This window comes from Ixodes scapularis, unplaced genomic scaffold (assembly GCF_016920785.2).
Source record: "Ixodes scapularis isolate PalLabHiFi unplaced genomic scaffold, ASM1692078v2 PGA_scaffold1__304_contigs__length_218370807, whole genome shotgun sequence".
NCBI lineage: Eukaryota > Metazoa > Arthropoda > Arachnida > Ixodida > Ixodidae > Ixodes > Ixodes scapularis.
This window is the reverse complement of record NW_024609846.1, coordinates 181,405,380-181,549,558: the sequence shown is the minus strand read 5'-3', so window position 1 is coordinate 181,549,558 and position 144,179 is coordinate 181,405,380. Positions and strand designations below refer to the sequence as shown.

At 45.3% G+C, this 144,179-nt stretch overlaps 1 protein-coding gene across 1 annotated transcript; it reads left to right on the top strand.

The window, feature by feature from the left end:
* The first annotated feature begins 79,827 nt into the window (after positions 1–79,827).
* Positions 79,828–135,170, top strand: LOC8030143 (transmembrane protein 266). The gene is made up of 10 exons (XM_042290414.1): positions 79,828–79,899; positions 85,777–85,854; positions 88,777–88,901; positions 93,604–93,740; positions 94,350–94,403; positions 97,967–98,105; positions 111,652–111,767; positions 126,023–126,212; positions 128,454–128,504; positions 134,845–135,170. The coding sequence occupies exons 1-10, from the start codon at positions 79,883–79,885 to the stop codon at positions 135,168–135,170; spliced, it is 1,233 nt and encodes a 410-aa protein (XP_042146348.1). The 5' UTR covers positions 79,828–79,882.
* Positions 135,171–144,179: the final 9,009 nt, after the last annotated feature.

Genomic DNA, 144,179 nt, shown 5'->3' with positions numbered 1-144,179 from the left:
ATGTAAAATCGCTAACGTCTTGGTTGAGCCGCATACATATTGAAATAATGTCGCATAGCTACTTGAAGTTAATTTTAAAGTAGCCCATAACAGACCAGTTAGGAAACCAGGCGCCATCTTGAAGCAGCAGCGACTTTAAGGTGGCCACCGTATTTTAGTTGCGCGTTCGTATCACGATTGTTCATTAGTGCTACGTCAGCGTTAGTCCGTAAATTTGTTTTTTTTTTCTAATCACGGCGTCGTCGGGTGCTTGACTATTGGGCCGGAAGCTAATCACACGCTACAAGCGTTTTGAGCAATGTCTGAAACACGGCACCCGCCAATGTTAATTGATCGGGTTTTAAGTGAAATAACAATCGAAAGCTGGAGGCAAGTCGCTTTGCTTGGGTGAATCAATATAAAATACTTTGACCCAGATTTGAAACGATTGTTTCAAGTACATAGATGACGAACCTTAACCACAGTCGTTCCTAAGCAGCTGATTGAAAACAATCCTAAATGAATGCAAGAGTTACATTCTATATCTTGCTGTTATATTTCTTGGGCTTCAGTAAATCCTGATTTCGTAGGTAGATTATATTTAGGGTTCGGAGTTTTCGGTTTAAACCGATAAACACCGATAAAAGTACGCCGAATCATTTTTCGGAAATTCGGTTTTAACCGAAAAAGGTCAGTTTGTAGGTTTGGCGTTTTCGGTTTAAACCGATAAAAGTATGTCTAATCTGTTTTCTAGAATTCGGTTTTAACCGAAAAAGTTCAGTTTTTTAGGGCCGCGCTGAGGTGGTTGGGGAGGGAGAGAGAGAGAGAGCTTTGCGAGGTTCGACATTATGTGACGTCTTAGTGATTGCCCTCTTCCAAGGTTCAACATGCAACAAAAGAGGTCTTGGATTGGCCTTCGTCGGACATCTGTGTCTTTTCTGTGATCGGGCTTAGTGTGTCAAATTTCCGGTCCCGAAAAAAAAAAAAAAGGTTCGTATGTGGGCTAGTTTAAGGTTTTCCGCTTCATGCACTTCAAAGGACATCGAGGAAAGCCGTCAATACCTTTCTTAACACGCTCTCTCAAACTTCCCTGTTGTTAAAAACATAAACACGATGGATTTTTTTTTTTTTTGACATTCCGCTGGTTTTTGTACGGTCATCACCTCAGACAGTCACGTCGTCAGAATGGGAAGGAAAAATAAGCGCACTGAAGATTATGCCCGTGAATTCCGGAATTTTGAGGTGTGTCCTCACCGAAGTTGTAGCGAGGACTACGTATGTGTGTGTCGTTATTCTTTGAGTGATTGCAAATATCGCAGCTACAAGGGCCGATGGTGCTTCTTCTATATTCACCGAAAGAAACCGGTAAACTGTTTTGGGAATAAATATACGCCGAAAAAAACCGAAAAATTAATTTTAAAATAAACACCGAAAAAAGTACGCCGAATTTCGAAAAAATAAAAACCGAAAACGCGGAACCCTAATTATATTGCAGACCTGAGACGGCACTCGCTGATGATCCGTTAATGCTAAGGCGGCGATGTCAAATTTTCAGCGACAGTTCTCGCATACGCTGCAGTCTAAGTTCTCGATGCATCCAACCTTTCCACCAATTATATTGGCGCTCTTCGGTCCCTACAAAAGTTCAATAAAAAAAAAGTGATTCGCTTTTCTTAGTTTATGCAGGTTTGAGCTAGGAGCCTGCAACGAATAACAAACCTATTGCAACAGCTCTTAGTTATGGTTGAGATGGTAGTGTTTTCAAGGAGCTAGCTCTAAAAAAAAAAAACTAATATGTAGTTTCAAAAGCCAGTAAAATGCTGGGCTACTTAAGGTAGATGCCAAATTCATTTCAATGGGTTTGACGATATGCCGGTTTAAGCAGACCCTTCATGCCTAGAGCGATTTGCGACCCAGAATATCTTTTTTTTTTTTTTCATTTTTGTAACCAGAGTGGCCATCAACGTAAGGCTGAGACAGCTGATCTTCGCGATCTACCTGCACAGTTTTCTTTCTCGGGGCTATCTTCATTCATCCCGCATTAACCACGCTGTCTGCGTTGCAAGAAAAGAAGAAAAAAAAAACACGTTTCCCCTTTCCGCAGTTACACGAAACAAGAATGGGCAAAAATTCAGTCATCACCGGAAACAGCAGCAAGAGCAAGCAACAGCGTATCGTGCTCATACCGAGAAGGAAAGAACGATTGCCCGAGCCGTCTCGTACTATGGGCGAGACATCTTGACCCTGTTGGGACGACCGAGGTCGAGCGTCTCTCCCCACGTGGTTCCGTCCGGTCACGTCGCATTTTTAACCCCTCGACACTTAACCCTTCCCCCGCGGGCACGTCTCCGCATTCATCATAATTGACAGCGCATTCGGTATACGCACACACCCACACACACATACAGATACACTCACGTACACACGCGGACGCACGAAACGGTCGTTTCGTATCTTCGTGCCACAAAACATATCTGTGTAAAGAAGACGGGCACGTGAGCCACTAATATCGGATCACTTTAATTAGAGAGGCATCCTGTAATCAGACGCGTTGCCAAAAGAGGAAGGATCGGGAAGGAGTACAACGGATGAGTCAGACCGGAGGCTGCGAGCAATATCCGCCACGGCTCAAAGAGGGCCTACGAGAAGATAGAAACGCCGTATTTGTTTCGTTATGTGAAGCATCGTGACTCGCCATCGCGACCCGAGCTCTGCAGAGATCAATGCGAAACTGAGAGGAGAAGCCAAGGCTACCCTGCCGCCGACAACGACGGTCAGCGAGGATGATTCGCGGCTCTGCTGTTCCGTCGGCACTTCTATCGCGGCCTCGGTGGTCGGTTGGCGAACAAACCTTCTTGATTTTCTTCGCTGATATTTTTTTTTCTTTTTCTTGGTTGTAGCGTATACCCGGTTCTCTCGCAGTGCACCTCTCGCTCGCTCAGGAAGTAGCAGTAATCGATGCGATGGCGACGAAAGATGGTATCTCGCTGAGAAAGGAGAAAGAGCTCCAAGCCCGAATGGCCGATCGCGTCCAAGGCTGACGCTCTGTCACAGGAGCTGACTTTTTTTTTTTTTTAAACGCTTAAGTTTTCTTTGGCTTGAAATCGTATTGAGAAGCAGGGATTACGCTTGTTATTGCGATCGCTGCTTGTACAACTTCGCTTCTGTTGTTAGCCCTGACCTGCAAACCTTGTCGGATGAATAACATCAGTGAAATTAAGACGCGTAGGAAGCAGCATATTCGTGGATAGTTTTTGTCATAAACCATGTCCTGCGTTTAACGGTTATTAACGAGATAGCATTAAGGAGCTCGTGTCGCAGAAAAGCCGGCGTCGGTGGCGTGACGAGAAAATTGCGGACGCGAAAATCCTGATTGGTCGATAGGGTCATGAATCATGACGTCCCAGCCACATGACCTCGCGCGGAAATTTCAAACAACCTACAACGCCCACGTGAAACGTGACGTCACACGTGGAATGAAAGTGATTAAAAACTCATGTAATGAGATTGAAAGTTCGCCGCATGTCTCGAATGATTTCACTTTATAAAGTAATTTATTTGCCTTAAAGTAAAAGTTGAAGAATTTTAGGCGGGATTCGAGCCCACGACTCTTCGGTTGTGAGCCAATTATGCTACTAAATAGACTTTTTTTTTTACGTTAAAGATGCGATATGTGCATGAGTAAAACCACACCTGAACATGGGCGTTACTCAGCATGTCAGAGCGACACATTCATGATTCAGCATGCCAAGAGCGGCCACTTCCTCACCTATCTTCTCCGATTCCGGGGCGTTTTTGCGGCATTAAAGCGCGCTACCAAATCGGACCACAAAGCGGGGTTTTCTGTTGCACCAATGAGGCTGCTCGTAACCTTGTAACTTTCTTCAAAATGATGCGGTTTACTTCCATCGAGAATCAGGAGGTGATCTGTGCGGGACTTCCAGATCGCGTGCAGCCCAAACAATGCCAGCACTTTCCAACATTTACTTTCCGGCTCTGTGCCAAACTCAAAGAACTTCGCGCTATACCAGTCCCTGTACAGTTCTACTTAGAATCCACATCGTAAGGCCGCCCCAAACAGTTCTGCGTTGGAGCAAAAGAAAAAAAAACATGCGGGAGAGTTTCCGGTATCGGACACAGCGCACAGTTCAGATTCCACGGTACAAGAACGCCTTTCTTCTTCTGCCACGTCTTCACTGCCACTGTCTTGGTGTGAAAACGTATAAAGAAATCTATATCGGCTTTCTGGGCAGGATATGACCGCAGGTGCCTGAAAACCATAGAGCGTCTTTTAGTCCCAAAGAAGGAGAGACAGAAGGGCGGGAAAAAACGGTATCTATTCGCGACTCCAGCAAAACGGACGCCGCCAAGCGGGAAAACCGGGAACCAGCCGGTCCAGGTCGCTCCGCGCCCCTCCGCGTCTCTGGTGGCTTTCGCGGAGACGTGTTGTCGGCGCAGTGGCGAATGATGTAATTTGACGAAGGTCCGAATATTTCTTAAGTTTGCCTGGGTGATCATTAGTGTGGTGAAGCCTCAGTAGATTGTTTTCTTCTATTACGTGTTTAAAATCCCGTTCACTCCACAGCACACGGTCGCGTGCTTTCGATTTCTTGGATGGGGAGGAATCACGGAAAACTTTTTGATTTCTTGTCTGTTTCGAATCACATTCAAAGTGACGACTGCTTGGTAACTGATACTGGAGGGAACATCAATGTTGCAGTCAAGTGAATAGGAAGGTTCGATAGCTGCTTTTCTTGAGTTTGGTTGTGTTTGGTTAGCTTCAAGTTCGAGCCACCCACGCCGGTCGGTGCGTTGGCTATTCATCTTGGCTGCTTTTCGCTGAAAAAGCCTCTGGACCACACTGAAGGAGTTGGGCTGATTTTGCAATTACTTGATTCAGGAAAACTTGCTCACTGAAAATGATGAATGAGGGAAATTATCTGTTTTCAAAAGGTGGGAGGCAAGTCTCGCAACGTTAGATGCTGTCACGGCATTTTGGCCTATCGCGCCTCCAATATTTATATTACGAGGACGTCTAAGCCAGCAGCAATATACGTCTACATTGGTCAGGTTGACCGGCCACAAAAAAATACTAATTTTCTCCGTTCAATGCAGAGAGGTTCTGCGCGGATCTTCAATCAAGACTCTCTTCAGTTTGTCCCCGTGCTGCCGGCTATAGAACCATTTGGCTAAGTTTAAGTAGTATGTCTCCGTCTGTCAAATATAGTTTTATTCAGCAGCTCACCTAATAGCTAGTCAACTAAGCTCATATTTCAACCCGAAGGATATACTAATATCTCTTTTGGTGGGACCCCCCCCCCCCCCCCACCCCATAGTACGTAATATAATACATAACCCGCTCGTCAAAATGACTTCTCGATTGTTACTAAAACCTGAATTGAAATACGAGTATCAGCTGCTTAGTGGGGCGCCGGCGGGTTAACATGGTCCTTGGCTCAAGAAGTGGTGGCTTAATTTTCGTAATTTTCTTGCAGCCTGTGTTGTTGGCCGAGCAGACGACTGGAGCTGTTTCGCGGACAGATAAGTCGCATGGTCGAGGCATGCGAGTTAGCTGAAAAGTTACTCTCTGTGGAACAATTCTATAGTCATCGCCGCTTTCCTTAGATGATCAAAACTGATTAGTATATCACCGTCTCTCCGGAGCCCATAGTTTCGGTTTTGAACGAAATCTCCGAAACAAAAGTTTGACACGAAAATAACAAAAAAACACCGGCAAAACAAAACTATGCTTTGCAAGTTTATCTGCACCGACTACACTTAACCGTCTCAGTTCAAATACCTATAAAATTGGGCATTAAACAAAAGAAAATCTGTTAAGTTGAACGCGCCACCTGTTCAGGCGGCCCGGCCGAGCCGCCGCGACCTGGACTCAGCCGCCATGTTTGTTTGGTGGGGGCGCCCCCTATAGGTCGCTGGAGTCGCGAATAGTGTCCCAGTAATGGAAGTTTCTTTTCACCCTACAGAGGCATTCGCGAGAAAAACGGGCTTCAAAAACTTTATGGCAGCGGCAATCCTTTTATAGAACCTCAATATATCCGCTGGGTTACAATCAGTCTTGCACTCGCCACTAAAAAAAAGTAACCGATTACAATTACAATTATGTTACTCAGAAACGTAACTGACTACAGAAATCAAGTACTGCATCACAAAAGCAATTGAAAAGTTGCCGGAAAGTAATGAATTACTTTTCACGTCACTTTTTTAACTTTTTATTGGAAAAACAAAAATGCGTACATATGTGCAAAAAGGTTACATCTTTTTTTTTTTTTGTCATTTGCATCTTGTTAAGTTTCATCATTCGTAACGTCGCTGAGCGCGTTGACATTCTAATCCTTCCGGTATGTTCGTATCGTTTTTTTTAGCTCTTTAGGGGCCAAAAAGATGTCCAACGCTAGTGCAACATACATAAGTGACGCAGGGGCAGACATAGCGATTTTTTACCTAAAAAAAAAAACTCAACTCATTATTTTTAGCTTTTTCGGAAAAAAAATTCATTATTTTTAATTGATTACAGAGAAATAGTAATTGGATTACAGCGATCGTTACCGCAGAAAATAAAAGTAATTGAAGCGTTAAAAAGTTACAATAAGATGCAATTGATTATATGTAATCAGGTACTTGTATCTCGTTACGTACAAGTATGGTTACAACAAGCCAGGGAGTGATCAGCCGTCCATCAAAATCGACGAAAGACCGCACGATTACAGAATTCCGCTGGACGCGAAAAAATAAAAACCTCTGTACGTTCACTTTAATTTCAAGGTTTAATACCCTAAACCCTTCTTTGGCTTCGATAAGGGATTTATTTCCACGACTCATGCGATCAAAACTAGAGTTCCCAACAAAGGGTGCACAAAACCGGTACACCTTGTGAATTTCGCTAACATGCCACGGCACGGTACCATATGGTAGGGGAAAAAAAATTACAAACGAAGGCGCAGTTTAGTATAGAAAGACTTCTGCCTTTCCAGCCCAGTACTTTAGAATTTAAACTGTTGAGGTGAATGCTTCCTCTCCCATTTCTTAGAGAGTGAGGTTATAAGCTGACGCCAAGGTAGTTAGAAATCGTTGTGCTCCAGGTAATATTGATGAAGCGCCCTGGCTTGCCGTGCCAGTTCCCAAGCCATGCGTCTTCAGACTTCGGATGGTTCAATTGGGCCCCAGACACTTCACAGAAGTCAAAGAAATGCTGTACAGCGACGAAAATTTCTAGTTAGGAGGCAATAACAAGAGTCACCGTCATCGGCATACGCCAATATCTTTGTACAAGCTCTAGCAAGACCGACGCCCTGAATCGCAGAATATTTTAAGATCCCTCTGCTGGCAGGTTCGAGATAGTACAAAGAATTAAGTATTGGGGACAGGGGGTATCCTTGTCTAACTGAAGATTTCGCGGCTATTTTTTAGTTACGCTCCCATTAACCAGAAGATGTATGGATGTGTCCTTGTAGCACAGTTTGACATATTTAGCAATTCTTTTGCCGACGTCGCAGGCATAGCAGTTTAAAAGAGAAAAGCATGCGACACCGTGTCAAAAGCTTTGGTCGAGTCTATTTGCAGCACAGCTGCGGGGACGCCGGTTGCTTCAGCAGCTTCGAAAAGTATTCCCAGGCTGTGGACCAGGGGTTTCCCCAGGAATTGAAATTAGGGGGGGTGTATAAGTTTTAAGCGGGGGGGGGGGGGGGGGGGGGGGTTAGGGGGTGGGGCACTGAGCATAGAGGAGTCGCTGTGAATGAAGGGGGTGCTTCCAGAAACAACAAAAAGGGGGGTGTACACCCCCCCTAGGTACTGTGGAGGGAAATCACTGGTGTAGACGTTAGTGGTGATAGACCTCCCCTTAAATCCTTATGCCTATTGATCGCCTACTACGAATTTAAAAGGGTCATGAAAAGAAAATATATCGACCTCATATTAATCTTCTTATATTCATTAAACCCCAAAAATGTCTTGCGGCTAAATATTGTGTGCGAATTTTTCCAACCGTGTTTACAATTAATGTTTTGAAGATTCTGAAACGACCATACGACACTGTGTGGGAACCAGAGGCAACAAAGCGTCATCATAAGAAACTTATAAACGGGAGCAGATATTGAACTTCGTTTAATGTTCAAAGAACAAATTGAAAATGATAAAAGATAATTAATCATTTATTGACGCTCTTATTATTTGAATCGCGTGATTTCGATTTGGTTTCGGTTTCAAATGTATCCGGGTCTTCTGCCGCTTGGTAATCATAGCAACGGTGGCTGTGGTGACTCCAAGGAGCTTATATAAGACTTGCATAAGACTTGTAAGATATAAGACTTTAAAAAAAACACCCCGCTAAACACACCCCGCTACTGGACTTGGTTGTCTGAGTAGCCACCCGCCGTAGACCCTGGCAAGTTTCTTGGCCCTATTTTTTACTAAAAGAGAACTACGCTTTGTAATTTTACAAGAAAAAACCGCCCTGTGAAATACACCTTTGACGAAAAGTTCAGATGGCTACGTGCAGGTGTCGATTTTTACGGTCCATTTTGGATCGAGCCTGGTGACTTGAACCACCCTATACAGTAGCGCAGACGACAAACGGTTTTATAACCTGCCGCGCGAGCAACATTGAGGGTCCTGTGACTTCGATCCATTAGCCATGATGGTCCGGACGACATCAGCGCACGCGTGGGCCACGTCTGTTCCGACCACTTTCTCCCGGGGGACTACGAGATGAATATTCAAGTGCGGCAAAGCCCCAGCCCGGATGTTTGGAAGAGGCTACTGTTTGATGTTACAGACGGGATTTAGCTCAACTTCAAGTTGCCTGTGATGACAGTCGATAATGTCACAGAGCATTTCTGATAAATTCCTGTCTTAATGCCACGTTTATTTTCTCCCCTTCGACGTCTTCTATCAAAGCTCAACAGCACAATGTCTGCAAATTCTCACCAACCCATCTTTTTTCACCCGAGCACGATGGGCATTGCCCATTAGCAATGTGTAACTGGCAACAGCAGTTCAGTGCTTACCATGTTTATACGGAGCACAAGTTCGTCTGCTTCTTGCACAGGGGTTGCGATGATGTCAGAACGCCGAGCTCTGATTGGCTGTTTGAAAAAAATACTGGATAGACCTCCAAGGCAGTTTACATTGAGGTCTAAACACTATCCTTTCAATCAAAGCCAAACAGCTCGGCGTCGTTCGGACGTCACCGTCACTCCTGCGCAAGAAACAGACGACTTGCTCTCCGCACAGGAAACACACAAACCGTGTCTTTTCTCATGGCAGAGCTATCCTGGTGGCCGCCGAGCAAAGGTTTCGTGACGTGGCACTCCGGAACTGCTACGTGAATAAGCCATTGTTAAACTTCTTTCAAGATAGTGTTGTCATAAGAAAACATAATTCGTATGTTCTGTATACGTTTCGGAGCATTTATTTGATAAGGCAGTTTAGAAGCATACTTTATATACATCAATGCTAGTGCAAGGACCGTTCCTGAAGCCACAATACTGCACCCCCACAGCCCAATGCTGCACATACTTCTTATGATAGGATGTAGAGCAAAATATTTTAGTAATGTTCACCACCCAATACTTCGTTTACCTGGTTTTTCCAAGCCCAGGAATGGATCTTCAATCACGTTCACGGTAATTTTTATGTTCAGATAACGGCTGTAGGTCTCTTACTGGTCAAAATAGTAAGTACAGTAGATAATAGTGTAAATAACAAACAGCTCGTAGCGCAGTGTCATAACATCAAGGAATATATTCCCATAAACAGAAAACTTGAAAAATGTGTTCAACTTCTGCTTTGTGTAAGACGTTCCGCTGCGTTGTAAGAAATTAAAACTCTGTACCTACTGCGATTGTTGTGACTCCCTCGAGCTGATTTCTGCTGACACATGTCGTCTGTCTTCTCAAGTGGCTTAAAAACACATGAACCTGTGCGCTATGAACCATTCATTTGTGAATTAGTGATGAAGATATGAATAGATATTTATTTCGGCTCAGGAGAGCCGCAGCGACGCAGAAAGGCAAGTAGCTCTTAGCGTGAAGGCCCGCGTCGCCGCGTCCAACGATGATGCGATGGAATTGAACAGATTAATAAAAAAAATTGTGAGGATGGTTTAGATGGAGCTTGTGGAAGAGAGCGAGGAGTTGATGTTGCGGCTGAAGAGGGTGAAAAGCCCTAGGCCTAGCAGCGGTCTTCGCGACGGTGGTCTCCACGGTGCCGCCATGGGATGCTGACTTCTAGCAGGCCAGCCTGGAGTGCCTGGCGAGGACTCCTTGCTTGTTAGGCTTGCAGACGACTCGGCCAAATTTCGGATAACGCAGGGAGTACAACACCTCCGTCGTGGTGCTTCAGGAGTTGGTGGCAGTGTTGGCCGGGCGGCGGTCATCGCGAAAGCGGGCCCTGAAGTCTTTCAGCTGCTGTTAAGCTCGTAACCGGCAGCCTGCACTGTTAGCAAGTCCCGTGTATTTGGTGAATATTTGTGGTGAAAAACACGCTATTTACACACATTACCATAAATTTACACGATGAGTAACGGATAATACGTTCAGAAATCATGCGAAGTTGTAAAAAACGTGTTTTGGTTCGGTCATACACGCATAACCGTGTAGCCGACCTCGATAACACGCACCGCCCCCGGTGACGACCGCGGCATTGCTGGCTATCGAAGCACCGGAATGCTTGGGGACACACTTAGAAAGGACCGTCGAGACAAATGCCGCGGAATGAAACATGTCTCGGAGACAGATATGCACCAAAAGCAATTACGCCATGTCGCGGGACGTTGGCGAAACCCGCGCTTACCGTGCTCGCCGCCATTTTCTCGTCGATGGCAATGCGGCTTCCCTCATGTCGCCGTGTTTGCATTTAGTTTAGGAGTCTTGATAATAGTTTCTTACACACCACAAATAAAAGCATCGGTCTAAATATTCGTTACAAACAGTTAAAATGGATATAAAAAGCGTGTCTTCGATGTGAACACGTGACATTGAGTTGGTTTCGTTTTTGCTTCAACCTTCAACCAGGGGGGTAAAGGTGGGTGAGGAGGAGTGGCAAATCCCGTGCGCCGACACCTGGGGTCCCGAGTGAACGATCGCAAAAGAGAGCGACAGAACACGAGAGAAAGAAAGCAACCTTGCCATGGTAAACGCGAAGAGTGAAAACTCTCAGCAATATAAACAGTGATAATTTAACGTTGTAAACTAAATTCTGAGCTATTCTAACGCTTATAAAAAGCAATAAAGTCATTACGCTGCATTAACTTCCCTTCTGTCGAAATCTCGGAAATCTGGTGGTTGCGCAGTTTCGTATTCCTCAACCGCGCCAAGCCGCGCCCCACCGGCGAAGCCGGGTATATGGTTTAGTTTAGCGTTAACACGAGGCCGTACATCTGCGCGCTGTGCAAAAAGAACGCTTCGAAAGGAACGCGAATATCTTTCCACCGGTAAGTTCGTGGATTGTTGAAGTTCACGAAACTGCTCTGATGACGTAACCGTGTTTGGGACCCCGAGGGTCTGCCTGCATGATCCGCCGCTTGCGGCAGCCAGAATATATGGGAAAATGGCGGACCTTTTCCTCTAGAGTTAGTATGTATGATCTCTATGCCTTCAACTGCAAGCGACCTGGCCACGGCGCAAGCGCAACGCCGATGTACGGTGGAAGCAAGAGCCGGTTGGCTTCCGTTCTTTTTGTTTGACCGGAGAAAATCTGGCAACTACGCATGGCGCAGCTATTGTTTTGGTTTGACGGGACACGAGAAGCTTCGCATAGAGCTTCGCAGTTTGCGAGCACATAGTGAAGACTTGACCGGAGAAGTGCCCCTGTGAGGTTCCCGGAAGACGGAAAGTACCATTCGTCGTGTGTGCTTTGAAAGCGAAGGGAGTCACAGGTTTCACGAGTGCGCAACCACAAGTCAAGGTTCACGACAGCGCTGCGTTGACTTCGGCGATCTCGTTCTGTTTGGGGCAACACGGCAATGCGAGAAAGAGCCGAAACGTTCGTGGTGTGTGGTGCGGTGCTTGGACGTAGAAACCCGCACTAACACAGAGCTCATATTGTTTGTTGTGGGGTTGCGTTTGACGGGTTCAGCCCCGTCGTCGTCAGCTGATCCGGTCCAGCTGGTCCGGGAGGACGCAGCGAGCGTTTTTAAAAGTAAATCTTCCTTCGTTCCGTTTCAAAATGTGGAATATTCCCGACTCATACCGTGAGTAAAATGCTACGGGTGTTTACAACAAAATTACGTCGTTTTAATTGAACAAGAGACTTCGGATAGTTGTCCTAACTCTGCCGTTTTAATGCTTCGTGTCGTTGGACTGCATTAGCACAGCGACGTGTTCGTGCAGCGACGCACACCGCTCGAGTAGATGATTCGGTCCCGCAAATGACCGGTTATACAGAATTTCAGGGAAACGTAAGTCACCACCGATGTTTTCCTGTAAATCTCGTGTGAGTTTGTTGCGCTCATCATGCGGTGTGAATAAATTAGGGCAAGATTTTCTACCTGCCCACAGATGCATGAACTGAGACCAATTTTTTACGTATTGAACATAGTGCTTTTCTTTACTTTGGGAAGAGGCCCGAATTTGTCTCTTTTCCCTCTGGCACTGCCCCAAGTTTCAAGTTGCAGTTTCAGTAGACATGCCTACTAACACGTACAAACTGCTCTAAAGCAGGTAAAAGACTGGGAAGTCAGGACGGTGCGGACACCGTATTTTGCGCTTCTCGCAAGGTGTCTGATGCTTTTGCGAGGTATGCGGAATATGCAAACGATTTTGTTATGCCCGTCGTTTGCGTCTCCAGAAAAACGAATAAGATTATTTACAAGTTTAGGCGCAATCACAAGCCAAGATTTACGATAACAGTGCGTTCGCTTCGGTGGTCCGTGTAGTGGTATTATACCCTGCTTTCTGCAACACCGTGTCATGACGAAGAGCTGGAACGGTCACGGTCTGTGCTGGGCCACCGGTTGACAGAAACCCGCATCGCCCGCATCGGCTCCGAGTGCACTTGGGCTGTTGATGCTCAAGCCTTTCATACGCGGCTTGTCGCCAGCTGATCCTGCTGCTCGACGGTGAGGAAGCGGCGAGAGTGACCTCTGAAGTAAATGTAAATCATCGTTCATTCAGTTATCCAGTGTCAAAGTGTGGAAGATGTCCAACGTGTACTGAGGGCGGGAACTACGAGCGTTTTGCCTTGCTTTTATAACCGAAACCAGAGCAGTGAGATAGTTGCCTTGCGTACTCCAAAATGACGGAAGCAATAAGTTTCAACAGGTCGAGTACGTCACCGCGGATGTAGGCGAGACGGTGCACACTGTTTAAACGCTTGCAGTATCCACGAGTGCTACCAGAAAAACGACGTCAACAGAGAGGGAGCTCGCGATTCAGCATAATGCAGTGCCACGGGCCCGTGAATTTTCAATGTCGGTATAAAGAAATATTTTAAAAAAAAACGCATCAGCGCCACATTAGTGATCACGAATAACACCGGTCACAAACTCCCAAGCCTCACCGCTCCACTCGACACCAACACGACATACGAAACAATCTGCATCAAAACGTCCCAAAAGTGAAGGCGTCTGCTCCCGTACGCGTACTGGGCGTACTACAACTAGCGGAAGTGAAGTGTTGGGCGGATGTCCTTCACAATAATATATATAAAAAATGCCGTGCGCAAGTATAATTTCCCTTGATTATTGAATACGTACTGATAAAATCCCAATCATTTGTTTTTCTATCTGATTCAAGCTAGCCGGACTGCTCATAACACTGGTCGAGCATGAAAATAACAAAAATTTGAACTTTTCCATGGCCGGTTTAAGATTTATTGTTAGTACATCGTTGTTTTTCGCAGCGGACTAACTTTATAGATTTTGCCTCCATACTTTTTAAATGCAAACAGTTCTTACATACGGCTGTCCATTGTGCCGTGTTTTGTGTCTTCTTCTATAAATCTGTAACGGTCAGCGACCAAAGAGCTCACCTGCACTTGTCAAGCTTATATACGCCGCGGGGAGAGTCCGTTGTTAGTAGGAAGTGTCAGGCGTAGTGTCGGTGCTCTGTCCTACGTGGTTCTCGTGTTGTCTGTGATGTATGTTGAGTTGCAGTTTACTCGTGATAGTTCCCAGCGTATTAACAGACTACTGCCTTTTTTTTCATTGGTTGCTAGAAATCTCGCTAGATGGCGCAAGTTACCGCCCGATTCCAAGTAGTTTGCTTGAGCTATTTATCCATGTAAATTCGATATTCGGTTTTTTTTTTGGTTTTTTTTTTTGTTTAGCGGTTTTGTCGTAGCTGCCGGCGCCACCGACCGCCGATGACGCACGTACGTACCTTTGCACGTAGCTACGTCCGCCGCTTGGAGACTGTTTAGTGTGCATAAAAGACATCGAACGAGAACGAACGCGTCCTGTGTGCTTTCAGTTCGGCTGAGAGGCGCGGCTCGCTGGGCTCGTCTCTCGCCTTTTCTCGGCTGCTGGCCGCCATGTTTCATAAGGAACACGTTGAACCGTGCTTCTCGGAAGGCAAACACGGTGTAGCGTGTTAAGTTTACACAGCACCTCATCCGTAGACGAAAAGCACAGATGGCTCCGTGTAAAACGAACACGTTTCGACGTGTCCGCTATGGAACAACGGTTTACACGTCTGGGCGTGTTATTTTTGCTAACAGTGTGAGCACCCTGTCGATCGAAGACATGGTGTGTTCCACTGCTCCGCTGGCTCTTTGAGGGTGAAAAAAAAAAACACGTCTTACTCTCAGCTGGCTTCTTCTTTCGTCGTTGAGCTTGTGCAGCGAAGTCGAGAGCCCACACAAGCCGCCGTCGATGTCGCCTCCACTCTTGGTGTCGGACGACGAACGGTCTCTCGTTTTAGGTAGCGGGTTTCGGCGTACGGCTCGAAACCCAGAAACCAACAGCGCAGTAAGAGGCGACGCTGGAGCTCAGGGAGGTCGGCAATCTTACAGTTATCTGAGCAAAATATCAGACGTCATATGTCATCCGGGCCGTGTTTCAAGGTTTACTCGATCTTACTCGAGGGTTAGGGTTTGTACCTTGGCGTTGTAAAACCAACCCGCGTTCAGTGTGTTTTAATCTGTCTTGCTGCATGACATGATCCGCCAAAGTAACTCGGATCCCTTTGGGTAAGATTTGGAACACAGCCCGTTGACTTGCGTGCGTGACGTCATTATGGAGCCGCTGCTGGAGCTATATCTGACACTCCGCAGCTGGGTCCATTGAGTCCGGTCTACGTTGCCATCTTGGGCAGACAACCGAAATTCGCTATTGGTTACTTATCGTGACGCGTAAGTAGAACTGAGAGGGAAGCACCCAAAAAAACTGAAATTATTTTTTTACTCTAGTAAAGTAGCCCGGACGATCAAAAGAATTAACGTGGGGTATGTAATAAAGGACAAGGATTACGAATAGAGATCTAGCTCGAAATTCTGGAAAACGTTTCACGACCCCTTTAAGGCCAATCTCCAGTCTTTTTGCTAGTATTCTGGCCAGTAGTCAGAAGACTGATTGGCCTTAAACTGACCGATGTAAAGGAGCTGGAGTTTGTTTTCTTTTTTGGAACGAGTGCGGTCATTGCCCGCCGCATCGTAGGTGGTAATAATTCCCTTTTGAGAATTTCGGCAAGAACATCTCTTAACATGGGAGCTGGAACGTCCGCAAAAGTTTTGTAGAAGGCCCAGCCTAGGCCATCAACTCCAGGAGACTTCCTCGGTGGCAGCGTTTTGATTGCTCTGACAATTTCCGATTGAGTATTTTTCTTTGTTCATGCGTTATTTAACACTTTCAGGAATTTGAGGGAGCTCGTTAAGCAATTCCTCTAGACTCCTGTCTTGCAGCTAGACTTTTCTGGTGAAAATCTGCTTAGACTCTCGAACAAGTTCTTGATTTATATCATTTTGGCATGTGAATACACTTTCGCCCGCGTGGAGCGTGTCTATTATGTTGTGCTAAGCTCGCAGTCGCTCCAAAGTTTTAAAGATTTTTCAGGGATCTTCCTCTATTTCTAGTGTTCGAAGCCTGTTTCTCGTCATCGTACCTTTCTGTTCCAGTTCCATGAGAGCAAGGAGGCGCGACTTACAGTCAAAATTTCTTCGGTAAAGATACCTGGCCTTTTGTTCTCTTCGGCAATGAGCGTTCGGAGGGCTTGTAACAGAGCATACTTTTCTTCTCGTTTCATATTGTGGCCTTCGTTTTGCTGTTTTCAAAGCACATAATTTTACATTTTCTTTCAATTCTTCAAAAACTATTGCGTCAACATCCTGATCCTGCACTGTTTCGGCTAAGGTGTTTTTTGTACGAGAACAGAAGGCCTCGTCATTCAGCAGACTTTCGTTAAGCTTCCTTGAGCTCCAACAAAATTGCCTTTTTCTTTACTTGCCTATCCTTCCTAGGCGCACAGTGACCAGTGCATGGTCGGAGAAAGCTACCGGGGATACCGCGTAGTCGGTGACCGCACTAGTGAGCTCACTGCGCATGTACACCCGGTCTAAGCGTGCATGACATCTACCCTGCCAATGCGTGTATCTAGGTGAGGGGCCCCTACACACTTCGGTAGCATTTACAAGATCGAAGTCCCGCAGCAGTTTTCTGACCGGCTGAAGTCAGACTGAAGAGCGCGAGAGCAGTCTAGCACACTTAAGACGCAGTTGAAGTCTCTTGCAACAATGGTCTGTCCAGGCGTATCAGGTTTAGTAAAAAGGCCTATAGGTTAGTGAAAAAGAGTTTGCGCTGGGTTGGATCGTTAGGTGCGTATACAGACACGACTTTAAACGACTAATGGTGACGAATCGACTCAACCGCACAAACCCGGCCATTGTTTATTTGACTTCAATTCCGGGTATATCAAAAGCCTCTATCCTTTCTTATCAAAATTGTACTGCCGCCGCTATTTTCGACAGCTCTTACGTAAAAGTAAAAAAAAAAAAGTCGTTCGAAAAACACGTGCATATCACTCACAGTCACATGCGTCTCGGAAGAAAGTTTGGTCTCCTGAAGACAAGCTGTATCGACATTTTCTTTTAAAATCATATTTAGAAGCCACTATTTCCTTATTCTGGGAATTGAGCTTACCGAACTAAAAGTGACTATTTTAACGCTATTCATATTGGGGAGCGTACTAAAGCAAAGAGGCAAGATAAGAGGGAAACAGGGCCACCGCATGCATTCTATAGCATAGGCATCTTCAGTAGGTCCAGTCGCTTACTGCGGGCCTAGTCAATAACCCGCCGTCTGTCACGATGCTGGACATAGTGTTGTACCGCACTCGTTTTGCAATGCCTCCCCTAAGCTTGTGTTCGATATTGAGGGGCCTGTCCAGTGAGTCCGTGGGGCAATTCATCTAAATACCAGAAGTATAAGAAGGAAACAAGACGCCCTTGATTTCTTTTTTGATTCCCTTCGCTTGCGCTTTGATGCCTTGTTCACGGAAACATGGTTGCGAAAAGACGAGATACCGCCGAGTTTTGCGAATTACAACTGCGTAAATTTAAACCGAGGTAAAAAACGAGGAGGTGGAATTTTGATATATCTAGAGTCTTCTTTTTCTTTTACTGTTGTGGACGAATATTCTGTAATCAATGCAGATATTGAGTGTCTAGTTGTTCGCATGGAAACAATGTTTGTTGTTGCTGCATATAGACCACCCACGGGAAACAAATCTGTGTTTCTTGATTTCTTTGACAACTTGCTTAATTTTCTTTGTTTAACGAAGCACTCTTTCATGGCTATGGGTGATATAAACATCGACACACTTGCAAATGAGTCTCACGCGACCGATTTAAATGACCTCATTCTGTCCTATGGATGTTCAAACGTGATATCGCTACCAACCAGAATAACAAGTGAGAGTGCCACATCAATAGACGTATGCATAACAAACATTAACCAAACTGAACTATACCCTGGAATTTGCACACAGGACATTAGCGACCACCTGCCCATTTTCTGCCTAAGCCGCCGTCCGAAAAAAGGCAAAAAAATTGACCCAGTTAATTACTGCTACCGAAAAATAAACGAAACAACACTTAGCATATTTCATGAACTCGTTAAGAGTTTTGATTGGACAGACGTTTACTTAGAAGAAAGCGCGGACACTGCTTATAGCAAGTTTTTAGGTGAATTTAAGAAGTTATATGATTGTGCATTCCCTATAGTACAGGGAAAAACGTCAAAACCCAAACTCCGTAAGCCATGGGTGGATGACGACCTATACAAGAGAATTAGAATAAAAAATAACATGTACCATTGTTTCGTGAGGTCGCGTGATAAAGCGCTGCTGAGTGAATTTAAAAAAAAATCAGGAATAAGCTTAGTTCCGACCTTAAAAGGGCAAAATCTGAATACTTTTTGAGCAAGTTTGATAGTATTTACAATAACCCGAAGAAACAGTGGGAAACGGTTAATAGCTTAACAAATAAAGACTACGTCCGGTGTGGTGTGGATAACATAACCATAAACGGTAGAAATATAGGTGGTGAAGAACTTGCAAATACACTGAATGAGCATTTTATAAACGTTGGTGCTCCGCGAGAAAGCGAAACTGACAGCAAAATCACTTCCACAAATAGAACTTCAAATATCTCAAGCTCTATAATGCTTGAGCCAACTTCCCCATGCGAAGTTAGTAATTTGATAAAAAATATAAAGACGAGTGTAGCGGCTGGGGCTGACGAAATAAAACCTTTGCCAGTTAAAATGGTGTCAAATATAATAACCCCAGTCCTGGCACATATTATAAACAACATGTTGCAAACAGGAAAATATCCAGACGAACTCAAAGTCGCAAGGGTTAGTGCGGTGCATAAAGGGGGAAACAAAAATGACCTAGAAAAATACCGACCAATATCTGTTTTGCCAATTTTCTCAAAAATATTTGAAAGCGTGATAAACGTTAGATTACAAAGGTTTTTTTCAAAATACAACGTAATCACTAGGTCCCAATATGGCTTTCAAAAGGACAAATCGACTGAGCTTGCTCTTACGAATATTAAAGACATAATTATAACCAACATCGAAAATAAACTATATACACTCGGGTTATTTCTAGATTTGAGCAAGGCCTTTGATTCGATACAACACAATATTTTACTGTCAAAACTTCAGACTTGTGGTGTACGTGGCGTAGCGTCTGACCTAATCAAGTCCTACCTCCGAAATCGTAAACAGTTTGTACATGTCAATAACGCAGCTTCTCGGCAATTAGAAATAAAACATGGAGTGCCCCAGGGCTCCATACTGGGGCCACTACTTTTTCTCATATATATAAATGATATAACAGACATCCCGAATTCCCCACATATGGTGATGTACGCTGACGATACAAATGTTTTCTTCTGCAGCAATACAAAAGTGTCCTTAGAACAACAGGCAAATGATTATCTTCAGGAACTTTCAGACTGGCTGGAAACAAACACGCTTAAACTAAATGTGGACAAAACAAAGTACATTATATTTGGACCTATCAATAAGCACGACAATAGTGTAATACATCTGATATATAATAGCATTCCCATATCTCAGGTTATAGAACAAAAGTTTCTTGGCGTCTGGTTTCATGAAACACTTACTTGGAACACTCACGTGAGCAAATTAAAAGGGGACCTATCGAGAACACTAGGCTGTATATATAAAATAGCAAATTTATTACCAAAATGGCTTATTAAAAACTTATATTACTCTTTGTTTTACTCAAAACTCTGTTACGGAATTATGGCATAGGGGACAACCACTTCCACAAATTATAGCAAATTAATCATTCTCCAGAAAAAGGTTCTGCGCATTTTAGAAAACTATCAAGGAAATGTTCGTGATTTTTATAGCAGTCTATATTTTGCAAAACATAACATGCTTAAAGCAAACCAGATTTATTACTTTAAACTTATGCAGACAATATACAAAGAGAAACTCTATCGAATGGATGAAGTGCCATCGCAACCCTATCTTCTCAGAAACGCCAAACACAAGGCTCCTAAGGTCAGGACAAATTATGGAAAACAAAAACTAAATTATCAGGTTCCTACATTACTAAACATTTTTGAAGGGCGTACTGATTTTGCAGTATCATTTAATAAATATAAAAGTAACATCAGACACACCCTTGTACACAACGATATATATTACGCGTAGTAGAAATTGTTTTGTTTTTGCGCCTACCAGTGTTGCAATGACGAATGTGTTTGTTACATGGCTGTAACCTTTTGTGTACATATCTTTTGTGATTTTCTTTCTTTTTTTTCTCTTGCTCCTTCGATAATTTTGTGATTATACGTCAGTGATTACGAATCAATGTCGTACAAATGATAGTCATCTTTGTTTGACATTATCTAGCTGCGTTTAGAATTTTAAAACGTTTTGTGAATTGTTTCCTATTTATTTTGCTTCTTTTCTTTCTTTTTTTTGCTCCTTTGTTTATTTTGTGATTATACGTCAGTGATTACGAATGAATGTCGTACGAATGATAGTCAACTTTGTGTGGCATTATCTAGCTAGGTTTAGAATTTCAGAGCGATTTGTAAACTGTTTTCTTATTTCTTGAAATATTATATTCATCTGAGGACAGATTTTGTGTAACAAGTGTGCATGTTTGTAGCTATGTAGATGTATGTATTTTGTTTACTTTTTTTACGTATATGGCAACTAATGCAAGTTGTGCTGTAATGAACTGTGGGGGGTAGAGGCCCAGTCAGGCAGAAATGCCTTTTGTCTTTACCTCCCTACCGGGCCTGGCCCGTGAGAAACCAAATAAACTTCAAACTTCAAACTTCAAACCAGTGGGTATAGCTTTCCTGAGAAGGCGTCGGGCGTGGGAAGGCTGTCGGTGTCGCTGTCAGCTTCTTTATGCGGGTCCTTACTTGCCATCGGAACTTCGGGGTCTCCGACCAGCCGAGCAGACGACTCAACTGCCGCCCCTTCAGGCGCGCTGTTGGTTCCGGGCTCGGACAGGAGCGGGACGACGTCGTCAGGCTCAGCGTTGCGCACGAGGGTTGCGACTGCAGGGCTTGGTTGCTCTTTAATAGTGGAAGCCGGAGGTTCTCCTTGCGTTAGGGTTTGCTCCGTGGCCTCGGCATCGTCTTCATTCATCTCGAGGTCTTGCGCGTCATCCGTGGGAGCTCCCTCGGTGACGGCGGCATAGGTGTGGATGCAGTCCTCGGTCACCTTGCCGAACCTGTGACACTGCTGGCGGCGGGGTATTCTGCAATCCTTTCGGATATGATCAGTTCTTTTGCACCGAAAGCACAGGGGTGCTCGTCCGGGAGCCACGAACAGGACGCTTCCGCCACAGATTTTTAGTTGGTGTGAAAGACTATCGATGCTGACGCCCTGTTTGCTGACGCCCTGTTTGCTGACGCCCGTAAAGGACCGTATGCCTTGAAAGCCAGCCGGTCTCCATGTGTCGCGGGCGATTTCTTGCACGTTCCCGTACTGCTCGAAAGCCCTCCGGAGCGCGTCGTCGAGAACGTGGAAAGGCACCCAGTGCACTTTTAGACGAACCTCAGAGATGTCCGGATCGAGCACAAGTCACTTCTTGTCTCTCACGCAGAGTTATCGTGCTTCCACTATTAGTTCCTTGGCTACCGCATTGTGAAGTGTCAGTAGCAGCAAAGGATTAATTTGGTACGCATCAATTGCCGCGGTTTCTTTCATGAGGTCTAGTCGTTCTAGTTCAGCCCTGAAGCGGTCCACCCGGTAAGGTCGACCTGTCACGTCGCAGTGGAGGAAGACGGTATTTGTAGCGAAAGTTCCAGATGGAATAGGGGGAAGAACTGCGCTGTAATCATTAGTCGATGCAAAAACAGATAAGTCGCGGCCAGACTCGGCCGTTATCAGTGTTCCCAGGGAGCTAGACATTCTGCGTCCGTACGGTGCGCGCGCCCGAAGCAGAATACGCTATTGACTAGGCCACCGTGTTCAAATGAGAAGGCGATGCGAACGGGGAACGATATCCACTCTTATTATGAAGAATAATTGCGAGTGCAATATATTTTTTTTGCCATAGGTAAATTTTGTTTCTGAAACGAGTGGGCTTCTGATCCCTAAGATACTATTTTTCAGTGCTTTGTTTTCTTTGTATTATGATGAGAGCACACACTCCACTGGAACATCTAAGAAGGGAAGAGTTTTCCCACTCATTTACTCTTTTATACTGGCTCCACTCTGCTGCAAAGTAGTAAGTATGTGCTGTATGTTGAAGTGTTTCAGAAAAAAAAAGCCTACAAACAATTTTATCGACAGAGGAGGTTTCGCTAACAGTTAAGTCTCCTAGCGAAACTCTGACAGTTATTTTGCGGCCACTACGAGATTTCTGTTGATTTTCATTCCTACGGCAGGTAAGTCTTTCGCGTCTCACTATGTCTTTCTTTGTGTTGCAGAAGAAAGTTTTTGAACACTGTAAATCTAATGCCTTCAAAACCAGACAGTTCACGCTCGGCGTATACAAAAGGGCTAGCTGTGGTTTTACAGCGAAGTTGTTTAGGACTACGGTTACGTGGATTTGTCGTGTGGAGTGACTTAAAACTCTACGCTCGCAACGCCGCTCGTGCCGCACGCGCACGCCTTCCCCGTATAAAATATTCGAAGTAAATAACCAAAATAAAGCGTTGACGAACGTGTATGCAAGATGCCGTTTGTTTTAGGCTTTTGCTTTAGAACAGTTACTGTTGCAGATGCCGGCACGTGTGGCGCGTGGAACACCATTCCCTGCATTCTCCTTGATATTTCGGTAATTTAGCAATAGGTCTATTCAGAAGATTACAGTTATTAAAAGACAGCATTTTCAAGAACAGTGTACTCTCAGGTAGATAATAAACGTTTCTCAAAGATTTGCCGCTGTGCGACCGGCGTCGGCCATGTCACGCTCGCACGCCCTCTCTTTGTCGTCGTTCCAAGCGCTTGCGTGCCTAGTTTCCTTTCCTTCCGCTCTCCCGGGGTGGCGGTCCTGTCGCGCGTGTCTAGTTTTCGCCGGCTCCTCGGGGCGGGTCTGTGTCGTGAGCAAAACAGCTTCGCTGGTCATTCACCTTCAAAGGGTGGAATTGCTCATGATTTCTTTTTCTGTCCGTTCTCATCGAAAGGGAAATCGCAACCTTAAAGTGGTTTTGAAATGACTCGCAGTCATGAAAGAGTGAGAAGTATACTTCACCGTGACGTACTACCTACTATGTTTCTGTTGTTTGTACAATTTTAGTGTGAATATTTTGCTCCATTTATTATCGTTGCCAAATTTCAAATGCATAAATTATTTTTTTGTAGTTTTGCTTGCTTTCCTGGTGATGTCCTTAGTTCATGGCGTGCTTTTTACACAGTCTATTTTAGTGTGTATCAGGTCCCAACACCTTGCTTTTTCCTTTGCCGCTGCTACTGCCTTGCGAAAAAAAAAAAAAAGAGGGGGGGGGGGGGTGGCAAGGGCTACATCAAGCTGCTCAGTCAACTTTTTTCATCTACGTTCTCCCACCTTCATGTTGAAGCAGAAAATAAATGCATCTGAATTCAAAAATTTTTAAGAAAAAAAAAAAGGAGACAGTTGCGCTATAATTCTCGTTCTGAGAACATGATAATTAAATTTCAAATTAAGTTGTGCTATCTACGCGCGTTTAGCCAGGTCAACCAAGATGAGTTTCAAACACACCAATTAAATTCTCAATTATTCTCTTATGATAAAACAGCCGCATGGCTATACGTATGTAAATAGCCGTGAAATTGAGTCAATTCTGAGCTGCAGTCTTTTCGGTGGCCTTGAAGCCGTTGGCTACTTTTTTTGCTTTTCTTTCTAGCAGGCGGTCGTCAATACGCGAGATCTAGTTCCGGGTGGTAGGGCAATCAGGGAATCATTTGCCTGTGTGATCAGCGAAAATATTTGTTTTTCTGCTTTAATTTGTCTTTGCCGATTTAACGAACGCACACATTAATACCGGGCCCATTTAACGGTCTCACACCGAGTCCGAGGTGGCATTTAGCGGTTCATTTCGTTCTTCTTACCAGCCTCAAATATTATTTCGTGCGCGGTGCTTAGCAATTGACAGGAGAGGTCGTGATGCGGTGTTAAGTTCCGTGTGTGAGTATCGCAGTCTCAGGCTGACTGTATGACGCCCTAAATTCCGCGGAAATCAATTCACATAAATGTAAACTCGCCACTAGCTCTAACTTAGCTCGATCGTCACGCAACCATGTAAAGAAATTATCATGATTTCCTCGATTTTCTGTTTAACTTATACGCGTTACACTTGCCAACGTTCTTGATGGATGTGGACCTTTAGCACCATATACCAAATGCGTTTTTTTTTCTTCTCACAGATGTCTGACACATTTTATTACACAGTCGAATCTCATTTTCAAAGTTCAGACTCTCTTAATTCAAACTAACATGCAGGTCCCATCCTATGCATCTCCTATGCGAGGAAACTCCCGTTAATTTAAAGTTTTCTTTATTCAAACAAATTTTCGGTCCCCCTCGAGTTTGAATTAATGAGATTTCACTGTACTACTACAAATAAATTGACTCTAAATCTCAGTTGCGCAAAAAAGAAAACATGAAAGACGTTTACAAATTTCTGTAATGCGAAATTAGGGCGCAGCTCTTCAGGAGGAGGATGGGGGGTATGGAGGATGAGGAGGAGGGAAGACTACGAAGGGGAAGGAGAGGAGGTACTTTATACCTTTCCCTCCTCCTCCGTACCCTCCCCTCCTCCTCCTGCGTACCCTCCCATCCTCTTCCTCCGTTTCCTCCCCTGCTCCTCCTCCGTGTCCTTCTGCTCCTCCTCCGTCCCGGGAGGAGGGGAGGGTACGGACCCTCCCCCTCCTCCTCTTTCCTGTCCTCCTTCTCCTCCGTAACAACCTTCATGCCCTCTCCTCTTCCTCTGTACCCTCCTCTTCCGTATCCTCCCTTCCTCCTCCTGCGCACCGTTCCCTCCTCCTGCGTACCCTTTCCTCCTCCGGTTACGCCGACGGCGACGCCGACGCCACAAAACATGGGAACGAGCGCCTAAGAGTTCCAGCTTCTCCGCTAGATTTAGCGGGAAAATTGACGTCACGTGACCTCAACACCGAATGAGTTTCTCCGCTAAATTTAGCGGAAAAAATGATGTCACATGACTTCTTGTCACGTAACTTATACACGAAGTTGGTTTCCCCGCGAAATTTAGCGGAAAAACTGACGCCACAAGATTTCAACACCAATTCAATTCCCCGCTAAATGTAGCGGGGAAACTGAATTGGTATTGAGGTAATGTGACGTCAGTTTTACCGCTAAATTTAGCGGGAAACTGAATGCGCAGTGTTATATTATGGGACATCACAGACCTACCCACCAATTCAGTTTCTTCGCTAAATTCAGCGGGGAATGGAATTAATGTATAGCTCTATGACGTACCATAATGCAGCGCGCGCCGTTACGCCGACGGCGACGGCGACGCTGTCGCCGCTGTACGCGGGAAAAAACGCCTAAGAGCTGCGCTCTAAAAAAAAAAAAAATCGCTCGTAAGACCATCAAACCGACGAGCCAGCATTCCAACTTTGTGCGCTGTGAACAGTGCTATTAACGCGGTCAAAAATTATTCTTTAAGATCACCACAGAACCAACTCGCAATAAGAGGACGTTATGGATAAAAAAATAGCATAAATATACAAAAACGCACTATCCTCAATGGCGCATCGACTCTCTTCGCGCGATTGCGCGAAGTTGTACTTTTGCTCCGAAGAGTTGGTTAACCTCATTTCTGCTACTGCAAGGGAAAAGAGGCTCGGTTACGAAGAGGGAAACAGCGCCAAAAGTACGGAGGAAAAAGAACGAGGAAGGCACAAATTGAGCGCTGACTGACAACTGGTTTACTTGTGGAAAACCACCTACCGGCGTAAAACCACAAGACAAACATATATCGGACTATCGCCTGAGGGCACGTGTCACAGCTCTCTAAGAACGCGATTTCTTTATCGGAAACCGCAATCGAGGGAGCAGTGACCGCACTCATCCTTATACTTAGAAATGTAATAAGCCTCCTAAATTTCACGAGTCACCTGCTGACTATGCCGAGCGGCAATCGTCGTCTTTTTTAAAAGAATGGAGCACCCAGATCTATCACAATGAATAGCCAAATTACCCGATGGTGAAGATCTTATCGAAAGTGCGTGTTCTCTGAGCCTATCATTGATGCACATTTCCGATTGGCCAAAGTGCACTCTCCCACAGGACAACTCAATTTTGTACACCACGCCAACCGCGCACGGCACGAACTCCTTCTTATGCTTTTTACCACAGCCGAGTTTATCCGAACGACCCATATATCAACCATAGCACATATACGCCCCAGTTTTGAAGGCGCAGAGAACGCAACGGGGATTCTATGTCGCTGTGCTATTCTTTTGAGTCTGTGCGTAACCTTATGTATATAAGGAAGAACCACCAATCTCACGTTTGGTTTCTTCCTAGGTTGGGATTTGGGGCGTCGAAGACCTTTCAACAGACTCTCCGTCACACCGACAAGGACCTCCCTAGGGTACCCCCTGAGTGAGCCTATCGGCCTGGTTGCAAAAGCTAGCCAACATCTGGTGAGGGCAAGACCTCACTAGGGCCGCCTGCATACAACCTCTCCCAATACCTCTTTTCACTACCTTCGGGTGGCTAGAGTCAAAAGGCAGCACACCCTTTTTTTTGCCCTCGGCCAGATGTTCCTCATTAAAGCTAAGATTAATATCTAGAAACTGTAGCCTTCCGTCTACCGGATTTTCCCTTGTAAAATTGAAACCACATGATTTGGATTTGAACGCACACAATATGTTTTCGATGCAATCATCCTTAGTTTCACCAGATATTTTCCTAAATAAACTCAGATAACCGTCCACGTATCTAAAAACACCGAATCGCCTCCCTTCCTATACCTACTTCAATAGCTCTATCGCACATAGGAAGAAATGTCACTCAGGACTAGAACAACGCTAGCCCCGATACATACACCCTGCTTCTGCAAAAGCAGTGTGTCATCATGCAGAACATACATAGACCTGATATCAAAACACAACAGTTCCAAGAAAGTTTCAACGCTAACACCACAGGCGTTCTGGAAAGACACACGTCCGGATGACTCAATACATTCTTGTACAGCCCCCAATAACTCCTGGGGGGGGAATAGCCTAAAACAGATCTTCAACGTCAAAAGACACACCGTCACCTGAGCCGGGGTTCTCCGCAGTCAAACACTCGACCACACTCATCGAACTGCACACCCTATGAGGGGCTTGTAGCTGAAGGGATGTAAGGTGCCTCTTAAAAAAAAGTTGTCAGTCAGCGCTCTGTCTGTGTGTTCCTCGTTCTTTGTCCTCCTTACCTTTGGCACTGTTTCCCTCCTCGTAACTATGCACAACCAACTCGCCCAACTTTCAACGGTGCTACGAAAAGAGGCTCGCAGAGGTATTACCGACAACCCTCACGCTGCGGCGGCCCACCTTGAGAGGTTATCAAATCTTCCGATCGCTCAGTCGGGGATCATGACGGATGGGGCCCTTCGTGTTGTCGCCGCCTGTTTTCATCGGACTTAATGGAGTGCAGTACTCGTGTTTTGCCCTTGCAACAAGCGGGACACGTCCTGCGCACCGCTGCGCTGCCTCGCGTATCCATCTTCGGCAGGAAATCGAGGACGTTGCCTCGTAAATATGCGCTCGAAGGAGTTTTCATTTTCTCTGTTGGAACTGAATCATATGTGTATCTGTTAGCAGCAGCACTTGTAGCTGTGGCGTGTCAAGTATCTTGAGAACTGAACGGCTGCTTTAACGCAGTAGACCGCTCCTTTCGTTCTTTTGGTGAGCAAATGGTACTAAAACAGAACAAACAAAATCGCGTTTTTGGCAGTGTCATTACCTAGAGCAACAAAACACAAACCATATCTCTTTTTTTTTCTCTCACTATAATAATACCACCCAATTACATAATGTATTAGAGACATTTTACAAATTTGGACGGCCACGACCCTGAGTACATATGCGTAAACACACCGCGTAAATGATTAAACATTTTTTATTCTATCTACCGCATTAGATGGTGCTACTTTAAATGCGTTGGACACAATACCGGTTTTTAGGTTACTTATGTTTTATTAAAATAGTGTAGACTTATCACATCTGGCAAGAATTTGACGAAATTTAACTAAATTTTGAATAGCGAAGCAAATTTGAACTGAATTTTGAATATTGAAGTACATATTGCTCGCGGAATGCTTTCAATCTCTAAGAGAATTGCTAGTCGGGGTCGATACTTTCACGTTGTCAGCAGTGAATATGTTACGAAAAATGTACCCGACATTCAGAGCAGCATGACATTTTATCACGGACACTTTAATAATAAAATATAAGATATGTGATATCACAAATGTCATCACGTCACGCGTTTTTTTTATCAAGAGGCAATCATTCGGAAAGTTGAGCAAATTACGCTTTAAGCAAGCTTTGGATAAAAAGCAAGAAAAGAGCTCTCATGCCTTGTTACATTTAGTGTTCAAACATATCTACCTTAAGTACCCGGGACAACCGACAAGACAGCTGTTTGAATGTTGCTAACATATCTACCTTAGATAAATGGCTGATTCAAGTCATCACTTATTAAAACTAAACAAACAAACAAAAAGATACAAACAGCCCGGATCACCTTATTAAAGAGCAGATTGTTTGAGTTCAACGGCTTCTTGTTGATCGCAATTGAATGACATACTTAAATATTCTGGGTTGGAGAACAGACGTGAAATGTCAATACCAAGCACAAACCCAAGTTAATCGACATTTGTAACATGACTTTTTTTAAAGCATCATCGTCATCATTATTTGTTTTTCACTCGAGGACCCGAATGAGTATTACACAATGGAGTGTACATACCCATAGGTATATAAAACAATCAACACAACTTGAACGCTATATTAAAACTCTGGAACCTTGAAAGGAGGTTAGAGAGGAAGAGGGTAGCGGCTGCTTCAAATATTCACAATTGTAATTCATCGAAACAATGTTGGTCAATTAGTGCTGGGTGATTCCACGTCAGTTCATGCAATGATGGTCCGGGTCATAATTTAGATATTTTTGTTAAAAATATATATGAAAGCCATGTTCTTGGGAGGAACATTCAGCTAGATATGAACGCCGTAACAATTTTTTTCGCTGAGAAATAAAATAGAGAAGCTTGAGGCGTGGAAATTGAGAAGATTTCACAATGCTACTTTGCACAGTCGTCATTTCCTTATCGAACCTTTCACGGCACCATAACTTTTTTAATAGGTTTTACAAAGGTTATACAACACATACATAAAAAATTAAAAATATCCATAAAATATTTCAATGCAAACAAAAATATCAAACATGGCACAAAAACGCGTTTAGGGACATATTCACAATTTTTTTGCAAATACACCATCTTTCATAATACTTCACAAAACATATCAAAATGCGCGTATTTAAATATTCTTTACGAATATATAAAGATAATATACCCACCCTTAAACATATTTTTGTTATCAACGCGGAAATTCGGCTGATTTCTCTAAATGTGGCAAGATTGGGCGTCGATATTTAAAAAACTCCATCTTTTATTTTTTTTTAAACTCCCCTTGGCACTTTGCAGTGACTTGAACTAACCTGTGATGGCAAAAGATTGAGTAACGTATGACCTCCAAGCGGGAAAAGCTACGACAAACCTTCACTCGGAGCGAGCCGACGTCTTCGTCATAGCGGCTTTGCCGCACAGCACCAAACGTTTGGGCGTTAGTTATGGCATGTATTTTATATTATTAAAATTCTTTTTTTATACGCGGTGAGTATTAGTGACGTGAAAAGGAGCTTTGAGCTGGAATGCCATTAATTAGCCTACAATTCACAGGAAGAAAACGGCCCCACTCTGCAAATTCGCTACCTATGCATCATACATAAGCTTAAAACTCTCAGTTGCGCGAATGGCCATGTATACATCTGGCCTCTCGGCATATGATGACTTTCACAGATGAGTTTCCTGGATTCCTCTGACAGGTTTTACGGTGGTCCACTTTGCTTGCTTCACCGCACGGAACTCTCGAACTCGAAGACAGTTCTGAGCACTGCGCAGAGTGGTTTGACGCGTTTTGCGAAGTGCTGAAGGCATGTAGTTCCCACCAGGAACGCAAGCGATTGTACGTGCTTCTGCCACCAATCATCCTGGAGAAAACAATATTGCGTCTGGTGTCGGGTGCGACTGCCTACATGATTGATCAAACATGAAAACTGAAGCGCAAAGGTGGTGTTTGGGCAACCCCTGATCCCTACATGGGGAAAAAGGCGAATGCCGAAGACGTGGGGGTTGCAATTGAGTACTACACACGCGACGACCTCGCATGCTCTGTTCAAAGCCCCGACAAAAAGGACGTCGTCAAAGCCATGATCAACGACATGTTCAAAGTCGTAAAAAGGTTTATGACCCGCTCTATTAAGGAAGCTTACCAGCTGTTTAGGAAGGACCATCCCCAACCCGAACTAGGCATCGCCAAATTTTATTCCCTACGACCAAAATGGGTAAAAAAAAAAGTCCCGAGCACGAGGTGTGCGCATGCATATATTGCGTCAATTTTCAGTTGCTTTTAACGGCAATAACAAATGTCCCAAAGAAGACATTTACTGAAGACGACCTCAAGCCCATCTACCTTTTCTGCGCTCCACAGAACGATTGCTTTCTGCGCCGTTGCGAAAAGTGCCCAAAAACGCAGAGCATCTCGCCGCAGTCGCTTCATCTCGACGAAGACCAAGAGATCTGTTTCGCGTTATGGGACGCTGGCGAACTCGTCAAAAAGGTTATGAACACTTCTGCCTTCCTGCGGCAATAGGAGAGCGAAAAGTATATGAGGCATTCTTACATCCTTGACCTTGAACGAAGCCTGATACATGACACAAGAACCGCCTTACCACCCAAGGCAGTGATGTTCCACTTCGGTTTTGCGGAAAAATGGACAGTACTCTTTCCAACCGAAGTGCAGAGTTTTCATTGAAAAAAAAACTCAAGTGTCTCTCTCCACAAGTGTGGTTACGTCCACGCAAGGTACGCAAAGCTTTGCCGTTGTCACCGATGATACACGAAACATGACACAGCTCACGCTCTTCTAGCCACATAGGCCATAAAAGAGTATGTTAATGTTCATTTCCCAGTCTTTTTTTTTAATAATTTTTGTATCAGACGGAGCGGCGGCGCGTTTCAAGAATCGCTTCCAATTCCACGAATTGTCTCGGAACCGCACTCTTCGGCAAGATGGATCTTTTCAGCCACTGGACACGGAGAAAGCGCTTGTGATGAAGTAGGTGGAAGAACCAACGCTCACCAAGTTGAGATCTTCGCTCAACTCAACGATTGCCACCGCTAAAGACTTTGTGGAAGTGCTACGTAAAAAAGTAACAAATGTCTGCGTGTTCCGCCTGTCTGTGGAACGGGTTCGAGAGTTTCGTGCGGTAAAGCAAGCAGGAGTGGACCACCATAAAACCTGTGAGAGGAATCCAGGCTTCTCATCTGTGGAAGTCATCATATGCCGAGAGGCCGGATGTATACATGGCCACTCGCATAACTGAGAGTTTTAAGCTTATCTATGCATAGTTAGCAAATTCGCACAGTGGGGCCGTTTTGTTCCTGTGAATTGTAAGCTAATTAATGGTGTTCCAGCTCAAAGTCCATTTTCGCGTCACTAATACTCAGCCCTTATGAAAAAAAGAATTTTAATAATATAAAATACATGCCATAACTAACGCTCAAAACGTTTGGTGCTGTGCGGCAAAGCCGCTATGACGAAGACGTCGGCTCGCTCCGAGTGAAGGTTTGTCGTAGCTTTTCCCGCTTGGAGGTCATATGTTACTCAATCTTTTGCCACCACAGGTTAGTTCAAGTCACTGCAAAGTGCCAAGGGGAGTTTAAAGAAAATAAAAGATGGAGTTTTTTTAAATATCGACGCCCAATCTTGCCACATTTTGAGAAATCAGCCGACTTTCCGCGTTGATAACAAAAATATGTTTAAGGGTGGGCATATTATCTTTATATATTCGTAAAGAATATTTAAATACGCGCATTTTGATATGTTTTTTGAAGTATTATGAAGATGGTTTATTTGCAAAAAAGTTGTGAATACGTCTCTAAAACGCGTTTTTGTGCCATGTTTGATATTTTTGTTTGCATTGAAATATTTTATGGATATTTTTAATTTTTTATGTATGTGTTGTATAACCTTTGTAAAAGCTATTCAAAAAGTTATGGTGCCGTGAAAGGTTCGATAAGAAAATGACGACTGTGTAAAGTAGCATTGTGAAATCTTCTCAATTTCCACGCCTCAAGCTTCTCTATTTTATATCTCAGCGAAAAAAATTGTTACGGCGTTCATATCTAGCTGAATGTTCCTCCCAAAAACGTGGCTTTCATATATATTTTTAACAAAAATATCTAAAATATGACCCGGACCATCATTGCATGAATTGACGTGGAATCACCCTGCTGTCTAGTGTTTCATAGCCAATGGTAATAAAACCAGGGCTGGCAAGTTTAACTGTAACGCGCATGGTTAGATTCGAGAACATATTCGTCGATCACTCGAATGTCGTTTGACGAACTTTTATTTAAAATGCCCGAGTGAAATTACTTTAAAGGGACACCGAACTCCCAGGAATTTTTTCGAAGTGCCTGGATATGAGATGTAAGCAGTCTTGTACGCGTTACTGAAACGTAACCGATTACAATTACAATTACTTTATTGAAAATGTGACTGATTCCAGCAATCAATTACAGATCACGAAAATAATTGAAGAATTACCATAAAGTAGTTGATTACTTTTCAGATTAGTTGTTTACGTTATTAGATGAGGTCAGTGCGGAACACAGTCGTCTATAGGGAGTTTTCGTTGACCGCGTTGCCCCCTCCGCTAAGCCTTCCGCAACGAAGAAGTTGCTACAGCGCCTGCGCGCCCATAGCCTTGACTGTGGAGTTCCCGCTATCGTAGCGGGTTGCGGAGGGCCTTGCGGGACGGCGAAAACAATCTACGAAAACTCCCTTATGCCGCGGCAACCCGTATCGTAACACAGGAAACGAGGCCTGATCGACAACTCTACAGTCAAAACGTCACTGAGCGCGTTGACATTCGAATACTCCTGGTATCTTGGTATATTTTGCTTAGTTGTTTAGGAGCCAAAATAAAGTGTCCAAAGTTGGTGCAACATAGACGAGTGACGCCTAAGCAGACGGAGCGATTTTTACTTAAAAACAAAAACTCAACTTAGACGTTTTAGCTTTTTCGGAAACATATAATTGATAACTTGTAATTGGTTACAGAAAAATAGTATTTGAATGACAGCGAACATTACCGCGGTAAAAAAAGTAATTGAATTGTTCAAAAGTTGTACTAAAATGTAATTGATTACAAGTAATCAGCTACTTGTAACTCGTTACGTACAAGTCTGCATGTAAGTCACAAAAAAACAAACTTTTTTATGTGAGTTCTTTTTGCGAATTATTTACACCGTGAGACCTATTTTGAATTAGAAGTTAAATCGACAGTAACGATTACTTCTAGGTCGAGCCCGGAAATAGTAGTTAGTTATAGGTTTCACTCCCAACTCAATATGTGCCTGCCGATCTGAATATTGTCCGAATATACTTTGGTTTGTATTTTCGGGGACGCTAACTTCTGTGATATATGCTCTGTATCCAGGCATTTATAATTGGTTTGCGGAAATTAGATGTTTTTTTGTTGTTGTTTTTTTGTTTTTTTTAAGGGACAGTGACAACATCAACATCTATTTTTTGTGTCAAATTTTCAAAAACGGGTAAAAAACATGTTGGACGAATGTCTTAACAATTGTTACACAAATTCAAGTTGTGACATCTCTAAATTTAAAAAAAAGAACCTTAAGGTTTACGTAATCAAACAAAAGGTGAGGAGAAGCTCGAATATGCCTGTCCGTGTGGTACGTGTCTTTTTTCGTCCTGTTTGTTCGCGTCATTTAACCTTTAAATCGGATAGGCCTGTAGCTCTTAAGTTTTAGCAGCGCCTCTGGCGAGCAAAATTTAATATTTTCGGTCGCGTTTCGATTGAGCGTCATTACGCTCTCTCGCATATGCTCGTGGACGCCAATCTGCCAGAATTTCATTGGTGGATAATAATTTTCGAAAAAAGTACCAAGAATAGAAAAGCGACAAGAAAGGCATTCTAATTTTTTGGTAAGACACTGAAAGTGCGAGCAGATCTTTTTCCAAGGTTATTTTTTCGTTGTTTTATACGCTCCGTTACCGCGCGCAGACAGATGCTGACACACGCTTGCAAACGACCATGACTCGTGCACGAGGGGGCACTGCAGTGCCGCTTTACGTTTAGTGCAATCATTACATGGTCGCGTCTTACGGACGAGCTCGCGCCCCCTAGCCGAGAGCAACAGGCCAATAGACCGATTTCACTAAGCGTTCGACGCATGCGTGACGCCGCCATAACTTTAGTTCACAGGAGGCAGCCGGTAATGCACGAGAGGGCTCGGGCCGTCTCGTGCTTACATGCGCAGAGCTCCAGCGAGGTTGTCGCACGAGCCCAAAAAGTAAAGTTCCCTCGATGCCTTGCGGCAGCGGTGGCGTAGTCAGACTGGCTGGTGAGATCGGTCTATTGAAGGAGGAAAACGATGACAATTAAGGAGTTTTTCCACACGCTAATATATATATTTTTGTTAAAAAAAATTTTGCATGTAATCTCAAACCGCAAAACAATTTCGCTGCAAACAAAAATTGTCACTAACATGTTTTAATCACAGAAAGTCATTAACAACTTTTAATGACAATTGTTAATGACATTTATGAATAATGGTTTTGCTAAGACCCTCGCTCGCAAACACACAACTGAAATATAAAATCTCAGAGTCCGGACGGGCAATGTAACAGAACCTCAACCACCTCCTTTTTCCTTTTTTTTTTTTTTTTTTTCTTAATATGGCGGCTCCCGGCGGCTGTGTTGATGGCACCGGCGTCGAAAGGGATGGGGACGATTTTTTTTGCGTCTTATTTTTTTTTTTTTTCTTTTTGGTGCCGTGTAATTTTTTGAACTTACACAAGGCATTTATTGAGCGATCAATAATATTCGGTTATTCCCTACGTCGCTCACCAAAGTCGGCAACACGACATTTTACCTATTTCAAACACCTCTGAGATCCACTAAATAGAACACTGCTAAGAAAAAAAAAAGAAAATACTAACTGAAAAGTGGCGCGTTGGCTGCAAGCGGCGTAAGAACACGTCCAAGTGTACAGCAAAATCAGCGTACGATGGGTTGGTTGCCAGACGCGAGCTTCCGTTATAGATTAGAGGGAACTGGCACTTGCGGTTTTAAGTCATCCTAAACGGCAAGGAGTGCACTATTTTGCCCTCTACGTGATTTTGTTCGGGCGGGGTTTCAAATCTGACTTTATGTTATTTACAAATACGCCATTTCCAAGCTCAAAGGGACCATGAAATGAATTTTGGGCTGGGATAAATGATTTTAGCTCGGGATTTCACTATTCGCACATCGTTTAGCGAAGCAAAAGAAAGTGTATAGAAAGTCACAAGCCTCCTTTTTGGTACGAAAGTTTGAAAATATAGCGGACTATTTCTTGCCTCCTTTCCTTCGAAAACTCCCCATGATGCATCCGCGGTGCCCAAGCACGCCAGCCGAACCCAGCTATATCATTGGTCACGAGAACTACGTCACTCAGACGTATGCGCCCGTTAATAATCGATTCGTCGACGAATATTTGGATTCGCGTTCGTAGACAATGATGTTATGACGGCACTTATCATTACTTGCGAATGACAAATCTCACGGCGTGCTTAAAAATCACGGTGCAAGCTTGGAGTCATCGCATCCAATGCCAAGCACGTCACGGTACCACGTGGCTTTTCTTTTCACTTTTGAGTTGAAGTATGGTCTTTAGAAACACTGCCTACTCCCACGTTCGAACGCCTCTCTCCACGCAGTGAGATGGCAGCACCGTGGACGAAATTGCAGGGGGCGCTGCACGCAATCCGCGCGCTGTTCTAGCTGCTACCTTCCTTACTCGCTACCTTCTTCATATCAACAAGCTTATTGAGAAAAGTATTGTTGACTCCTCTGTCTTCTTGGCAAAAACAGATTTACCTTTCTTGAGCTGTGGGGCGCATGCAGCGGCGATAACAACAAGCATACTCAAGTGCTTCCTCTTCCTCCTTTTCCGCATTTACACCAAAGCAATGAACAACGAGAGGGCAGCAAGGCGAGAACGGCTAAGGCTTCTGAAGGCCGGGAGGTGTAAATAATTCATCTCTGAAGTGTTCATTTGCTTGTGCTTGTCGTATCTTTTCCAGATTTTTTTTCTGATTTGGTAGCTGCCAAATTCTGGCACGCCAATTGCTCGCAGCGCCGCCACGTGCTTTCATTCCGGAGCAGTCGCCGATGGGGGTAGTGGACGGAAGTCTGGCTAGCCTTTCTAGAGATTATATTTGAGGATTAAAGCCAACGGGGAAGAAGTTAAAAAATCATTTAATGGTCCCTTTAATATTCTTAGAGCGATCCTTAGGGATCGCTTCCCGTCGTTTGCGGCAATAAAAAAAATTAATTCTGGGGTTTTCAGTGGCGCTTTATGAGATGACCAACCAAAACTTGGGATTCAGGGTACAGTCTCACCTCAGATGTAAATTCTGGAACTCTGGTTCCTTTTTAACAGATACTATTAATAACATAGAAGGAAAAAGTGGGACGCGCAAAATAAATAGGAATAACGTATGTATCAATCATTCAGTCATGTATCAATCTCTATGTCTATGTATCCCAACTGTTCGCACGTCAACATTGGTTTCAAAAGCTATCAGACATCTAACGAAATCGTCTTCCTCATTTTATTTCTCCCCCTTTCTTTTTCTTACATTAAAAAAAGATCCCGCAAATAATCGCACTCACACACACACACACAAAAGAAGACACGAAAAGTCAACAAGAAACTCAACTTCAGCGCAGAAGCCCGCGCTGCGACTCGACCGATGCCGTCAATCTGCACACACGCACATTCCAAGAACTCTTCGTTTCCCGCAACTCTGGCTACCGACATTTGCGGCAGCCCCAACGGAGACGAAGAAGTTGCCCATCACAAACAAACAAGAGGACCCGGGGAGGAACGAGTGATATACCTCAGGCACGCGGGCCGCGGGGAAGCCGTCGACAGAATATTGGGTTGCTGCCCATGCGTATGTGGTACATAACGAGGCTTGTCCGGTCTGTCAACGAATCCTTGACGGAAGCTTTCTTGGAAATGCCGGTTGCGATGGCCGGTGGACACGTGGGTCTTTCACTGCGAATGCCCAGTTAGGAAAGCGACGTCTCAATACAAAAAGAAAAGCTCGGTTGAGGTTATTCTTAGGCGTGCTCGTTCTAAAACTGCGTTTCGCGAAAAGCTCTACGTGGAGCGTTGCTCAAGAAATTTTCTACATTAGATGACAGCTGAAATTTTTTTTTTTATTCATCGTTAATTTTTGGATTTTTTACAACCTATGCAGAAGTGATTTAAGTAGTGTATCATTTTAAACAAACTCCCTGTTTCTTTTGTCGGTACGTTTAACGAAACCCAAGTATAAAATTAATAAATATATCTATCGTCCAATGTTTTTGTAAGTGTCGGCACTTCCTCACCGGCATCGCGTCTTTCGCTTTGCGTACGTGCACCCCTTCCTTTCGTGCTAGCTGCAATGGGGGCACTACAAAACACACATTACATGCTTGATCGACCGATTGATTGATGGACATCTATTCCATATTTTATGTCTCATGTTTCTTGCTTTCTTCTTGTCCAGACAGAAAAAGATTTGGTTCTCGCTTAGTGTTGTATCAAGCAGAGTCTCGTATCATGCCATGCGTATGTACTGTTCTTTGTTATTTCTTGTACTTGTAAAACTTATTTGGCGTTCCAAATTAAACTTTGGTTTTGATATGTGACGACCTTACTAGTAGAATAATTTAATTCCATCGAACAGATAAAAAATTAACGACGTTTACAAACCTCTGAAATGCAAAATTAGGGCGCAGCTCTTGAGGAGGAGAAGGGGACGGGATGCCTCTCCTCCTTCTGCTTACCATCTTCTGCTCCCCTCCTTTCCTCCTCCTATTTCCTCTCCTCCTCCTTATTTCCTCCTCCTCCTCTGTACCCCCCCCCCCTACTCTTCTTCCGTATTTTCCACTCCTACTCCTGCGTACCCTCCCATCCTCCTCCTCCCACAGTGTCCCCGTTAAATTTAGCTGAAAAATTGACGCCGCATGACCTCAACACCAATTCAGTTTCCCCGCTAAATTTATCGGGGAAAATTACGTCCCGTGACCTCAACAGCAATTCAATTCCCCGCTAAATTTAGCGGGGAATTTAATTGGTTTTGAGGTCACGTGACGTCAATTTCCCCGTTAAATTTAGCATGGTTACGCCGACGCCAACGGTGACGCCGCGGAACACTGAAACGGGCGCCTAAGAGCTGCGCTCCAATATAAACCTCCGCTAAGGGAACCATACTTAACCTAAATGGGATGGCCTTCCGATTAGAACTAATTAACGCAACAGTTTGGACTCCGCGTATCACTGCACCCTATCTCAAGGCAATCTGTCATTACGATGCTATTGCGTAAGCTGTTTACATAAAAGAACACACTATGAAACTTGTCACAAAAGAGGAACAACTGTACATAGGCACATTTTCAGCAACTCGATCGCTTGCTATGGCGCACGTTTTTGCCACGGACAAACATGTCACCAATTGCTCTAAATACGCATATACTCTCCCCCTTCTTTTTCTTTTTATTTTTACGATAGACTGTAGCAATTATCATCTCTTCTTCAAAAACATATTGTCGACAAACATTTACGTATGCTATCCTTAAATTTGTTCCCTAACCTATCGTACAACTCTGTACTTTACATTGAACATAAAGAAGAAACGGAGGCATTAACTTCTCTCGTCCTCAAGCGCATACACAGCCATCTCATGACAGCTCTGTTTTTCACAACAAAACAGAAACTAAAATAAACAACCTCTTAAAACAATACAAAAAGGGGGGGGGGGGGGGGGGGGGCTCGCGAAAACACGTCCTTTCTTCGCGCCCCTCGCAGTTCTTGCTCCACCTAAGCCCGGGGAATTGAATATCAATTCACCCATCGCTCGACCATCGCTCTTCGGTCCTCGCTGGACCCGGCGCCAACGACGAGTCGCTGGCTGTGGCGCCCCTCCCGAATATTGATGGCACCGGGGACCCCCGCAGTGGCCTAATAGCTCGCTCCATGGTGCGTCCGGCGGGCCCAGTGCGACTCGCCCAGCCGGTACGGCGCGCCTTTGCGGCGTTTCAGAGCCTAAATGTTTGTCCGAAATCTTCATTTTATGCGTAAAGAATAGGATTGCCGAAAAATGCTGGAGCTGGCATAAGAGCTTTGCCGGATAATGGAGGTGCGATGGCACTAATACGCAGTTCCTACCCCACGCACCACGAACCCCCTTTCGTACGCCAGCGTAGTCCCCCTCTCTCCTACTCCGCGCGGCGCAACGCCACTGGTCGCGCGCGCGCTATGCCGTTAAACTAACAGCCACAACCTCCTCGTGGCCTTGCTTCGGTCAGACCAACACGAACACGGGCAAGCAAGCTGCTGACAGAGTTTCCATTTAAAGCTATGGCTTTACAAGCGAGGGTGGAATGCCAGATTGTCACCGGATTTGATACTCTCTATAGTCGATCTATGAAGCCTTCAGTGCTTAAAACAGCAACGTGCGCGAGAGGGTGGCACTGTACAATGCTTTGTTTTGTGTGTTTGCGCACGAGCACTCGTGCGTGGAAGGTGTCTTTAGAAACCACGCGCTCGCGCCCTTAGATTTGCCAATGTTGAAGACAACTTGGGAGGTAAAGTATGTAGATATCGCTTCGCACTCATTTTCCTACCTGCCGGAAGTTATTAGTGGCGGGAACTGCGCTCAGGAAGCGATAATGTGTAAGTGACTCTGTCGCAAACGCCGCTTTTGCAACCGACGTTGTTTCTTACGCACATCGGCGTTGTTCCTTATGTAACCGGGATAACCAGATCAGAAATGGAACTTCTCCATACTCAGGGGAGACGATGTTTAGACGATGTTTTCTGGAAAATCTCACGATCTTGTCAGATTGAATTTACTTATACCTCCATATTAATATGATCCGAAAATTAGGCCAGCTTTCTCTAAAGCCGCAGTCACGTACTGCTCGTACATCGTACAAAAGACAGTGTTCGCTGCCGACACGATGACAGGAGTATCTGCGCACACGCTTAAAGCATCTTCGAAGCATAGTTGCTTCATACATATGTACGTGTTTCGAAGATGTCTGTAGACAGTGTTTGTATGGCCAATGTGAATGGGACGTCAAAGAAGAAAGAAACACTCGACAGACAGTTTCTGCAGACTGTCGTTTGTATGGCGTACTGTCGTTTGTATGGCGTATGATCAGCGTGACAGCTGCTTAACGGAGTACGACCGTCCACTTGCCCACACCGCTCGCAGTAGCAAAGGCATTCTGAAATTACGGAAGGAACGAAAGAAAGAGAAGCAGCCATGTATAACGTTTAGACTCGAGAAAGCCCCGGGCCATTTAGTGCGGTGTCCGGATACAAAGAACGCAAGCGCGGATCTCAATTTTGGGTTCGAAACGTGATTAGTACTTCGCTTTTCGTCCATAGGTCTTTCCGTACGTGGGAACCTTCGGCCCTTTGTAAGCGCATACGAACGTTTGGCACTTGCCCCCAGGCGCATACAAAGCGCTTGTCGTAGAAGAAAGCGAGCTGAACGACTACGTTACACACACAACGTACACTGTTTGGATTTACGGATGAAAACACAAAAATAAAGGGAGAGTAGCAAAAGAAAAATGCACCAAACACGAAACTTTCCTTTTCTAGATTGTGCAGCACTTAGAAACGAAAGGTCGAGTCTTTGGTGCAGCGCAAGGGTGCTTTCCCGCTTCACCGTGAGGCGTGAGGTGAAGCAGTTCCGTATTTTAAATGGAGAGGAGGCGCCTAAGAGCATTACGCAAAATTCCCGAGAATAATAGACAGCGTAGGCATTCAAATGCATTCCGAGAAAAAGATTTCGGAACACCCCCCCTTTAAAAACTCAACATCTGGATCACGAGAAAAACAAAGAGCCGTCCGCGCCGATGGAACACGCCGTGCTCGTCGCGCCCTCTGTCGCGAACCACCGACACGACCCGGACACAAACTGCCCTCTCCTCTCCCCGGGTGAGAGTGAGCATTCCCGACTTCTCCGCTCGCTCCAGGCACGTAGCCAGGATTTTGTTTCGGGGGGGGGGTGGGGGCTTTTACAAAATGCTGTATGAGGGGGGAGAGGAGATCCCAGCAAAATGGAAGATTTCGGGGGAGGGGGGAGAGCCGTGCCCCATGCCCCCCCCCCCCCCCCCCCCCCCCCCGGCTATGGGCCTGGTTCGCTCGCCGGAGTTATACGCGAAAACCCCCAAAGCGGTCGCGCAACCCGTCATAACAATAACGACCCGCGCAGCAACAAGCGATCTTCGTAGAACCCCGATCCAGATAACCGCCGCAATCCCTCGCAATCGCAATTAAGCCAGCACGGACACAGCGCCGCGAAACGTCACGTCAGGGACCGCGCCCGATCCATCGCGTAGTCGGACCTCCGTTACCATAACTCCAACCTCATAACCGCCCACAGTGCAAACAAAGAAGTGGCCCACGGTCGCTCCGTCACTTCGGCTCACTTTGGGTGGCGAGGCCAAACGAACCGAGAGCCGACCTCCTCCTACACCGGCTATACTCGCTATACTACGTTTCCCCCCATACGATGGACCGAAGAAGCCATTGCGAGCTATCGAAGCCAATCCAATGCCGTATTAGTGTCACGTGCTCTTCGTGAAAGGGGAGGTCGCCGCAACACGTTCGCAGATCTGGATTGGCTGAGACGTCTCGTAACGACCGCAGCGGTCCATCGCAGAGGGAAACGGTGTGTAGCGGTGTTTAGTTTTGCGTGCTGCCGGACGGCCATCAACGTGATTGCGGTCACGGCAGCCTCGCGACGCCTCTTCGGCGGTCCTCCGTCCCCCACCGCATCCCAGGACGACCATTGTCGGGAACCCGCGCGTTGCATCACTCGATTTGTCATTAGTTTGGCGGTCGCCTCCGCGGCGGCCGCTCCCCGAAGAGTCGGTCTGTCGGACGGCCGGGCGGACAGGAGCAGCGAAATCATAATTCCGATTAGGAAGGAGCACGGACCTCTCCGATGGCCGGGCGGGTCGAGGGCCCGCTCGCCGTCCTGCGCGCGGGGATCCTCGCGGGACCACGCGAGGAACAACGAGATGGACGATGGAACGAGACACGTGCCTCCGCTGGGCTTCTCTGTCGCGCGGACAACACACGCAGAAGCGATTCCCCTCACGCTGGACACCGGCGGTACACGTGAGGTTCCCGGGGGACTTCATTCTTGCGTCTTTCTATCCGGGCACTTTCCCCCACTTACCTCTCCTCTTCACGTTTATTTTCCCTTTCTTCCTCTCTAGTAGTTCTATCGGAACTGTTCCCTCTCTCTCTCTCTCTATCTTTATTATAAGCTCCCTGGCTTCGGCACGGCTGCCGTCATGTTCGGATGGCAATAAATGACGCCCCAACTGGATTCCTGTCCTTACGGGGTCTCTGTGTCGCTTGTTTTGTCTTTCGCCCCTCATTTTCTATTCTTATTATGTTTCTTTCGCTGCCGTTTAGTTCTGGTGCCGGTGCTGTTCATTATAGTACTTGGCTTCCGCTTCCAGTTTATCTCGCGTTATGGTTCCGCTTTATTTTTTGATGGCTCGACGGTGGCGGTGAGTACCCGATGCAGTGGCTGGCGCCGGCACGTTGCATCACTTGTTTTTGCAGCGCGCGCGCAAGGCTGACACTTTTTTTTTTTTCTTTTTCTGAGAGGGGGGGGGGGGGGGGGGGAGTGTTAGAATTAACGTTCTGCCCATGGCCTCGGTCGACACGTTTTGAGACTGACGGTAATTCGGATCGAAGAAAAAGAGAAGAAAAGAAAAGAAAAGGCCCGCGTGTTTAGGCCCAGGGCGATCACGTGATGGCCAGAAATAGTGGCACGTATAACGGCAGAAAAAATTAACATAACCTAAAACTATGGCGTTATAACTGCTTATTTGCCCTACTTTACTTTTTTTTAACAAAAAAAAATGGTAATGACCGCGGTCGACCTCTATGCGAAGCGGCGCGTGTGGAAAGGTTCGTAATGTATGCTTTGCAGTCATGATAACAGACACAACTCTCGTGTTCTGGATGAGACGATTTTTGCCGTATTTCTGACAGGATACGTAAAGGTAACCGAGCTTTCGAGCGGAAACTATCGAGATGACGGCGATGACAGGGTTGTCTTATAATCCAGTGGTTAAACAGAGTCGGTATAGTCTGGAGCAAAATCGTGACTGTACTTTAATGGAGTTGGATGCCACCGCCATTGCAGCGGGAGCCCCGACCTTCTCTTCAAGCACGTACTGATATGGGTGAGAGAGGACATACGTAGGCCACGTTTCTCACCGGAGCGCACTCCCTTATTTTAGGGTAAAGCGAGGCGATTAGTTCCAATGCTTCGTGTTTTTTTTTTTTCTTTTTACGCAAAATAGGTAATAAGAACAGAATGCACGGGAATATCCCGTATAACAAAAAATTAAATAAAATAAAGTGAAAACATGAAAGGGGCGTTATTTGTCTTCATGCCCGTAACAGCCATTACTGGAAACATTCATAGTGGGCGCTGCGGGCGAGAAATATCATCGTTATTTTTTCTACACGGCTTCGAAACCAATACTACCCGGCGCAAAGCGTGCGTGGGTACGTCTGTGCACGTGCGCGTGTCTGATTAATCACCTAAGTGTAGGCCTTAGTAAGAGGGCACTTTTGCTCTGTGCTCATATAAGATAAATACTAATATGCGTATCTAGTAGAATTTGTATTGCTCTAACTCTTTACAGCTCGCAAGATTAGTTAATATTCTTTTGATATTAATAATTACGTGGTTTTATATTATACATTATATTCGATTAATATAACCTCGTTAGGACGCAACGCTTGGCTGGAAATCGGAAGTTGCGTCTCTTGCTTGCCCATGGTGACTCGGTAATATCAAAGTAAGGCCCGCAACTTAGTCAAACGCAGTCGGACGTTATTTTGTGAATGGACCTTTACATTAAAATAAGTGTAAAGAAGGGCAATTCAGTAAGACCTTAGACAAGGGCGGTATAATATCGAACTATACTTACCCTGGCAGGAGGAGAGGTGTCAGCTGACCATTTCATGCGTGACGCGGGATTTCTTGTCACACACACATACACTCGGAAACAAGAATCGATCACGAGATGTAGCACTCTGTGGTTTACACATCTCCTGTTCTTTGTTTCTGTCCTTTGAGGTGTTTGTTTTTAACGTCACTCTTTGTTTCCGCGTGGCACACTTTCATAAGACATGATTAAAAAGTTAGATCTTGAAGGTAGGACATAGGACATTTACTGTATTTTATAGCTGCATGCTACCTACTGAGAGCCACAGTGCACCCAACTATCCGAGGAGTGCTCAAAACGGTGGTTCAAGCTGCCTAATGGCGAAACTTGAAATGCAATTATTTATTAAATGTACTACAATAGAACACAAACACACACACACACACAAAGGCGCAATGCTGCTACACAACAACAGATGGCACAGCTAGTTTTTCCGACTCTTGCTCCCGCGTTTCACATAACACATGCGCGCACTGGACAAACACCTTTCTACACCCCATCTTTTTGTCAAAAGTATAAAATAGGTGAGAACAACGCAGCCTCCTCCGCTTCCTTGCATCAAGTACTGGTCACGCATACCCCACGAACAAAGTACACTAAATGCCACAGTGTGAATGAGCTGGTGAAGGTTAAATATGGTCTTGACTACTCTTCACATGGTTATACCCTAATGGCTTTTGCTCGCCGCCCAAGGTCGATGACCGAGATCATTTGTTTTGCCACCTGCGCACAAAGGAACATGGCGAGGCAACTGACTCCGCAACAACAGCAGGCATAAACAACCCAAAACCATACGCTCACACGCAGATACACCAAAACGTTCCTCAAACGACAGCTCGACTCTTGACTTCCGAACACCAAAACGCAACGACAAACAGACAGGCGTCACGGCTCAGGCGCCCAAAACACACACCGACCCGGTTCTAATATCAATCGCGAGAACAGATCGACGCCGGCGTCATTGATTGGGCACCAGCCCAGAAGATGACGCGTGACACAGCAGAGGTCAGTTGTGTGGAAAAGGGCAAGCAGCTGCCAGGAGGCTCACCAAAGAAAACAAGAAATAGCCAAGTAGAACCGTCGTGAAAAATGATTCGTCCCAACGCCCGATGCCACTTGCCTTACCCCTCGTCTTGTTTTCCCAATCGTTTTGTTTTCGACGTCGTGTTGCCCTTTTTTGTCATTGCGCGTCGGCCAGCTTCCATTGTCGGTGCGGGGTGTTTTCGTGGCCGGTTTCCCCCCAAATCCAGCAGGATAGATTGCTAGCAGGGGATACTGCGTCGAACGCTGCCCTGGGCGCCCGAGCAAGGTGTATGAGAGCAGCAACAAAAGCGTCCCGATCATTTGTCCACTTTTTTCCCCCGAGGCCCCGCGGTGGTGTCAAGAGGAAGAGGTCGACTTGACCTCGGCAATTCCTCATCCACGCCGAGTTGCTGTGCGACGTTTCCCCCGCTCTCTTTGGCCTTTGTGCGCCGGTGTTGTTGGGATTCACTTTTGGCGTTTGTCTGCCACTGAGGCGCTGAAGAGAGCGAGGGCAGAGAGCCAGGCTCGAACACACCCGACGCTGTGCTTGTCATCGAATTGCGTAATCATTACGTGAGCATTAAGTAAACATTTTAGGGATTGTGTCAAGTATAGATTGCGAGTTTTTAGTTGTGTTTTATTTTAAAGTTTTCAGAAGCGCCTCCCCTGTGATGTCTACGAATTATTGCAGAGTACGTTTACTGCCATGGGGAAAAAACATCGCTGCATTTGAGGAGAAAAGCCTCTAATAATTCGAGGTAAAAGAAATATCGGAAACAGTAACATGTATTAGTAAGCGAGTAGCTGGGGATTCGGGTTTAACCGTAACACAAAGCGTTCAACCAAAATGACGAGTGTCGTACTAGAAATTCCAAGCGAACCTGTTTTCTTTTTTCATTTAATGCTGATACTTTTACTGTGACGCGCACCTACCTTTCGATAGACTACTCAGAAAGGTTACAGCAAGAAAATCTCGGACATTTCAAGAGATCAAGTAACTGTGGTGCTTTTGCTTCTATAATAAAATGTATTTCCATGAGTACTCGTACGCAAAACGTCATCTCATAGTTATAAGACTGCCTTTCACTGCACTAGCGATGAACCTAGCTGTTCCAAAAGATTCTGGTAGCCCTGTTGACATCATTCTGCTTTTCTTCTCGGGTCATGCAGCTACGTTCTTTTGTAACTTGAGGGCCATATCCATGAATAGCTGGTCTGATGACGAAAAACGCTCCGGTTTTCTCCGCATACTGCTTTGCAGTGTGGTGCGAAGGCTGCAAGTGTTAACTACCAATACTTTTATAGGGGGTGTTCAATAAACCATATTTGAGCGCGATGTTTAGAGCGCATGCTCAGAACGAGCTCACATTAATAGGCGGATGAAACGAGCAATCTTGATGATGCGGAATATAGGAAGTATTTACTGGCGGCCATAGCTGTGTGCGCGACTGCTGAGCGCGTGCTGATGGCGAGCTTCCACAGTTCTTTTGTAACGTGCATTCCGCACCCTCAAGATTGCCGGCCTTAGCAGCCTATTAATGTGAGCTCGTTCTGAGCATGCGCTCTAAACGGCACCCACAAATATGGCGCCCACTGAATAAGGAGTATTCACTGGGCGCCATATTTGTGGGCGCTATTTAGAGCGCATGCTCAGAACGAGCCCACATTAATAGGCTGCTAAGGCCGGCAATCTTGAGGGTGCGGAATGCACATTACAAAAGAACTGCGGAAGCTCGCCATCAGTACGCGCTCAGCGGGCCCGCACACAGCTATGGCCGTTAGTGAATACTCTCTTTTGGCGCTGCGTGCCAAACAAACCGCAAACTAAGAATACGCAGTGCAGGGAAGAGAGTTACGAGTGTTTCTTGCGAAATTCGTGGCCATCCTACTGCAGGCGTGGGGAAATTTTCGCACCACGTTTGGGACGAAAGAAAACATAGTTCTCAGCAATTTTAGTTTTAAGCAAAGTGGCAAAAAGAAAGTTGAAAAGAAAACAAAAGCACGTGCCGTAATTAAGAACAGAAATATCCTTCTTTCTGGGGTCTGTACATCCTTCCACACTTCTGCATTTAGTACCTGCCTGCAGAGTACTATCCTCTGTTTCATACTTAGCGTGCAACGCTGTCAAAGCTACTGGCGCGAGTGCGTGGCTTCATCTACGGTTTTGCTTGGGCGAGAAGGCGTGCAAATGAGCAACGAGATCAAGCCCCACGCTCGCGCCAGTAGCTTTGACAGCGTTTCACCCTAAGTATGAAAGGGAGTATAATTCTGCTTAAATTCTGCATGTCCTTCGATAAATATCGACACTAGAAGATTTTAAAATTACAAAGACGGCCAATTCCACTTTAGTTTCTTCACGACTATCACTCTTTAACATAAGAACGCTTTGAAAGTTTAGAATGGCCAATTGTGGCTCAGTTTGTTGACGCCTTCGTGCCCCCCTATCTCAGCAGCACAAACCGAGGCGGGTGCCTATAAAAGCCGCGTTGTTTCGACAGATCCAGACACGTATCAGGGACCGACCGTCCGAAAATCCCCGATACCTTGACAAGTTACAAATCTCTGTCCTGGAACGGGGCAATAACCTGAAACTCCACGACAGAAATAACAAAGAGCAAACAGTAACAAACCGGGGAAACTGCCACAAGAGAAAAAAAAAAATTGTATCAGCACAAAAAAAAAAAAAACAATGAAAAAAACAATAACTTTTTGACAGAATGGGGTGTCTGCTTGTGTGTTTGCGTCTTTCTTCCAGAGGGTCTGTGTGTGTAGTGTGCGGATGTGCCACCGCTGCTGCCGCTACCACTACTCAAAACGGGGACACGAGAAATAATAGCGGGTCCCTTGGCTCCGAGCTTATCGAAAGGGGACAGCAGCCAGGGCAGACCCCGGAGATGAATCGGACGCGGCCCTGCTGAGCCCGTCGGGCACAAAAACAACCCGACGCAGAGACCAGCACGACAGGCTACATTTCGCGTTCGTCCCTAAGCTGACAGTGCGGTCAGAGCTACGCGTTCGCCCGGCGAATCAGTCGTCTCCCTTTCTGCGCCCACCTTCTGCGCGTGGGTCTGGGAGACAGCGTGATCACGTGGAGAAGGAGCGACCTACGACTGGTCAAACGAGAGCACGTAGCGTCCACCGCACTGTCAGTTTGGGGATGAACGGAGTATAGGACGATGACTGGAGCATTAGAAAGTGAAAGCTAGAAAAAAGAAACGAAAAATGAAGTAGTCCGTTTAAGAACAGAAGACGACAGTTCAACGGGGAGGGGGCGGGGGGGGGGGGGGGGGGGGGGGGGTTGCAAAGACAAGGCCGCGTCAGGAAGAGAAAACTCAAAGGAGCGATGCGCAGAAGGCCGACCAGCGGGGGGAAACAACGCGGAGCCGTGACGGGAAGGTAACAACATAACGTTGACAAGAGAGATTATGGCGGAGAGACATTTATTTCGCGAGCACCCCCGTGGCTAAACGCTGCCTTTTTTTTTTTTTTTTTTTCGCTCTCTCTCTTTTTTTTTTTTTTTGCTGTTCTCTATTGTTTTTGTTTTTTTGTATAGCGTTGTTATTATTTTTTACGCTTCTATAATATTTTAGAAGCTTGGTGCTGAATATATCTGATGAGGAACCGATTTTTTACGAATATGTCTGTTCCCTAGGGCCACGGTGTACCTAGGGCTCATTTGTTAGCGCGATTTCGGTATCATGTTCTGCGTATACAGACTCGCATATATAACTTTCATATTCGGGAGATCACGGAGAGGTCCTGTCAAGTGTTAACGTTTTAGAGCTCTTCGTTGCGACAATAGAATTTCAAGCGTTTCGTCGCTTCCCGAGGCATGTGATCAACCTGTAAAATGTGCGCCAACGAGGCTAAAATTAGAGAAGTACTCGAGTAAAATGGTTCGCGATGTTTTGAAAGAACTGGGTTGTCGGCCCCTCGTGGCATAACGAAGAATGTGTAAACAGCTAGCGTCAAAATTAAGAATAGCAGGTAGCATGAGATTTTTAGAACTCAGCTAGCTCTCTGCCATCATTTCTTTTTAGGCAGTGAATCTTTACGAACACAAATTATAAACGTAAACGATCTTTAGTAAGCACAGTCCCCACCGGTTACGATGTTTATGCTCAAATAAATATACGATATCAAGCTCGATTTATTATTTGGTTTCGGTTAAGGTCACTCACTCTTAGGATGGCAAAATTAAATGGTATTATGTAACGTAGCCTACATACTATACGGTTCATAAATAGTTCGAATGATTTCTAGCGGATTTACGTAATACTGAAAACTCAATTCCACACTAATGTTCACTAAAAAAAAACACTAAATTAGTGATCAGGCATAGTTATGATCTGTTATGCCGGGGTCACACTGGTCATACATCCTACAAAAGGCAGTCTGCTAACACGAGTCACCGCAATATCCGTGGTTCGAGTGCCGCGTGCCTCGTTTCCTTTTTGAAATCACTGCCATGCGGCGTTCGAAGCACGGTTCTCGCGGTGACTCGCATTTGAATCTGTACGCAGACTGTATAGTTATTATATATATAAATAAAAAATAACTTATAAAAAAGTATGAACCTAAATAATAAAAATAAGGCAAATAAGTTATTACAGAGCATTGGGCGCCTTAAGAAAACGAAAGATAGCCTAACCAATAAAGCTATTTTAAACGTACAACTTACTTCTAACATTTATATTTTGAATGGTATGAATTTCTTTCCTTCACTTACAAACAAGTATCACGATTATTGGGCGGCGGTCTTAAAAACCCTTATTTTATTTGTCTGAAATTTATTTACAGCGTCCACATTATTCTTTAAACTCTACCGAATAAGCCTATGTATAAACCTATGCAAAGCATACGTTTATTCCGAATAAACCTATGCGAAGCATCAAATGTTCAGAGATTGGTTCAGTGAACTGCCGCAGTTGCACGAATACAATCACTGGCCAAATACGTCCTTTCTTGAGGGCTTCGGGGTCTGTCGTAAAATCAACGAAAACCTGCTAAAGCTACAAAAAAAAAAAATATCATGGAATGATTTTTGGAATAGCTCACAAAACATTAATTGGCAGCAGAGAGTTCTTGAGAACTCTCTGCTACCAATCAGGGAGTTTTTGAGAAAAAAAAAAACAACGTGTTTTTTGTTCTGGATTTATAAACTATACATCGCAGATAGGTCGAACTTTGTGAGAACGTTACAGTAGCGGTTGGGATAGATTGCGACCGGTTCAGAACATGACGTTACCTAAATCAAAATATAATTGAGGAAAAGGAAATTTCTTTATGAACCGACGTCCGCCTGAGCCTAATATTGTAAGAAAAAGAATGGCATTGTTGGCCTCTGTAACATTTATTTCAGCAAACAAAAGAAAAAAAAAAGAAAAAAGAAAGCTCGTTAGCAAAAAGAAAGCAATAAAGCAATATCCTCTTCCTTGCTGATAAGTGATTTTCACTATTATAAATCCCACAGGCGTACACGATGTCATTTCTTGCTTGGACAATATTATACAATAGGTGGGCGTCGGCACATAAAAAAAATATTATTTTTCATACGTCATGTTCTTAACCTTTCGGCGTTCTACCTCAACCGCTAGCGTCACAATTTCACGGCACATCGTCACAATTTCACGGCGTAAACTACGCATCGCACTGTTGTTGTTTGTTCTTTTCTCGGCAACTCCCTCCCTATAATCAAGTAAGTGTCGCATCCATTTATTAATGACAGTTAGATAAGTTTCCTGCTTACCGTTTTATTTTGATGAAGCAATACTCCGTCTTAGTCTGGACACGTTCTCTTCTCCACGCACACGGATGTTCTGCAGGGAAGTGTCTGAGCAATGCATGGGTCTCGGCTCTTTGTTCTAATTTTTTTTTTATGATATTGGGAGGGCCATGGCGCCATGAAACCGAGGGAGAGGAGGAAACTAGAGGGGACGTCAGAACGCCGAGCTCTGGTTGGAGCGATTAGTGGGTAGACCTAAAGCTATAGCTGCTTTTGTCTCCGCTGCACTCGTCGCACGCGTTCGAGCGCCTGACAACGGCGTTCCATGTTCCAATGCGCTCCACGAGTGCAGCGGAGACAAAAGCAGCTATAGCTTTAGGCTTACCCACTAATCGCTCCAACCAGAGCTCGGCGTTCTGACGCCCCCTCTCGTCGCCTCCTCTCCTTGGTTTCTCATCAAATTGCAGCGCTTGTTTGTTTTTATTAGAGAAGTCTTCTCTGTACGTAGTTATCATGAAGCCTCATATCATAAACCATTAAACTTTCACACCAGACTGGCAGAAACTTTCGAAGCCCAATTCAATTCAATTTGCGATAACCGACTCTGATGTTAGAGAATTTTGAGCAGAATAAGGGGAGGAGCTAAAGCGTGTTTAGGCTATACCCCGTTCACCATTAAGTTAAAAGTTCGGTGGATACTAAGTACTCCTTGGCCCAGTCATATGTGTATATTTTGTCACGTGATCACGCTCTTGCCCATACCCACACGCAGAGAGTGAATCAAAGGATGATAGCGAAGCACTTGATCGACCCTGTCTACGCGTAGTTCCCATCGCACTGTCAACTCAGGGGTGAACGGAGGTTAAAAAGGGAAAGTTGTCATCTTTTACAAAGGGCCATCCATTCATAGGTCCGGATTCATTTAACGATTTGGACTTACCAAAGCCGCCTGCTTTGCAGTAATGTGACAGTTAAACGTCGTGCTTTTTTTTTTATTCTACTGAACTTTGACAATGCTTTCTTAATTATTCATATTTTTGCCAGTTCCCTGCCATATATCGGCTGCTTTAGATTGTTTACAAACTGGACTTGCAGCACTGAATTTACCTACTATTTCCCCTGTCGTTTTTTTTTTTTTTTTTTTTTTTGCTTTTTTATTACAGTTCTTTTTTAAACTCACCCCTCCTCTGGTAGATATATAAAAAAAAAAATTAACAGTTGCGTAGGAAAAAGGTACTACCATGGAGCTGAAAAGCACATTACATACGATTCGTTTCCAGGCAGCTGCATTGAGATACAGAAGTGCACATTGGGAGGTATTGGCTACCCTTGCGAGGAATGAGTGCACCACATTTCTTTCAAACTGATTCAACGAACCAAGTTATAGAGCGATTCAGGAGGATTCCCTAAAGCGAAAAAGAGTTACGAAAGAGTAATATTACTTGTACCTTAAATGGAGACGAACGCGTGGCTTATAAGCGACTGCGGTGGACACTGAAAAAATCCACCAGGTCCGGGAATCGATTCCGGGATTTCTCCAAATAGATGTTAACAGTTGCCACCAGTCTCGGTCGTAACCACTGCAAAAGTGAGAGCAGAGGGATTTAGGTACAGTTCCTAAACAGGATAAGGTTTACGTAAAAATAATTGAGTTTACTTGAAACGGAGCGCAACTTACGCCCTGAGTGGGCACGGGAGCGCCGTAACGACACCGACGCTCACGCACGACATGCTTCCCTTTGTGCAGCTCCCGTTGTTCAAGAAAGTCATCGTCCTAGCGCTGTCACTGGGCTCTGCCTCTTTCATCAGCTGTCCCCATGGGCCACTATCGCCAACGCTTCCAGCCGTGTCATCCATCGAGCCCCGCCAAAACTTCTGTCCAGACACAGTGACGTCAACCTGGCCGAAAACGCCCCCAGAATCCCCGGCCGCCGGCCTACATAAGGACGGACCCAGCGCTGCCCCCTTCAGTGGGCACGGGAGCGCCGTAACGACACCGACGCTCACGCACGACATGCTTCCCTTTGTGCAGGTCTGTAAACGTTTCTCGCTACATACAAAAAATTCAAGCTACGTATTGCCCGTGCCCCAAAGTGCTGTTTTGTTTTGCTTGTGATTGTTTTCATGTTTTTGCTAAACTACTATTACTCTCTGGTGACGTCGAAACCAACCCCGGCCCTCCAAAGGTTGATCCAAAGCACATTGAGGATATGCATGTATTGCTACTAAGACTAGGCGCCAATGTAACGAACCTGACGACGGGCCAGGCTGCTCTAAAAACCGATGTTGAGAGGGTACTTCATAACCAGACGCAACTCGAGAACTCGGTCTTTGCCCTTACCACCAAGCTCAATTCTCTTGAGAGAGAAATGGCAACCATCGCGCAGGCGAAAACGGATATTTGTGCCCTTCAGCATTTGGCCACTGTACAAACAGCTGTAACTAAAGAAATGACGTCCCGGCTCGAAGATATGGAAAATCGTTCCCGCCGATGTAATTTGATAATTCATGGAATACCCGATAGCGTAGGTGAATCTTGGTCATCCACTGGACAAAAAGTAATAGATTTGGCCAAAAATAATCTAGGTGTTACGCTTGATAGCTCCCAAATTGAGCGTGCGCACAGACTGGGAGCGCACTCGCAAGAAAAAAAACAGGCCGGTTATTGTATGCTTTTCCTCTTACAAGACGAAAGATCAACTACTTCTTTGTGGGCCTAAATTGCGAGGTACACCCATCACTCTCTCTGAGGATTTCTCTGCGAATATCCGCATCGCACGAAAGAAACTTTACTCGTTCGCAAAACCGCAGGGTCTCCCATTTAAACTTCGGTTTGACAAATTGCACATGGGCCCTAAGACCTTCAGCTACGACGCACTTTCGGATTCCGTAATTGAAACTCTCCCATAGGACCGGGCAGGGAGTAGGAGCGGAAATGTTGCCGCTGTTAGCCCCCCCATTGGTGGTGTTGCCGCTGTTACATCCCCAATTTTTGCCGCTGTTAGCTCCAAAATTAGTGTTTTATACTTAAATGCGCGTAGCCTAATGCCAAAACGAGAGGAACTTTGTTCTCTTATTTCCTCTTGTGATGCTAAAATTGTACTCATCTCCGAGACTTGGCTTCATTCCGGTATAGACAGCAATGAAATATTGCCGAGTAACCCTGAGTTTATCATTTATAGGCGAGATCGATGCGGCCGTCGTGGTGGTGGTGTTGTAATATGCGTGCATGAAAGTATTCAAAGTTCCATTCTCTTTATCTCGAGCCCTATCGAAGCAATCTGGGTATCAATGAAGTGCGGTTTTAAATCAATCCTGCTTGGCGCCTGTTACAGGCCACCCGACGCGTCATCTAATTTTGTGCCTTCTTTGCATGACGAGCTGTCCACTTTATGTGTGCAACTTCCTGACCATCCTGTTCTTTTATTTGGTGATTTTAATTTCCCCGATATTAAATGGAATTCTCCTGATCAAGATTGTGTTACCAGTGACTGTCGTGAGTTTGTTAAATTTTGTTTAGATTTCAATCTGTCCCAGATGGTTTCTTTTCCAACACGTGTAAATGACGTGTGCTCAAATATATTAGACTTGGTATTAACGAATCAACCTGAGTGTGTCTCGTCGCTGTCTGGATTCGAAGGCATAAGTGATCACAAGGCAGTACATTGTGACCTAGCATTTCAAGCGCCTGAACGTATAAGAATTGTTAAAACGATAAGGCTATACAACAAAGGAAAATATGAGCAGTTTAACATGGACCTCTCAAATTACTTCTCAGTCTTCTTAGATAAGTTTGATAGTAGGGATGTGAACGAAAACTGGTGTAAATTTAAGAACAAATTATTAGAACTTGTTGAAATACATGTCCCAAGCACCACCATAAGTTCCCGATCTTCTAACCCCTGGTACACTCGCTCGCTGAAAACACTCAACAATAAAAAGAAACGCCGTTTTCGGACAGCCAAAAATAATAACACCACTGAGTCTTGGGACAGGTATAATGAATGCGCAAATGAGTACAAGCGCATGCTTGCGGAACAGAAACGTATTTTTGACCAGGAAACCCTCCCATCCCTGCTCCTTAATAACCCGCGCCAATTCTGGCAAGTTGTTAATCATATCCCACGCTCGCCACTTAACCTGGAAGATGAATTTAAAAACAAAATAGAGGCGAGTCAATGTGCCTCAGTTTTAAATAACATGTTCTCTGCTCAGTTCACCATCCCACGTCCTTTAGCATTGTTACCAACCATTGCTAACAACGCCCCTTATATGGATCCGATACATGTTGATTTTGACGGTATTGTAAAAATTATCAAATCTATGAAAGTGTCTTCATCCTGTGGCGTCGACAACATCAACTCTAAAATACTGCAGGGCACAGTGTGTTCGTCGAGTCTTTTTTTAACCAAAATTTTCCAGCAGTCCTTGAATACAGCGGCAGTTCCTGACGATTGGAGGATCGGAAAGGTCATTCCGGTCCACAAGAGCGGTAATAAATCATCTCCCTTAAACTATAGGCCTATCTCTCTTACTTCTGTATCTTCGAAAATACTGGAGCACATAATCCATAAGAATCTATCCATTCACCTCGATTCCACTTCCTTTTTTAACAAGGCACAGCACGGCTTCCGTAAAAATTTCTCTTGTGAAACACAGCTTCTTTGCTTAACCCATGACCTTTTTACTAACCTTGACTCCGGTTTACCAACCGATGCTGTATTTCTTGATTTTGCTAAAGCTTTTGACAAAGTACCACATAACCAGCTGCTACTAAAACTTTCATCGTTAAACCTTGACACCAACGTACTATCATGGATTAAATCTTTCCTCTCGCAACGAAGCCAGTTTGTTTATGCTAACGACTCTTCATCTGCCTTGGCCCCTGTAACATCCGGTGTGCCCCAAGGAACAGTCCTTGGTCCCCTACTCTTCCTTATTTACATCAACGACCTTCCACTCCAGGTGTCCTCATCAATGTGTTTGTTTGCAGATGACTGTGTCGTTTATCGTAAAATAGCATCTCCCTCTGATTCTGTAGCGCTACAAGATGACCTTAACTCTATTAATAACTGGTGTAGTAATTCGCAAATGTCCCTCAACGTTAACAAATGTAAACACATGCGCTTCTCTCGTTCCACCTTCCAAACTTCCTCTACTCTTACTCTTAATGATGTTCCTCTACAACAAACTGACACGTACAAGTATATTGGTGTTCTTCTAACAAAAAACCTCTCTTGGGACAGCCATATCAATTCAGTGGTGTCTGCTGCTAACCGAAGCCTAGGTTACCTCCGTCGATTTCAGATCTGTCCCAAGTAACCTAAAGCGACTCCTTTACATTTCCTTAGTACGATCAAAATTAGAGTATCCATCCTCCATTTGGCACCCTCACCTTTATTCACTAACAGACAGTATTGAGGCTGTCCAAAACCGTGCTGCCCGGTTCATTGCATCTGACTACTCACGTTTTTCTAGTGTTACTCGAATGAAATCTGACCTTTCTCTTCCCTTACTTGCTACCCGACGGAAAATGTTTCGCCTGTGCCTATTGCATAAAGTCTATTATTCCCCTCTACTACATCAGACTCTTCTCACTCCGCCAACCTATTCATCCTCTAGACTAGATCATCCGAAAAAAATAGCCCGGCCACGATGTTTTTCCACGGCTCATCAAAACGCCCTTCTCCCCGACGCAATTGTGGACTGGAATGGCTTTCCCGGTGACATCGCAGCCATCGAGGATCCCGCCGCATTTCGCGAAGTGATTCATCAATATTGTATTACCCACTCCCCTCTTTAACGCCTCACGGCCTTGAGGGTATTGTAAATAAATAAATAAATAAATACAACTGGCGGTCGAAAACGAAGCTATTGGTTGGAAGATGATAAGTAAACCAATAAATCAAAGTGTAATAAATTTGGACGCCTCAAAGAGAAACATCTAACAAAATAAATGGGCCCAAAAAGCTATTGCCGTTACGCTTCTCGAAGAAATGCGTGAGCATTTCGCGCAGTGGTTATATATAACAAAGCATGGTGAATAAGCACCTCAGCACTTTTCCTCGGGGTGAACATTCCTTAAACTCCGCTTTTCCCTGGTTCAAGATGATCTGTTTACTTAGCGTGTGCATGAAGGACGTTCGCGCGATGAGCGTAAAACGACTGAGCCATTTATGCGCCGCGAAAATACATTTAATCCTGCGGCGGATAGATCATGCAAATGAGCGGCCTATGCAACGTGAAGTACGCCACATCCCGCCATTTGCACTCTCAAGAAAAAAAGGGGTCTAAAAGGGTGTATCGTTACACCCTTTGTCCCATATAATACACTCCTAAAATTAATTTCGACGTACAGCGCCCTACAGTCGAACAAGCGGCTCCGCATTTTACGGGGGGCTTGATAACGGTGCGATATAACTTTTTTAAATAGCTAAAGTACGTCTCAAAGACCAAAGAAAGAAAACACTGAGTTCTTACAGTAAGGCCAAGAAAACCCCGATTATTATTTTTTTTTTTGTAGTCAGTAACACGGAAATTAGCTATTTTAATAAGTTTTACCGCACGGCTATCAAGCCCCTCGTAAGATATGGTATGGGGCCGTCTGTTCGACTGTAGGGCGCTGTACGTCAAATTGAATTTGGGGGTGTATTATATGGGACAAAGGGTGTAACGATACACCCTTTTACACCCTTTTTTCTTGAGAGTGTGGAATGCACATGGCGACTGCATATTAAATTTATAGAGGTGCCATTGCGCGACGTGGCTTCGTCAGTGTCCGTTCACGGCGTCAGTCCGTATACTGAGACCTCATGTTCTCTAGCAGCCACTGGTTGTGTCCGCCTCTAACGTTAACGCTGAAGTCGCCCATCACCATGAGCGGCATCGTATAATGCACTACATCAGTTAGGCTGACACATCCGTTCGGTCCAAGACCGGGACCGCAGCCCGTGAGCGTCGACAGGCCTCCAAAGCCGGTGGCAGGAGCTTCCGAGGGCGTTTAAAGTGCGCAGTGCGCACCCGCACCCCACCTGCCATTTGTCGGCGCTTGCAAAAGGTGTTTCCTAGCCAGTTTCAACAGCCAGTGTGGCTGTGGCGCCATCCCGTGGCGACGTTGCGAACTTTGCTCTGTCCAAGTCAGAACAAGGTCAGCGCATGTACCCGGGCACTCATGCTAACGGAATAAAACAATTATTCAACTTCATTTACCACACAAATTCTCGGAGCGTCACGTGCTTAAGAGTGACATTCATTATAACCTCGCCATTATCGGCGAAAACCCAGAGGCAGCATGGACCAGACGGCGTCAGCAACAAGGCGACTACCTTCTCGGGGCCTCTGACCACGACGTGCAGCGTTGCATCCTCGCCAGACAGTTGTTCGGGGGCTCACGCCAGACGCGGCAGCCTTCTGGGCAACGTCACCGCGCCAGCGAACGACCGAGCGTGCGAACCTCGCCATCTGGGAGAACGCGACGGCCCAACGCGCGCCGGTCGGCAACCGAAACGCGCATGCGCAGACCCAACTCCGCCAGCTCCCTGCGCACGATGGAATTGCGGGGCGGAAAACAATCAGGCCCGACTTTTGGGGAGTCGAACGGGAGGAAAGGAAGGAAGACTGGAAAGTCGATCGGTCTCCCGTCGCGGCGTGCCGCTCGGCCCGCTTTGTCTTCCTCGAAACCGCGGAGATGGAGCGCGCGGGAGAGAGGAAACAGCCAGCGCTTGGTGCTCGGGTGAATCGACGTCATCTTAAACTTTTAAATGCATACAATGTATAGGAACAGCTTTCGGCGCTCTCGCGTCCGCGTGTGGAATGTAGCCTTGTTACAAAGCGTGCAGCGGGGAACGTGCATTTTTGGGCAAATACTTTGCTCGGTTTGCGCTTTGTGGCAGTAAAGCGGACTATAGATGTACTATGAAGACACTCGCTTGTTGGCTTTGTGTACCACCAAAGCGGCGCATGACCAACAATGGTGGGCGCAGCAGTGTGTAGGTAGGGGAATGGGACGCCGGTTCAAAACGAGAGCACAGGGCCCAGCAGCGACGTCAAACAAGTCGCCATTACACTGAGGTCGACTGGCAGTTCAAGAACCAGTTCGCGGACAGTCCGTTCAAACTGGAATCTGTCCGACAGATTGTGATTTTGGGTGAACGAGCAAAGGAGTTCTATTATTCTTTGTTTTACCTTAAGACGCAACCGACGCTACGAGCTGTTGAGACCAACCAGACAGCTTCAAAAGCCACCCTCATGGCGTTCGTCATGTTTCTGTGCGTGTTCTACCATCACTAAACCTTTCATTAACAAAAAAAAAGTGACTTGCGTTTCTTACGCTGCTTCATTGACCCTACTACCTCGTAGCGTCGGCTGCACCTGGACATAAGCTGAAACGAAATATAGCAATGCATCTAGGACGTTTTTGATAATTGAGGCTCGGTTTGAAGAGCCATATGCTGACCAGCAGTTCATATATCCGTTAGTGGATATACATGTAGAGCCAGCCGGTTGATCGATAACAAGTTTTGAAAGCTGAATGTAAAATATTCGAATTGCTTATCTATACGGTGATTACCTCACCTGCCATTCAATACGACACCAACAACAAGCAGCGCGACTGGATGTGTTTAAGACAGAAAAACTAGGTGTGTCACTCATCAACTGAGTGCATAGGTTCGCACAGTTATACTCCGTGTCACTAGCTGCGTGCAGTACGGGCGAAGGCAACGCCAGGCAAGGGGCGAAAGGGCAAGCACGAGGAAGGCTGGGGGGAGGAGAGAAAGCTGCTCGCCTCTCTAACGTTCCTGGTGCTTTTCCTTTCTCCCCTCGCCCTCCACTGCCCTCCTCCCCCGTATCTCGCTTTCCTAGTGCTCTCCCTTTCTCTCTTCGCCTGGCGTTGCCTTCGCCTGCACTGCACACAACTACTGACATCCCTCTCGGGAACGAACGAAGAACCCGAGGAGCGCGGGAACTGCGGCGGAGGCTGTCGGGCGTGGTGTTGCGGGTTCCTGCATGGCTCTGGCCAACTTGCCCCCGCATCATGACGTTACAAAAAAAAAGAAAAAGAGGCAGTGACTTAAAATAGGAGTTATTGTGTTTTTTCTGCAGCATTGCACGAAGGAATCGTAAATTATGCGCTATATATTTGCGGGCGCGCGCTCAATCCGCTCTCAACGTGGCTGCACGCCCTTCCGCTAGCCGTGCAAAGCTGTTGCGTACGATCTACGGGAAGTTCCTATTTTTTTCCCGAAAGCTGGAGAGAAAACTGCTCGCCCAATGATGAATCGAACTATAGACGTCTGCAATGCGTTCGCGTTTTGCGCTGAAAAGCCACGACAAAAAAACATAACCAATTCAAGCGCTTAAAAAAAATACATGAGTAGACTTAAGAGTGCTTACGTGTAGGAAGGCTAAAGCCAGTCAAGGACGACCTCTAGGACGACGTCGAGGACAACGTTGAGGACGACGTCTAGAACGACTTCTAGTACAACCTCTAGGACGACGTTACGAACGACATCCATACAGGACGACGTCGAGAACGACGCATAGAGGAAGACACTCAAGGAGGCTGTGGCGTATTTGCGTGGGAGGCCACGTTTGACTGCGGAAACCTTCGTAGATGGACGCTGCTGCCGATGCCGAGGCCGTAGATGTAGACGGTGTCGCCTCACAGTCCATCGCACGAAACACGGAAGGAGCGGAGATGAAGTCCGAAGCGCACCTTTTGCGCACGACGCTCCGGTGGTGACATCACGCTGATGACGTATGATGACGCTAGATATAATCAACACTGAGGACGCTTGATGACGTATTTTTATAGCCATCACAACGCAGACTACGCGGCTTGTTTTTCACGTACTGTGACAAGTGAGGTCGTCCTAGAGGTCTAGGACGGGGGATCGGTGGCCGAGTGGGCTAAAGCGCACACCCAGCTCGACGCGCGTGGAGCGAAAGCTCGCGCTGCAGAACCCAGGGATCCTGGGTTCGAGCCCCACCCCTGCCCGTTTCGATCTGGATGAGCATCGTACCGGCGTGCGGTCGTGTATCACTACTGCGTGGTGCATGTTAAAGACCCTAGGCTAGCTGTTGTACTGCACTGGCTAAATTGCTCATCTACAGCGTGTGACTCGTCGCAACTTTAAATGGCTGACCAACTGCACGCTGTATAAATATCCCCATAACCCAATTTTTTGCCGGCTCTTCTGCGACACGAGCTCCCTAACGCTCACGCGTTAAAAATAATTTTGGGCTCACTGACCACCTTCAATGAACGGAAAATCCAACCCCGACTCGTCCACCATCTTGGAATTCACATATTATACCTTGTTTCACCTTAGGTCCGAGCGTGGCTGACGTTATGAGCCAAAGGGACAATCTAACGGAGAAAAAGGCACACCGCCATGGCTTGCTCCACGCAGTTCATAGGACCAGCGGTGTTCGTCGTATTTCAGTGCATGCTCTTCCGCCGGCTCGTCCTATCAAGAGCGCAAAACGCCATGACGATGCGCTTTTAGCGCTCTTTGATTGGACCTTCGGCTCATAATAACGGCCACGCTCGGACCAAAGCTGAAACCAAGTATAGCAACTCCTGCGAAATTGACGGCCCCTAGTGGCTAGAACAGGAAACTGTGGCGGCAGGTTCGCTCACCAGCCTCCTCGAGCGAGTCAGATATTCACAGCGCCTGGTGGTCTAAAGAGGAAGCCGTGAAAGTAGGTTCAGAAACACTCGATAAAAATCGCCAACATGGCGTTGAAGTAGCGACTAGAGAGGTGCTATAGGTCTGCATTCTAAACCATTCTCTGCAAAAGTCTTTGTGAGACTATAACGCGAAACGTGTCCACAAAAAAAATAGGAATACATTTATTGTCGTCAAAAACGCAATGCTGGACAGGTTTCATCATCAACCACGCACAAAAGAGCGTAGGGGAGGGAAGTTGCACAGCTTCGGTCGGCGCAGCGGTGCGAGAAGAGAGGCTGCATTGCTCTGCTTGGTCTAAACCTCTCGTCACCGTTGCCATGTACGCGTGTCACTACAAAACAGGTAAACAATAACATTTTGCGTGAAATGGAAAAAAAAAATAATCCAAAACACTAGCCATGCTATGCACCGCCCATGAGAACACCAGTTTCTTATCCACTGAAATGTTTTTGTGGTCTGATAATTAAACGAAATAGGAAAGTGCGGGATTGCACACACTGCCGTTATTCACGACGAAGAAAACGTATACGTAAAATCCAAATAAAAAGGTAAAAAAATCCACTTAGATTGTCTTCTCGAATATCGCAGGTTATTTCACAAGGAGCTTGCACTACCTGGACATTCAGTCAATGAACATATTTATAGGCAAGTGTTCGACAGGCTGAGGAAAGAAGTCGCGTGTTCAACCGGACAATGCCGCCTCTCGGCCGCTACACTAATGCGCTCTGCCAGATCACGCTATTAATACGATAGTTATAAGCAACACAAAAATATACTCGTCCCTCCACACCCTCCCCACAGCTTTGACCTGGCTCCATGTAATTTATTTCTCTTCAAAAAAGAAAAAAAAAATACAGTGTTCAAGGGTTGCTATTACCGAACCCTTTGCAAGATCCAAAGGGCCATGACACAGAGTGAACACTCGTAGATGCGGACTTCCAGCACTCCTTTCAAAACTGGCAGTATAGAACTTGCAACGGGGTGTGAGTTTCCGAAGGGCCTAACTTTAAATGAGATCCGGAGTAAGTGCCGACTGCGTGTAAATATGTGCCGTGATAAATTGATTATTTGTTGCTTATGGGACACATCTCCTATGCTCTATGCAAATGGGCTTCCTGGATGCTTGCGAGCAGTTCGATTCAAGGTGAAATATGACAACCACTTTTGGAGTGCGATAATTTGACGCCGGTTTCGGCCAATAAAGCTAGGACGTTTCCAAATGTTCGTTTCAGTGAGACGGTTCCGGTAGAATTTATAGCTGCATATTATCTTCTCAACCACAGGAATCTACTCGATTATGGTTATTCTCATGCACATTGTGTACACAAAAAAAAAAATACTGAAAAGAACAAAGAAAAAACTGCGCATAGCGCTTAAATTTATCACAAAGCGATTTGAACCAGATGCCCAAGTTGCCGTTATCTGGTTCAAAAGTTATAAGTGATTTTCTAAAAAAAGTATATGAAAAAAAATGGCGACCCTCCCATGAATGTACAGGGTGCGGTCGTATAAGGACTAACACATTTGGCACGCCTTGCAAAATTTTAATTCCAAACGTGCATACATGAAATTTTGCACCCGAGCGGAGTTTCGTCAGAAGTTTTGTTTATTTTATTTCTAAATAGCTCAACTCGGAGGTAGTGAAATATTAAAAATAAAGCAAAATCGGAGGCTGTGTATTTCCCATACAAGCCTGTTCGTCGTCTGCGCATTGGTCTATGAGCTCGATACCAGGTCGCTTGTTGGACGAAAATACGCTAAGAACCAATAGCAAAAGCTGGCAATAAGCAAGATAATCGCCATGATTAATTATTTTAGCAAAGTATATTAACAATGACCACCTGGGGGCAAGCTCTCAAACAAGCGTGAAGACGACGAACGGTCGCTGTTTTTGCTCTGTTTTTAATATTTCACCACCACTCACTTGAGCTCCGAAAACATTTCACATAAAAGTTCTTGCGAAACTAGGTTCGCGTGCCCAATATCAGGTATGCACGTTCGTAATTCGAATTTTGCAATGCGCGTTAAGTGCGATGGACCTTACGGCCGCGCCATGTACACGGAGATAAATGACGTCAACTGGCCTCTTTGTTCCTTTCTATGTTTCAGGTTTTCCTAGAAAAGGTGCCTCTCCTCACCCGATTGCGCATAATATCGCTGAAGGTGATCGTCGATTGGCCAGTGGTCACCTGTGGACCACTGAGTCCTGCGGTAGATTTGGATCACCGCAAATTCACCGTCCCTGACATCGCACCCATTCCAGCCAGCGCGACAGGAGACGTCCATCTGAAACTTGCTTCACCCGAGTTGGCCGGCCCATCGCGATATGCGTTCCGCCCCAAGCGCCGAGTCCGAGCAACGCCGCGCCGTTCGCAACAATCTGATTAGCTCGCTTTAGTGTTACCTCCTTCCCGCGGCGGCGGCCGCCTATGCAATATGCAGGGCGGTTCGCCCTGGTGGGCCAGGAGTGGGACGCTCGGCGGCCGCAGAGGAAGCCCCTATGGTACGACGGCAGAAGAGCTGACCGGAGAGCTGCGCTCCTTGCGGACCAAAGGCGCTCAATCACGATGCAGTGACTTCTTAATTCCCCTTCGCGGTCATTCATAATGCAACAATGGGCCGCCGGTCCGGCACAGCCACAGACCAGTAACTCGATTTGCCCCGACTGGCCGGTCCCAGGCGGACAGCGTCCACGGCTTGCGCGGGCTCGGCGGTGTGGCTGTTATTACGACGCGGCCAAGGAGCATTCCGCCACTGGCCCCTCCGCTGCGCGGACCCACCGCACCGGATCAGCTAATTGCGGATACTCTGCCCTATCTTCTATGGCGGCGCAAATGCACGCACACAGCACGGAAGTGCAGTGGGTGTACCTCAGTGGGCGTATCGGGCAAGGAATAAGAGTCAGACGCTGCAGGTAGAGTCACAGCACACGGCCATAGGATGGAACCGCAGGGCTGAATCGTGTTACGCATTACTCTAAACATTCTGGAGGGTCTACGTTCTCACGGAGCTCTTCTATGAGAAGAGGTCTGTGAGCTCTTCTCACGAATGGAGCTTGTCAAATGACGAAACTGGAAATGTGTTATACCTGAAAAAAATTAGGCAGTCCTGTGTGAATCTACAATACAGTCACAGCGGTAGCTGCGACACCTTTTTGAACCCTTATGTTTCCTTACGTATCTTGCACTAATGTATCTTACACCTTACGCGGAGAATCTACGCCAATGACTGCGCAAACTGTTTTCTTTTTCTACGCCTAAACATTCCTTCGCTGCGTCATTCGTCCTCCCAAGTGCTCTGCGGTAAAGCAGACGCTCTAGAGTTCTTAGAGAGCAGATGCGTAAATATCAACGGGTTTAGGATTCCACGTATTGCTTCGGGGTATGTCCCATACCTAAAGGAATCGTGATACTATTTTTTTCCCCAGGCTTAAGCTAATGAGCGTTTTGAATAAGCTCTTAAAGTTCTTAAAGCATAGAACTGGTATCCAAGTCTTCTTTTTTTACACGCATTACAGTTGCAAAGAAAGACACTGGATGAGCTCAAATTAATTTCTAATGTTCCTCTAGAAAGGCGTTTTCTCCAGAGAACAAACTGTGACGTGTACCGAACCCACTAAAAGCCACTGCGAACTCCTCCTTTCCGAAATCAACAGGATTTTATTTTGCTCTTGAAAAATCCATTCACTCCGACTCCCTTGAACTGGAACAGAACAACTGACCCTTTCCAGAAGCTCATCGAACAACGTTGGCGGTCGCCATTGCTTGGACACGAAGCGTGTGATTGGATCCGAGTCCTTGCCGAACGCAGACGCAGCCCTCGTGTCCAATACATGCTCAGAGACAGGCAATGGCGCGGACTTTTGAAAAGGGTCTATAAAGCCATACGAGATGATACCCGACGCGTCATTGGATGTTCACGGAATGACGTCAGAATGACGGATCTCTTGTACGACGAGGATTGCTTGTATGTCCCACATGAATTCGACAGCCTTTTCGGATCTCTGCAGAAGAAGCCAAAAATCGAGACGTACTTGGACACCGTTCACAGGGGTTCCGATGAAGAGGCAAGTGGGCAATACGCTGATCGACACGCATCTTTCGCGTCACGATTCATTTCTCTCGTGCGTAGAATACGTGTTGTTAGCGCCGCTATAACGAAAACATGTTCTTCGAGATCCTGAACAGCGGGAATGGGATCTCCGGGAAGGTGAATGACGGGAAGGCATCCGCCAATCCCAGAGGAGTGGTCATGTTCCACACCACTGGGTATCCGGAGGCGTAGCGACTCCGTTCGGATCGCGTGCTCTATTTTGCATCTGGTCTACTGATCCCGGAGCGCTCCAAAACGACTATTGGAATTCGCCATTAGTAATAAAACAAGAAGTAAAACGTAAACAGTAAGAGTGCAGGAGAGCTGATGGAAGTTTATTTTCTTTTTGCCCATCCCTTTCATTTGACGTGTTTTCATCTTCTGTCGGTTATTTAACATCATGGCATATAAGAATTAGTCATGCTTACCTGGTGACGTTTTGAAGCGCCGATCCTTCACTGTAAGACATGGTATTTATGCTCGCCAAGGTGCTCATTTGTTCATGATATATGGCAGCCCAACTACGGAAAACACAATTTGTGGCTCTAAATTCGTTTTCTTTCCGCCCGAAGACCGCCGATCGAAAACTGGCCGGTTTGAGCCGCGCTCACTTTCTTCTCCGTGGTTACGTGCGTTGTTCTAAGGTTTAGACACAACCACCATAGGCGTACCAACCGGGGGTGCAAGGGGGGCGCTCCCCCCCCCCCCTCCCCCCGTTCTCACAGTGGGGTGGCAAGGCATGCGATTTGCCCCTCTTGAAACAGCCACCAGTGGGCAGGGCAAACACTGGCCGGCGGCGCCCAAGGGATACCAAGGGCACCGCCCCCGGCCCTGGGGGTAGGGGGGGGGGGTCTGGTTTGCCCCCCCCCCCCCCCCCCCCTTACACAAGAACATGTTGGTACACCACTGACAACCACCAAAGGTAATCGAAGTCCTGGGTCATCGAAGGTACTCACTTAATGCTAAAAATAGACAAAAATATAATATCCATTTTCTTGTGCACTGTTAGCAAAAATAACACGCCCAGACGTGTAAACCGTTGTCCCATAGCGGACACGTCGAAACGTGTTCGTTTTACACGAGGCCATCTGTGTTTTTCGTCTACACATGAGCTGCTGTGTAAACTTAACACGCTACACCGTGTCTGCCTTCCGCAAAACCGTTTCGAGCGTGTTCCTTATGAAACATGGCGGCCAGCGGCCGAGAACAGGCGAGAGACGAGCCCAGCCAGCCGCGCGCCTTTAAGCCGAATTGAAAGCACACAGGGCGCGTTAGTTCTCGTTCGATGTCTTTTATACACAGTAAAGTCTCCAAGCGGCGGACGTAGCTACTTGCGTTGTCGGCGGTCGGCCGGGTCGGCGGCGTCAACAGCTTCAACAAACCACTAGACAAAAAAAAAAAAAAAAAAAAAAAAACGAATGCCGAAGTCACATGGATAAGTAACTTGAGCAAACTATTTAGAATCGGGCGGTAACTTGCGCCACCTATCGAGATTTCTAGCAGCCTGTTTTAAAAAAAGGACGAGTCCGTTAACACTGCGAACGACCACGACTACACAGCAACCCTACATACAACGCAGGCAACACAGCACACAGCTACACAGCACCGACATTTACACACACACAACAACCGACACTACGCCCGACACTTCCTACTCGATATCCATTTCTCCCCGCGGCGCATATAAGCTTGACATGTGCGGGTGAGCTCTTTGGTCGCTGACCATTACAGATTTATAGAAGAATACACAAAACACGGCGCAATGGACAGCCGTGTGTTAGAACGTTTGCATTTAAAAAGTATGGAGGCAAAATCTATAATGTTAGTCGGTTGCAATAAATAACGATATGTTAACAATAAATCTTAAACTGGTCATGAAAAAGTTCAAATATTTGTTATTTTCTTGCTTGACCAGTGTTGTGAGCAGTCCGACTAGCTTGAATCACATAGGAAAACAAATTATTGGGATTTTGTCATTACGTATACAATAATAAATGAAAATGATCCTTGCGCAAAGCATTTTTTATATATTTTTGTGAAGGGCATCCGGACATCCGCCCAACACTTCACTTCCGCTAGTTGCAGCAGTTACAGTACGGGAGCAGACGCCTTCACTTTTGGGGCGTTTTGATGCAGTTTGTTGTCGTATGTCGTGTCGGTGTCGAGAAGAGCGGTGGGGCTTGGGAGTTTGTCACCGGTGTTATTCGTGAACACTGGTGTGGGGCGCTGATGCGTCTTTTTTTTATACTGCCACCACCCCGAACTTTGAAGATACACGGGCCCGTAGCAGTGCATTATGCTGAATCGCGAGCTCCTTCTCTGTTGACGTCGCTTTCCTGGTACCACTCGTGGATACTGCAAGCCTTTAAACAGTGTGCACCGTCTCGCCTACATCCCCGGTGACGTACTCGACCTGTTGAAACTTATTGCTTCCGTCATTTTAGAGTACGCAAGGCAGTTATCTCGTTGGTCTGGTTTCGGTTATAAAAGCAAGGCAAAACGCTCGTAGTTCCCGCCCTCAGTACACGTTGAACATCTTCCACACTTTGACACCGGATAACTGAATGAACGAGGATTTACATTCACTTCCGAGGTTACTCTCGTTGCTTCCTCACCGTTGAGCAGCAGGATGAGCTGGCGACAAGCCGCGGATGAAAGGCTTGAGCATCAACAGCCCAAGCGCACTCGGTGCCGATGCGGGCGACGCGGGTTTCTGTCAACCGGGAGGCCAGCACAAACCGTGACCGTTCCAGCTCTTCGTCATGACACGGTATTGCAGAGAGCAGGGTAAAATACAGCTACACGGATCACCGAAGCAAACGACTGCTATCTTAAATCTTGGCTTGTGATTGCGCCTTTGTAGTAGATCATCTTATTCGTTTTGCTGGAGAGACGCAAACGACGGCATAACAAAATCGCTTGCATATTCCGCGTATCTCACAAAAGCATTTACCCTGTCACCTTGCGAAAAGCGCGAAACACGGAGTCCGCACCGTCCTAAGCTTCCCGTTTTTTACCTGCTTTAGAGCAGTTTGTACCTGCTAGCAGATATGCCTACTGAAACTGAAACAGGGCAGTGCCAGAGAGGACACAAAGTTGGGAAAGCTTGCTCGCTCTCCAATTTCTCAACTCTCAAGTGATTGTACCATAATAAATGCACCAACGCGTCTTCCAAAATAAAGAAAGAGCACTACGTTCACAACATAAAAAATGGTCTCAGTACATGCATCTGTGGGCAGGTAGGAAACCTTGCCCTAATTTATTCACGCCGCATGATTGGCGCAACAAACTCGTTGCAGGACCGAATCATCTACTCGAGCGGTGTGCGTCGCCATGCAAACGCAGTCCAACACGAAGCATAAAAAACGGCAGATTTAAGACAACAATCCGGAGTACATTATTCAATTAAAACAACGTAATTTTGTCGAAAACGCCCGCTGCTTCTTACTCGCGGTATGTGTCGGGATACTTCCACAGTTTGGAACGGAACGAAGGAAGATTTACTTTTAAAAACGCTCGCTGCGTCCTCCCGGACCAGCTGGACCGGATCAGCTGACGACGACGGGACTGTACCCGTTGAACCTCCACCACGCAACAAACAATTTGCGCTCCGTGTTAAAAGCGTGGTTCAAACAGACCCGGAATACAAAGCACCGCACCACACACGACGAATGTTTCAGCTCTTTTTCGCATCGCCGGGTTGCACCAAACAGAACGAGATCGCCGAAGTCAACGCCGCGCTGTCGTGAACCTTGGCTTGTGGTTGCGAACTCGTGGACCCTGTGACTCCCTTCGCTTTCAAAGCACACACGACGATTACGAATGCTACTTTCCGTCTTCCAGGAACACCACAGGGGCACTTCTCCGGTCACGTCTTCACTATGTGCTCGCAAACTCCAAAGCTCTATGCGAAGCTTCTCGCGTCCTGTCAAACCAAAACAGTAGCGGCACCATGCGTACTTGCCAGATTTTCTCCGGTCAAACAAAAACAACGAAAGCCAACTGGCGCTTGCTTCCAGCGTACATCGGCGTTGCGCTTGCGCCGTGGCCAGATCGCTTGCAGTTGAAGGTTGAAGCAAAAACGAAACCAACTGCAATGTCACGTGTTCACATCGAGGACACGCTTTTTATATCCATTTTAACTGTTTGGAACGAATAATTAGACTCATGACTTTATTTGTGGTGTCTAAGAAACTGTTATCAGGACCCCTAAACTAAATTCAAACATGGGCGACATGAGGGAAGCCGCATTGCCATCGACCAGAAGATGGCGGCGAGCTCGGTAAGCGCGGGTTTCGCCAACGTCCTGCGACATGGCGCAATTGCTTTTGATGCATATCTGTCTCCGAGACATGTTTCTTTCCGCGGCATTTGTCTCGACGGTCCTTTCTAAGTGTGTCCCCAAGCATTCCGGTGCTTCGATAGCCGGCAATGCCGCGGTCGTCGCCGGGGGCGATGCGTGTTATCGAGGTCGGCTACACGGTTATGCGTGTATGACCGAACCAAAACACGTTTTTTACAACCTCGCATGATTTCTGAACGAATTATCCGTTACTCATCGTGTAAATTTATGGTAATTTGTGTAAATAGCGTGTTTTTCACCCCAAATATTCGCCAAATACACGGGACTTGCTAACAGTGTGGCTTTTCAAAGCTGCAAATACACTGACTGAAAAAAAAAAAAGAAGGTACGCAGCCACGTGATTTTTGGTAACTTTCGCCTCCTCTGTATTTCTTCTTCCTCGCCAGTCCAGTTTCGGTATCGAACAGTTGCGTTTTTTTTTTTTTTACTTTATTAGAAATATTTGCGACTCCAGCAAAACGGACGCCACCAAGCGGGAAAACCGGGAACCAGCCGGTCCAGGTCGCTCCGCGCCCCTACGCGTCTCTGGTGGCTTTCGCGGACACGTGTTGTCGGCGCGACGGCGAACAGTGTAAGTTCACGAAGGTCCGAAAATTTCTTAAGTTTGCCTGAGTAGTGCGGTGAAGCCTCAGTAGATTGTTTCTTTCCACCACGTGTTTTCGATTTCTTTGATGGGGAGGAATCGCGGAAAAACATTTTGATTTCTTGTCTGTCTCGAATCACATTCAAAGTGACGACTGCTTGGTAACTGATAAGGGGTTTCTTTATAAGGATGTAGAACAGTGGGACGACGACAGACGAAGCATTTCACTGGAGGGAACACCAATGCCACCTACTTCAGGTGAATAGGAAGGTTCGATAGCTGCTTTTCTTGAGTTAGGTTGTGTTCGACTAGCTTCAAGTTTGAGCCACCCACGCCGGTCGGTGCGTTGGCTATACTTCGTTTCAGCTTCGATCCAGACGCAGCCGATGCTACAAGCGCGAGCATGTGGCCCAGAACAGTGCATTGCACTGCACGAGCGGGCGTGCTTGGCAGAAATGCTGAAAGCCCGGAGCTTTGGCTGCGTCTGGACCGAAGCTGAAACGAAGCTTCATCTTGGCTGCTTTTTGCCGAAAAATCCTCTGGAACACTCTGAAGGAGTTGGGCTGATTTTGGAATTATTTGATTCAGGAAAGCCTGCTCGCTGCAAATAATGAATGAGGGAAATTATCTGTTTTTCAAAAGGTGGGGGACGCGTCTCGCAACGTTAGAAGCTGTCACGGCATTATGATCTATCGCGCCTCCAATATTTATATTATACCCCCGTCGAATTAGGCCAGCAGCAATATACGTCTACATTGCTCAGGTTGACCGGCCACAAAAATACTCATTTTTTTCTGTTCAGGACTCGAAGTCAAGTTAAATGCTGAGAGGTTCTGCGTGAATCTGCAATGAAGAAGTTTGTCCACATTCGTCTCCGTGCTACCGGCTAGAACCATTTCGCTAAGTTTAACTTAGTATTTCTCTGTCTGTCAAATATACTTTTATTCAGCAGTTAACCTAATAGGTAATTAACTAAGCTCATATTTCAAACCGAAGAATATACTAATATCGCTTTAGTGGGACCCATAGTACGTAATATAATACATAACCCGCTCGTCAAAATGACTTCTCAATTGCTACTAAAACCTGAATTGAAATACGAGTATCAGCTGCTTAGTGGGGCGCCGGCGGGTGAACATGTTCCTTGGCTCAAGAAGCGCTTGCTTGATTTCCGTAATTTTTATGCAGCCTGTGTTGTTGACCGAGCAGACGACTGAAGCTGTTTCTTAAACGCGGATACGCACAAAAGCCCGATTTCGCGGACAGATAAGTCGCATGGTCAAGGCATGCGAGTTGGCTGAAATTTACTGTCGGTTGGAGAAGTCTGCAGTCATTGCCGCTTTCCTTAGATGATCAAAACTGATTAGTATATTAATAATATTACCGTCACTCCAGAGCCCATAGTTTCGGTTTCGAACGAAATCTCCGAAACGAAAGTTTGACATGAAAAGAACAAAAAACGCAGTTGGAAAACAAAACTATGCTCTGCAAGTTTATGTGCACCGGCTACACTTAACCTTCTCAGTTCAAATACCTATAAAATTGGGCATTAAACAAAAGAAAATCTGTTAAATTGAACGCGCCACCTGTTCAGGCGGCCCGGCCGAGCCGACGCGACCTGGACTCAGCCACCATGTTTGTTTGGTGGTGGCGCCCCCTATAGGTCGCTGGAGTCGCGAATACTTGACGCCGTAGCAAAATAGTCATTGGGTAGTCCTCTTGCACCATAATGGATCGCCTGGCAAAATATCAAAATATATTTTTGGGATGTGTTGAACTATAACAGATTTAAATATACACAGACATTTCGGGAAAGGTCTGTGTCTTCTTCAAATGTGAAAAGTGCTAAAGAACACCTTGCAACTTAGAGCCTATCGCTCATTTATTTACAAAAACAACTTGAAATCATGTCTGAGAACAATGTGATTACCAAAAGCCAAAATATTTTATTAGAGTTCTTACAGCGAAGTATTTCATGCATTTTTGGTATCCGTGTAAAAAAAAAAAAAATTTGAAATTACATGTAAAAGCGCTCTTTGTATGAAAATGCATATACGCCTCGTCACCTCGATATGCATTATGATAAAGAAAGACGTCGAAACGTAATGAAGATACATCCGAGAACAATGGGCCTTCTCCCGCTCTAGTCGGGTGACGTCACTGCTTTACATAAACAGGGTGCCACAAAAAAAAAGAAAATTACAGTTTTCTTTTTTTTCCGCGAAAATAGACTGGGCATCGTCGAACGCTCATTTTCCGTCCAAAGGTAGCGATAGAGGTCACAACCAGATGCCAAAGTTTCAGCCCTTATAAGTGATTTTCTAAAAAGTTCATTGGGAAGATGGCTGTCGACGGAGTTTTCAAATATGTGGGGCTCTATGGCACCGGAAACCGAAAACGGACAAAAATGAACTCCACTTCTCATTGAAATTTTCAGAAAATCACCTATAACTTTTAAATAAGGTATCGGATCGGGCTGAAACTTTGGCATATGGTTGACCTCTAGCGCTACCTTTGGGCGGAGAATGAGCGTTCGGCGATGCCTAGCGGCGGTGGCGGCAGTGACAGCGGCCTGAGACTAACAGCTGTCTTCGAAATTTGCAGGTTGGTACACTTCGCTGTATACTGCGTTTATGGTTATTGCCCACTCGCCGCCGCCGCTGTTGCTGTTGCTATTGCTATTGTAGCGTTGTGCTGTTCTCTGTCTAGCTTACAATGGCTGATTCCGATTGCCTGGTATGTCTTAAGTCACTCCCTGAAAATGGAGTGTTTTTAACATGCTCGGAATGCGGCTACAGTTACCACATCGGCTCGTGTTCTGGTGTTTCTAAGACAACCTACAAGGCCAAAGGGGATGTCGATAAAAGTAAATGGAAATGCCAAACATGCGAAACTTCGAAAGCTCGCGGGGCCGAGGGTGCTGTAAAGCAGAAACCCGAACAAGCTGCCCTTGAGAAGGTTCTCATGGAAATCAATAAGAAATTAACGGAATTACCAGTGATCAGGTGCAAAGTTGATGAATTGATGTTGGTAAAAGAGACCGTCAACAAGCTGGAACAGTCCGTTCAACATATGTCTGAACAGTACGACGAAGTTCTTAAAGAAATGAAACGCCAATCCACTGAGATTGCAACCCTGAAAAAAAAAAAGTGGAGAAGATCGAGGCTGATAATGCTGGCCAGGAAATTCAGAAACTAAGAATACAAGTCAACAGCCTGGAGCAGTACAGTAGGCGACAGAATCTCGAAATACATGGATTGCCACAAACTGACAACGAAAACCTACTGAATAAGATAAACGAGCTAGCAACTGAACTGCAACTACCAGAACTGTCAGAAAACGAACTAGAAGGCGTTCACAGGCTGTTTTCAAAGCCAGGCAAAACTCCGGCCGTACTCATTCGCTTCGTGTCGCGCATTACACGTGACCAGTGGATGGCAAAAAGGGGTCTTCTAAAGAATATCGAATCCAACGTGTATTTCCTCGATAACCTGACACCGCAGAATAAGAAGTTGCTTTGGCTGATGAGGGTTAAGGCTGAGGAAAAACAGTACCAGTTTGCCTGGCAGAAGAATGGTCTCTTGTTTGTGCGTAAGGCAGTGGGCGAACGCGCAATCGTCATTGAGTGTGAGGCTGATTTAGATAAGATCTGCTGAATCAGTGAAAGTTAGAAGCTTCATTTATTTGTATTTTTGTGATGGCAGAACCACCAGTAACTGTTTATCTTGACAGCACGTCATTTAACTCTGTTGTGCACGATCCTTTTCTGCTTCGAAGTGATAAGATGTCAATCTTTATATCAACATAAGAAGCTTACAAAATAAATGGTTTGAAATAGAAACAGCCTTGGATTCTTTAGATCACAGATTCGATTTATTGGCATTTACTGAAACGTGGTTTTCGAGTGAACACGACGTAGTCAATTTCGCAGGATATAAATCTGAAGGGGCTTACAGAAGAAATCGCAAGGGAGGAGGGACCTCGCTTTATTTTAAAAATAACCTTGAGTATGTAGTCTTGCCCGAATTTACGCAGATGAGTGACCACTATGAGTCGGTTGTTGTAAAGTGCCTTGGGTCACTGATTGCTTCAGTTTATCGGCCCCCATCGGGCGATATAAATGAATTTTTTGAGTTTGTAAATGAAATTCTAGACTACGTGTCATATCTCAATTTGCCAATTGTCTTAGTTGGTGACTTCAACATTGATTTGCTTTCATCTACTCGTTCCTGCCGACGTTTTCTTGGTGTCATTGAATCGTTTGGTTGCTCAAACGTCATTCATTCACCAACAAGACTAGCGTCTGAAAGTGAAACTTTGATCGACTTGTGTGTTACTAGCTATGACCCAAAGGATGTTGTCTCGGGTATTCTTACATTCGATCTAAGTGATCATTTGCCAATATATTGTTTTTTTCCTCTGGTCAAAAAGAAAAAGTGTAACATCTGTGACCCTCCTCTACTGCGACGCAATTTCGGCGTGAATGCTCTTGCTCTTTTCCGGGACATGATAGAGAATACCAGTTTTGATGACGTTTATAATGAAGAAAACCCAAATTTGTGTTACGACATATTTTTGCATAAAACAAAGCACATTTACAATGAAGCGTTTCCTCTTCGACCTATAATAAATCGCAAGAAGTCTAGGAAGCCGTGGGTTACTCGCGAGCTGTATAAAAGGATTAATGAACGTAACAAACTCTACGATAAATTTATTCGACTAAAGCGCGAGACACATGGACGGCAGAATCGTCCGATCCGACGTCCGATCCGACAGTCCGAACGCCGCTCCGAATCGCCGTACGCGACAGTTTGAGACACATGTTTCCGACCTTGCATGCGACACGACGATCCGTTCGGCTCCGCCCAGGAGATCCAGCACTCCAGCGGAGGTCCGCGTTCATAGATCTCTGGACTCTGGTCCCAGATTGACGGTTTAGCTCACACGAGCGAAGTTAGAAGCTCGTTCTCGTTAGCGCGTGCATTCTTTGCCGGGGCCATCTTTCTCGAATGGATCAGCGGGATCCACGCGTCCGGCTTCCCGTCGCCCGTCCCGTTTTCTTATTCGTCCCGACAGACCCAGTACGTCATCATGACGTTCGCGCTAGCTGTGCTGTCATTGGCTGGACGCATCCGACAATCCGTCTGCCGTGCGAAACTATCTGGCGCTTTGGACGCATGTCGATCGCCGATCCGACGCCTGAAGCGACCAAATTTTTCGGATCAGGCAGTCGTACTGCCGGATCAGACGTCAGATCGGAGGGATTTTTCGCGCATGTGTCTCGCGCTTAAGGGACCAGACAATATTAATTAAATATAAACAAATAAGAAATAAATTAAATAAGGACATCAAGAAAGCACGCGTTGAGTACTGTAAAAACAAGTTTGCATCTATTTCGAATGAACCAAAAAAACTTTGGGGTGCAGTAGGAAGTCTAATTGGAAAACACAGGAGTAAGATTCCCGATACATTAACTCTAAATGGTATTGAGTATAACGATGCCTTACTGGCAGACAAATTTAACTTCCATTTTTTAAACGCAGGTGCGTCCTTGCAGCCACATGGTCCGAACGAAAGCTTAGACAAATATATTTCATCTGTAGCTGTCGACACTATTTTCTTGGCTCCAAGCAATGAACAAGAAATATATTCAATCCTTAAATCTTTATCTACAAACACCGCAGCTGGAGAAGATGACATCAAGGCTATACCAATTATAGCTGTCGCAGACCTCTTGTGTTTTCCTCTGCAGCATATATGCAATAACGCATTAGCAACGGGCATTTTTCCTGATGGCATGAAAATTGCAAGAGTGGTTGTTCTACACAAAGGAGGCTTTTTTGACAACATTAACAACTATAGGCCTATTTCTGTACTTCCTTTGTTTTCAAAGGTTCTAGAATTTCTTATAAAAAAAACGGTTTTCAAAGTTTCTTAGTGAAAGAAATGCTTTTGTTACTCAGCAATACGGTTTTACGGAGAATAAGTCAACCGAAATGGCTCTACTTAGCATCAAAGAAAAAATACTTAATAATTTTGACAACAAACATTTCACTATCGGAATGTTTCTGGATTTCAGAAAGGCCTTTGATTCGATTAAACATGATATTTTGTTCTATAAATTACCGTTTTATGGAATAAGAGGTGTTGCTTTAGATTTAGTTCGTAGCTACTTATCTTGTCGACTACAATATACTAGTCTTAATGGCTACAGGTCCAAGTTAGAACAAATTTCGTACAGTATCCCACAAGGGTCTATTTTAGGTCCTCTCTTTTTTATTATTTATATTAATGATATCGTACGTATCACTAAAACTCCTGAAATAGTTTTGTATGCCGACGACACTAGCTTATTTTTCTCTGGCCCATGTCTGCGTGATCTTGAAATTTCTGCTAATACATGGCTGAGCGAGTTATCGTCCTGGCTAGACTCCAGTCAGCTTCAGTTAAATGTTACAAAAACTAAATATATAATTTTTAAGCCGCGAAGTAAACCGGATGACTGCGAAATTATTTTAAAATTCCAAGACTCTCCGATAGAGCGTGTCACTATCTACAAATTTTTGGGAATTCTCTTCGAAGAAAATTTAAGCTGGACTCCACATGTAAATAAAATTCATGCAAGCATCTCTAGATCTATTGGCATTTTATACAAAATAAGAACACTTGTCCCAGGCTGGTTAAGACGTCAGTTGTATTATTCACTAGTTCATTCCCACTTTCATTACTGTCTACTAGTCTGGGGTTCAACGACTAAGACAAATATTGATAGACTGTTTGTTTTGCAAAAAAGAGCAGTACGTTGTATTGAAAATCTTCAGCGCACCGACCACACAACGCCGTTTTTTCTAAAGCATAGCTTCCTTAATATTAGTCAGTTATTCCAGCTTAAACTTTCAATCCACATTTTTAATGAGTTCAATCGTGACTAGTCCACTTTTTTTGACGCATTCCTTCCTAGAAATATACAATACAATCTTCGGTATGACTCTTATAGAATACCTTGGTCAAGTACGAATTACGGACATACTCAATTAGCGTACTTTATTCCTGATTTCTTAAATAAACATACGGCCGTAAGAGAAATGATTCATGAATGCGGCTCAAAGCATACCTTTAAAAGAAATATAAAACGGTACCTTCTATCATGTCCCATTGAATGAATGTTTTTAAAAAGTGTTTGTATCCAATGGTTGAGCTTCATTTATTCTAGTGCATCCTATGTCCCCGAAAATTGTTATGACATGACTACTGTATAAGTTATGTTGTTTTGATCTTTATTTGTGGGCCGTTCTGTTTCCCCGTGGCTTCTGTGTTTATATTACAACGTGTCGTACTATACGCTGAGCAATGTAAACTGGTGATAGGGCCAAGTCAGGCAGAACCCATCTGCCTTTTGCCTTGTCATCCGAGACCTTGTGTCTGAATAAAACCAATTCAATTCAATTATTTTTGCGGTGGAAAAAAACCTGTACATTTTTTTTGTGACACCCTTTACAAAAGCAGCAGCTGCCGAGCAGGGCATTCTATTGTGTTCCGCAGTTGCTGTGGGAGGGTGACGAGCAACGTGCTTACACAAGTGTCATCGGTTATGTATAGATTTAACTTTAGCAAAGAATCGCACCGAAGTTGTAAGGGAACCGATTAGTGTATATCATAGCGATCACAAAGCAATCATCACTACCATTTCAAAATGAAGTACTGTAAACGACTTAATTTTCGAGAGGACCTAATTTTAGCTAATTTCGCGAATCGCCTACAATTCGCAAAAAATAGGTCCCGCGAACGATCCCAGTAAAATGTAAACACATTGGATTCTACAGGGTGATTCAAGGAGACGCCAGGCTCTTTAAATCGACCTCAAAGTTCGGTTTCTTAACCTATCGCGCTACGACTTTGTGCAGCGTTGCCCACAGATGGTGCATTTTTTAGCAAAATTTACAAAGAGCGAACTTACCTGAGGAAAAAGTAAAGAAAGAAAAAGGCTTAGCTCCTATGGAAACGAAGCGACGCCACCGGTCTTCAAACAACACGGTGCCGTTTCGCAAGGGAGACAAGAGATGGCGCAACGAACGCCACCAACGAACGAGCATACGGCGCCGAGAGCCGGCGTCTTTAGCAGACAATATTTTCGACTCAAAAGCGGCGCGCGCGTTCCGCAGGCGGCGACAGTCGCAGAAACAAAAACAGGCGCGTAACAACAAGGGACTGCAGTTCCTTGTCTGCGAAAGACGCCGGCTCTCGGCGTCGTAGGCTCGTTCGTTGGCGGCAGTTGGCTTGGCGACCGCTTGCGCCATTTCTTGTCTCCCGTGCGAAACGGCGCCGTGTTGTTTGAAGACCGGCGGCGTCGCTGCGTTTCCATAGGAGCTAAGCCTTTTTCTTTCTTTACTTTTTCCTCAGGTAAGTTCGCTCTTTGCAAATTTCACACACTCAAAAAAAAAAAAAAAAAGCACTATCTGTGGGCAACGCTGCACAAAGTCGTTGCGCGACAGGTTAAGAAACCGAATTTTGCGGTCGATTTAAAGAGGCTGGCGTCTCCTTGAATCACCCTGTATATTGAGATCCCACCGCGTCGCAAAAATTAGAACCCCCGAATTATTTTAAAATTTCAGCTTTGACCTAAATCGCGAAATATTGAGCCCGGGAAGAATAAGTCGTTTATAAACATTTGATGAAGTGCTTTTGTGTGTCTCTTGGTGAATAATTTGTGGTGGTGCACTACAGCTTCGCTGGCCAACAACATTCAGAGAGTGGAATGGCTCCAAAATGTTTTAATCAAATTCATGATTCAAAATGAAGAAAAGACATTTTCGCTTCCTTTTCAGTTAATTTTACATCTTCCTATATTTTCAATTTCATTCTTGATATGGAGTCTGAACTAAAATGAAGAAAAGACATTGTTGTGAAAATCCCGTACTCCTCTCGATATGAGTTTCGCTTCGCCAATTCCAGCCTGACTGGTTTCGATTTCGCCAGACAGCATGACGTACAGCCAAGGGTGTCGGAAAGCGGCGTGCGTCTGGCAACCAAGCAGCGCATGCGTAGTTCTGGTTTCCTGGGTCTTCCTGCGAGAGAAATCAAGAGAAGTTGCGCGGCTGAAATGCCGCCGATATGGCGCCTTCAATAAGGTGAGGCTGCGTTTTTAATTTCTACCTTACGTTAGCCCACTCTAGAGTACACACGTCTCGTACGTATTTCTCTCTGAAGGCTAGGAAATACGAACATCCTGTCAAATATGCGTGTCCGCGCTCGACGCACGCTGTCTCGCGCACCGACTTCGTTGACATCGCGGCTGCGACGATCGTTCTGGGTTAGGCCTTTCAGGAATATTTTTATTTCCGAAGCTTTCTTACCGTTCCTCGAACGTCTCTCCGTGAAATTCGCAGAGAGAATTACGCCCCTCCCCCACAAAACGAAACGAGTACAAACGAGGAATCTCCGTGTCGACACTGCGTCATCCGAGTTGCGGGGGTGTATCCGCTCTGTTGTTATTTTGGTGCTCTTTTCCACTAGGGATGCTGGGAACGGATGCAGTCAGTGGGATGCGATCTCCAGCATTCGTACTGCGCGAATCTCTACCGCGGTCACCAATAATCCTGTCCATTTTTACCGTCACGTTTCGTGTAAAAGTTTCACTTGGTCATCTTTACAGTGTCGGTAAACAATTTTGACAAGTCTCAACGTCATGTTAATAATGGTACCATGATAACATGAACGCCTGTGATTCATATTGTACAGATTTTGGGCCCTCCGCTTCCTTAGGATTTGGTTTTTGGCACTCAAATTTTACGTATACCTCTTTTCTTGTCTTTTGCACGCGCAGTTGCCGTGGAGAATAAGACTGGATGAGGTTTGTCTCTAGATTTAGTTTTTCCCCCTTTCCCCTTTCATGTTCGTCTTTTTAATCTGGGAAGTAACACCCCGAACTATCATAGAAAGGTGGGCGCAGACCTGTTACGGGGTCTGAAATATTAATTGTTAATTGTAATTTCACTGTGTGCCAGTTACCTAAACCGACAGGATGTCAAATACTACATTTAGTTTATTGGCATTGAATACTCATTTCAACGATATATTGAGACAGACTGTGTTTAACCGTTAACTCTTCTGCCGTGGAAAGGGCAGACGTGTTCATCAAGTTTCCATTGGAAACTTTACCATTGTCTTCTTCACCCTTTATTTTGAAAGAAAAAATTGGCATTATTTTTGTTGTTATTCATTGTCACTACTCAAAACTGTCATTTTGTTTCTCATCATCTTGCATAAAAAATACTGCCTGATTTCAAAGCCATGTTTAAACTAGGTGAAGAAAACATTTATTGAGGTCTTTGGGAGACATTAAATTTCTATTCTCCTAAATACCTCAGTAATGTTTTGGAACTCAGTAAATTATTTGTGCTGACCGTCATCACTCGAATAGAGTGGCCGTAATTGTCATAGAAAACAGGGCATTCATGCAGGCAGAAAGAAAAGCTCTGCTACTATCCTGTTTTGTGTAGAAATGCACATTTTTCGAGACTACTTTGTTCAGAACACAAGCACCTTTCTCCCCCTTTTTAAACAAGGAAGAAATGTTGCCGGTCGAAACATGCCAAAATCAGCAATATAAAAGAAGTCACATGTACACATGTTATGCAAACAAAACGTGTTGCCAGATGTATCCACAGAAAGAGCTTAAAGGGGTGTTTTTTAAATGGAGTAACACTTTCATAGTATGTTTATTTTTATAAAATTACATCCGTGACGTGTAAACAATCCTTCGGTTTTCTTCCACATGCTTAGTGCTGATTTCGCAGCCACTGTAAAATACAAAGCGTGCGCGCTTGTATGGTGGCTAGAAGGACTTGGTGTCCGGAGCGCCGCTCGAGGCGCGGGCCGTTTGAGGAAGACGAGGTAGGTGGCGCTGTGCAACGTAGGGCCGTCAGGATACGGGGTGGCACAGCCGCGCGACGCCTCAGCGCATCGTTGCGCGTTTAGTTTTCAGTGGGACCATATTTAGGGCTGTATCTCGAATTGTTTTGCTGATGTTCATTCAGAATTCCCGACTGTTAGGCACACCAATCTAGCGTTCACAGAATTAACTTCTTGCAAGCGGTTCCACGTAAGGGTGACTACCGTTCTGTCGATACTCGAGGGGCAACCTTTTCTGGCGTTCTCTTGCGCGGGCGCAGCTTTGATCGGTGTTTGAAGCGCATGTATTGCCACCAAATTCCAGCAGTATTGTTTTGTGCGCTGCTGGGTGGAAATCGAAATTATATTTATATTTCACATACTTGGAATAGCCACATCCGCCCACAGGAGTTTCACTACATCTGCTGTAAGCGACTTAATTTTCACGAGGACCCAATTTCGGTGCAAAATAGGTCCCGCGAACAATTCTGCTAAAATGTAAACACATTGGAATCCATATTAAAGTCCTACCGCATGGCGAAAACTAGAACCCGCGAATTATTCCAAAACTTCAGCTTTGAGCCCGCGTAAATTAAGTCGTTTACATTAGACATTTGTGGTAGCGATGTCGTCGGCCGATTTTACTGCCACTAAAAAATGGGGAAGGGGGGGGGTTTGTGGTCCAGACTAATGAGGGGTGAATCTGGAACACCCCAGCTAACGAATGAGGCTTGGCACATTCTTTCGAAGCTATCATGGTGGTTCCATACTAGATGCCAGACTATGATGTTTATGGCACATTGAAAGAAAAACCTTTTTAAATCGGTTTCCCTAAACGGTCATGTCATTTGATAAAATAAATCATAACAAACGGTAAGAAAAACACAACGCCAGAAAGCAACAGAATTGGCACTTTGTTCACCTACCTGAGGTTATTGCTTTACAAAAAATATACAGAAGTTATTTCAACATGTTTCACCAGCAAATAAAAGCGTTCCGAAAATGGCAGTAATATTTCACACAATATACTTAGAGTAATATTCAATAATGATACTAATAGATAACAGCTTGTACAGAAAAACTGAGCAGCTATATCTACACTCCACACTTCTGCTCACCTTCGGGACCACAGAAGAAACCGTTCACTGTCTTTGGGCACCGAAAATAATGCGCGCTTTCGCTCAGCCGAGCGGTAACCTGTCTTGCATCCAGGCACGCAGCAGTGCCTGTTCCTTGGCGACCGCTTCGGCGCTGCCCCGTCCGCCATTTCGCTCACCTCGGTGATTTCATTCGTTTCATGCCTTCAGTCACTCTATTTAATCACTCCTCGGCCAAATTACAGCACATGCTCACGCTCACCAAGCGTCCTTTTGTTTCTGTGTCTCGCTTCACCGGCTTCACTCCCGCTTCGGCTCAACCCGTCTCGGCATCCCAGAGTGTTGTGGCTCCACCTATCCACGTCTTCCTCAAACGGCCCGCGCTTGTCAATGGAAGGGGGAGCTCGCTCCGGACACCAAGTCCTTCTAGCCACCATAGCGCTTGTCACAAGGAGCGTTCACCACCTACTTTTGGAACACTTGAAATATAGGCCAAAGGACATATTCACTGTCCACCCCAGCAAGCGTGTGTGAGTCCACCAAGCCAACTGAGGTGGTCCTCAGTGTTGTCGGTGGGTGGCTGATTAAAGCAGCCAAAACACATTGAAGTAGCCATTTTATTTATTTTTGTGCCAAACTTGTCGCCACCATACTTCTTAGAAAGATGTATCACAAAAAGTTAAACTAAAATGAGGCTCTGCACACCCTTAGTCAATGTGAATAAATGCTGGTACAACAAGAGTAATTAAGGTCATTTTTTTTAAAAAGCTCAAAATGTTCAGAACCAATGATGATGATGCTTTTTCTTGCAGCCGCAGGCCAAACTTCAGTTTAAGAATTGCTATGTCAAGCTTCATCGTGTTTGTCAGTTTTGTTTTTTAACGAAACTTCAAAAAGCACATGATCACAATTTGCATTTGGTATAAGAAGGGATAGGAGTTTCAGAGCACCATTTGCAAGATTTGACAAGGACGTACGCCAGAAACGCTGTTGTAAGTGGCTGCTCTGTGCAAGCAATTTAGGCATTTTGTATGGTCCTAGGTGCTAGAAACTGACTGCAGGTGCCAGATTTGTGATTCTAGCTCATGAGAACATCATCCAATAAAGTGAGGTGGAAGTCTCATTATATCCGCGCAATGCTTGAGCCTTTGAAGTGCGGTCAGAGCATTTAGCAACCATGATTGCATCTGGCTATTTGCCTTCTTGGACATTTCTTGAATCTTTAATAAAAAGTTTTGATAGCTTCTCGCAGAAGACATCTCTTAGGTCTTCTGTCTCTGGACCTAGGAAGGTAGATCTCATGTTGAATAGGTCCAGGAATAGGAAGCTTGTTAATGAGTCGCATCATAGCCAAAAAGTAGCCAAGGAGGCCAAGGAGCAAACTTCAAGTTTTGGTTGCCAGTCGTGGTTGAAAGTAGCCAATTTGGCACAAAGTAGCCACCAACGGCAACACTGGTGCTCCTCCATGTCAGCTGCTTCTCCCAGAAGCCAGTGCAAAGCGATGTAGCTTTACTCGCATCCTCTGTGCAAAGCGGTAAAGCTTGATGCAAGAGCTTCACCATTTCACTTTTATTTACCGTCAAGGTACAAAGTGTAATGTAATTTGACATAAATAAATAAATAAATAGGGGTGCAAGCACAAAACATGCCTGACAGGAGCGGAGCGGATGCTTTAAAAATGAAGGGTTCTGCCAGACCCCCATACTGCTCCTATACCGTTCTGTTAAATTCAACCAGGGCCTACTCTACCGTGTGTTTCTGTTTTTCCACTCTCGTTCTAACAAGTGCCCAGCCCTCCTTTGTTCATGACTATTTTTTTGTTTCATTGGTGATATTACTGCTTTACCACATCAACATGATAACATAAGGGAGAGCTATCTGTGCCTTGTTTTATGCTCTACTGGGATCAATACAGAAGGCTGTTTCAAATTTATAGAGCCATCATTTATGAGGAAGGCTGACAGCAGGAATGTTTCATGCCCTTTTGATTGGCCATTTTCAGGTAACCACATTTGTCACTGGTGACACTTTAGGGCACTAGAAATAATATATAGCAGTAATTAAAAGAAAATAAAATCAACACAATTAAAGTTTATTCCAACTTTACACAACGAGGGTCATAGGAACCTCGTGGACATTTCCTCACCTCTACGAGTTGCATCATCACTGTACACTGGCTCTTAGACAAAGACAGCCAACCGTTCTCGACTTACCTTAATGTGCCCATAGATGTCTGGTAGGGGGCCGCGGCTTGGAATTTTATACCATTGGGTGCCGACAGATAAACTATGGTTGTAAGAAATTTCTCGAATCCCACAGGTGCTTCCGTTCCGAGTTGTTCACATTGTCAAAATTGAACTCCTGCCCTCTTGTCCAGGTTTGGGCGTCTGCAGGGTTACGGTTCTTTGGCTTAGCATACGAAGGCGTAAACACCGTATGGATGCCCAAGGGACACAAAGCTCCTCTATGTCGCACGATTAGAGTGAAGCAGCATTGGGGAGGGTCCGGACAGCCTCTCATAGATTGTGACCTGCCCTCATCCTGCCACCTTCACTGTGTCGAGGCCAGTAGCAGTGTAGTAAGGTGGGCTGTTGGACCGTTATAAACACAGCCTGTTGTAGGAGACAGAAGTGCATTGGATTGAGGCATTGCAAGTTCTTTTCACTGCGGAAATCACATTCCAGCTTGCTTACCTTTAGCTTTTAGCATCTCAAAATTCTTCAGAATTGACTAAGGATTTAGTGGAAAAATGTTTTATCAGATATGTCCTGATTAATCTGTAAACCTGTAAACTTAGAAATAGTGCCTTTAGGCCTAATGTAATTGTAATCTGCTACAAATAACTTGAACCCTCTGACTTGCTGTTTGTAACTGTGGAAGTACTCTTGCTGAAGAGAAAATTACACTCCTTGTTTTGAAATGTAATTGTGAGGTCAGATTTCTTTTGCTGTGCCTGATCATGCCCTCATGCTGTTCAAGTATGCTTGTAAAATGGTGACTTTTGTTTTCTTGATGCAGTAAAGAAGAATTGATGAGGAACTCTGATCCCCTAGTCTGGGAACTAGGTGGTACAGACGATGCAGAGAAAACCGAAAGGCAAGTATGGTGTGATCTTCCCTTTAGAACTATACTGGACATCTGTGGCAAGGTTTTAGTGGCGTACACCTCAGCAAGCAAAATCTTACGGTGTGATGCTTGGTCTCAGCACGTCTTAACAAATATTTTATTTGCACCACAGAAACTTATTCTCAGAACGTGACTCCTTTTTTATTCATTTACACCAGGCAGCAAACTGAATTAAGGGCCTCTGCCAAGGTATTTCTTCATGGCTTACATGTTTACTCATTCACAACATAACAGGGATCTTATATCAGAGGAAATATATTTGGAGCTGAAATCTAACGGCTTTTTGCGTAAAACCTATTTTGGCCTGCCTTCACTTTTCCAGTCACATGCAGGGATGACACAAAACTCTTCATATATACAGGGTGTTTCAGAGAACGCAGGCCAAATCGCTCCTGCGAAAACTACTCATCGTAACGAGAAAAGGCTTGTGGCGTTTTAGTCCTGGGCCAGGGGTCCATTTAGGAAAATTATTAAAGTCCAGGGTAATTAAGTTGTTAATTATTTTTGCGTAATTAACTTTTTTAATATTGTGTTTAAGGGCATGGTTTAAATTATAAAATTGCTCAGCATCATCGAAAAACACTAAATCAACAAATTGCAGAATGATAGAAGGCACGCGAAGCATTTTACGGCTTTCTGAAAAGACTGCACAAAATCTATGGGTTTTTAAGTTTCGGTTTGCTATTGGAGCGCATCTCAGCCCCGGCGGCACCGCGCCCCGTGGAGAGATAGTGCAACCAGCCTCTGCTGCGTCGCGCGATGACAGCGGAGCAGAGGTTGGTTGCACTATTTCTCCACGGGGCGCGGTGCCGCCAGGGCTGAGATGCGCTCCGATAGCAAACCGAAACTTAAAAACCCATAGATTTTGCAGTTTTTTCAGAAAGCCGTAAAATGCTTTGCATGCCTTCTATCATTCTGCAATTTGTTGATTTAGTGTTTTTCGATGATGCTGAGCAATTTTATAATTTAAACCATGCCCTTAAACACAATATTAAAAAAGTTAATTACACAAAAATAATTAACAACTTAATTATCCCAGACTTTAATAATTTTCCTAAATGGGGTCCCTGGCCCAGGACCAAAATGCCACAAGCCTTTTTTCGTTGCAATGTGTAGTTTTTGCAGGAGCGATTTGGCTTGCATTCTCCGAAACACCTTGCATATAAAATATCCGAAGTCATCTTGGGTACATTTTGAGATGGCCCGAGTATATGAGTGTCAAATGTACATGAGTGTCAAAAGGCAGAATACCTTTATTATCGGAAACTGAAAATGCAGGTTGATGGTTTTCAATGTTGTAACTTGAAGGAATACTGACCCGAAATTTCAAGCTCTCAAAACAAGGCTGGACAGATGGGCGGGACGCTGCAAAACCCCAAGACATCACTCGTACAGCGATCTCTAACGGATCGCCATACTTTTGGAAAAGAAGTGCAATATTGAACATGTCCGACGAGGTTGACGAGACGAGTCACGTCACGATTCCGACTCCCTCTCCTCCTTGCTACGTCCTGTCGAGCTGGTGAATTGAAGCGAGAAGAGAAGCGAGGCCGCTTCCCATTATTCTCAAATACTCCCAGAGGACAAAGACGTCAAAGACCTCGCTTGATTGCGCCCTTCTTTTCCAAAAGTATGGCCATCCGTTTGAAATGTCGATGTATGAGGGAAGTTTTGGAGTTCGTAATGCCCCATTCAACGCTTCTGCAACCTTATTTTGCGAAATCCAATTTTTCGGTTTAGTATCCCTTTAATGGCGATGCATGACGTGCATATTGGAAGTATGAGGGCCATTGTTTGGTGGCATTATTTATGCTAATGGCCAATCTCATATGCTTTGAAAGGTAATTTCTGACTGCTCTTAGGTTAAACACTGTACTATATATGGCACATCAGTTCGGAGAGTACAGAATTCGGGTGAATGGGTAGGTAATATGAGATTTGTCCTATGCAATGCATTCTCCTGATCCACCAAATAGTAGAGAACACATCTGCCAGTATAGGGTTAGTTTGCGTTTGCATAATTCTTTTTCTGGAATCTCGGCTGCAGCCACCAGTCTTGCTGTTGTCCACCCTTTTGTTTCAAAAGCATTGGAGCAGGTGTTTACTCAATGCCTACATGGAATTAGCCCTGGGGTCATCCACAGCACTCTGCTGCGTTCATTTCTGCTGCACGTCAACTATGACTAAAACTCATTTCCAGTGGAGAAGGGTAAAGCAAGGAACACATGAGTGGTGAAACAGGGCGCCGCGTGGCGCTCGCTGCTAAGCGCACAACAGGTGCACCTCGCGGCATTTTCTGAACCGACTAGATCCGAGCGCCGCGACAACGCAAGGAGGTGATGTAAGGATGCGAGCACTGGTTGCTACGGATACTGTGCTGCACGGTGCCTGCTTTCATCGCTCATGTGTTCCCTGCTTAACAGTGGTAGAAAGTTATTTTGAAATGTCTCTACAATAACAATATAATCTGAAACATATTCTAATGAGCATGTTTCACACGTAGTGTAGCCAGCACGTGCCCGGGAGTTTAGTAACAAAGCGAGAATATCAGATTGACCAGTGTCACACTTGTCACTTTTTTTTTAAATAATTTTGTACATGAGGAAATTCCCTACACTGAAGCACTTGATGCGTGATTGTATACCTCTTGATGCTGTAAACATCCTCTATGAGCCTATTCATCAGGTAATAACATGCTATGTGCTGTGCAAACTGTTTTTGCATGGAGTGGCTATACATGATGTCTTGACAGACAATGGTAAAATATTGTTTTGTAAACCATCATTTTCTGGGACAACAAGAATCCTTTGAGGTTTCTTTCAGGTGCCAGCTTTTGTAGGTGGTGTAGCAACAATCTTATGCTGACCCCTGGTGTCGTTTTTCTTTTCACAGGCTCTGTGAGTGCCTCTGGATTGCTCTGAACAGCAGGTTTTGTAATATTATAATTGTGACAATAACTGTGATTGAAAGTCTAGTCATCCTCTCCGAACTGCTCATAGATTTAGAATATATCCAAGGTAAGATGGCTGTTCTATCCATGATATTGATGCAAGACATTTACAAATTGTTTCAGATCCATTTCATCCTTGCTTTTATGTTTTCATATCATTTTGTATGAATAACGTTGTGGGCACCCATTCATATTTTGTTTTGCATACTGTAAAACTTGACTGTTGAATGCATATTTTAGGTTCATTATACTTCTTGCTTATTAGTAGTTTGAATGAATTTTTGCTGAGGTGGATGTTTAGTTTTACAAAAATATTAGAGGCTTTCATATTGCACACAGTTGTGCCTAATTTCCTCTTGACCAGTAGGTGTTTTTATATGTTAAGAAGTATGCAAATGTGCAAGGGTAACTTGAAATTGTCCTTGTGAAAGTCTTAATTAACTTCCTTTGTTTATTGTTAAAACGAAATTTTACTTGGCACAGAACTGGCAAATGTTAAAATTATTTTATTTAGCCTGAGTCACCTTCATAATTATCAAAATGTGCTCTCAAGCACATCAACTCCAAATGAAAAAGAGCTCTGCAGTACCCTTAAATCAGTGTTGGGTATAGTACCTGCAATAAAGTACAGTGGAGACTTGTTGATATGTTCCCGGTTGATATGTTTTGCCTGCTGTTGCGTTCACAAGCGCCGGTCCCGTTTAACTCCCATAGAGATACATGTTCTAGTTTCCCGTCTGTTATGTTTGACTTCCCTGTTACGTTCAAAATCTGCCCATTGACGCTCACAAACCCGCGCTCCTGGGCCGCGTGCGGCGGATTTTCGGTCTACTGTTGGCAACGTATGCCTCTAGGCCTCTCTGCTGGATTCTTCAAATTATCTACCGTAATATCCCGAGTCATCGCCCACCCCCCAACCGCCTGAAATTCGTTAAAAAAGTGGGGTGGGCCATGTCTCGGTGGGTGAGCACAAACACTTGAAAAAAAGCGGAAAAAACCGCCTATTTTTCTCTGCGTATCTAGCGCTGATGCACAAGAGATACATCAAACTCAAAACTCGATTTAGTTTCATCATTTCATAGAAAAAAAATGCTCACGAAAGAATATTTTACTATAGCGAAGTCCGTTGCTTGCATACGCGCTAGAAACACCGCCGATCTGCAATAGCACGAACGTTTGTTCCGTGAAAGAATGTCACCATTATGTTCTCCTAGTTATTAAAAAAAGAAAAGTCTACAAGAAAATAGAAAAACCGACCAGGCGCAACGAGCGAGCGAGCGGACCAAAGAAGCGACCAAGAGCAATGCTGGGAAAGCCGGCGGTCGCGTTGGCAAATACTTTGGCGTCGGGCCAAGTCGGGCGCCTTGTCAATTGCAAGCTCTTGCGCAACTTTCTTGTTTGGTGCGTACATACGTGCGTCCGTGCACGGCGGGCTATCAATGCACGGTTGGGACGCTCTGCAAACGTCTGTGTAGGACGTTCCAGCAAACTTTATTTACGCTTTGGCTTTGCCTAAAATATTGCACAACCGCTGTCGCGACGGGCGGGAAGAAGGAGCGGGTTCGCGGTGGCCTTACTTCGGCGGAGACAGACTTTGACCTAACACTCCGCGGTTACGTTAACAAACTCTTATTTTTATCTCCATCGTTTTCTTTTCGCACGGATACGGATACACGACCACTTTGGGGTCGCTCATGGAGGAAATGCGTAAACAAAAAGAAGTGTTTTTCCCTCCTTCGTTTTACTTTGTCACGGACGTCCTCCAACTGTAAGGTCCGCGGCCGCGTCATTCGGGTAGGATGAGTGTTCGCGGATCCCAGAGTCCGCGCTGGGGTATTTGAAGGGGTGGGCGATGACTCGGTGTTTTTTCGGAAATCGATATTGGCCCCAAAAAATGGGGTGGGCGATGGCTCGGGGATGGGCGATGACTCGGGATTTTACGGTAGTCGAATCCAAATCCGTTCGAATCCATAGCGGCTAGCGAGCGAGCGATGGCACGATCGGAGTCCGTTTAGGATAGCTCAACCAGCTCAAAGATTTCAAAGTTTTAATGCGCTAGTCTCTAGCGCGTGTTTTAGTTCTTGGATCTTAATGGATTCCGTTCCTGTCGGACGTTTTGATGGAACTGATGGCAACGCTGCGAGCTCAGTGTGACGCCCGTTTTGACTTCGGGAGTGGAGCAAGAGCTGAGAAAAACTTGGTCGATGCTCGACGTGAATCAGTGCAGTTGTCAGAAATCGTGCTGTTAACGATTTCTAGCAAAATAAAGGTACCGTTTTATTTCTCTATTAGCTTCGCGCGACATTCATCGTTCTATTTTCCCCACTGAGCAACATGAAAAGTTGCCCCTCGAGGTAGCAATCATGGTTGCGTTTTAATCGGGTAGATACGGTATAGGTTGACTGCTAGTTCTAAACAACGGTGCCGAAAAAGAATGCCCAGCTATATGGTAACATACATGGTAGTTCTCCGAACCCCCAAAAGTCATTCTGAAGTAAATCCCAGTGTAAGGGTTGCTCCCAGTCACATCTGTAGCCCCACCAGCAGCGTTATCGGTTGTTACGTTTTCTCAGGTGATGCATTCTTTTTTCCGCGGTCCCTGAAAAACATATTAGCGAGGTTCTATGGTGCAAAGTACTTGAGAGATTATGTATTCCAAGTAAAATAGTAAGTACACCGTGCACTTGAAGTAAAGTGCTATAAATACAATGTACTTTCAAGTAACGCACAAACACTTTTTAGCACAACCTTTTATGATGCCATTTCATTCACTTCTACAGTGTTTTTCTTTTTTTTTCAAACTGTTGTGCATTGTTGCGGAGGTAATGAAGGTGCATCAGTTATTTTCCAAGATGGCGGCGAGTATAGACTAAAGTCAAGATTCGCCACAGAGTCGTTGTTTTATCCTCGCTTACAAACTATTTAACACGGTCAACTTATAAGGCACTTATCTGTATTGGTCTTATTGCCACCGTTACTTCACTCAGAGAAATTATCAGATGACGTTTTGAAAGACGATAGCGCTTTTTCACATGACGATATGCGTTTGAGACATCGTCTGTCCTCTTTTTCTTCCTCCTCCACAAGTTTTCCGTTTTTGAGCACAGCTTTTAGGCGCCCGTTTCTGGCTTGAGCGACGTCGCCGGCAGCATAACCGTGAGGTCACGTGACCCCCGTGAGGTCAGGCGACCCCGGTGATGTCACATGACCCCCGTGAGGTCATGTGACCCCTGTGAGGTCACGTGACTTCCGTGAGGGTGACCCTCTTGACATCACGTGCAGTAGCAAGCAGGATAAGGAGGTGAGGAGAAGAGAGGAGGGGTATACTCTCCCCTCAGTACCCTTCCCTCCTCTTCCTCAACAGCTGCGCTCTAATTCGGCGTTACAGGGAGTTGTAAACGACTTTCGCTTTTTCAAACCACGGTATCAGGTTTCATTCATTGTGTATACAATATGCCATTTTTTTGTTTTCAAAGTTGGGGAATGTATTTTGAAGTCGGGAGTTGTACTTTTTTTAAAAATTACCAGAAAAAAATACTTTAAGTAAATTACAAGTACACATTCGGAGAATGTACTTCATGTAAAGTACAAGTACACACTCAGAGAATGTACTTCAAGCAAAGTACAAGTACACTATCGAAGAATGTACTTCAAGTAAAGTAGAAGTCCACACTCGGAGAATGTACTTCAAGTAAAGTACCTGTTTTATAAGCCTACTTAAAGTAGTATCTTAAGTACAATATACTTAAAGTACTTCTTGACATTGGGTTAAATAGCAACCATGCCAGGATTACTGCATGTCTAGCCGGCTGGGAAAACATCACCGGATGGGTCCAGCCAACGTTGAGCCCTGCTGTCGTGACAACATTTATGGTGTTATGATTCCTGTAAATCAAAGAGATCAAACTGTCAAATCCAATACCAAATTATTGTTGACTCTGCATTCTAGATTGACTTTGTGTTCGTGTTGCACTAGGTCCCCTGCAAAGTCCTGCTGTTTCGCATTCAGACGCTTGTATGCTTTCAGAATGCTTCCAAAGGCTAATTGCCCTCCTGTGAAAATTTGACAGAAGGTGGCATGAAGCACTAAAACCAACTGCCACTGCTGAGTTGGCAGCATGACTTGGTGCAATAGCTGGAAGTCATAATGGTTGAAAATTGCAACCTAAATAGCATTATTTATATTGGGATTCTTCATTTTGTGAAATCTGGAGGATTAAAGTCGGGTTTTACTTCACTAAAGGAAATTCGGAAATCACTTTCTACCTTTTCATGGTTAGTGTATTTTCAAGTTGCAATCTTTTTGGAAATAAAAGAAGTGTATTTGGATGGGAATGTAAAAATAATTTATGCAAGCAATTTTTTTTTTTTACATCAAAGTTTTTTTAGATGCTTTGACTGAAGTTGCATTGCTTCAATTGAAATCTTTTGCTTAGCTGCACTATGATTCCTTATATGTCATTGTAATATTTCTAGAATGGAGCTTGACACCCAGATTTTCCACTTTCCACAAAATGGGAAACTTTGCTGCATATATCTGATAAAATTGTGTTTTACTCGAAGAGAGAATAAGTTTATCTGCAGCTGGATTATGGAACTTGTCTTGGGTGGCTTCAACTAAGAGCAGTTTCATAATCCAGCTGCAAGTGGACTGATTTCCTCCTAGGCACAGAAATAAAGCCATGCAATGTGATTTCCTAACCTCGAATTTAGTTGTCTAACCTAAGCTGACCCACATTGTTTTTTTCTTTATTCACATCCCCTTGCAGATCCGGCATGGCATCCCAAAAATTATAACTGCTCTGTCAATCAAACTCTGCCTGCCTATCCCAGTGCAAGGTTGAAAGCAGCCAAAACCATATTGTCCTACCTAAGCCTTGCCATACTAACTATATTTTTAACTGAGGTGAGAATGCATGACATGACCCTTCTTAGACAGGCAAGGCTTCAGTGATATTACTTTATCAAATACTAACTTGTTATGGGTGATTAAAATCTGTTTTTGCCTCCACAGCAATTTATGATGTGTTGTTTCTTTAAGATATTTCTCAGTAGAGATGTATCATTGTTTATTTGTGGCATCTCACTGTTGTTGATAAGATGTGCTTGTAGTTTTAATGCTGATTTGGAATTTAGGATGAGGTTGCATGAAGGTCTAATCAGATGTAATCACTTGGAATGCAAGTGAAGCAAGTAATACTGTACTAGTCTGCATCTTTTATAATTAAATCTTGACATATTTCCTGATGACACCATTGCTCTAGCAACATTATTTAATGAAATAAGTTTTGAGAAGATGACATATCTTATGATTGTAAGCAGAATCCTAGTCACTGTAAAGTTTTCTCTGTAATCTGTTAACAATAGGACTGATGGGATATTTATTACGATTCTGAAATGCACTGGCATTGAACTATACGTCATACAAAGGTCAGCTTTCGTGATGAAAACAATGTCCAGAGTGATTATAGCAGCAGTAACGGTGTTTGATGACTGCTTATATTCTCTATTACAGGTCATATTTAGGATTGTGACTGGGAAGTCTAGATTTCTAGTGCAGGGATTAGAGGTAAGTTTTATATTCTCCAAGAGAATGCTTTCCAAACTGAAGATTTGTGCTTGAGTTATCTACTGCTCTCATAACAAATGCTGTCAGAGTGTAGTATGAATGGCTTCATCTCAAAAGTTGGCTCATCTTAAGAATTAATGAGGGCTTGCTTATGCATAAGCCACCATGGATGATATACAGCATGCAAGTTTGTTTGCTCATTGCACACCTTGTGTGTTTGTTTACCAACCAGATGCACCCACATGCTTTTGTTTCCCCCAACCTCCACCTATGGTGGTGCACGCATGGCTGCTCCGCCATCGTGCATTCTCTACGTTGACCTTTGATTGACGTGCCCCTCCTTGCGTTCCAATCCACCAAAGATGCATTGTGGAACACTTTTCCACCGTATATAGCACAAGCGGTCAATGCCACGTTGTAAGGGTTTTCCTGTGGAATCGGTATCACGTGAGGTGACTGCTTAAAAGGGAAGCTGAAGAAGGTTTAAAAAAACAAGCTAGAGGTGAATTTAAATCTGAATGTGACAACCATTTGCCCTGAATATATTGTTAAGCTTGAGAAAACCCAAAAAGCCAATAGCTGAGTGTGACATCATATGTAGAGCTTCCAACTGTCCCATGCATGCCTCTCGTGTAGGAAGGTATGTGCCACCCCAAGCTCACGAAAGTTGCCGTCATACAGATGCTGTTTATGCTTCCATGTCTAGAGCATCAGTCGGGGGGCCAGTCTGCAATTTCTGTGGCATTTACAGTAGGCTCGCGGTAACTCAAACTTGGATATTTCCTATTCTTGGTAAATTCAAACACATCTTAAAATTTTAGTTGTCCCGTTATGTTTTTAATGTACTCATAAGCTGCTTAATTCGAACGGCGTTTCCGTACAATTCATACTTTTTGTTACTATGGCTCCGTTGAGTGTGCTTCTTTCTGAGCACCGGTGCACTGCAGAAAGGCAACACCTGCGGAGCTTGCTTTCCCTGGAGTTGCTTCTCCGCAGTGCATCGGTGCTCGGTGAGAAGCGCACTCAATGGGGCTCAAGCAGGGCAGAGCCATACATAGACTTTGGTCAATACTAGGAGCGCACAGAGCCAGGGCATGCACCAGATGCAGAAAGAGGGCTTGACATTCCCTCTGGGCCAACCAGAAGCCGAAAATAATTTCCTAGCGGCGGACAACGCAACTCAGCTAGCTGGTTCTGACCTAGCCACATTGTAGCTACACTTTGATCATATCAAAAAAGCCAAGAGAAGGAACGGCAGGGACGTTTTCCAGTTAATTCTGCTTTGTCGGCGGAAATAAGAACAATATAAAACTCAACTTTGACGGTGTTATTTTAGAATGCTATTACCTCAAGCCTCCTCCGTGCTTTTTAGAGACCATCAAACATGTTGGTTGCAGCTGGTAATCTTACTCGTGACGTCGCACATGTGAACCACGGTCGTCTCTGCGAGCTCTCTCGTGCTGCTCTTGTTCGGCGCCTAGGGAGTGGTAGGGATTTTTTGCCCCTTCAATAAAAAGCGTCACGAATATAAAAAGATCTGCGGACTTGTGAGAGAAGAAAACTTAGCAGCATTCTTTCGGCCACTCCCCCGACTATGTCATAACGCTAAGAATCTGTGTTCGACGAGTTTAGCGACCCTAGTTAACGGTGCACTAAAGACATTTCTCAGATCATCTGTTCTTGGTGATAACTCATTCAACGGGATCTTAGCATTCCAGAAATCGAAAAATTATGCTCGTGCGACGTCTGTTTCCCTGCTAAAAATGTGATAGAAGTTTGTACTACGCTGAGCGGAAAAATCTGGAGCACATAATTCAGCGGAGGCGCTGGCGGCGTGACGATGGGTGCGCGTCAGCCAATTGCAAGTCGCCTTTTCGAGAGAGGCGGCTTGTGACTGGCTGATGCGTGCCCCTCGTCACGCCGCCGGCGCCAACGCTGGATTTTGTGCTCCAGATTTTTCCACTTAGAAAGGGGCGTTGCACAAACTTCTAGCACATTTTTAGTAGGGAAATAGACATCGCACGAGCAGAATTGTTTTTGGATTTATAGGATGCTTGGAGTTCGTAAAATAAGTTATCACCAAGAACAGACGATTTCAGAAACTTCTTGAGTGCCCCTTTTACCGAAATACTCCTCCGTGTCAGTCACTTCTCCGGGCACAGTGGTGCAAACTTGTGAAACTTGACGCGTGAGCAGTGCTGCTAAGCGGTGAAGCCTGACACATTCATGCCCATGTAAAGCGTTGAAGTCTTCCCTGTTATGGGGCCCTCTGCATTTTTGCTTTCAGATTTAAGAGTCCCTACCACCCCCTGTTTTTCAAGATTATCTCAAAATTTTGGGTGGGTACTTTCTAGGTATTTTATGGCATACCATAAAACTAGGAAGCAAGCCCCCTGTAAAAGTTAAGAAAATCATGAAAAAATAGGAATGGATGCTTGTTATATTCGAGAGCAGGAAATCTGAAGGGTCACGTGGTAAGGTGGACCTTTATTTGATCTGATGGAACTGTACAGGAGTAGTATACTGTACAGGAGTAGTACTCATTTTTAAAAAAAACCACGCCGCTTCCATCAGGCCTGCTTTGCGTTGGCTCTCTCCCGTCAAGTTTGACTGCTTTGCACCGATGCATGTGCATAAAGCTTCACCGCTTTGCACCGGCTTCTCGGAGAAGCATCGGACATGGAGGAGCATTTAGGTTAGTTTGGGGGCTCAGAAGATTGCTGGGGTGTGGGTACTTTACATTTCCCTTGCTTATACTATTAAGTGCTTAAAAAGTAGGGGGCGGGCAATTCTCGTGACATGAACGCATGCTGTGTATCATACAGTATGTTGATTGTAGTTGTGCTTATCACAGTAGTATATGTTCATCGTGGCAGTGGGCCTGTCCTCCCGTTTCATGTATTATGCTGCCTGGTTACAGCATGCATAATACATCAAAATCATAATACAACAGTACAGTGCGATCAGAACCCCTACTGTAATGTGTTTCAAATTGCTTTAGTGAAATCTGAGCAAGTTATAATTAAGCTTATTTTTTGTGTTTGCCCATGATGCCAGTATCACTTGTTGCCACCAATATAACTTGCTACCACATGTACATATATTTCACAGTTTGGTGTAAAAAGGCCAAACCAAAACCTCCAGTATTTTTATTTGTTCTTATAAAGTAGACAACCACAGTTTGAATTTGTCACCTTCATGGCTTAATCATGTTGCTCTTTCAGGTAGGGCATACAAAAAACTATGATCTCTTGTTTTTTGTATGTTGACTAAACTTTGATTCTGAGTTGCCAGATACGATCACGGGATATCACAAAAACAACTTTATTTTCTAGTAACTTTTTGGCATTGCCAGATCCTGTATTGGCACAACTGATAAGCATGAAATCTGGTCATGTGAAAGAGACATTGTTTGATAGCTTTGAATTTGAAGGGAAACAAACACCAAAAGCCAAACTTCAATCTTGCTATTTTATTGTTTCTTGTGTTGATCTTTGCGAAACAGGTTTTACGAGCTCCTTCGACTCTTACAATTTGTTCCCTATTTTTGTATTTTTTGCCAGATACTAGATGCAGTCATCATCATCACAGCCTTTTCGCTGGATGTGGCTTTCTATGCATCGCCTACAAAAGACAAAGCCAAGGAGGCTGCAGTGCTGATAGTTCTTTTAAGGGTCTGGAGAATCAAGAGGGTTATTGACAGTAAGTACTACTTTCACTTGCTTTCTTGGGGGATGTTTAAAAGAGTACAGCGTTTCAACTAAATGTGAGGACCACACAAGCTTAAATTGGACTTGGATACGTTATCTGCTAAGCCCAATAACATAACCAAATCATAAGGGGCATTTCAGCTTATATTGCAGTATCTAATGTCACTCAGATAGATTGGCACCGGACCATAGCAGGACACCTATTATCGTTGTCAAAAGCAGCGTTGGGCCAAGTACAGTCGCAAAGCCCGTCAGCTACCTCGCAGGAATGCTACTGGAAGAGGAAATTTTGCATGTGGTGCTTCAAGCACTGTTGCCTCTTAACACTTTAGCTATTTGAATTGGCCTTTTTTATTCCGAGAAAGTAATGATGGAGTGTGATCATCAACATCTCACTTTCTGGAAGCTTACTGAAATTTACAAGTAGATTTTCTACTTGAAGTAAAGTCAAGCACAGTATTTACATGATTGTACGCAGCAGACCCTTCTTTTATTATATAAAGAAATTTCAATTGGGGTCGGAGGGGGGGGGGGGGGGGGTGTTCTATATTTAGAGCCATACTGTGCCAACTTTGACAAAGCCCAAATAACTGAACTTCTGAATGCACTTTAGTGTTTTTTGAGTTCCTAGGTATTTACTCTGTGTCATTCTGCTCTTCTTTATGAGAAGTCTTTTTTTTTTTTCCACTAGTCTTGACCTTATACATGGGGCAGGCCAACAGGGGAGGCCAAGCATAGGAAGCGAGCAAGCCGGCCGTGTCGCGGCGGTCGCCTATTGTTCGCCGCGACCTGGCGGTAGCCGCCGCAAGAACATCGGGCAGCAATGGCGACGAACAACACGGCGGACAGTGTCCCCGTCGTGATTACGACGGAATTTAAGGCAGCTACGAGTTCGGAAAGTTCCTTCGGAAGCCGGTGCCGCCGGCTCAGAATCATCGCGAAGTAATAGCAAAGAACAGCACACAGGACAGTGGGCGACTAAGAATCCGGAAAGCTTCTTCGGTAGCCGGTGCAGAATCATCGGGGGGAGCAGTGGCGATTAGCAGCACAGCAGACAGTGTTCCCGGGGTGATTACGACGGGGTTTAAGGCGGTTACGAATCCAGAAAGCTTCTTTCGTGGTGCCAATATGACGAAGAGAAAACTGTTTCATGAATCTGGCCGCGTGTGCGACGGGAAGGAGGTCTGTTTCGACGGACAAGTGGATGTCACGGAGCGCCATACTCTGCAAACAGAATTAAGCGTGCCCGCAAAAATTTTTTGTTGGCGTTGAGTGGACTGCGGTAATTATGTACGTTTATTTCTGAATCAGCTTGACAATAACTGGGCGATTTTTTTTCGCGCCCTTCCGCGATTCTCTTTACTATCTTCCTGTAGGCTGATGGAAACATCCAACGGTAGTCTTAGGAGGGCGACCGCATTCCGCTTCTCGATTCCGGTGAAGTATTTGCTGCATACTTTAGAGTTTGCCGTCGGTGTCGATGCTGTTCCATCGTCGCTAGAAGAGAAAAAAAGTTAATTGTATTATTCGTCAGCAGCACAAAGCGCGAACTGGAAGGTAAGAAACACCACTAACCTGTATGGACGCACAAGTCGTACCCAGGTCGCGCAGTACTCCGCCTCGTACGGCTTCGAAGGGACGATGTAGTACTTCGTGCCGTGCGCGATCTTGCCAACCACGCAGCAATTGTTGCGGCTTTCTTGGTGCGGAATAGCCATCTCAGAAATTACAGCGCTAACCCACTACAACGCACAACCAACGCAGCGACTGCCAGAAGATGCCCGATGCAACGGTCCCGTTTGCCGCTAGGGACGCCCTGGTCGGGGCTTGAATTAGATCCGCACGGTTCCTATAACAGCAAGCTGTGCAATGACATCACTAGCTGTTTCATTTATGAATATACACATCTATGAATATGAAAAGGGCCTGTTAAATCACTGTCACATAAGGTCCACGTTTGTGAGGTGCTAAATATTTTTTTTAATATTATGCGTTGCCATGGTATAGGTTTATGTGCACAAAAGGATGAGGGGTGTCGATCTTCAGTATCTTCAGAAAAATATTTGTACCTAAAAATTCATTGAAACAACCGTTGGATTCACATGCAGTTATTTGCAGGCCATATTTCCTTTAGTTTTGAAAACCAGGTGACATTTAGCCCCTATTTCAACGTTCTTGAAACTCGTATGCTGCTCCCAACTTGCTCCAAGACCTCGTGTTTGCTGCCGGCAGCCTGCTCCAAACTAGTTTTTTCTGCTTCCAAGATTGCTCCAAATCTGCTTTGCCAGTTCCATCCCTGTGCAATACATTCAATGCATTGCAGTTCAAGTTAGCTGCATCCGGTAACCCATTGTTAGGGGAAGTGCCCAGATGCCTGCACATAACGTGGGCCACACCCGTTGGATTGCATGGGCGACCGCTGTAGCCGTTTCGCGCTGAATCCGAGAGATGGCGCAGCAGCCACGGAGCGGGAGTAGAAGGATTAAGGAGAAAGGGGGGGGGGAAGGGACGGCCTGTGATGAACGGAGAGGCATAGTTATACCTGTGATACTGCGCTGATACCGCTGCACGCGAGTAAGCGAGAAAATAATGTGTTTAAGCGAGATTGCTTGCATGTGGGTCATGACCGAGACTGGCCGAGACAACCAGCGACGAGGTACGTCACAAGTGGGGGCTTGTCCCTCGGACCTGGACCTTCAACAAGCGCGGAACCGACGTAAACAGTCCGTTACTTGGTTTAGCTCTTCAGGTTCTTTGTGCCCACCCGGACTATGGATTAAGTGACCTCGTGCACTTTAGTTGCTCAGCCTGACTGACGGGGCTCCCCTAGACAGTGAAGCAATAGCAGCGACTGTCTGCACCCTGCTCCTAAACAGGCCGATGGATGCGTAGCAACCGGCTACGGATCCGGTGCGACTGATGCCATGGAAGTGCAGAAATATTCAGTTGCTAAAGCTCATTGGATACAAAGACCACCAGAACCCCAGTGAGTTCATAGAGAAATTATAAAATTTCTGCCTTGTCTCTGGAATCGGAGGCAACAAGCGCATTCACCAGGTGCTTCCCGCTGCCTTGGAAGGCCCTGCCAAGCTGTAGTGGCGGTTCTCCGGCGGGTTTGAAAACTGGGACACATTCACCAAGGAGTTACGTGCAGAGTTTGCCTCTGTCGACTACAAACATTGGTTAAAGGAGAAGCTCGAGCATCGAACCCAGCACCCAGAGAGAACCGGAGCCACTTTTTCTTGTCATCGCAGAGTATTTTGACGGGATAGGCGAAACCGTGTCGGACGCGGACAAGGTTGCAACCGTCCGCAGGCAAATGCATCCCAAGTTCCAGGGCTTGTGCTAGGGTGTGGCAACGGTTAAACCAGCTGAACTACGAAAATAGGGAGAAACGAGTAAAGCGATCGCTTGTCTTTACTCCTTTCTCCCTATTTTCGTAGTTTAGCTGGTTTAACCGTTGTAATATGTACCACCAACTAGCTCAGCTTCTACCCCCTGTTAGGGTATGGCCTTTGCAAACCTGCGCAAAATGGCCAAGGCTGCCGGCGGCGTTATGGAGATGCGTGGCACCGGCTGAAGTATGCAAGAACGAACCAGGTGGCTAAGGATCTCGCTCCTTCGTCGAGCACCATCCAGTCGCCCTAAACCAGGGCTACACGCTGAGCGCCAACGTCAACTACTATGGTGTCACCCTGGCCCAAGGCCACCCACCAACTCCAGCAACAGTGAGTGCCAGCATCGGTCCCCACCCATGGTGGCCCCTGCACCCAGTGGCAGTGCAGGCATCCCACTGCAAGACCCAGCAGCTGGCCACAGCCCCCGCTCCTTTCCCGCCCATACCACAGCAACTACCGCAGTGGACCTTCCAGCAGGCCCAGACACTGACAGTCGTGGCCCCATACCAGCCCACGTCCCGACCGACACCGCAGTGGACCCAGCCGTGGGCCTCGGCGCACACCAGCAGGGAGCACCAGCAGTGCCAGTGCTGTAAAGGCGCGGGGCATGCGGCCGGGAGCTGTGCCATGGGAAGACCATGCAACCAGCCCTGCTATTACTGCTGCAGCCAGCGAGGACATCTCCAAGCCAACTGCCCGGGAAACGGGTGAACATAGAGGCTGCCCCGGCCAGCATCTACGAGACTGCCGTACAAGTGGCAGCCACAGCCTGAGGAAAGGAGTGCTTACTTGAGCTCACCATAGGAGATAGGGTTTTTCATGCCCTCTCAGATACGGGATCTAGCGTCAGTTTGTTGGGGACACAGCTGTAGCTGCAACCCGAGCAACTGGTGCAGGACTCGGAGAGGAAGCCCACTCCCTCCGGTTAACGACGAAATGGTCCAGCACCACGCAGTTCATCAGGTGCCGGATTCGTTGGTCTGGTGGACGCCGAAAACAATGCTTCATTCATATGCTTGAGGTCCTTGAGGGAATAAAACGCAAGCACTGCATGGCATTTCTTGACGACATCAGGAGCACATCAAGCACCTGCAGAACGGTCTGCACCAGATCGCCCAAGCAGGGCTCACAATCAACCCAAAGAACGGGAAAGCGTGCAAACAGTTCTCAAATTCCTCGACCGTGTGATATCCCCGGGAAGATGTCAGCCAGATCCTGAAAAGGTGCAAGCTGTTGAGGCCTACTCCGACCCAACATCCGTCAAACAGTTGCGGGCATTTCTGGGATTAGTAGGGTATTACCACAGCTTTATCCCAAGATTCTCTGACATCGCGAAACCACTGACAAGGCTACTTAGGAAAAACGTCCCCTGGACGTGGGAGCAGTCACAACAGACCACCTTCAGGTCCCTGAACGCTCAGCTAAGAGAAAAAGCAGTGGTTTGTCTGCCCGACCTCAACTGCCCTTTTGTCATTGAGACGGATGCCAGTGGCATTGGCATCGCCGCAGTCCTCCTGCAAGAACAGGACGGTCAACTCAGGCCAGTCTCCTTCATCAGCTGAACTCTGGATGATGCTGAACGGAACTACACTGTTCAGGAGTGGGAATGCCTCGCAGTGGTCTGGGCTCCGGACAAGTTTCGCTCGTACGTGGAATTCACCCATTTCGAGATATACTGTGATCATGCATCCCTTGCTTGGATGTTCAGCACAGAACAGACATCCAGCAGGGTCAGAAGATGGGTCCTGCAATTGCAAGGATTCAACAGCACTATCAAACAGCGAAGAGGGAAGGCCAACATCCCTGCAGACGCATTAAGCCATTGCCCACTGCCTGCAGCAGACACTACTTTACCATCCATCGCAGAGGATTGCTTCCCGATTCAGATGGATGAGCCGAGTCCCTCTATACATTTCGAAGAGCTGGCAGCCCTGGAGGCTAACGACATATCGCTACTCTGAGACGCAAACAGGCTGGCGACAGAGCAACTTAAAGATGACTGCTTGAAGGCGATAATCCAGTTCCAAAAAAATTAGAAACGTTTACAATTCCCTGTAATGCCGAATTAGAGCGCAGCTCTTGAGGAGGAGGGGAGGGTATGCCTGTGTGACGTCACGAGAGTGACTTCACTCGTGACCCTTGTGACGTCACACATGACCCTCGTGACGTCACTGGGGACCCTCGTCACCCTCGTTACGTCAATCGTGACGCTTATGACCTTTGTGACATCATTCGTGACCCTCATGATGTTAAACATGACCTCGTGACGCCACTGGGGACCCTTGTGACGTCATTCGTGACCCTCGTGACGTCACTGGAGACCGTTGTGACGTCATTCGTGACCCTCGTGACGTCACTGGAGACCCTTGTGATGTCACTGGTTACCCTTGTGACGTCACTCATCACCTTTGTGACGTCACATGGTTACGCTGACGGCGACGCCGCTCAACCCGGAAACGGGCGCCTAAGAGGTGCTCTCTAAAACAGACTTGCTTTCGTCTGAGGCTGAGGCACGCACAGTACAAGACCTGGCAGAGAGCATCGAGATCAACACCACGGGCCTCCTGACGTATGTGGGACGGAATACCAGGGCCCCCTGGCTACCCCTGCACCTGAGGGTGCTGCTTCTGCAAATGGAGCATAACGATCCATTGAGCGCCCATGCAGGGTACTTCAGAACTCTCCGACGCATCCAAGAGAGATTCTATTGGCTCGGAGTGCAGTCCCACATATCCCGCTACGTCCAGTCTTGCAAGTTTTGCCAGGCTTTCAAGCCACGCCGACAGAAGCCCAAGGGTCTCATGGACAGCTCGTGGTCAACAAACACTATGGAGCAGCTAAGTGTCGACCTGATTGGACCTCTCCCCACCACAGCATAGCAGAACGAACACATCCTGGTTCTCGACAAGCTCACCAAGTTTATTGAGCTCCACCCTCTTCGTGCACCAGTGTCCCGAGCCATTTTTCGAGAGGATGGTGGATGTCTTCTGCTACCACTGTGTTGCTCTGAGCATTCCCAGCGACAATGGCGGGCCATTCGTCAGCGGGTTGTGGGAGGGCATAATGAAAGCTTCTAGCATCAAGAACCACCACACCGTGCCCTACAGACCAGTGGGTCAGACCGTCGAGCGGCATAATGCTACAGTGAAGCAGGGAATCATGGCATAGAGCACTACCCACGGGGACTGGGACAAGCGCCTGCCAGAGGTGGCATTTGCCATGAGAACCTCGGAGAGCGTGGTGACTGGCTATACACCTGCTTTCCTGTGCTACGGCTGTGAGCTCCACACGCCCTGGAAGTTCACACCTTTGCAGGAACATCCAGAGGCCCGACTTCCCTCTTCCCATGTGTAAGCCATAGAGCTCAGGCAGCACCTCAGAGATGCACTTGCATTTGCAAGGGAGCACCAGACCAGGGCACAGGCAGGGGTGTGACATCTGTGCCAATTACGCCATTTGGATACAAACCCAATTTTCTCTGCCTAGTTGTGCCAAGAACGCGAAATTGGTCGAAATTGCGCCACACTGCACCAAAGTAACTCAAAAACTAAAAAAAAAAAAGTTTGCGGCGACGCTAGGTTTTGCGGGAAACAAGAGCTTAGTTGGCAACATTCAATCTCGTCGTACACGGCACGAGTACAGGGTGGCACAAGGAACCACCAGATTCGAAGATATCAGCTGTAGTGCGCTTCTATACCTATGATACGTGGTCTTTTCCCGATTTTCCTACTACTTTCTGCTGTGATTTCTGACTGCATGCTAACAGTGCGCTGTCACGCGGTCTCGCTGTCTGGCTGCGGGAGGTATGACGCACAGGCTATCAAGATGAGCAAACCTAAGTATTTCTTTCGTTTTGAGAGTAAACCTTTTCTTAAAAGTGCTATTGAGCATTTCAGTCGTGTAATTGTTCATTCGTGTGTGTCCCTAATATTGTCAAAACGGTTGTCGCCGTCGCCGTGAGTACTTTCGGTTATTACACGTGCGCTTCCAGTGCGTGAGCAATCGAATGAATCAGTCACACACTCGTATTTTAGCGTCCATGTGGTCCTTATAGTTTTTCTACCAATTCACTATTTACCTTGTGACTCACTTTTGTGGGGAGTTTTTTCTATCTGCACGTGCTTTTTAGAGCATCCAATCGATGTCTGGTTCAGTAAACCGTGCTTCCCTGTTCATGCTCTGGAATCGCCGCTTTCAAAATTTTTGCACTACAGTTGCGCTTTGGCACCAGTTTGTATAAGCTTGAGGTACCTGGTGCCCACCTAACTTTGCAGCAAGCCTGTGTTTTCTGTCCTCATCTATATGCATAAAACTCGCGTTTGCCTTTTCCGTTTTTTTTTTCTTTTATATTTTAATTGTTGCTTATCGGCGCTGATGACTTATTGGAACCAGGGTGGACAAAAATGATGATTAAAAAAGAAAAATCTGATATATATGATTTATATCTTTCTACGCTTCTACGATTTATATCAGATTTTTTATGATTTAAATTTCTGATAAGCTGCTCTAACATTTTCTGCTCCTAATCTGCTCCAAACTGTAGACTTTTGTGCTTCGAAGTTGCTCAAGAATGCATAAACTGCTGCTCCAAAACGAGAATTTTGTGCTCCTGAACTGCTCCAAAATCCAGATTTTTCTGCTCCAAAAATTGCTCCAAAACCTGTTTCACCTGTCTCACCCCTGCACAGGAGTTTCAGCGGCACCAATACGATGCCACATGACAGCTATGCCACCTTGGTGTGGCTGACTTGGTGGTCCGTGATTTGCACACCCTAAGCCGCGTGAGCCACTGAGTCGCAGCCAAACTGTCCCCCTGAGACATTCCGGACCTTTTGTGGGTGCCGCTAGGCTCGGGCGCATTGTTTATAAACTGCAACATCCGACCACAGGCTGAGCATGCGGTCTGGCCAACGTGGACCAACTTGTGCAATACCAGAGCTCTTGGGACTCTACATGCACGAATTAAGGGGGGGGGGGGGGGACTGTTAGTGGAAGCGCACAGATGTATGCACATAATGAGGGCGGCACCTGTTGGATTGCATGGGCAACCGCTGTAGCCGTTTCGCGCTGAGCCTGAGAGGTTGCGCAGTGGCCGCAGTGTTGGAGCGGAGGAACTAGGGAGGGAGCGGGGGAAACAGGAAAGTCGGTGAGGACAGAGAGGCTTAGCTATACCAGCAATACTGCTGCGCACGAGTAAGCGAGAGAATAACGGGCTTAAGCGAGATTGCTTGCGTGTGAGTCGTGACCAAGACTGACCGAGTCAGCCAGGAGAGTTTATTCTGCTTCAATGACTACAGACTTGCAGCACCCAGACTTAAGTCACATCGGATAGAGATTGTGGCTTGATGCTTGGATGAAGCCTTTTTACAGTGCAAGTTTCTATGCAGGCAGCTTCAACCTTTTGTTTCTTTCTGGTTGGCTGTCAGATGGGTTTTATCTCATGGGAGCGCTTCCTAGCGGCAGCTGACCAATGGCTTCATGACGCGGTGTGTAACGGAACAGCCCGAGCGGAGGAGGCTGCTTACCCAAGACCGAAATCACGGCCAAACTTAGGACGCTGCAGCGATTCTGCTGGCCAAGCAATCCACGCTTATCGCCACTCCTTTGAAAGACTATGTATAGGCAACTGCTGAAAGCATCGGTTATTGGATGGCCCATTCAGTAGAAACGTGAAAGGCCCACTCAGTGATCCACCCATTCTTTGTCAATTTTAAGTCACTTATGCATGACGTTTGTGTGAATGTCCCCTGGTGGGCAAAAATGCTGAGGTTTCATCTGTTCAACCACAGTTTTGACCTTGAGCAAAAAGCTTCCTCTGCTCGGGCTATTTCATCGATTGCCACGTCACTTACCCTGTCTTCGGCTGCTGCCAGGATAGCGCTCCAGTTGTATAAAGCACGGCTGGCGTGTTCTGTGTAAGTTCCATGAGCGCTGTAGATGCCAAAAATGCTCAAAGCTTATCAAAGCTGTGTGTTGGGCTAGTTGGTATTGGTCTTGGGTTGCCAAAGGCATGGTAGCGCTTTTTTGGACGAGGACAAAAGAAAGAAAGACAAGACAGACACGAGCTCAGCGCTCGTGTCTGTCTTGTCTTTCTTTCTTTTGTCCTCGTCCAAAAAAGCGCTACCATGCCTTTGGCAACCCAAGACCGATGCTCAAAGCTGTCTTGTCCTGTCACTCCGTTCTGTGTTCAGAGCTTCCGAATCAATGTTTTAACTTTTGCCATTGCAACGTTTGTGCAATTTGAGATGCCCCTTTGTTTACATCGACAGTCGCTATTGGCGAGGTTCGGCAGGTTTATTCTCCAGAACCTTCCAGCATTAGATAGGCGACTGCTTCTGTGTTGTCAAAACCAGTGAGGTGGATCGTCTTTAGAAGCGCTTGAATTAGGCGGATGCGTTTGTACACTTCACGGTCGAACGCAAGGACAAAGGTTCCTTTCCCTTCTTGGATAAACTGAGACCATAAGTGCCAGTGGGTTGAGCTTCTCTGTTTACAGGAAGCCAACCCACACTGGCAGGTACTAGTGTTTGATTCCCACCATTCACAATGTCTTAAGGCGTCAGTGGTTACTGTGCTTCTCAGGCGTGCCTTTGCCATGTGCTCTACGAAGAGAAGTCTGCAAGAACAAACCCAGGTTGTAATGTCGAATCTCTGCAAGAGTGGTTACGTCCAACTGCTTCAATGCAAAAGCATTAACTGTCCCATGGAGCAAAGCCACCGTTGTCTGTAGGACCTAAACAAGCATGAAATTCCCATTGGCTGTGACGCGTCATGTGGCTTCATAGCACTGGTGTCATCGTTGCTAAGGAGCCGGCCAGACTGCTGGCAATGCAGCGGGAGGGGGGGGACGCAGGTATGCGTCCCCCCTCACGTCATTAAGCATGCGATGCTCAATCGTATGCTCAAGGACGACGCCGTCCTTAACGTCATCCTTGAAGTCGTCCTAGAGGTCATCCTAGACATTGTCCTCTAGGCGTCGTCCTTGAGGTCCTCCTAGACTTTGTCCTCTAGGCGTCATTCTTGACGTCGTCCGAGACTTCGTCCTTGAGGTCTTCCTAGAAGTTGTCCAAGATGTCGTTCTTGATGTCGTGCTAAAGGTCGTCCTAATGTCGTTTTTAAGGTGTCATTCTTGACGTTGTGCTCTAGGCGTCGTTCTCGATGTCATCCTCTAGGCGTCGTCCTAAAGGTCGTCCTAGAGGTCGTCTTAGAAGTCGTCCTAAGGTCCAACGTCGTCCTAAAGGTCCTCCTAGATGCCGTACTTAGGGCCGGTTGCACCAACGCCGCTTAGTCGGGAACCTAAGCTTAGTTTCGGTTTCGTTCGGTTGCACCAAAATCGCTTATCGCTAAACCTAGCACTAAACTATGTTTAACTTGAGTGCTCAACATTGGGCGCTTTGCTTTTGGTTGTTTCTTAATCCTGGATTTAAAATCATGGCGGCTGGTTTGTCGCGGTCGACGCGGTTGACGAAATTGGTTGTGCAAATTGTTTTAGGCTACATCAGCGTGAAAGTCTTGACAAAATGATCTTCGATTGTCATAAGGATGCAAAATATTGTTGCGTGAAGTGTTTATCGACCCCTGTTTTCAAGTTGGCTCTCCACTCTCAGGGTGTGTTAGCCCTAACCGAGATACGTACGGAGCTGTGCGGCTCACGTCTGTCTTCCCGTTAATTCTTCTGCAAACAAGCTTATTCGTATATACTTACTAATTTTTGCATAACTGTAACAGATTGTTATTGGCCACCTTGTTTATTTACACTTGCAGCGCGTATCCTTCAATCCGATCAGCGCGTTGAATAGTGGCGGTACATGATCTCGGCGATCAGCTGATTGTCGACACCTTTGCCGTTTGCATTAGATTGTGGCGCTTTTAAGAAATAAAACAGTGAAAATTTAATTTTTTTCGTTTTCTGAGTTTTGAGACAATCTTCAGTGAATTTTCCTAATCTCGCGAGTAGAGTCTTGGCTTCAGAAAACTGTATCGTTCCATAACCGTAACCTTTTTGGTGATCGCGATTTTTTAGGAATATTTGGCTTCATATCTTTCATTCGTGGCGACGACAAATCGTAACGACTACTATGCTAGATTCGTTCGTTGCTGTATCGGGGCAGGCTGGAGTAGGTGATGCGAAGAGACGACCGTTCTTATCGGCACGATGTGATGTACTAGTGGCAGTTTTTTTTTTTCTGAACTCGACAGTTTGAAACTGAAGTCCGTTTGAGGCTGCAGCGGATGTTCAACGACAGTACAATGCAGTTCTGTCACCTTGCTGGTAGCAACGAGTACCGTCGATGCAAGGTCTCGTGACCTGACCTCTCGATGACTTCTATTCGACTATTTCCGGGCATTTTCGCAGCTGCCGTGGCGAGTTCGTCACTGTTTTGAACTTCATCGGTCTCAGGCGTGACTTGATTTTAGTAGTCATCTTACCTGCCTACTTATTCTCGATGTTGTTTTGTCTTCAGCGATGTAGCGAGTAGAACGTCCTTCTCGCATTCGGTGAGATTTGGGGTCCCCGATGGCTCCTTCACCTCAAAATGTGATCACGAAAACTACTGCCACTGTCAAAATATCCTGTTATCAACCGATATTAAACACACAATCACAGATGTAAAGAGCATTCATGTTTGTTTAAAGCTTTGACTTCTGTTATTGAAAGTTAAGCGAAAAAATGATTGAATTTGAAGACCTTTCATTTGTTACTCACCGAAGAAATGCAGCGAAAAGCAGATGCCGACGACTACTACTACGGCATTTTTTTTTTGTTTACATCATGTTTACATCTCTCTGCCAATCGTATTCGTCTCTCTGAGCGTTCCCTAGTTCGCTCTGTTTGTCCCTACATTCCCTAGGCAAATCCAGAGTTTAGCTAGGGGTGCGTCTGTAAAGCCGGGTTTACGTTGGTGCAACCGGAATTTAAACCCGTGCTTATCCGAGCTCGGTTTAGCACGCTAAGCCGACTTAGGAAAGAGCCGCTTTGGGTTAAGGTAAGCGACGTTGGTGCAGCCGGCCCTTAGTGTTGATCTCTATGATGTCACCCTCGTTGTCGTCCTACACGTTCTACACATTACCGTATACACATTACGTATAAGACGCACCCCCCACTTTTTGCAAGTTAAGTAAAAATTAGTATATAAGATGCACCTGTGTATAAGATGCACCGCCGAAAATTGTGAAATAAAAGTGTGTCTTATGTATGAGACGCATCATTGTATAAGACGCACCCCCCACTTTTTGCAAGTTTCTAAGTAATATTTAGTATTTAAGACGCGCCGCCGAAAATTTTGGAAAAAAAGTGCATCTTTTACACTGGAAAATACGGTACTCGAAAACATTTCACCCGCGGGACTGTAATGCTTTCGCTTTCCTACACGTAAGCAGGGTTAAGTGTCCTCCTGTAATTTTTATTCTTCAGATGCTCGAAAAGTGAAAGCGTCCTCTCACAGAGTGCAGCATGCCCCCATCCGATTGCTTCTCTGTGCCTTACATCAGCTGCACTAGCAAAGTCTTTTCCCGCATGCTCGGCCTCTACAGAATTGGGGTGGCTTACAAGCCCGTGTCAACGATCGGCCATTGTCTCTCCCTCCCGAAGGATCGGCACCCCCAAATAAAAGGCTCAAGGTGTCGTCTACCACATTCCATGCGGGAATTGTCTGACCTCATACGTCGGGGAGAGTAAACATTTTCCAGAGAGGCTCACGCGACACAAATGCAATCTCCGAAAGAAAGATGTGGAAGCAAGCAACAGGTGGAAGGTAAAACGGGCCGCACGAGACTTTGACAGCAGCACCGTGCTGGCCTTGGAGAAGTTTTGGAGAAAGCGACTTTTTGTTGAGTCTTGGTTTATCCAACAAACAAAAGGAAATGTAAATCGTCCCTCGGGCACCCTGCTTAAAAATTATGTTTCAGGGCTGCGTGACGTTGGGAAAGCCCCATACATCCGTGTGTGCATTCAGCGACGCATGTCCTTACCGGCACTCGCCCGTCAGCAAGAGACCAAATCGGTCTTGAAATGTTGGAAGACTGTATGATAAACTTACGGTTAGAGTTCATAATTTTTGTTGTTGATTGAGTGTAGCTTTTCTGTTCAGTTACTTTTCTTATGAGTCACAATATTTACACCTGTCTTAATCGTTTTAGGTATTGTTGACGTCGAGAAACTCAAACTCAGCTACATTATCAGCGAGTACCAGCGGGAGAAGACGATATCAGAAAACAAGGGAGAAGTGCTCATACTAAGGGTGGAAGACTTAGAGGTAAGTGTTGGCCTAAGTTCTACAATTGTAAGCTCTTGTTCAGGTCTTGGATGTCTATACAGGGAAGTTATTTTCATCCCCAAAGGGCTCTGGGCCCGTGCACGTTAGGTGCTCAAACCAGAAATATAAGTGGTTTGGCTATGGTTACGGGACTTGTGGTAACTACAAAATTGGTTTCATTTCAGTTTTGTGAATTATGGTTTTCATAATTTTGGTTACTGCATGGGATACTGCTTATTTCCTTTCAAGTTAAACGGCAAATAAATGATTGTCAGAGAGTTGCTCCAGTTACAAAAAATAGGCCTCAATGAGAAACCTAAATCCTGTAAACGGTAGTACTTAATTTTTACAAGCTCAATATTTTGCGAATTTCGTAAACTTTTGTTTTCAAAAATCTTTCGTGGACACAAAATTTTAAGATTTAGATTAATGTGCTGTGTATTCATTACCATGGCTTGATATATTTGCCTATAAAAATATTTTGCAATATTTTCATTGTGACAAGGATCTGGTTCTCGCAAAAATGAGATTGTTTACAGCATTGAAAGTACCCTGAACAAACACTCGTGCATGGTTAAGCGATCCCAAATGAATGCTCACTCATGGTGAAGCGATAAACATAACGAAAAATTTTGGGCAATTGGGTTGCGATAACATAATGTTTTACAAAATGAGCGACAAACACGTAAGTACTTGCTGTGAAACCGCATGACACTAGAACCGATACTGCTGGTTGCAGTCACAAAAAACTTGCATTCCACAGAGCTCTTTCTTCACTTCTAAGAATGTTATCACAAGTGATTCATCAATCCACAGATATTTAACTTTTAATGTGTATAAAAAAAAAATGACCGCATCTCCACGTGGTGAATGATGTTGATTGGGGCGAAGCTCTGGTGGTTTTGATGATACTGATTCTATTGCTCATAGGTAGTGCTGATGGTGCTGATTTTTTTTATTGCTCATAGGTAGTGCTGAGTGCCGGGTTGTGTTTCGACTTCATTATTACTGCTTTATGGTCGGTGAAATGCACAGCCAGTGGTTCTTCTAGACAGGGGTGGAACGGCTGCCCCTTGCGCAATTTTGCGCCAGACGCATATGTCTGCGCCATTCTGCGCCATGTTGCAGAAACTGCGCCACAGCCAATACCTCGCGCCATTCTGCGCCAAATCGCAAAACGTGCGCCAAAAAACTTTTTATTTTGTCTTGGTTTCGGTTTTATTGACTCGATTGGCGACAATGAGCGCGTTTAGCCTGGTCGGCTTTGCAATCCTTTGTTCCGTTTATTCTCCCTGTGTATCCCGAGTCGGAAGCGCGCGAAAAAGCTCGGATTCTAAGCGCTACACCACTTGCGACTGGATTGTTATTCTTCAACCATAAGTGGTTAAGCAGGTCGGCTGAGGTGAGGTCGAGTCGTTAAGCGTCAGAATGCCTGAGGCTCTGCGGCCCGGGATCCGAGATCCGGACGTCAGCCAGTTGAAAACAAATGAGCAAAATATTTCTTTTAGTACTTCATCGTTAGAAGTTGGAACCTTATTCTCGCAAGATAAATCGTGATTTTATAGAACTGAAACGCAGTCTGATCCGAAACCTTGCCGACGAGCAGCTCTTACGCGAGTGGTAGATCTACTCGGCGTACTTTAACCTTGCTGCTGCTTATCACTTCAAATACGATAACTTCGTTAATCGTAGCCTGCTGCTTCGATATCGAGTTGCATAATAGGATAAACTCGAAATTTGTTGCCTTGTTTCTCTGTCCAACTGCAGGTCCATTGCTTACGCACGTCACGTGGTTCGCACATATCATGACTACACTCTAAAAATGGTCACGCAGAGCAAGCGTGACGCAAAGCGATTTTTTGCACGCTTGTTCTAAGCGTGGTGTTTTTCAACGCTTAGAGTTCACGCTCCCTAAGCCTGAACTGCGCACAGGTTTAACGCTTGCAGGCGTGATGCAAAGCGATTTTTTACACGCTTGCTCTAAGCGTGCTGTTTTTCAACGCTTCGAATTCACGCTTCCTAAGCGTGAACTGTGCTATGGTTTAACGCTTGGCAGGCGTGAGGGGGCACTTGTGCTTACACGCTTATTACTGCGTGCGTTTTCTCCACGCTTAGATAATGGCGCCTCCTAGGCGTGTGTGAAATGCGCGTCGCGGTGGAGACCTCTGGCCGTGGGGATTGGGCTTTCCCGCATTTAGTATATCGTCCCAATAACTAAGATTATTGGGACGATATACTAAATGCGAGAAAGCCCAATGTCAATGGCCAGAGGTTTCAACCACGACGCACATCCCACGCGCCTAGAAGGCGTCATTATTTAAGAGTGGAGAAAACGTGCGCCGTAATAAGCGTATGAACACACGGGCCCCCATGCACCATATTGTTATCGGATATCGTTATAAGGGCTCAAAAACGATCTACTAAATCTCTCTAAGTGCTCCTTTAGGCGAATTGAGTAGTGCAAGAAAGATTGACGTGCTGCTTTTATGTATAACTACGCACATATACGAATGGCAGTTGTGAATCATGTTACGCCTGGTACATTGCGCTAGGTAGTTGCAAGCTGTTCACAGCTGTGCAACTTGTATAAAGATTTTAGGAAATTTATCTTTGACGTCTAAAAACCCAAAGAGACAGAGAGAGATCTCGTTAGGCTCCAGTTACAAGAAGGAACAGTCCAAAAGGAACTAAATAGAAAGAGGCAAACAAATTTCAGCTTCGGGGATAAACTCTTTATTAGAAAATCTATTTTTGTTTGTACAAATAAGCCGTTAAAAAGTATAAAGTTCACCAACTGCTAAGAACTGCAACTACTATGAGTATTATGAACCAACTATCAACGAATGTCATTATTTTGACTTTTTAGCGGGTTTGAATCAGGATATATTTTTTCAGTAAATGTTAGTAACAATATTAATATACAATTCGTTACCATATGGTTTGCAGCTACGCGGTGATAATTGTGTCGTGTCATACTTCATTACGGTTCATTTTCTACAATAATTGGTATATTAGAAAAATTGTGCTTGGTGGCAAGTCTGTGATTTTGTAAAAGAAATTAACCACAGAATATGAAGGAGGTCTTTCCTTCTAAGATTGGTTCATAACGAGACACAAACAGTTTAGACAACGTCAACACTTTGCTAACAAAGGTCAAACGGGCATAAATATCAAATGATTTCAAATGAGCAAAGTGTTAAGTTCGTTAGGAAAGTCAACACTTGCTAACAAAAATTGAATTGGCGTTTATTTAATGACTAGATTTAGTTTTGGCGCATTCGACGACGTGGCATTGCCATTTTTTTCTAGATACCTTAGATTTTTCATTATTGAGGGCACTTCCGTTCAATTGACTAGAGCTATTATATTTTGATGTACATAACTCCCCTCCAACCATTCCTCATAACGAGTATGAAAAAAAAAAAAAAAAAACTTGTGCGAGAAAGTGCAATTTTGAGAGTAGATCACGCAATCCTTTCTGGGCCCACGCTACCTCAGAACTGTTTGCTGGTTTCACTACACTCTGTACAAAACCAAGCAGCTGCCCAAATGCTGCTGGGTATGTTACGTTCTTTAAGTAGTAAACACAGAGGCATAGCACCAGCGCTTTCTCGAGAGACGTGTCTGGTTGCAGGTCGATTTCGTTTCGTGGTTCGTTGCCGCAGATTAGCCGTCTCGTTTCGCCCCACACAATGCAGGGTACAAGAATATCCGTCGGTGCAACCTGCTAACAATAAGATTAAGATATTATGGCCTAAATAAACTTAGTATTACAAAAATGAGTATACACACTTGAACTTTAACATTGTCCACGTTGCACTAACTGAAGCTCTCATAACAGGCTGTTCTTAGTTCGTGAAGCTGTGTGACATAAAGTGCGCTTTGAGCGTGCTTGAAGTATTTACGTTATTGTGAAAGTGCTCTACTCGCCGCTGAAATCAGTGCTTTTTTTGCGAGCGTCACGAAAAAGCGTTACGCCGACGCGTTACGGTTACGCCGACGGCGACGCCGCTCAAGCTAACTCGATATTTCTGCATAGCTTTATCTCAAAGAAACGATTGCGTTGAGACCGATCAAAACCAAAATGAAACATGCATGCAAGCACCGGAACATGCAAAGATTCACGCGGCTGCCTCTGATGTTACTTCGATTCTTTGCGTCTCCTTCACCGCTGCGACCCTTTTCCTCCTACAATGCAACGTTGTGTACCCTTTCCCTTCTTTCCTGTTGCCACCCTTGTTCACTTGCCACATTGTCACGTACCCATTCTCTCCTTCACCCATATTCTGGGTGTTCGTCGATTCCAAACCGTAAACGTTTAACACGGGAGACCGACGCAGAGGCGGGCCTTCAGGCAAAATATGCTTTCGAAGTTTTTGCGAGAGCAATGCAACACTTGGAATAACAAGCTCACCTATGTACTGCAGTGTCTACAGCCAAGAGCAAACTCGCCCGACTACCTCAACTACACCCCAGCATCCACGGTTCACCGCTTTACCTTTCCGAATGAACAACATTTGTCTCAATGCCGCGCTCAATCACAAGCAGCAAAAATTGTCTCCTAGATGTGACAGTTATGCTGAAGAGCACATCGCTTCGAGAAAAGCAATACGGTGGAGATTGTGCAACTTGATACTTGCGCTGTCGCAACAAAACAAGAAAAAAACAGCGGATCAAGAGAGTAATGGGGGACAAACGAAAACAGGGTTCTTACACAAATATTGCAGTCTTCCTTGAATAGCTGGCGAATGGCCGCAGTAAAGGCACCAGCCAAATGGGAAGCCCTTTCCTTGGCTGGCATTCAGATCCGTCTCCCGCAGGAATTCAGGGCACTCGCACTCGCTGTGTTTGCAGCTACCCCGCTGCACTCCACGCACGTCAAGTGCGGTAAACATGGCACACTGTGCCCGAGCTCATGCGCCGTTTAAGTCTCGCCAGTCGCAGTCAGTCAAACTGGTCCAGCCCCAGCCACAAACAAAGAGTGTCGGGAACTGAATGAGAGAGACAGCCCGCAACGGAAACAGCGCAACGGCTTTCTCGCTTTTCCCGCCAAAAAAGAGGACGCATGCGCTCTCTGTGCTTCCAGAAAAGAGAAGCTCACGTCAACTAAAAATCAACAAAAAACCACGCGCAAGTGCTTCTTCGGGAGGGTCAATCCATTCGGATATATATTAGCGTGACGATGAATGAAGGCGCACGCGTTTTTTCGGAAATCTAAGCGTGTGTTCTGCGGTCGTCACGCTAACGCTGTTGATCACGTCCGAAAAAAAGGCTGAGCGGGATTCCTCGGACTGCTTTAACGCTTGGACACAGAAAACAAACGCTTATTCTCGATCACGTCGTGCTTAAAGCGTCATTCCCGTGGTATCGACGGCGGTTCCACGCCGTCGATACCAGCATGAGGTTCAGCGTGAGGTTCAGCGTGATAGTTTTTAGAGTGTATGTCGAGCATGTGTGGGTTGTGTGATAAGCAGTGCTGGTTTGCATTTTGAGCAGCTGAAAGCCACTCAGAAAATACGAAGGGCGCTATCTTCAGAAACATCGGGTACTTGCTTTTTGATTCTCATTAAGGCTCACAAAGTTTCCAGTTTTCGCATCTGTTACACTGTTATCCCATCTACCTAGGTCCCTAACCACTCATGGTCATCTGTGCTGCTAAGCACGATTGAAATTAGGGATGGGCAATTGATGGATTAACCTTCCGATTAATCGATTAAGGCTTTAATCGCGATTAATTTTTTTTAACCGGTTAATCGGTTTTTTAATCAGTACCCAAAAAGAAGTCAACTGGACGCACGCATGGCTCTATCCTGGACGACCTTCCCGAACTAGTGGTGACTCATGCCCCCCCTAAACCCCATCCCGCTTTAAGGAAAACGCTGTGTGGCGTGCATCCGGTCGTTATGTCCCGAGCGGTTTTCTGTCCCCAGCCAGGTGCTATGAGCAAGATTCAATTCTCGCGCTCGCGAAGCGTCACGTGTACGAGGATATGCATTACAGTTCTGCCGAGGCCAGACGAACAAGCCGGGCCCGCAACTGATCCCTTTACGACCGACCGCGAAACTTCACGTGTTGAGGATCTATTCCACATCCTGCCCAGGCAAGACAAACAAGCAGAAAAACAAGCTGGGAAGCTAAAAACGCCATGGTTACTTGTTCCAGTATTTGGCCCGTACAAATGGATGAGTTCACGAGTATGAAGGCCAATCTCACCGGAAAGTATGGGCCTAAAGTAAACTCCAGCGGTGAAGTTTTTAACTCGAAGGAAGTCCACTGCATTATATGCAAAAAGCCGTTTTCGTAGAATGGAAGTGTAAGTTCGCTTCAGTATCACCTCCGAGCGAAGCACCCATGTATGCCACTGCAGCAAGGACCATCCGCCAAAACGCAGACAACAATCAATGCCTTCTCATCCAGGCCCCTATCTCTTAAAAAAATAAAAAGAAAGCATCGCCCAAGCACTGACTTCTTGTCTGCCTGTCGGAGTATGTGGACAAACTTTGTCTTCGGAGATGGAGCAAAAATATGTGAGTCTTTGAAACATTGGACTATATGTATCCTCACTTGTCAATGTCCTTTGCGCCGTGTAACAGAGAGTAAAATAATTCTTCAAAGGCAAGACGAGTTGTTGCATTATTTTTAATATATTATTTATAAAAATCAACGCAACCGATTAATTGATTAATTAATCGATTAAAGAGTGGCCATTAATCGGGTTAAAATTTTTAATCGACGCCCAGCCCTAATTGAAATTGCTCCTGTGCTTGCTGAAGTGCGATGAAGATTGATCTGAGCTGCTCCCAGCCTGCTCCAGAACGTAGTTTTAGCTGCTCCCAACCTGCTCTAAAACACCTGTTTCAGCTGCTCCCGTGGCTGCTCCCAAGTAAATTTCCTGAGTTCCACCCCCGTCTAGAGGATCAGCTTGGATCCGATAGAAGCCGTGGGAACGTATCTCCACCGCTTAAGTCAACGGTCCATGTCAGAAAGGGAATGTGTCGTATGGAACGTGGTTATATATGCATTTGAGCATTTGACCGCAGCGCCCTCTCGTCTATAAACGTTGAGCCAATGCATGGAAAGTTTAACGCGATTATATACGCATTTGACCGCAGCGCTCTCCTGTATAGACGTTGAGCGGCTACATGCAACGTTTCATTCATGATAGAAACCCCAGCTCTTGAGTTACTGCCACATCTCAGAGTCCCCTACTCGTCCCGCAGTCGTGGCCGAGTGGTTAAAGGGGCCCTGCAAGCACTTTTTACTGGTTTTTAATTTGCACCAAACCTGAGCGCGCTGACCGCAGTAACTTAATGCAACTTTTCTTTTCTCGAATTTCGCTTTATTTAAAAAGTTATAGGCAAATTAAAATTACAAAAACAAGCAAAAAATAACCTCCCTCGTGACGTCTTTGGTTGCTTCCGTGGCCGTGAACTAGAGGAAGGATAGTGAGCTCAGCGGGCGCAAACGGCTACCGCACTCCATGTTGACGGCGCGAGAAGGCGCCACTAAAGCGTGTTCTGGATAGGCTGTATACAGCGGGCAGCCAGAGCGGCTTTCATTGCATTTACTGCGTTATTAAACTCTAATTCGGCATGACACTTCATTGGCCACAAACAACAGCAAACACGGTGTAAAGATCAGTTCAGAATGGGAGCCACTTCGCACTGCCCTACCGCGAAACAGCCAAAACGCAAGACACAGCTGCTCACTGAAGGCTTCTGGAACGCTCTGAGCCGGTCGGATCCTCCAGTCCGTAAACGACCGCAGCGCCGCCGCGTACATCCGGGACCCTTCCGTGTCAACACGTGATCCCACTACTCTAGTATGCGCTCCCTTTTCCACCGCTTGGTGGCGGGTATTTCGACGGGTCATTTCTTGTTTCCGTACTTTAGAAACCGCATTTGTTTCTTTTCTGATCTAAAATACTGAACGAAAACTATTTTTATAAATAATTGAAACGGTTCGCGCCACTTATATTTTGCATTTTGACTAAAACGAAGCTTTTAGCGGCTTTGACCAGTAGTAAGCCCAGGACCAAAGACGTTACATTTCGCGCGCTTTCAGTACCGCGGGTCGCCCCCGTCGGTGGAGAAGGTTTCCGCGTCGTCCGATTAAAATATGATGCACTGATTTTTAGTTATTTTCTCCATGCCCGCTGGCTTGCCCGAACCCCTAGAGACGGGGAAACCGCAGAAAAGGCAGACACTTAAATATGATTGCAGGGCCCCTTTAAGGCAATGGACTAGAAATCCATTGGGGCCTCCCCGCACAGGTTTGAATCCTGTCGACTGCGCAAACATTGTTTCTTTTTATGTGACCACGGACGGACGGACGGACAAGGCTAGACCCTAAGGAGCTTCGCCTCTAACAAGTGCAGCTTTTAATGCACAACTTGCGAGGTTGTTACTCTTTACGTTGCACCTGCATCAGTGACCTGCGTGGCCCCATGCTGCAGCAGAGTGTGCACAAATGAGCGCCACTATATATTGGGTAGAATGCCTTCATACACACAAATGTATTTGCTTGAGTGGTGACATATCGGGCATTTTACCGCCCAGTTTTTTTTTTTTTAATGTCTTTTGAAGTGGAGTAGTTTGGTGTTGCTCAGCATGAGCGCGTAACCTTGGTTAATGCCTAGACACCATTTTACCGCATAGGCCCCGCACTGGAGTGCACAAGCACGTCACACGCTGGCCCACTGAGTGCAAAAAAGGGTGTCTTCACCCTGAGACAGACAGACAGACATGTAGGCAGCCTAATAGTATTGGGCAACAGCTTGCGCCATCTAGCCATCAGCAGTGGTGGCCGTGAGCAGAAATCTGGTCACATGCCTATTCTGCTGTTGGCTAGGTGCGCAGCTGCCTCCCGATGCATGCACTCATTTACGCACGCACGACCAGTCTAGTACACCCCACTGCCAATCACTGGCATGCATGGCTGGACACAGTGGTGGGAAAGAAAGGGTTGCCAAGATGGGCAACGATGAGCTGGCGCTATTAAAACGAGAGGATATGGAACTAGAATTTTGTCATCCAGTGCTAAACAATTTTAAAAACAAATCGTGAGAGTATACTCTCAAATTTTTAACACTATTTTTTTTTAATTTACTTATGAAATGGGAAATAAAGAATCTTGGGAGCTTGCTTATAGCAGCTGCTTGTTTTCGCATATTTTATAGCGTTTGTCATGTGCCATGACTGCAGTAAGATAAGCTGCTCTTGGTCTCATTGGAGGCATGGTTCAGCTTTTCTTTCTTATCTACCCAGTTTGTAATTTCAACAAGGAATCCTATCTCCTGAATTTGATGGGGTGGGCAGTCTTGGCATTTTTAGCCCCACAGATGTTTAGCCATAAGGACAAGGGGGGCAGTTCTTCACGGGAGAAAGGTTTGTTCGAATTTTACGGTACATATTATTGTAACCTTCAGTGTCGCAGTTTGACCGAATCAATCCAAGTTGCGAAAATGTCACTCGCTGGTGTTTCAAGGATTTTATTGGCTTATACGAGAATACGGATCTTTAACCATAATACACCTCACACAGAGAGCCTTTTCATTGAACTGTTGCCAACTGCGACTAAATTGATTATGAATGTTCAAGATCCCTCCTTTATGGGGATATTTCTTTGGCGATTGTTTGCTAGGTACACTGCCCAATCACAGTCCGCAATTATCTTTTTCTTATAGTGTTCGACCTTACAAAATTTGTTTTGCTCTTGAAGATCTCGCAGTTCCTTTTTAATATTGTTTGTCAATGTGTCCTTAGTGCCGAATTACTCTGATGTAGGACTAGACTATTGTTGATATGTTTTATGAGACCAGAAGGAGAAATGCATGATCTGGGAAAATATAAAAACCAATAACGCTTTCGGGGACCTATAGAGGAGACAAGAAGCAGCTCTCACACAGCAATGTATTTCACGTGGACTTTCACGGCCGCAGAGAACTGCCGTGTTTGTTCAACTACTACTTGTTGACTCTTTTTCCAACTGGTATTTACAGTTAGGGGTCGATCTATAAGTGGACTTGTAGGTTCAAAGAATGTTGACCTACAAGTGAACAAAATTTTTCGGGCACATCGAGCTAAACCTGATGCTCTTCAGTGTCAGTCACTGCTTCTTGCACAGTGGTGCAAAGCAGGGAAGTTCAACATATGTGCCAGTGCAAAATGATAAAGCTCGTTGGGCGCACATAATTACTAGGGCTTCACGTTTTCGGTAAATCCAGCTTTATCGAAATTGCGAAACTTTGAAAAACACCAAATTGGAGTTGTCCTTGAATAAGAAAGTCCCAAGCTTTATGCAGGGGTGGGACAGCTACGCCAATAGACTGATCTCACCAGCCAGTTCGACTACGCCACTGCTGCCACGAGGCATCGAGGGAACTTTAGTCTTTCTGCACGTGCAATAATCTTGCTGGAGCTCTGCGCTTGTGGAGCACGGGACGGCGCAAGCCCTCACATGTACGGCCGTTTGCCTCCCGTTTGCCTCAGTGTCATGCATGCTCCGATTGCTTAGCGAGATCGCTCTATTGCACCATTTTGATTCATCTACACTTTTCTGTGCCTAGCGGCGTCAAAAGCGTGAAATTGATCCAAATTGCGCCATGCTGTTCCAAAGATCGCTGTGTAGCTAGATTTAATGGAAAGTGAAAGCTCAGTTGACCACCCTTGCTGTTGCACTGCCAGCTGTCACAAACCCCCTCCCAATTCCTCGGTTCAGCCGTATCTATCCATCCATCCATTCGATGGATTCAACGTATCGTACATCCTATACCTAGTTTCACCTTAAGTCCAGACGCAGCCAACGCTACAAGCTCGAGCATGTGGCCTGAACAGTGCTTGCACTGCATGAGCACGTGTGCTTGGCCGGGATGCTGAAAGCCTGGATCTCGCTCTTGCAGCTTCTGTTACTCTCACACTAAAAGTGAAACGAAGTATAGCCATCGTACCGTTGCACATGTACGATGTATGGTAACATTTATATTGGGGAGTCGTGCACCTTCATTTTTAATGCATATTTTTGTCTGAAAATAAATATATTTGTGTGTGCAATTTTATATATTTCACAGTAAAGTTCTATGTGGTGTGCAAGTTTGTGTGCTCTTTGTATACTATGTGCATTTGTTACCCTTGAAATCCGTCCAGATGCTTTTGTTTCCCCCCAACCTTAACCACCGACCTGCGTGCGATTGTCATGCCCCATCATCGTGCACTCCCTGAACATCACCTATGTCGCCCATTGATTGGCATGCCGCTCCATGCGTTCCAATGCACAAAAGACGCATTTTGGAACAGTTTCTCGATATATTCAATACTCTCCAACACTTGTAGCACAACCTTAGTTCGCTTGAATTGTAACTCGTGGTACAACTGGCTAAGATGCTTTCTTAAAATGATGTCACAACTCCTAAGGTGCTCCAAAATAGTACTCCAAATGCAGGATTTTCTGCTCCTAAGCTGCTCCAAACTGTAGATTTTCTGCTCATAAGCTGCTTCAAAAATGGCCCCAAAACCAGGTTGGTTTGTTCTACCCCTTATCATGAGAAAAGGATCTTCATCTAAAGCTTTATTTCATGTTGACCCAAAACATTGTCCCCGATGAACCGTCCACAAGGCTGTTCTTTCTGCAGAATCGCGCACCTTATCTCGTCTTCCTCTCTTGTCGGTACAAAACCATTCTTCAAGTTTCAGAGTCACGCATATATTTCCTGGAGGTCGAGGAATCCCATGCCAGTGTCCTACCTTCTTTAATATAAAGCCCCGACAAAAGCCGTTCGTCCGGCACCAAAGATCGACGCCGAAAAATGCAGAATCTGTTTGCGAAAATTATCACGGAAAAAAACGCCCCCGAATTCGAAAGAAAATAAACCTTGGAAACACGGATCCGTATTGGTAACATACGAATTAGGTGCAAAGATGGTGCAGGGGGACCGAAAAACAGGGAAGTGGAGACAGACAGAAAGGCAGCCACTGTGTGGCTGTCCGGGAGGCCTAATGTATCATCACCTTTGTCGTGTCAGATGCGACACTGTGCTGCGCATGTATAGAATTGTGACGCCCCCTGAATGAACTCGAAAGATTACCTGAAACTGCCGTGTCTCCATTTCTGTGACAGTATGCAGAGCGCAAGTTTGTCTGCTTCTTTTTTGGGGGTTGTGGTGACGTCAGAATGCCGAGCTTTGATTGGCTGTGAATGAAGGATAGTGGGTAGACTTCAAAGCAAGCTGCCTTGAGGTCTACCCACTATCTTTCAATCAGAGCAAATCAGAGCTCAGCATTCTGACGTCACTGCAACCCTTGCAAAAGGAGCAGACAAACTTGCGCTCTGCATTGAGAAACGTAGCCAGAGGCAAATTCAAAGATATACAAATGTAGAAAGAGGAGGGAGTTTTACACGAACAAGCCAAGTGAAACAACTCTTGTTGCCAAAATGGCACGTAACGAGTAGAGTGTTAATTGCAGCTTCATTTTTAATGAGCCTTCTGTAATCTTGGCCACCAGGTAAAACTGTGCAATCAGAGGGTGCCAAGAAATATATCCCTTTCCTCCTTGAGACAGTGTCCTGGCTGTAACTTTATTTTGAGATCTGGTGTGTCTATGTGTGGTGACTCATAAAGGCTTACCCGATATACTCTAATCAAAGAATCATTCTTTGATGAAAGGAACACTGAACACGATTTGAAAGTTCAGTTTAACGATGGAAATGGTGTCACGTGTGTTCCACGTAATGTTGACGAAGTTTTAGTCCGAAGTTGCGCTTGCGCACGCTGCACAGTTTAGTTTATCATCCAGCAATAATCACGCTGGGACAGGGACTGAGAGAAAAGCCAGCTTTTCAGCGATGTAGAGCGTGATATCAATGGAGGCTCATCAGACGATTGGTTGAAGTGGACGGAGTCTGCTCGTTTTCGTTTTCAATCGTGAGCTGCTAAAATAATTTTTTTTTTTCTAAATTCAATCACAATGAAAATCATGAATTTTTTTCAGGAAGGTTTACTGCGTTAGGCATAAAGTAATATTTCAGTCTGCAGACGTGCCGACTGTAATTGTCTAGTACCTTTCACTCGCAAATATGGGGCGGGGATTGACTTAAAAAGTGTTTAGTGTGCCAGCAACATAAGATTTTTTTTTTTTGATGAGAAAAACAAAAAGGACACATCATTATATTTAGTTTATTATGTCGTACGACTTTTGGTTCCACGAATAAAGGGAGCTACAGGAAATGTTCCAGGCTGACACGCTGCAGTTTCCGGTACTCCTCCGGGTCTAGTAGGTCAAAACGCTCCTGTCAGGCCTCGTCTAACACGCTGCCACGGTCTTTCCTGTACATCCATCTAGCCTCTCATCCAACGAGAGCTTTCTGCGCTTGTGATGTACTGAAGTGTTGTGTGCGAATATGCGGGAACGAAGACATAGATGAACGCCCCTGCGCGAGCCCAAGACTCCGTCACTTTTACTCTGAGCCTCCTCGAGCAGGACCGTACACTTGTGTCGTGTCTTGGGTCAGTAAAGCTAATGGTATCTGCGTTAAGCCTCTCATGGTGTTCTGTCTCACTTGGTACGTAACAGTGACACACAACAATTATTGTTCTTCATAATGCGATAGTGCCGCTCATCGGAAATGGACGATGTCGACGGTAAATAGGATCCGTACACACAGTTGCATTTGAGTGTGTTTGACTGCGTTGCGTCGACAAATGGCCACGAGTCACTGGGGCATCTGTGCTTCATGTGAAGCGTGGCAACCAATTCAAAGAGTAGCTTGACAAGCAGCATACGGAGCACGAATGTCCGATTGGTTACTTACAGTTGCCATATGGTACAACGCTCTTAAACCACAATGCGCTGCTGCAGCTGACTGCACCGGCCACGCTCATAACCTCTAAATTGTACCGAAACCGTTAGTTCATAGTTGACGTCACCTCCTTTTCAGGATAGGTTGTATGGTGGAAAGCAGAACGTCAGTTTCAGTTTTATCGATTTGTTTTACACAAAATAATAAGCCTTGTAAAATTGTATAAAAAGATTGAGCACGTTGCTAGGTCCCTACAGAGTTGGAAAACAATCTTTTCTAAAATGAGTTTAATGTTGTCTTCATGGTCCTTTTATAAAAATACCATCTTTTCACGCATACAATAAAAAAGTCAGTTTCTGTTTCAATACCTTGTCATTGGTTGGAGCCGAGCTCACTCCTCAGAGACTCTTGCAGCCCCCAAAGAAGTCTTTCTGAACCCGGGTTTTCTTCTGTGGCCTTAGCATGAAGTTGCCTACCTGAAGGAGAAGCACAAAAAGACGGAGAAAGAGCTGCAGGCGCTGCGCAAGCGCGGAAAGCGTGACAGTGGGTCTTCATCTTCCTCGAGCTGCCGCCACGCCACCGTCACCATTGGCATCGAGACCTGCCTTCCATCTTCCAGCTCAGTGGAGACTCAGACCAGTGATCTTTCTGGTCAGCTCCCTTTGGTGCCTCCAGGTGAGGGGCCAATTCATTCGACCATTCGTTTCTGTGTGTTGTTGGAGCTGCTTTCTAGAGCACATTGTAAGCATTTAACTGCATTCTTTTTGTTTGTGTCGGTAGAGAGAACTGTCAAATGATGCATATTGCACATAATGAAGCAACCTGAAGCACAGTGGAACCTTACTAATTTGAAGTCTGTCGGTCCACGAAATATATTTATGTTAGGCAGGTTTTCAAATTATTTAAAAAAATTATGAAATGGTGAAAATCATATGGTAAACTTTGCTGCATGAGCTTTAAACATTTCAATGGAAACATGAGACAATATCATTATGTAATCTTATAGTATTTGAATTTACCTCATTCTGTAGTTCTTGCAAATGTGACTCAAAGTTACTATATTTGTGAGAAAGCCATCTACCATACTATCTCGTAAGGGCATCCACCCAGAATGAAGAGATAAATGGTGAAAGACATGAGGTGGGCTATCTTTGGGGATGAGACAGCAAAACCTTGTCAAAAATGAACGATAAATGAAGGGGCACCCGCTACAAACCACGTCACACGGGAATTGATAGTGCAGACTGTAGATACCGCAGGTTCATGTTCCACGGGCGATAAACATGCAGAAACCGGCTACAAACTGGCGTGCCACGAGAACCGACACTGTGCTTGCGAATCGTGAAAAAAAAAAACGCGAGAATTCGTTGCAAACTTGCATGTCACTGGAACCCATAATGTGCGTGCAGATAGCAGGCAAAAATGCGGGAACTGCTGCGAATTCGCTTGTCACACGTACCGGTACCGCGGACCGTGTGGTTCGTGTAATTCCTGTCGGACATCGCGTCGGACATCGACAACCGTGGGTGCGAGCAATGTTTCTGAATTTTTACGTTACAAATATCTAACCAAAATAAATGGGATGGCCACCCGGGGGGTTGGCGCCATTATGGGATTTTACAGTAAGTGCAGCACTTCAGGCTTGCTGTCTTTGCACCCAAGAAAGCTACAGGGGGATGCGGGGAGATCTGAGGGGGTTTGTCGTAGCTATCATCATTGGCCGTCACGCCCTCTTGCACCCTCTCGGCTAGTATGTCACCTTCAATGTCTGTATAGCAAGTCTGTTCATTTTCTTTTCACATGTACATACTCAGTGTATAGTTAATGCCATCAGATTCCAGAGAGAATAATTTTCATTGTTCCTTTTGAGGAATGCAGAGCACCAATGTGAGCATCTATGCAAATGTTGCATGGTTCCTTTAAGGCATCTCCAGTGTTGATTAGTGAACGACAGACATTAACACAGAATGTGTTTATGGGCTGGATTTCATGAAACAGTGTAACAGTTGAGTGTGACGAAAAAGTGTTACACGCGTGTGCATACAAAGCATGCACAAGGCATAATTAGTCATATAGTTCATACATAATCATAACTAGGGACAAACAATCAAAACAGGAGAGATTCACCACAGTGCTCAGTGGGAATTAAAACCACGACCATGTGATCCGAAGTCTGACATCTTTGTTCAATGCAACAAGTAGGAGATGAAGGAGAGCGCAAGGAAATGGACTAAGTATGACTTTCCGCCGATGGTTGCCTGCGGTATCACGCAACTGTCCGCGACGAGTGATAGTGTACTTATTTCAGCCTATTTGGTTCAGCATACTTGGTGTGCAGGTGACCATTGGAGGCGGATTATACTTAGTCCAGCATACTTAATCCGCAGTCTATCATCACCGCTGAGTTCCACTTAGTCCAGCATAGTTAGTGTGCAGGAGACCGTCGACGGCAAGTCATACTTACTAGCCGAGAATACTTCGTCCACAGATGGCTGTTGGTAATAAGTCACACTTAGTCCGGCATCTTTAGTCCGCAGGCGACTGTTGGCGGTGGCTCATACTTAGTCCAGGGTACTTATTCTGCGAGTGACCGTCGGAGGTGAGTTATAATTAGTCCGCAGAAGACTGTCGGTTGCAAGTCATGCTTAATCCAGCGTACTTACCGTATTTGCACGAATATAACGCGAGGGCAGGTTTTGTTGCCCTCAAAAAGAAAAAAACAATATTATTACTATTATAACGCGAACCGAGGCCGCGTCAATTTCTCGCACTCGGAAGCATAGCAGAAGTGAAAAGTCAATGGAAATAGAAGAAATATCAGTTTATGTTTTGACTGCACTCATCCTCGCTGTTCAGGTCCTTCGAATTACAATCCACTTGGCGACTACGCAGATAAGCAGCAGCACGGCACCTGCTTGTCTGGTAGTTCTTTTCTTCGGTGCGAGCTCCTCCGCAGCCTACAATCCAAACAAGGCACGAAGCAGAAGCACCAACACACAAACACCAGATCACTCTGGAGCAGAAACTAAACAATGCGCAGCAGAAGAAAAAGACTGCTGAATCCGATACACAATCACACTTGTTGTTCTGGTCCCTCTGCATAAACAAATGCCTCGTGTTGCACGATTGCGTATTCGCGACTCCAACTAACTATAGGTGGCGCCACTCATTTTCCAAGATGGCGGGTTTAGTGAGGGTCAGAGATGCGTGCCGCCGTTGAGCCTGTCTAGTGTGCTGGCTTCACTGAGCGACATAAATTATTTCTAGTAATACGAGGAAGCTAATGTTTTATGAGCGCAGGTCACCTATTTAACCTGAAAACAAGAACGGTGTTTAGCGTATTATTTACGGAAGGATGCGCGTTTTAATTCTGGAGCAAAACCGAAACTTACCTCTATTTTGAATTTAATTTCTCAATATAGGTCTTAATTTCGAATTCTTTCATGACTCATGATGTGTCTCGCATCGTAATTATTTACTTAGAAAAGTTGTTCGCGGAACTTCATTTTGTGACATACTGTTCCATCCAGGCTGATATTTGTAGTTGTTGAAAAAATCTGTGCTGATATCTGTGCTTTCTCGCTGCCTTTTTTTCGTTCAGATAATCGTCATGGGAAATAATGACAATTATCCCAGCACAAGAATAAGAGAATAATTAAAATTTTTACAATATGTCCACGAAACGCATAAACTTATAAACGCTGCTCTCACTGCAACCCGAAGACGGAATCTGAGTCAGACAGCTGAAGTGTGTGTGTGTGTTTTTATAGCACTGCGTGACGCGTAGGACTTCATATTACATCCAGCGTTTAACTGTTTGTCTATCTTGATAACTATGTCAGAGTTTTTCATATGCTGAAAAGAAAAGAGAAGGAAAGACTATTATGGTTAAATAGTGTATTCTCGTGATCTTGGCGTTAATTGGAGGCATACATTGCCGCGATTTGTATTAATAATAATAATATTAAAATTCACATTTGAATAAGTAATTCTTTAAGCTCTAATATGATTTGTTGCTTATGATCTAATTTTAAATGTGCAAAGAAATATGACAATAAAAACTGTGCTAATTATCATCACTGGTTCCAATTGCTGCATTTTAATTACCAATAAAATAAAAAATAGTCTAAAATCAATGAAAACATTTTAGCTAATGTGAGAAATCCATGTAAAATTACATTAATTGTGGATAAAGTATATTGGGTGCTATCAAAGTCAAGACTTTTGACAATCGGCAAAACGTCCAGAGTCGCCGCCAATATACTTCCAAACCAAATGCCCCCCCCCCCCCCCCCCCCCGCAAAAAAACAAAACAAAAAAGAAAATCATTTTTTAATTATTAGTTTTTTCATAACATTTATTTACTTTTGTATTTGCTCGCTGTCGTTTTGCCGATCTCAACCTTTCCAGTTCGAAGGAACGCCTACCTGCTTGCACGTCTGCTCACTGCAGCACGTTCCGTTGGCGTTGGAAGTTGGTGAAACAGTAGAGTTTTAATATTGCATATACGAGTGAACTCAAGCCTTGTGTGTTTGTGTTAGCTTTGCGTGTTCCACACTGCATGTGCGTCGTGGATGGCGCATGGCGATGATGCGCACGCACAACGTGGGGCACGCAACTCTAACGCAAACGCACACCGCTTGCGTTTGCTTCTGTGCGCAATACTGAAACTCTCCAGTAAGGTACAATCCCATACCGGCCGCAGCACTACGTTGGGACTGTGAAGAGTGTTGTTTGCATTCGGAAACGACATTTCGCAAGCCATGATCGCGAGCAGTTCCGCCATGCCTGCTGAGCAGGAGAATCGGGGACCCTCACTAGAGTGCTTCCTGTTTCCGCCGCGGGAGGGCGAGCGTCGAGGTGGAGACGCGAATTGCGTCGTGAACGCGGTTGGTGGTCTTGGCTTGGCTTGTGTTGACTTGACTTGGCCCGGCTTGGCTTGGCTCGAATTGGCCAGTGCCCGCATGGAGCGCGCGCGCTGAGGTTTTGCGGCGTGCACGCGTTGTACAAACACAAAAACGATAAAAAAGATTTATGTTTTCTATTCGCCCCTTCACGTGGCCCAGCAGCTAATAAATTCCCTTCCACACACCCACTTCTTTTCCCACCGGATATTTTCCATTGAACCAGAGGAATGGCTTTCTCCTCTGGCTTTCTCCAGACTCGCGCACCTCGTGGCTGAACTCGATTCCGAATATAACGCGAGGTGCGTTTTGGAGCACGTAATCTCAAAAAAAAAACTCACGTTTTATAAAAAAAATTTGCAAATACGGTAGCTCAGATGCGCTTGTAGGTGGTGATTCATACTTAGTCCATCATACTTTGTCTGCAGGTGACTGTTGCCGGCGTGTTGTACATAGTCCAGCATACTTAGTCTGCAGACGACCGTCGGCGGCGGGTGATACTTGGTCCATCATAATTTAATAATCCCTCTTTATAACAAAGTTGGTGGGACAGCAAGAAAAGTCAATATGAGCGGTAATTTGATAAAAGCAGTAGAGCCAAAAAAACAGCGCCAGCAGCCTTAAAGGTGAACAGGAACACCGCGGAACACTCTTACTGTATATTTAATCAAACAAACCTCGGTTATGATTATTTTGCGGCAGCTTTACCGAGTTAAATTATAGTTAAGTGGAGTTTGTCGAGAATTTTATCCGGGCTTCAGTCCTTGAACTGCTCCAGGCATCACAAAAACACTGTCACCGCTGCTACACTCCACTTTGTTTCGAAGGAGCCGTAGGATGTTTCGCATCTCTGCAGTCGTCGGCGTTTCCCGAGGTGCCTTTTTGACGTCGCTTCGTGTTTACCCTGGCTGCATGCAAGGTCCTCGATTGCAGCATCTGTGACAGGAGCAACAGTGGGAACATCCGCATCGGCCAGCGTAAACGAATCAAAGTTACTCGGTAGCTTCACCAAGACGTTTTCACATGCTCCTGTAGAGATTGTTGCAGCTCTGGGAATTGTGCACCGGCTCGGCAAGCGTGCTTGCGAGAGAAAAACCAATGTGCACGAAGCAGTTGGCGATCTTTCATCTTCAGGTTGCAGGCACGCTTTCTCTTGCATGAGAAGCTTCTCAAACCCGTCCAGTATGCCTTGCTTGTTCTGCAAAATGGTGGACAATGTCAAACAGCCGATGCCGGAACGTTGAATTCAGCGGCAATTTCGGGCCCAGCCAGCCACTTTTCTCTACCTCGCAGATCTAACCGGTGGTACACCGGAGGCGCGCACGTCTGGGGCTTCCGAAGGAATAATCTGTTCCGGGCTTCCAATTCTAACAAAAATTTTAACAATTCCAACAACGCTGCTCTCGCTGCTCCCTGCCTGCGTCGGTCTGTTGGCATCGGGAGCGGTGCTCTGCCCTCCATCACCCATTTGCTCCATTTTCTTGTTTGCCATTTTTCAAGTTTGCCGCTTGCCTCGGTGGAGAAGGGGGAAGGAAACGCAAGGGTCTCTGTGCACCTCCGTGTTGGCTCGCGGGCCTTCGGTACCTCGACCTTCGTAATAAGCGTGGTTGGCTGCCGATACGCCTCGAATGATCCCATTCAAAATGCGTGTTTTTCGGTCGGGACCATGTCGAACTTGGATAAAAACGATAATTGTAAAAAGGAATTGTTTATAACGAGGGATTACTGTACTTAAATCCTTTCTCAGTCAATACTATGATCTAATGGAGCCATTCAAACAGTGTAAAAAGTGAAAAAGCGCATAACCATGGCACTCATTTTCTTCGTTGGTTTGCTATCAATGGCTGAAGCAATTAGTATGCAAGAAAAGAGCGCAGGAGCACGGCACCTTCATTGTGCGTGATTGCTTTAGTCGGTGATTGCAGACCTACAAAAACCACTTGCATTGTGACAATGCACTTTTTTTTCACTGCTCGAATTGGTTACATTGAATAATAGCTTTGGCTGTGGTCGGACTTAAAATGAAAAGGAGCGTAGTCCGCAGGCTACTGTCGGCGCCTGCGGTTCTAGACGATGCGTATGTGGTCCCCCACATCGACTTGCAACATCATGGGGCGATTCCTAATGTACCGAGGGATAGCACAGCGGGCGTATGACATCAGAACTTCGGACAGAGATCAATTAATGGAGTAAAGGACTCTCTAAACCTCCTCTCACGATTAACTCCAGTTGCCACGAGAGGCTCCTAAAACTCCGAGAGTACTAGAATTAAGTCTCTTACATGCACTCACCAAACAAGCAGAAGCCACGGAAACAAATTCCCTCGCGTTTACAAACCTTGAAATGCAAATTTGCCGTCCGCAACCTGCGTTATCAGGTCCCGTGTCACAGGGTGCGTAGCAGGTGCGCCAGTGTTTATTACTAATTTTTTGTAGAGTTTTTCTGTCGCATCTTCAAAGGGAGCCCAAAATGAAGAGAGTTATCTCTTCATTTTGGATGGCATTCTTACTGGATTTTACGGTAAATGCATAAAATAAGTGCAGCAACAAACAAAAAACTTTTTTTTTATGTTGCTGGTTAGAAAAATTGTACAATATTCTAAGGGTGCCAATTTGTGCTACATTCCAGTTAAAGAGGGAACTAGAAAAACCAAAGTGGCAAATTAATTGGGTAGGTGTGTGCCAGGAGGGCTTGTATTATCCAGTCTTATTTCTATGAAAAATTATGAGACTGTGAAAACTATAAATCGTGGAGGACTGGATACAGACCCCAGTGGCTTTGTACGAATAGTTTATGTCTGTTTTGATAGCCACAATAAGATAGCCTTTCCTCAAGTGCATGCAGGATCGAATCAATTCATTCATGAGCTCCAACTGAATCATCCCTTTTTCTCATTGTGGTCATCTTGAGACACAGCCAACCCTACAACATTCATTCCTGCTCAGACAAAAGTTAAAGGGTCAACTGCTTTGTGTGGTCTGAAAGGATTTTGATGAACCATACTGTAGTCATAGTCGTAGTAGTAGCTGATTGCTCGACGGCTGAATTCAATGTGCCTGATACCACTGTTGGTGAATCAACTGTATCCATGTTAGCCATAGGGGTTGGAAGTTCATTGTGCTTCAATCATCCAACAGGCTCTTTTCATAAGCTGACCTGTGTTTACCCAGTGATGCTAATAATCCTCTATTATCATACATGAAACAGACCAGTCACTTTCTTATCGAGCAAGGCCATCTTTAGTCCAGTGGTTCTTCCTCCGCCTTAATCTTTTATTCAGACTTTCTGACTTACCTTAAACGTCCGGTCATGACTTCCTGTGTCGCTGATCTTTTAATTAATTTGTCCAGAAGGGTCTTCAGATAACTTTTCTGCATTGATGGAAGTGATTTTCATCCGGTAGCATTAATTGTTTAGTGTCTTGCATGGAGTTTTCCCTTTTGTTGAGTGTTGTGTCACTCTGCACAGTTGCATGAACTGTCTCAGTCTTTCTTTTCCTTCTCCCTTCTTGTTTTTTTTTTATAAGACTATTGTTCTTGTACCATTTCCGACCACGTCATTTTAGTGGGTGGTGTCAAAATGCACCAGACTCCGGCTGCTGCGGAAAGTCCTTGAACATGGCACTATTGCACCCTGATTTTTGAGTCATAGGCAAACACGCTCCAAGTACTTGATGTTGCCCATCAGTTCCTCCAATGGTGATTATAGAAAGCAGGTAGCATTCCACACTTTCCAAATTGAGCATTACTTGTTCTATGGTCCTCTGGAAAATGGAAGGCTCTGTCAGTATACTAAATGTACCAAGTTAGAACTGGGAAAATCCTTTGTAAGTAGTGATGATAAAGGTGCTCTTTCTAATCCTTTTCTAATTCTTCCTAAAGATATATACTTCCTAGATATCCAGTTTTAAGAACTCCTGTCTTTTGTTAAGGTTTTAAAAAAGTTAGACAGGTCTTGAGAGTGAGTACTCCGTGGTGTCCAACTGAGAAATGACAGAAATTCTGATATTTCCACATGCTGCCACGCATAAAAAGAGAGAAATGCTCATCCTTGCAATTTTTTTAATCTTTAACAAGGTGCAGTAAGAATGTTTCATGTCACTCGAAACCAAGACCAATTTCCTGCCAGTCCTCTTCCTTTTTCAAGCAAGAATATCAAACATATTTTGAGATGGATACATCACGTGAAAGTCTTAAAGCCTGCATCTTTCAACACCCAAAAGACAAAAGAAACGCCATTGAATATGCAAGTGGGTCCCTCAAAGACACAGAGAGTAGGTACCACACTCGAATGTACTGCAGTGCATTGGGCTGTCACCGAGAAATTTTGTCTGTAACTACGTGGTCACACGTTTGTGCTCAAAATGAACAATTTTACAGCAGCATGCGCCGTGACTGAAGCCAAGTGGAACTGCAAGTTTGCACGCTATGCCGTTGAGTTGGCAGCCTTCTACTTCACTGCCATCCACAGACCAGGGAGGGAAAATGTTGCTGAAAATTTGCCTCGCTACCATGTTCCCCAACAGGCATGTCTCGTGTTGAAATTGCAGGATTTGGAGCTTGTTCACATGCAGCAAACTGACGAGTACTGCCACCAAATTCTAGAGAAGCTGGAGAACCAGCCCGACACTCAACCAGAAACGAGTTCACGACCCCTTAAAGTTTTTATACTCTGTATTAATCCACGTAACAAATGGAGGCCGTGAGAAAGAACAGCTCTTAATTTGCTTTGTACTGCACTCAACAATAACCTGCTTTTGTCATGACGACAGTGGCCACCCGAATATGACAAAAGTATTGAACGAGTACGCTCAGGCTACTAGGTGCACTATGCAAAGATGTCGGAGCCTACGTTTGTGGGTGTGAAGCGTGTGAACGGTACAAATCGCCAAACCACTCTTGCCAATGGAACATTGAGAACACTTCAACTTTCTCGCACACAGTGGGATTGTGTCCCAGGCAATCCCATCGTTTCACTGCCCCCAAAGTGATGCAGGAAACCTGTCTGTGCAGACTGACCACACCACCCGTCACTTACTTGCAGGTGCCACATGTTCTTTGTCCACAGCAAATGTCAGGAAAATCATTAGAACAAGACATCGTTCAATGCTTTGGACCTCCGTGCGTTTGCATCTTGAACAACGGACCCACATTCGCCAGTCACATGACGAAGCAATTTTTAAAAAAGTATGGCATCGAGCACCATCCTGCACCACCCTACGCTCGGCAAGCAAATGAACTGGTTGAAAGGGCCAGCGCAACATTGGTCCACACGTTGAAGGAAAATTGCTCGCGACATGGGACTTGAGCACTTGCCCAGTGTACTGCTGGCAATCAACACTGCGGAGTAGAGCTCCATCGGATACTCTCCATTTTTTTTCTTTTACATTGTTATCAGCCCAGTCTCCCAAGGGGACTTCAGATTGGTACAATAACCTCCGACAACTTCCGTGTAGACCAGCCTGACATTTTGCATGTTGCACGAAGTGCAACATGCAAACGTCCATAAAGTTGGCAAACCTCATGCAGTCGCACGAAGTTAGTAGGTAAGCGACAATACTCTTTTCATTGCAGTGACCATAGCTTCAATCCTAGAGATCTGGTTCTGTTGAACTGGCCACAGGCCAGTGACCATGATCTAGTGCCACCATTTAAAGGTCCCTTCGAGGTCATTCGACCAGTCGGCTCAGTCTACTACGGCATTTGCAAAGTCGGTAGCGCAGAAGACAAAATTGCGTACACCCGGAACCTTGAAACATTTTGAAGGCAGACAGCAGCAAAATCTGGCGCTGGAAATATTCGCATAGGCAGAAGAAATGCCACCCCACTAAGCCGAAGCGACACGCCCAGGACGTGCTACAAGGCATCCACGTTGCCTCAGTGACTACGTCACAAACTTTAGAGCGAGAAAAAAAGGCTTGCAATGTCTCAAAGGTTATGTGCAATCTGTTTAGCGTTATCTTTGATTGCAATGTACATTGCCCCTGACCATCACAATTGAGGCACAGTCCTAGCCTTTATCACATTCGCGTACAATGCAGAGGACTACAAAACACAACTGGTTTTTCCCCTTCTTTCTCCTTTATGGATGAGAGTTATCCTGTATTATAGACAGCATGTATACATACTATATACATTATATACATTATAATGTATATAGTATGTATACATTATATCATTATATACAATGACTGATAGAAATGACTTGTGAACCATGGACCTCTTCATCTTGGTAGTTGCCCGACCGGCGAATAGAGGGCGCTGGTGTACTGGCCGCCAATGTGTGGCTTCAATTTGCTTGGTTTTGGTTTCAGTGCGCTCGTGGCTGTGGTTGTATTTTGTGATTTTTGCTTAAAGGGAGGCTAAATCGAAACTTAAAATATACAGAAAACATCAAGAAATAAGTCGAAAACGATCAGCTAAACCTGAAATTGATAATTGCATGGTTGTATTTAAAGCAGATGTCAATATTTTTCGTTCTAATTGCTGGGATTTTGGCGAGCACTTCAAAACTTGACATCGAAGAGCACGATGCATCTCGAGAAATTCGGCAGATCCGGCGCGGCTTTGTCGTTATCATGCAGGGGAAAGCGTACCGTAGTTATCAGCCTTGCCACTTGGAGGCGTTAACGCATTACAATATCGCTTAGTCGAAGTACCCGAGGGCTGTAGCGTATCATGGAGCCGGCAGAGCGTTGGGCAAAGCTGCCTTTTCTGTGTGAAGGCCGACCTACGCAACGAGTGTGGTGGCTATGATGACATTAACGAGGACGAAGACGCTATCATATCACCAGTGCCCATGATGGCCGAGAAGTGATTCGGCAAATTTATATTTATATTTCGTGAATAAGCTGTGACCCGCTGCGGACGACAAAGGCAAGGCAGACGCCTTGCCTTTGTCGTCCGCAGCGGGTCACAGCTTATTCACGAAACATTCTTACGACAAAAAGCTCCAGAGGTGTGCACACTTTTTAGAATCAAATCCACATGGCTGGCAACATTGCTCGCTTAGCCGTTGCGACGACCAGCAGGCATTTCTAAGTGCTTTCCGTGCGTGTCCCGACTTCAGGCAGCAAGAGAAAAGGAAAAGTACTTGAAACTGAACACTGTGGAGACAAACGCTGGAACCACGAATACCAAAAAAGCTACATCAATAACAATCCCACGGACCAAGCGACAGCCAAGGACTAGCAAGGAACGCTAGACCTAGCTAGCGAGGCACTCCGATGCAACGTTGCTCTGACGACCCTGGCCAAGACCCGCTGCCCATGACTGGCTGGCTTGCTGAATGGGATATGCCCATGCGACCTTAGTGGACCCTTTATGTATGAATAGTTTGAACCCTGACTTCTATTTTGGGGCAAGAAAGCCAATCTTTCCACTCATCATCCCTAGCTTGTTTTCAGATGCATTGGTGGCGAACGCTATAGAGGAAAAGGGACACTCATCGATTCATGTTTTTTTGTGCATTGTAGTCTTATATTTATTTATTTATTTATTTATTTCGGGTTACCCCACAGCGCCCGTAGGCATTATTGCAGGGGGGGGGGGGGGGGGAGGTACATAGTTGTGAGGGTAGAAATACACACGTGCATATGTACCAAAAAACAAGAAATAACGCAAGCTCACAGGAAAACACACTCAATCAAAAGCAAGCCCAGAACATGATAAAAGAAACATTGGTGACTTGCATTCCATGTACGTGCCAGATAAAAGAATGAACTGAAGAAAATATGTGCTAACAGCGAAATTAAATAACTCACTTGGCGCATGACACACACACACAAAAAAAACAAGAAAACACACAGATGTAGTTTTATCAACTTCGTTCAAAGAATAATAAAGTAATCGAAGTAGGAACAAATAAACATACAACAGTATCGTGCCCAGTAATCACTCGAAATTCGCATCGCGAGGATCAAAACATTTTCTTAGTCATGTTAGTCTGGCCAGCTGTCACGTGACAGTCTGTCAAAGAAAAGTGAGTTTGACAAGATAGAAACGGTGTCATTTGGCAGGGCGTTCCACTCTTTAATAGTGTTGGGAAAAAATTATTATTTCAGAACGTTGGTTCGGGCTGTCCATTCCCTAATTTTTTCCGAGTGGTCTAATCTCCTAGATACGAAGTTGGGGGGTTGAATAAACTTAGCTTTATTAATCCCGGTTTGATCACGGTAAATTGCGTGAAGAAACTTCAAACGAAGACGTCTTCTTCTGGAGGAAAGCGGCTCCCACTCTAATTGTCTTTTAAGAGCGGTAGCACTTTCTCTGTAATTGTAGTTTCTTGTGACAAATCTCGCAGCCCTGCTCTGTTCTTGCTCTATTTTTTTCCCCAAGTAACTCTCTTTTGGGTCCCACAGGACACTGGCGTGCTCCAGCATCGGCCTAACGTTAGTCTTAAAAAGAGTTGCTTTAGCACTTTGGGGACAGTCCCTGAAATTATGTTTCAAAAAGTTTAACATGCAGTTGGCTTTGGCCGTGAAGAAGTCGATGTGTGCGCTCCATGACAAATTATGAGAAAATTTAACACCTAAATACTTTACTACTTCCTCCTTTTTTAGTTGGACGCCGCCGATTGAGTATGCAAAAGTTACTGGCTGGCGCTTCCTAGTGAACGTCATCTGGGGGCATTTGTGGATACTAAGCTTCATTCCCCACTTGTCGCACCACCGTGAAATTCTATTAATGTCCTCTTGCAAAGCCAGGCAGTCCGATTCAGTCCTAATATTACTATATATGACACAGTCATCTGCCTAGAGGCGAATGCTTGATCCAGTTCCAACAGAAATATCATTTATATATATTAAAAACAGAAGAGGCCCCAGCACAGACCCCTGGGGGACACCCGACGTTATGTTTACGTAAGTTGATGTTTTCTCGTTGACCAGAACTGCCTGTTTTCTATTCTGTAAATAGTCTGAAATCCAGTTAAAAAGACCATCAGGTAGGTTAAGAGACTTTACTTTTTGCAATAATAATTTATGGGGGACCACGTCAAATGCTTTTTGGAAGTCTAAAAAGACACAATCCACCTGCAGTCCTTTATCAAAGAAATAAGCTATGTCATGGTAAAATTCAACTAGCTGAGTGTCGCAGGAAAAACCACTTCTGAATCCATGCTGATTAGGATAAAGGAAGTTGTTTATACCAAGATGTTTGAATAGATTACTGTAAATTATCTGTTCTAGTATTTTCGAGCACACACAGAGTAGGGAAATTGGCCTGTAGTTGTCTACCCTATTTTTTGGTCCGCTTTTGTGTGCTGGAACAACATGTGCTCTTTTCCATTCGCTGGGCAGACAGCCAGAGGACAATGAGCTTTCAAATAAAACATACAAAAAACATGACAAGATTCCAGAACATTCCTTAAGGACGCGACAAGATAGTCCATCCGGCCCGGTGGCTTTGTTTTCTTTAAGATTATTTACCAGCTTAAGGATTCCATCTTGGCTTCTTTCAATATCAGGCATACTCTCTCCTAAAGTAAAGGAAAATGAAGGGATGGCATCCGCAATAGGCAGCGTAAATACAGACTCAAAATAACTGTTGAAGAGCATCGCCTTATCACTGTCCTTATCTACTAGTTGTCCGGATTCTTTGATGGGTGGAATGCCCGTGATGTCTCTCTTTGAGGCCTTAACGTATTTCCAGAATATTTTCGGGTTTCGCTTTAACTTTTCGTCAAGGGAGTTGTGAAACATAGTTTTAAAATAGGACATATTTTCTTTGAAGAGTGTTGTAAGCTCCTTCAGGCGGGCCAGATTACCAGAGTTGCTATTTTGTCGGTACTTTACAAACACTCGCCGTTTTTTCTTTATGTTGTGACGTAGCTCTTTGTTAATCCATAGCTTGTCGTTGCGTCTTTTGGAGGTTATAACTTTTGATGGAACAAAAGTGTCAGTAAGGGATTCTAGCTTTGTCTTAAACATATTCCAGAGTGTGTCGACATCCACATCAGCACTGAGGTTTCTAAACAAAGGAAAAAAAGAGAAAAGTTTGTCAGCCATAGTCGCGTAGTTACCTTGATCGTATAGGAAAATTTTCCTTGGAGGCATACGAGCTACTGCTTTCTTTGCGAATTTTATTTGTCCGATTACCGCCATGTGATTGCTAATGCCAGGAATAGCTGAGACAGAAGAGATAATAGAACTTTCATTGCTGAAAATCAAATCGAGCGTGTTATCTCTTCTAGGGTCCAATCGCGTAGGAACCGACACGTGCTGGTGCAGTGCAAAACTAGAAGTAAAATTGATAAAGGATTGATATGGCACGGATGAATTTGAGGTACTTGGCAACCCTTCATCCCATTGAATATCCGGAAAATTGAAGTCCCCTTCCAGCACAAGATAGTCGAAAGAAATGGATGACAAGGCATTTGTTAATAGTTGGATTGATTCGTCACTAGTTGAGGTGGTCTGTAAAAGGAGCCGATGACGAGGGATTCGACATTCAGCAGGGACACCTTAAAGCTCAAATAAACACCATACGGATTGTCTTTGCAACATCAGTACTTACCCCTTTTTTTAGTATGCCTCTTTTATTCTGACATGACGGTATGCCAATTCTTGTAGAGCTAGAGCAGTTCTTGGGAGCTACTCAATGCCGGTCCATTCTTCCTCTGCCAAGTGTCACGTCAGCATAGAGTTTCGATTGTCTAGTGGCCCAGCGGTTCATAAAATCGGTTGTAAAAGATAGTTTCCGAAGCGGTTTCCAAACCGCGGTGCCAGCGCGGTTCCACTCGCAATGTGAACAGGTATTTACGTGGCTCTTGCTGACACTCTTTTAGTTAAAACATATCTTCCTGAACGTCTGCTCCTTCTTGCGTCCCCAAGGCTTCCGGGCGAGCGAGCTGCCGACACGGATGATTCAATCCCTAGAAAATTATTCCTACGATGCTTGCCCCGAGGAAATGCATGATCCTTGCCCCAGCTACGGACCTGCCCGTCGATCGCCCTGCTGAGAGGGCATACCGCATCGCCGAGTGTGCTGCACCAAGCCTGTCGGACATCATGAATAACTCCCATCAGTGTCCCACTTTGCAAGCTTTAGAAACCTGCGTAGACGCCCCGACGACCGCCATCGCAACACTCGGCGCGATGAGTAGCAGTTTGTGGCATCCTCCGAGAGATATTTCATCTTGACGTCACAACCCATCTTAATGTCGCACCTCATCGCGACATTGAACGAATGGTCCCTACCGGTACCGCCAGATGTTTGGCAGCAGTGCACACAAGTGCTAACAGCCGTGCGATTGGCGGGGAGATGATCCTGCCCATCACTAGAGGTGGCAAGTGACACGGGCCCAACAGCGAGTCGTCTCTTTTTCGTAACGGATCACATTTCCGGTCGACGCCCACTCATCAACGCCACAGTGGAGATGTCTGTATTTCCACCTACAACAGCCGAGAGATGACGCCCACGGCCTGGTTGACTCCGGGATCCGGACATTTCGGTGAAGGACGTTTTGGTGTACGGCATTTCGATGCGGTCTTTTCGGTACATGGACTTTGCAATGCACAGACTTTGCAGTGCACAGACTTTACGGTGCACGGACTTTACGGTGCACGGACTTTACGGTGCACGGACTTTTCGGCGTGGAACTTTTTGGTGCGCGGACATTTCGGTGCACGGACATTTCAGTGCACAATGATTTAAAATCGCAAGATTTTTGTTTTGTTTTCTCTAAAACTAATGAGCACTATTTTAGGTAGAAGTGATTTTTTTCACGCTTTATAAGTTTGCAGACTTGGTCATTCATTTACGATCACTTACTGATATACCACCTAAGTGACTTTGTTAGGCGCATCACCATCCTGCGGGAGGACTGGATACATTGGACGTTATGTTTAATTTGCCGGTGTCTCTTTTCTAATGTATGCACTAGACGCATCACATCTTGTTTACACGTTGGGTCGATACGGGCATTCTCGGCACCTTCTGTAAAGGTGTGGCTTTATTGTTGGAAATCTGTGTAGGAAAGGCCCCAGCAACAAGAAGTTTGAGATTGTTGAAAATTACCCGAGACATGTGATGCAGCTAGTGTGTATGTTGGAAAAGACACCAACAAACCAACCATAACACCCATCTCCAATCCTCACGCAGGGCGATACTGCACCTAACAAAGTCACTTAGGTGGTGTATCAATAGCTGGTCGTAAATGGATGTCCAAGTCTAAAAAATTATAAAGTGTGAAAAAATTAATTTCTAGCTAAAATAGTGCTTATTAAGTTTAAAGAAAACTATAAAAAACTTGTGATTTTAATTGGCTGTGCACCGAAATGTCCGTGCACCAAAAAGTCAGTGCACCGAAATGTCCGCGCACTGAAAAGTCCCACACTGAAAAGTCCGTGCACCGAAAAGTCCGTGCGCCAGAAAGTCCGTACACCGAAAGGTCTCTGCACCGAACAGTCCGTGCACCGAAAAGTCAGCACTGAAATGTCCTACACCAGAAAGTCCTAGACCCGTTGACTCCTCGTCACTGGAAATGGGTCAAACATTCCCACATATGACATGCATTCTCCAGCGTTGAACCTAGGGTTACATGGGACTTCTCAGTAGGTCTTCGTCATTGCCGATGTAACCTACCCTTTTCTAGGCTCAGACTTCCTATTATATTTTGTTTTAAACGTCAGTATGCACCACCGACGTCTTATAGAGAACAGTACTCATCTCGCTGTCGATGTAATCTCCTCAACCCTAACTTCTCCTTGCATCCGTAACATCTAGCTGCATCCGTCCACAACCTTAATTCATCATCCGTCCATGCACGACCTTAATCATCCCAGAATCCGTGCAACACAACACCTTGCTACATCACGATACATCTGGCCAAGAATCAATTGCGACATCCGACCGCGTTCCAGAACATGCTGCAGATGTCGACGTGCCAGAGTCTGGTGGAGATGAAGGCATGCCAACGTGCCAGAGTCTGCAGATTCCAGCATGCCAAAGAACACGCTGCACGGATTTCGACCACCAGATGCCAGGTTCGACCATGTCCGCATTGATACGCATAGTAGGCCCTCTACCATCATCAAATGGGCTTCACTATATCCTGGCACGCATGGACAGATTCACCCAATGGCCAGAAGCTATTCCACTCACAGACATTACGGCAAAGGCCCATGCCTTCATCTCCACACGGATTGCAGGATTCAGTCGTCCCTGTACCGTTATGACCGGCCGTAGCCGACAATTTCAGCGCACATCTTTCACCGCCCTCTCCAAGATCTTGGGCGTACGCAACATACACACAACAGCGTACCCCCCTTCGGCAAATGGAATGGTGGAGTGGCTACATTGCTAACTAAAGGCAGCACTGATGACGAGAGAAGATTGCATCCATTGGGTCAGTCACCTCCCTCTTGTGCTTTTCGGAGTTTGTGTTACCTTAAAGGCTGACATCGTCGACACCTCAGCCAAGCTTGTTTACAGTACGACACTTCGGTTACCGGGAGTATTTCTCATCCATATACCATCTCTATCTACTGACATCCCGTTGTTCCTACAAGACTTGAGAGATTCCTTTTCCTCCCCCACGACCAACCCCAACGGGAGGACAGACTGCACGGCAGACCTATCATCAGCGACGATCTTCAAACGTGCACTCACATATTCACGAGAAAAGACGCACTACGACATCTTCTCACGCCACGTTACGATGGTTTGTTTAAAGTTCTTTCGCGAACGGAAAAGACCTTTACAGTCGACATCAA

What these genes read in the sequence shown, in the direction of transcription:
- LOC8030143 (XM_042290414.1), top strand. An exon ending in TAAGGGTGGAAGACTTAGAG is followed by an intron (nt 111,768 to 126,022) that starts GTAAGTGTTGGC and finishes CTGTGGCCTTAG; the next exon opens with CATGAAGTTGCCTACCTGAA. An exon ending in TAGTTCTTTTCTTCGGTGCG is followed by an intron (nt 128,505 to 134,844) that starts AGCTCCTCCGCA and finishes ACAATTTTACAG; the next exon opens with CAGCATGCGCCGTGACTGAA.